The sequence below is a fragment of the Hydractinia symbiolongicarpus genome, chromosome 8 (genome assembly GCF_029227915.1).
Source record: "Hydractinia symbiolongicarpus strain clone_291-10 chromosome 8, HSymV2.1, whole genome shotgun sequence".
Lineage (NCBI taxonomy): Eukaryota > Metazoa > Cnidaria > Hydrozoa > Anthoathecata > Hydractiniidae > Hydractinia > Hydractinia symbiolongicarpus.
The window spans coordinates 23096958-23203602 of NC_079882.1; the positions used below are offsets into that span (position 1 = coordinate 23096958).

The 106645-nt window shown below is 33.5% G+C and overlaps 7 protein-coding genes and 1 long non-coding RNA gene across 10 annotated transcripts; 4 read left to right on the plus strand and 4 right to left on the minus strand.

The window, feature by feature from the left end:
* Positions 1-1843: 1843 nt before the first annotated feature.
* Positions 1844-16550, plus strand: LOC130653614 (sodium-dependent neutral amino acid transporter B(0)AT3-like). Of its 3 annotated transcripts, XM_057456137.1 has the most exons (13): positions 4181-4746; positions 5314-5380; positions 6715-6823; positions 7237-7470; positions 9970-10179; positions 10446-10713; positions 11179-11437; positions 11906-12016; positions 12476-12715; positions 12976-13174; positions 13863-14022; positions 15115-15286; positions 15744-16550. In XM_057456137.1, exons 2-13 carry the CDS (start codon positions 5366-5368, stop codon positions 16038-16040), a joined length of 2274 nt encoding a protein of 757 aa, XP_057312120.1. In that variant the 5' UTR covers positions 4181-4746; positions 5314-5365; the 3' UTR covers positions 16041-16550. The 3 variants fall into 3 exon arrangements, with proteins under 3 accessions (XP_057312121.1, XP_057312122.1, XP_057312120.1); XM_057456138.1 differs by lacking the exons at positions 4181-4746; positions 5314-5380 and adding an exon at positions 1844-1997 and having other exon boundaries at positions 15744-16549; XM_057456139.1 differs by lacking the exons at positions 4181-4746; positions 5314-5380 and adding an exon at positions 3998-4151 and having other exon boundaries at positions 15744-16549.
* LOC130653617 (uncharacterized) lies at positions 13298-19334 on the minus strand. Its single transcript, XR_008984249.1, has 2 exons — positions 19227-19334; positions 13298-13373 (listed from the first exon to the last, which is right to left on the minus strand). It is a non-coding gene; the product is annotated as an uncharacterized LOC130653617 (long non-coding RNA).
* On the plus strand, positions 16921-35573 carry LOC130653616 (sodium-dependent neutral amino acid transporter B(0)AT3-like). The gene is made up of 11 exons (XM_057456140.1): positions 16921-17112; positions 23486-23609; positions 29449-29643; positions 30360-30627; positions 30894-31311; positions 32206-32316; positions 32710-32958; positions 33287-33485; positions 33787-33946; positions 34265-34436; positions 35009-35573. Exons 2-11 carry the CDS (start codon positions 23564-23566, stop codon positions 35285-35287), a joined length of 2097 nt encoding a protein of 698 aa, XP_057312123.1. The 5' UTR covers positions 16921-17112; positions 23486-23563; the 3' UTR covers positions 35288-35573.
* Positions 35574-37466: 1893 nt separating this feature from the next.
* On the minus strand, positions 37467-65121 carry LOC130654034 (serine/threonine-protein kinase mTOR-like). Its single transcript, XM_057456540.1, has 57 exons — positions 64831-65121; positions 64161-64393; positions 63954-64055; positions 63147-63245; positions 62748-62891; positions 62292-62507; positions 61990-62102; positions 61863-61908; positions 60256-60398; positions 59491-59625; positions 59020-59087; positions 58848-58943; positions 58682-58765; positions 58084-58202; positions 57772-57880; positions 57026-57231; positions 56775-56897; positions 55750-55833; positions 55577-55669; positions 55464-55504; positions 54719-54812; positions 54142-54280; positions 53599-53846; positions 53307-53393; positions 52832-52924; positions 52400-52480; positions 52175-52287; positions 51728-51920; positions 51200-51406; positions 50913-51055; positions 50604-50769; positions 50319-50452; positions 49993-50071; positions 49562-49701; positions 49128-49228; positions 48903-49018; positions 48734-48811; positions 47982-48215; positions 47166-47297; positions 46721-46851; positions 46103-46220; positions 45783-45902; positions 45613-45710; positions 45365-45461; positions 44797-44895; positions 44297-44602; positions 43690-43824; positions 42745-42919; positions 42191-42326; positions 41393-41663; positions 40586-40668; positions 40308-40380; positions 40119-40193; positions 39185-39320; positions 38563-38625; positions 38213-38483; positions 37467-37849 (listed from the first exon to the last, which is right to left on the minus strand). Exons 1-57 carry the CDS (start codon positions 65054-65056, stop codon positions 37834-37836), a joined length of 7461 nt encoding a protein of 2486 aa, XP_057312523.1. The 5' UTR covers positions 65057-65121; the 3' UTR covers positions 37467-37833.
* Positions 65122-70240: 5119 nt separating this feature from the next.
* Positions 70241-77069, minus strand: LOC130655157 (magnesium transporter protein 1-like). Its single transcript, XM_057457867.1, has 10 exons — positions 76917-77069; positions 74158-74336; positions 73864-73984; positions 73282-73364; positions 72980-73037; positions 72686-72826; positions 72262-72351; positions 71823-71886; positions 70954-71119; positions 70241-70448 (listed from the first exon to the last, which is right to left on the minus strand). The coding sequence occupies exons 1-10, from the start codon at positions 77034-77036 to the stop codon at positions 70433-70435; spliced, it is 1038 nt and encodes a 345-aa protein (XP_057313850.1). The 5' UTR covers positions 77037-77069; the 3' UTR covers positions 70241-70432.
* Positions 77070-79914: 2845 nt separating this feature from the next.
* On the minus strand, positions 79915-86603 carry LOC130654651 (migration and invasion-inhibitory protein-like). Its single transcript, XM_057457266.1, has 7 exons — positions 86207-86603; positions 83654-83880; positions 82242-82309; positions 81959-82088; positions 81545-81641; positions 80103-80204; positions 79915-80016 (listed from the first exon to the last, which is right to left on the minus strand). The coding sequence occupies exons 1-7, from the start codon at positions 86489-86491 to the stop codon at positions 79990-79992; spliced, it is 936 nt and encodes a 311-aa protein (XP_057313249.1). The 5' UTR covers positions 86492-86603; the 3' UTR covers positions 79915-79989.
* Positions 86604-90902: 4299 nt separating this feature from the next.
* Positions 90903-97322, plus strand: LOC130654650 (myb-like protein X). Its single transcript, XM_057457265.1, has 6 exons — positions 90903-91430; positions 93959-94259; positions 94351-94377; positions 94529-94659; positions 95236-95414; positions 96019-97322. Exons 1-6 carry the CDS (start codon positions 91312-91314, stop codon positions 96789-96791), a joined length of 1530 nt encoding a protein of 509 aa, XP_057313248.1. The 5' UTR covers positions 90903-91311; the 3' UTR covers positions 96792-97322.
* Positions 97323-99718: 2396 nt separating this feature from the next.
* On the plus strand, positions 99719-106358 carry LOC130654688 (zinc finger protein 431-like). The gene is made up of 4 exons (XM_057457303.1): positions 99719-99868; positions 102885-102992; positions 103625-103733; positions 103959-106358. The coding sequence occupies exons 1-4, from the start codon at positions 99770-99772 to the stop codon at positions 106007-106009; spliced, it is 2367 nt and encodes a 788-aa protein (XP_057313286.1). The 5' UTR covers positions 99719-99769; the 3' UTR covers positions 106010-106358.
* The last annotated feature ends 287 nt before the right edge of the window (positions 106359-106645 follow it).

Sequence of the window (106645 nt, forward strand, 5' to 3'; positions counted from 1 at the left end):
GCACCGAATTAAACCTATTTTTATACCATGAAAGATTTTAAATGGGTTTAACCTTGGTGGAAAGAATACGGAAGGAGAAACAACTCTTTTAAATCTATTGAAACACTGCGTGAGGTTCTAGCAGGTGTCTGTATAGAAACTTAATTTGAAATTTTGGCGGTTGTGTGACTAAATTATTCGTGAATAACAATTCGCAACTATGATTGGTTATAAAAACAATTAGATAATTTGATGATGAATTTGATAATATTATCAAAACAAGAAGCCATATTGAAATCGGTAAAATTTCTTTTGTTCTTATGTTAACATAATTAGCGAAGAAGCACATGCTCCACACTTTTGTAAACAAAAAGAAAAAGTTTATATCTCGTTTTAAAACGACGTTCTGTTATAAGAAGTTATTTCTTTAGTTAGAATAAACATTAATCCACCACACATTTTGTCGGCACACGTCCGGCGCATATCTATCTATATTGTTTTTCATGATCAAAGTGGTATACTCAAGCCTGCAAAAATAGGTTAATATCATGGTTAAACGCTTATTTCCAAACGTATTGTTGAAGTTTTTAACAGCAATGTTTACCGACTTATATTAGGCACACTTTCCATACCAATATCACGTCCCTGCAGCGTGTTACAGTCAGATATCAATAGAAAAAAGTTAGCTCCTATTAAAGGAGAATATGGAATTTAATCATTTTTTTGCGAAAAAGACTCGGTCGAGCACCTCACGCACTGATTCTTTTGAAATTAAAAACAATAGAAAATTTAATACATTTAAAGCGTGCAGAAATGAAGTTGTTTCTCCTTCCGTATTCTTTTCTCCAAGGTTTAACAAAACAAGTAGATATATTACAGACTTTATTTTGACCACCAAAATGTATCTTAGCGCTAATGGAAACACACATGGAGTATAAAAAACCGCAAAAAAGGCGAGTTTCAATTCATTCATAAAAATTGTGTTGTCGAAGAAAGAGGTGGTATAACAATGTACGTATCTGATGACTTGTTTTGAAAGCACCGATATGGTCTGGAAAATGTGAATCGACTTGACGTTTTTAAAAGGAAAGGAAATAATCATTAAAAAACGTTTGATTCGTAATAACAGTCAGTTCATATTGAATTAAAAAAATAAGATATTGGCGTATCCTACTTTGTTGGTGTAACAGCTTTCATTTGACACGGTATATTCCACTCGACAAAGTAGCTTTGTTTTTCCTCTCGCAAAATACATATTGCACCCCCCCCCCCGCAATATTTCATGCAATGAGGATAACATCAAAGCTTCATCCTCCCGACCCTAGATCCAAATATAACCCCGGGGAGATAAACCAAATATATCCAATTTTGTAATGCCATACAATGTCATATTTCTATAAATACCCGTGAAGTAAATTTAAAACAATTTAGAAACTTATATGGTTTTCCGATTTTTTTATTTGCGTATTGTAAGACATTTGAATTGGTTACGCACGACAAAAGCCTTTTGTTTTCAAACTTATTTCTATAACATTAGGAATTGGCGGATATTAGCATATTAGAATCAATTAATCTAAAGAGAAAATTACCACTTGTTTACACATTTAGATGTTGTTGCTACGGAGCTACACCATTTTCACCAGTAGAAAGGAAAGAATTTGCTCGTGACCCAAAAAGAGGCTATGTTTTCCTTCGATGTGATCGTGAAAGGTGCTATAAACACTGTGATACCTCCCAACAAAAACGTGCTGCAACTTTTTTCAGAAATGGTATTAACGTCATCTCTTTGATGATTGATGTTCAAGTTGACATATGCACTCTAGAATAATCTTTTAATTTTCAACAACTATTATAAAGAGTAATGAGGCATAACTTTCTAACGTTTTAAAAAATCATAAGTAATCCACTGGGAGAATTGTGTTAGACGATCAGTGAATTGTTTCTTTTGAATTATGTCAATGTAAATGATATCTTTTCTAATTTCAAATTGTTAGCGTTTCGTCATTAAAAGATTTCTGGTGAGTAAAAGATGTAATTATATACCACATATATATATTACACGATCAGTAATTTTTATTTTTTTGGTATTGTGTGTTTGCTACCTTGGCATGCAAAAACTTCTGGAAACCATAAGAATCTACTCTGTACGAATATGCAAGATGTAATTAAACAAAACGTTAATAGTATCCTTAAGAATATGCTCATCTTGAAATTTTGCTTGCACCCTATTATGAACGTTTAATTTTTTAGTCTTTGTTAACTCATTAAAACTTGTATCATGGTCTGTTAGTTAGATTAGGCTTCTGAAACAACAGCACCTTGATTTTTATAACAGGTTGCATTCTCAGATCTTTAACTCTTAGCTGTGCAAAGAATATGCTAAGAATATTGTAACTTATTTTCGTAGTAATCAAGGCAAGATACGCTTGCGTATGCTTAAAAGGACTTTCTCACCCATTTTTACTTACAAGTCAATTCTATTTGTACGGGCTAGACGACCCGCCCATCCTCCCTGTAAGTTGAGGAAATTACTCAAAAAGTGATGTTAAGACTGGCTGAGTGACATAGAATCTTATACCTATCTATACGGTTTCGGAAAAATAGACGAAGTCAATCCCCTTTGGCTCGGGATAACCGGAAGTTTTTATCCTGGAATTGGTATAAGACTCAAATGTATAATCTCAGCAAGTCTTAATGCTTACACGAGCTAAGAATAATTGCCGCTAGCGCTGACTTGACGACTAAAGCCCCTGATAACAAGGTTGTTGATATGATGGAAGATGTTTAATGATTGTGAAATGTATTTATTACATTGATGGAAATATTACTGAGAAAGATCTAATTAATGCTATACTATTGCGTGCGTTTTTATTAAAATTGCGGAATTAAAGATTACGAAATAGTAGCTTCAAATAGCTATTGTTTTGCTTGTATGCTCTGTAAAGTTAATTTTACAAGAAAATTGTAAACGCCTAGAATAAGGTCAAGTGCAAAATAAAAAGATTGCCAATGTCGGTTCTTAAACTATGTGTAGATTTTCTGTTCACGTAGAGTTAACATTGTTCCGTAACATGATCAAATAGCATTGCTCATGTGACTTTCCCATCCTAATACCAGGCAGATGTAAAATTCGCCCTCTTGTAAAGTTGATTTTTTAAACAATATGTTGGATGAGTTTTTATCTATGTTGTTTAACGTCGATATACTCGATGAACACACCATTAGTTTTAACATTTTTATGATGATTGGTGAGCCATTTATGGTAGTGACAACAGATAACACGGTCTTCAAACGGTCAATCCATTTCTATGGTATTTATTAGATGGATACATAACGCAAAAAGCATTTGTGAATGTCTGTTGACACTTGGTACTTCGAGCCATTAGTGCTCTAGCTTGGTATTCAATTGCTTACTGTCGAAGCATGTTATACAGTTAAGCACAGACGTAGATCAAGAATTTGACTAATTTATTGCAAACATCGAGGTGGAGCTGATTTGGGCGGTCCATCGATAGCTCCACTTATGGTGCGGCAACTGTCCCTCTTAAAGTCCCCTTCTTTGCCTCTGTCTATTCCATCCACCCATCCACTCCAATTATATAATTTTTCATAAGATCATTTTACAGCCTTAAAACCTTAATTAGTTTCTCCCTTTATTTGGCTCCCCGGCGCCCACCTTCCGCCCTTCCTTCCTCCAACTTCCTTCAATCTGAACAACTTACAAAAATAGTCCCCGTTGACTAAACAGAGGGATAACGCACCTGGATCTGTGGTTAACGCTTAATTTTTTAAATATTAACTGTTTGACCTTGTTTCTATCGACCTTGGAAGCAATATTCCTTATTACGTAGAAATCCTCACCAAGGCATGTGTATGTTTGTGACGTGTACATAAACCAGGCGTGAAAAAACATTATATTCACTGATAAATGTTCTAACGTAACAATAAAAGCATTTAAAAACGAAAGTAAATTATTTATGGGAAACGTGTCTATATTTTTGAAAACAAAAACAAAGATATTCATTTATCAATTTAAAAAAAAATAGTTTGAAAATAACATTTTTCGTGAAAATTCTGTGAAAACTTCTGTGAAAAGATTCGCTTTGGCAAAGAACAAGATGAGCGCCATGGTGATCTAGGACAGCAAGCAACAGTTCCAAAGAAGATAGATAGTAATTGTAGTTTATCTAAATAAGCAAAAACAAGCAAAATAATGTTGGCTTTACGTTTTTTAAGATAAACAAACTATTTATTATAGTTTCCAGTTGTTATTTTTTTTAACTAGTATAAAATTCAATCATTTAAACTTATTCTTTACAAATAAGTTTCTTTTCACATTTAAGGCTCTTATCAAGGAGGTTGAAAACCTTCTTGCTCTTATAGACAAAATAATAGTTCTATTTTCCAATTCATAAAATATCTGCACACTTTTTCGTCAATTGTAATTTTAATCAATTCTATTTACTTCTTTTTTCCGTAAAAGACATCTTTAAGGCGGCGAATCCAGCATTTTTATTCAGTCACATTTTTGCAAAACAGCTGGGGTCATTAGATTCATATATTTTGTGACTGTTTTGTTCAATATCAGGTCTCCTAATAACGTAATACTTAACCTCAAATTGAAAAAAAAAGAAATGAATTGATAAAATAAAAAAATTATAATGAAGTTATTAATGCCCCTGGTAGGAGGCTTCTAGGACAGGTACTATCAGTTGGAGGAAGTTAACCTGCAGAAGGATAACGACACAACATAAACAGGAGGATAGGGTAAAATTAATTCTATTAGATAAATGTTTAATATTTTTTTCAAATGAAGAGAGATGTTGGGTATAGTTTATTTATTAAAATTATTATTATAATTTATTCTGAATTGACAGGAGTAAAGTGGAAATCAATTCTAGTTTTCTTTTATTTGTACCTAATTCACTTAAAAACTTTATCAATATTTGGCACTATTTCATGATGAATATACGAGGCGTTGGTTGACTGTAGTGCGAGTCCAAGCATATTTGGAAGGTTTTCTTCACAAAAAGAGCCAAAAGAGTTGAATTTCTCCCTCCAATTTGCTTCATCTCCAGAAATTATAAAGAAAAACATTTTTGCTTGAACAATGCATAGCTCATTTAAAGAAAATGGTTTAAAACGATTTTTCATTTCACTATTAAGATGGCCTAAAAGAAAATTAGTGGCCGACATTTTTTATTAATCAGAAGTTGAAAAAGAAGATTTTTAAATTTGTTCTGACCAATGACTAAGTATGCATATGTGTGTGTGTACTTCTAACAAATGCGACATAAATCATTGTTTATTTATTTTAAAAAATTCCGCTTTTAGTGAGATTTTCCTGTAAAAAAATATTAAGAAAAAGCTGCAGTGATCAAAGAAAATGAATTCTGAAAAGGTAAATTCCTTAGGCTCTTTTTCACAATGGCTATTGTTTCTTCATATGAGCTAGGTGTAAATCCCCAGTAGCCATCTTGAACTTTAACAAAAATTTTGAAAAAAAAGTACCTAATGTTTGATACAATATCAATTCGTAATGTACTGATACACCTACAGTTCTTTTTTTATTCGTATCTCGTAACTATCTTGGAATGATTTTTATAAAAATTATCTGTGGGATAACTTCGTATCTGAAAATATTTTGCTTTAAGTTGGCATGGTGTCCACAGTCTTCAAAATGGAGGTTGAAAGTTTTTGTTTTGTTTTAGCTAGGCAACAAGCGAATAGCTTTGTATTTGAATTAATCTTATTGGTATAGGACTATATTTTATTTAAACCACTTAGTTTCCAGTCCTTAAGTTGGTTTATGTGATTAAAATGCCTATTAAACCTGGTGCTAGCTACCCTAAAATTTGTTTACTTTTAAGCGCAACTCGCCCCAGTCCTTATTTTAAATTTTTTTTTGACATGCGCAGTCTGAGTTTCCGAAATCTCGCTAGCTGAAACAGCCGTGTCATGTAATCAACTTCAAAGCCAGAACTCTGAACTTTTCCCAATCAGAATCTTGTTATCTTGTGTTATCAAAGTGACCATAGTTTTTCTGGTAATAGGTTTAGGTCTGGTTAAGGTTTAGAAGAAATAGGAAATTTTTTGTTGGTCTTTCAAAATTAGGATTAAAATTTTAACGATCTTGTTGCGTTAACGGTTAATCTCTTTCACGTAGCGACGATTTAAAACTTGCAACTTATTAACTACAAGCCGAATATCCTATCTCTTAAAAATTGATACAGTTAAAGAATCAAAATCAGCTTGATTGGTAATAACTGGTGACAATAATGACTGGTATCTTAGTTGAATAGAAATTTAATATGTATAATTTGTGTATAATTGACGTATTTTTCCTTTTTTTTGTCCCATCTTATGTAACACTTATCACGATTATTAACCCAGAATAACCTCTTCAGCTTCTATTCGTACTGTTATCAAAAAGGGTCTTGCAAAGGGAGTTCTAGTGCATATTCAAAGCTGCCATTTGTGCTGCACAAGGCATGGAAACACAGCAACCGCTCACTAGACAACGGCCAAGATATCACTTATATCTTTATATTGAACATTAAGCAGAAAAGATCGATTCGCACTTTTTAGTCTTGGATGACCTTCTGCACTGAAAGCAGACGCTGTTCCATCAGATCATCTGTCGGATAGCTTCTATTTACAAGTGTCATCGCTTACAACCCTATCGCTTCCGACTTGCAAAATTAAATTTAAAACTTAATATTTTTTTTCTCTTAGGAGAATTTGTTTACCACGGAACTGGCCATGAGCAGATCAATGAGTGGTTACACTTCTGGCTCTTCAAGAGGACCTTCTACAATTAGTGGCAGGCCTCCTTCTTATGATGGTAAGATAGTTATTTCCTTATTTTTTTCAATATAAAGTACATCTTAATAAAGATTTATCGTGATTTATAAATTAGAATCTGGTGTCCTTGTACTACAATCAAAGAAAAAAAGTCTTTTAATACAGGGACCTGTTTTCTTTACTTCAAAATAATTCGTTGTAACCCAGAAGCAGCCATTTACAGAATGTCAATTTAGTGTAATTATTAGACAGGTTTCAAACAAATTTATATATTAAATATTTCAAATTGGCAGTCAAATGACAACAAACACTAACTTGAAGAAACAAAAACTTTTTAAAATTGTATACTTGATAGACATTTGAATAGATGTTTGCAATAAGTGACATGTCTTCTCGAATGAGTAAGAGAAAAGAAATTCCAATTTACACACGCATAATTTTTTCTTTCATTAGAAGTTCAAAGAGAAAGACTGCGCTCACAAAAATTATCAGAGGACTCATTACCAGAAACGAGGCAGATGAACATGGATGGAATGGGGTATGCATTCTCATCAAAGGCGCTCCCACCTCATGCTGCGCCGAGTATTATTAGTCGAACTAGCGTCACATCGGAGCCTCTCAAGATTACAGGGTTGGAGTTCGCGTTTACCTCAAATAACCTGCCTAGGATCGGTATAGATGAAACAGGTGCGTTTGAGAACAGTTGTTACTTCGTATGATTTAGAAACTCCCTTCAAATAGAATTTTTAAATAATTAGAGTTTTTCTTGATTGCCGTTTACATACGAATTTAATGGAAGTTTAAGTGCAAGTTGCAACGATCACTCTTTCAATACACCTTATTCGTAATAATTCTTACGTGTATTACTCTTAGCGCAAGGAAAAACATGTCAGCGTATCGGTTTTTTCGCAATGGAAATGTGACTGCATTTCAAGCATATAAACTTTTGCAATTGTTTAAATTTCCCCGCAAACACGCAGAAATGGTAAAATTCAGGGTTTTAGACAAATTATATGAATTTGTTTTATGTTTTGGGTTACTACAACGTAACCTGTATTACACAATAGTAGGCTTCGAACTTGTTCTGTAAAGTACACTTAAAGTTTAAATGGGAAGTCTCATAATGAAGCCATCATTCCAGTCAATAGCTTATTGCAGTAAGTTAGCGCCCTCCCTCCTAAAAGTTCATAAACTAAGAAAATAAAGGATAAAGGCATTGCTTCTCTTTTCTTCTCTTTTTCTCTTTAAACATATCTCCCTAAATGTTTATTTTGTAAATAGGAAGTTTAAAAAACATACGTAAGTTGATATGTTTTGTTATTTGCTCTGCAAAAGCATTAACGTTAGTTTTTCAACGATTGACAAAAATGTCGACATGAAACCCTCTTTGTGTTTCACTGAACAATAAGTATATGTATGTACAGCGTGATTAAAGAAATATAAAGCCCTATTATTTGTTGCATATCATTAATTAACAACCAATCAATCATACGGCACTGAGTTAATATTAATACGTTAACAATTTAATACGCATTTTGATGTGCTGAAAGAGCTAGCACGTCGAAGATTGCAAGAACTTTGATATGAGTGAAGAAGAGAGAGTGGATTTTTGTGGTGAGCATTTTACTAACCTAACGTAACGTAACGTACTAATTTTAAAATGATGCAAAAACCGCATTTACCACTGTCAAATTTAAGTGCAAAGAGAGAGGGCGGGGTTGATTAAATCCTTTGACGTTTAGATATTTCATACTATTAAAAATTGATCTTTCAGGAAACAAAAAGTATATGGAACTGATTGTCCCGTCTACATGCTTTGCAGGGGTACTTGTTTGAGAGATTGATGATATTCAATTTTTATTTCTTGATTTTGACGTTTAGGGCAGAGGGAGGGGCGGAGGTAAATTTAAAGGTCGGATTGCTTATCATTTTTCATTTGCGAGCACTTCTTCCATTTCGCTTCACATTTCCACTTATTGCATAACAGAAGTAAAAATTCAACAAATCCGTTTTTACTTGTAATTTGCTTGTGTTTATTTACCCAAAGGACAAGACTTAGAGATAATAAAAGAATTACTTCTTGACAAATTTACCTTTTTTTACGTAAACATAATGTTAAATAAACATTTGTTGTTGTTTTTTACGAATTTGAACCATGTCATCAAACTCTCTAGCACAATTTTTAATATGTATGTAGATATATATGTATATATACGTTTTTATATGCTATGTTTTAAGCAATATTATAAAACCATTTCCCTTCAGTTATAATGCATTTTAAATTTTGTACATAATGGTTCTAAATAGAGTATTCATTACAAATCTGTTACGTGCAAAAGATTCAAAATAGAGAAAAAAATACATATTAAGTAAATGATAGCTCCATGTACTATATATTTCCATAGCATGTTGTTCCTATATTACTTTTGATAAAGAAAGATAATGTCAAGTAAACTTAACCATTTTATTACATTTATAATGTTTTTTTATTTTTTATTTTTTTTACTTCCTGTGAGTTAACTATCTATAGATCTGATTTTGAACAAACAAATTGCATTTTTTTATTTGCTAACCCTAAAAATCGAATTTTTTCAATTATTTATCAGCAAATGGATCCATTATTTTCAGTTTTTATGCAATCTTTCCGCAGTTTTTATTTTACATAGTTACGTTATACAACCATTTCAGTAGTTCTTTTTATGTTTTACTCGAATCAACCTTTGAGACATTATTCGTACTTGCTCTCACAAATTGGCTGTTTTTATGTTGTTCATGATTTTTACGATTGATTGCAAACTTCTTGTAATCTACCGAAGTAGATTACAAGGACACTCACCGTATTTTTCAAATCCTAAATAGAACTTTTAATTATTTCACCTAAGGGAGTTGCAGCGTCTGAAATGAATATTTGAGGAATGTATTACAATATTTATTAGGTCTTGGGAAAGAAATTTCCAATTTATGTTTCAAACTTGCTATTATTTTCTTGTTTATTTTAAAATCCTCAAACTTACTGAACTAAATATTTAATCGTGGACAGACGAAACGGAAATGTTTATTGAAATTCCTTATACTCACACGGCATCTTTTTCAAGGGGGTGGCACCTAACAAATACAGTACCTTTCTTTGACGACATAAAGCAATTTCTACACAAAGTTACGCAAAAGTAGAATTTTTTAATTTAGACACGTTAAATGGCATGGCAAATGATATGCATCCTACAGGCCTGGACCGATACAAACCACCCATTGTTCCGGATACCGCAGCTTTGGCAGCGGACGAAAAGCGTGGAATGTGGGGACGAAAAGCTGAATTTATTTTAGCGTCTGTTGGATTAGCAGTTGGTCTCGGAAATGTCTGGAGGTTTCCATATTTATGTCAAAGAAATGGCGGAGGTAATTTAAATTTTGTATTTTAGGGATTCTTTAATTTTGTCTTGTTCTTGAGCACTCAGAAAATTTAAAAAGAAAGTAAAGAGAAAATAAATAAAAATGAAAACAATGTTTCTTTTTCTTTAGTTATTTATTATTTCTTTAAAAGTGTTTTCATACTTAAGATTAACTTTGTATTCTAACCAAGTATTATTTACATAATTTTTGTTTCTCCATCTGTTGCTAATTAATTAGGTCTTTCCAAGTAACTTCTAAATTATTTATTTAAGGTGCTTTCCTGATACCATATTTTATCATGATGGTTATTGAGGGGATTCCCTTGTTTTACATCGAATTTGCAGTCGGTCAGCGTTTTCGTCGCAGTGCAATTGGTTGTTGGAGCAAAATGCATCCAGCTCTTAAAGGGATTGGTATATCTTGTATGGTTATCTCCACAATGCTGTGCATATACTATGTAGCTGTAATTGCTTGGAGTTTTTATTATCTATTTGCCTCGTTAACCTCCAAGTTACCGTGGAGAATAGAAAAGTGCCCAAGGTAGGATAAGAAGAACTTTTTTTAATAAGTCGAAAATTATGCATCGACGAAAAAGTGAGGGATTCAGACCTATGTTGGTCACCAGGTGTTACTAAGCTTTATAATGGGATTGCGGTGGGTTTTAAGCCGTTTGCCTTGTTGATGAACTCTGTTATAACGACCTGGTGGCCACAAGACCGTGGGGACGTGGTCGGTGGGTTTTAATTATAAGCGTTGACCCTTTTATTTTCGATTGGGCAATACCCGTTAGACAATGAATTTTGTCACATATAGGATATGCTATTTATTATTACGTTTTTAATAAAAGCTTTTAGAATTAAACTTTTGATATATAAATTTATTTTGATTAATTCAGTCGTTTAATAATTCAATAATAATCGTTTAATTGTCAATAATAATGCCATTACATTCTAATCAAAATGAAAATATAGCTATAAAATAATTTTTGGTGCCTAATTTTCTTAGGTATGATGAATACAATGTATTGGACCAACTTTGCAAGAAAAACAGCTCCGACACATATCATTGTGAGATGAAGACCAACTTTACAGAATGCTGTGTTCACGACCCGCAGCTTTACTACTTTTACAGAAAAACTTTGGATGTGTCCACGTCAATTGGTGATTCAGGAAGTGGAATAAACTGGAAGCTTGCTGGCTGTCTTGTATTGGCATGGGTTGTTGTATATGCTTGTGTCATTAACGGAGTAAAATCAAGTGGGAAGGTGGAATTCTTATTCGCTCTTTTACAAACTTTGCACTGTGAATAGGAATCTGATTATGAGAAGGCCTTTTCAAACCTTTGCTTTAGGGGTCTTTATGTACTACTAGGATAGGTGTGTATAAATGTCCGTGCATGACGTAATTGATCGAATCATGTACGTTACCTGGTACTGTGTGAACGACGGATAAAGTAGCACTCTTCAATTTTATCACATAGCTATACTGTTTCACTTGTCTGTCTTATGTTTAGGGTTCAGGTGTAGGTAACTAGACTATTCTCTGTAAAGTATGTTACATATATGCACACATAAAGCTTGCTTCTACTGGACGCGATCGGGGTAAGCTACCTGCGTGTGTGGTTACCGTACTGTCGCAGATGGCTCAGTGCAAAGTAGCACGGTTTCAATTTTACTAAACCTTTTTATATTATCAGCAAACATCACCTTTATTTGGATCCCTTTTTTTTTTAGGCTGTATACTTCACGGCAACGTTCCCTTACGTTATATTGAGCATACTGTTCATACTGGGTCTCTCCTTAGATGGTGCATCCATTGGTTTAAAAGCTCTTTTTAAGCCTGACGTAAGTATCAATACGGAACAATATTACTTCAAAGAAAATATTAACACTGTCATGTAAAGATGGCCTTAGCTACCACCTTAAAGGCCCATTTACACCATGCGGAATATTTCGTGCAGAGCAGAAAAAACAAAGATTCTAGTTGGCGGAAATTTCTGCTTTTCAAAAGTAGAAGTCAATAATGATTTTGAATGCTCGAACTTTGCTCAGAATAATTCCGTTCGGAATATTTCGTACTGGCGAAATCAGCCTTAAGCGTTTTTTGATTTCTATGTAGAACTTAAAAATGTGGACCAGGAGAATCGAAATTAACTATTACTGTGGTTACTAATAATTCTAATATATCATGTTTTGTACATTGTTTTTCTGATAAGCAATGAACAAAATATGCGACCAGAGTGTGTTAGGTATATAAACTGTTTCCAATGAAACCACTCGCTCAAATGAATACCACTTATTTAGTTTAAAAAATTGAGAGATCCTCAAATTTGGATGGATGCTGCCTCCCAAATGTTTTTCACATTAAGTTTGGGGTTTGGTGCGTTGATTTCATTCGCCAGTTACATGCCTATCAAAAACAACTGCGTGAGAGATGCCTACACTGTGGTATTTATTAACTGCGGGACGTCACTGTTTGCTGGTATAGTTGTATTTTCAATTTTGGGACACCGAGAGTATGTTACTAAGCTACCGGTAACCGAGGTATGTAATATTGCTTGTAAGTGTAAGTTGATATATGCAGTCAGTCTCAATGTGGACATTCGAATTGAGCTGCAGCAAATACGGCATAGCTTTTCTTAAACAAAATATAAGAAGATACAAAATGTCGTACTCCACTCAAGTAAGAGCAGTGAGATCATTGGATATTTATTATTAGCCTTGATTGAGCACCAATGAGACCTAAAAACAAAGATTGATAAACAAGTATATTCTGTCGAACAGTCTACATGTTGGTTTTTTAGGTTGGTGGAGGTGCTGGTCTTGCTTTTATTACTTTTTGTGACGCCTTCCTTCAAATGCCTGTATCTCCGCTTTGGTCTGTTCTATTCTTTATCATGCTGATCTTGTTAGGAATTGATTCAGAATTTGGAACCTTGGAAGGTTTAGTTGCGCCATTTTATGATGCAAAGTGGGTAACTATGAAAAAGTGGAAATTCACAGGTATATGTTATAATTCCGTTAAACTCTTAAAGGTCTTTGAAATTTCAACTCATATGTTTTTCATCTCTGAACGACATTTCAGTCACACATAAGACATTAAATACCTGACTCAGAAATCTTCTGATCTTTTCTGTTCCGTTCCGAGTAAAAGTTGAATTGAATTTAACTTTCTCCGACGTTTTTCGAAGGAAAGTAGAATCTGAAAAAAAATAACCAATCAAGTTCGCTGAAAATCTCATTTCTGTTTCATTCCGATTCGATATGCTCCAAGGCTATAGTGGAAATAGAAATTATTACACTAACGTTCTGTTCCAATCCAATTCGAATTCGCCTTAGGTGGAAATTCGATTTTTATTACAAAGAGCAGGTAATTATATGATTCGTGTCTTGAGCAGAAAAGATAAATAAAGAAATAAATAAAGAAATAAATAAAGAAATAAATAGTCAAATATTCGTTTGTATCTATCTTATAAAAAGCTAGTACCTTGTTTATAGTTTAAAATATCAGTAGAACAAGCTCAGCTTCAGCCTGAGATATAGGAAATGAACATTTAAAATTCGAACGTCAAGCAAACAAAGATACTGATCAAATCTACCTTTTGAAAAGTGTACTCGTTTTTGTTTTGTGATTGTTATTCATTTTAACACGTTTCGCCTAAACTAAAGCTTTTCTGTCCTTTTTTTATAGGTATACTTGCTTTTGCCATGTTCTTGATTGGTCTCGCTTTAATAACATCACCAGGGTATTATGCGTTTCAATTATTTGATGATTTCGCTGTTCCTTTGCCGTTACTATTTATCGCCTTTTTTCAAGTGGTATCGATATCATGGGTGTATGGAAATGATAAGTTAGTCCACTTATTACTTTTACTTCCGGAATTATTTTATTAGTAGCTATTATATTCTGCAACACATCCCATTCCACTTGGTCTTGCTCTGTTTCAGTTAAATTATATTATTGTACTATAACCCTGTATGTTTTTATTGCGATACAACTGCTCGGGCAACTTACAGACAGTCCGTTATAGGCCTATGTAATAATCTCACTAAGGGGAAAAAACTTTTATATCGCTTTTTGGGCTAAAAGATAGCTTGTAATACACTGTTCTTAAAAAAAGCTGTTAAATTATTATAACCTAGAAAATGACGTCATAGCCTCGATTTAACCTTCCCTTGATTTGTTTTACTTCTATTTATCAAAAAATACGGCCCCGGGTAACTTTTAACAGCTTTTTTGTTAGTCACCTACATATCAAGCACGAATCGCAACAGGTAACATATTTACAGGTAGCCAGCACATCTTCAAATGTCAGCCTTGTCGATGAATTATATTGCTTATTATTATTCGTCTTTGTTTTTGTCCAGTCGTAAAAAAGTAAAAGACTTTCCTAGAATTTAAACCCGAGTTTGTAAGCTCTTAGGTCATATTATCTGTTCCCTATGATTTTGAAATCCGTTACACGCAGGAAAATTACAATAATGTTATTGTGTGCATCCGAAAAATAAATGCTTATCCTAACGACTCAGTTTAAAACAACGAATTGTTTATTTCCAAATAAATATGTAAGCGCGTTAACTAAAACTTAATATTTATGAAAAGATTCGTGACCTAACTTCATATTTTCAACTTTCAACTTTCAACTACCCCGGTAAGGAGCCTGGACAAAAGAAAAAGAAAGAGCACCGATCTCGTCACTAGACCCTGATGTTCTAGAATCAAGATCAGGCAAGCACAACATAAAACAATCTTTGTTTACCCCCTGCACTAACCCTACCTTACCTATGATGCGATCCTTGTACTTAGTTTACCCGGTGGCACAACAGTTCGCTTACCTTAAACTCGCACTTTGGGAGAATATTGTTCTTCTGTTGCAAACAAGCGTTAGTCAACACAATACAAAAAGATTTTATTTTATTTTATGATATCATATTTAATTTAGATTTGCAAATGATATTGAATATATGACTGGTAAACGACCTTATCTTTTTTGGATGATTTGTTGGAAATATATTTCACCATTAGCTATCTTTATCATCTTCGTTGCAAACTGCCATAAATTGGCAACAAAGTTTCCAACCTACAAAGCATATGTTGGTTGTCTCCAACAAATGGTGAGTAAGTTTTCCTAGTGGTATATATGACAGTTTCCTCTGACTAGGTAACAGTAAAATGAGAGATGCTCGTGCTCGTGACAGCACAAGTTTTTATTATCACTTTATGTATTTTTTTAAAAATCGTCCTCCCAAAATAATCTCCCTCCTCCTTTGAATAAACGGTTAATTTTTTCAACAAGTATTCCTCTTGGATAAATCCAAATCTCTTAAACTCATCCATTATTAAGGAATTTCCTACTGGAAAGAAACAGAGACAAAATACATTTTTGATGTCCAATAGTCCCTCCATATAAGTTTATATAATATTTGTGTTGTAGTAAACGCAGCTCCAACAAGCGTTCCTTTTAAAGGTTCTCATTGTCACAGACTTTTATGGAAAAAATGTAGTAGCGCACCTGTATTTGGTGCTATGTGCGAGAGTTGTGCAAGTTTTAAAACCTTTTTATTGTTTTAGGTCAACTTTTCATCATTATCACCTGGTACTAAAACTTCTTTATTCGATAGTCCTTATCCAGCTTGGGGACAATTCTTTATTGTTGCATTTATCACAATTTCTATGATACCTACCATTGCCTGGTTGATAATGAACTTTGTTAAAAATCCACAAAAATGGGTAGATGGGTTTAAATCGAAGCTGTCAAATATTCATGAATATTATCCAGACCCAAGTTATCCAGATCCTAGTCGTAGAAAAAGTGGCCGTGAAATCGAAACGCAAATTTTAAAAGAAATTGAAGAAGAAGAAGATTGAGTTTAATTAATATTTCTTTTAAAGCGTGTTGTGAAGAAAAAACATAAAGAATAGTTCGCTCCTTACAAAGACGCATTTCCAGCTACTCTGTTCTGACATTGTGAAAAGGAGAGTATGAATGGAGTTTCATTCAAATTTTGAGTGTACCTAAAAATATATAGTTTAAGATATTTTGAATAGGTTATGTCGTATTCAATTCTACCACAAAATGTCTGTTCTTCCAAGAAAAAAAAAATGGCATTAACTGCTGTTATTTTCTGTGAGTCTTTCTGTGAGAACTTTAGCTAAATATTTCGCTGTCGAAGGGATTATAAAAGATGTCTTATATTCATGTAAGTCTAGGTGTAAACTTTGTAATATATTTTTATTATTAGAAGATGTAAATCGATTATATTTTGCCACAAGTTTTGTTGTGAAATCACAACATTTGTAACAAGCTCGCTCTTGTGTGAGAAAAAAATTTAAAAGAGTGTTGAAATCCATGTTTCAAACTATAGCTATTAGACATGACGTAGTTGAAATATACTATCACTTTCTTTACGCGCTGATATTTTTCCGGCGTAGGTGTTTTTTTAGTATAATACCAAGCAATCCAAACTTTTGAATAAAACTGACTTACTGAGGCAAAGATTTTGTTAATTAAGAAGAAGCGGTATTTGTCTCAATATTAAAGTTCAGTCTCATTTCCTGAATAGCAAACCACTTAGCGGAAAAGCGCAAAGTCATAAAAATCTGACCACAAAAATAAGCTTGTGAAGGAGAGTGTTTGTATATTTACATATAGAATAGCTACTTACTTAGAACTACAAACGGGGGAGCGTCTGACTGTTTTATTGCATAATTGAAAAGTTACTGCATTATCGATTTCAATTATTCACCATACACACTTCGTGATGTTTTCATTTAGTTTTACCTCTTCGAATATATTTTTCAATGAATTGTATTAAAAATATTTATTATTGATAAGCAGTCCAATTCAATGAAAAGTTTGTATATAAAATATCTTTTAAAAGCCGTATGAACAGTTCACAAAGTTAGAGTGTTTTTTAAAAGATTGGACAAAGAAAAGGAGGTAAATGTTTGATTTTTTTTTTTGTTAAATTCATTTAAATTATGTAAGGTTAATTGACAAATTAGATTGGTTAACAAAAGAACAAAAGAATAAGAAAACGAAAAGAAATGGGCTATTCTGTGCAACGTATAAATAACAAAGGACTCAATAAAAAGGGATCCTGTTGAGTTCTTTAAAAACTAAGTAAGGTTATTTTGTTATGATTGGAGGAAGGAATTCTATGTAAACTTTAGTCTTAACGTAAACGAATCTGATTGGACGATTCAAATTAATCGTTAGAAATACCACACGACACGACAAGTTAAATCTTTCAATGCTTCTGGTATTCAGACAGTAGTTAATTGCAACTGTTTCACCATACACTTTTGATGAGTTGCGAATGTTTACAAAGTTCTGTATATGTGCACGCCTCCTGACAGGCAAGAAAAGAAGGACCACATAGGCCAAATTGGCTATTTTACACTAATTTTCTAATTAGGATTTTAGTAACATAAGAATGAAAATGCATTAAAATTGCTTTTTCTCAGCTATTATCTTCTCTGTTTAAGGGCAGACTTTACCAATTTTAGCATCATTGTTGTCTTTTTTCACTTAATATCTTTAATCTTTTGTTTATATTTTTGCCTGTACATATGTGTACACATGTCCATTGCTCTCGATGATACTGGCCACCTCTTATACAACACTGTGGACTTCTTATACAACATTGCCAACTTTTTGTACAACTCTGTGTACTTCTTATACAACACTGTGCACTATAAATACAACAATGCCAACTTCTCGTACAACACCGTGCACTTCTATACAACACTGCGCACCTTAAATACAACACTGTACACTTCTCATACAACACTGTGCACTTTTTATATTACACTGTGCACCTTAAATACAACAATACCAACTTATCGTTCAACACTGTGCATTTCGTATACAACACTGTGCACCTTAAATACACCTGTGAGTACTTCTTATAAACACTGCTCATTTTTACACAAAACTACGCATTTCTTGTCACATACTGCCCTTTTTAACACGGAAGATATGCTCAGTCCCAAAAACTCGTTGTGTAGAAGATTCTATAAATATACACAAACATCACCCGCATTCCGCAATGAAAAAAGGAAAGAGTCCGAAATTGTATTTTTTAGGGTTGGAAAATTGTAGTTACTTGACCCTAATCTCTATCGCTGTTAGGACACCATTCGCAGGACGCGTATTGATAACAGTACCAATACGAGCTAAAGTGGATATTCTGGATTAATAATCGCAATAATAGGTTTAAAGGATGCCTGTAACACCTTTATAAAATGAATTTACTTCAATTCTGCAGCGATTATAAAAGTTTCGTTTAAAGTTTCTGGTAGTTAAAATAAAATTTATTTAAGCGAACCTTCCGACTTTTACTCATTTTGGATGACACAATGGCAGTAAAATGACAAAAAAAAAACGTTCTAGTATCGGATTTTTTCGGATTTTCTAGTGAAATCCGAAATAAAATTGTAGAAGGTATCGAACCTAAAATTTGGTAAGATGACTTATCATAATTATTTGATTATCGAAAAGAAGTTATTATTATTAACCAATTTAAGTTAGGGTCCAAGTGGTCTTATCCAGTGCCAAGTGTATTGACCCTTCTGGGCCATCCTACTTAGTAGTTTAAGAATTTTATTTTACTTCTTGCCTTACTTTCTTTTGTATACATTCAACCATAGTCTTGAGTCTCTTTTTCTTATGACTATGATTTAACTACACTCAAAGCGTTGCTGTAATTGAATAATCCTCCACCATTGAATACATTTGCGGTAAAAAAACAATGATGCAAAAATTAGTGTTCTTTTGAGAACATATATAAACGTTTTTAAATGAAATCACATTTGGCACACCACTAGCTTTCTGATAGACCGTTCCCTTCCACTGTAGAAGATAAAATTGTAAGTCAATCCATTTTTCACATTAAAGCACAAGAACTGAATTGACTTAGGCCGTTGTTTGCTATTCTTGCATAGATTCCGTAGCTTACATGAGCTTTAAAAGTCCTATCCAAGGTCCTATCCAAGGTAACTAATCGTAATAAACTAAATTTCATTTTTAAAATTGATTAGTAGATATAATACCTATCATAAACAAGATAGCAGCCTCATTTTCATCTTTAGTCATGTGTTAATTGCTGACAACAGCAAAATTTAAAAAAATTGCTGATTGCTGTGTACTTTGACGGCCCAACTTTTGTCACAGTAGATCTATAAGCAATTATTCCTTTAATAATAGACGCGTGAGAAAAAACCTCGCGCTACGGAAACACGAAATGCGATATATAAAAGACGGGCGACCCTGTAGATTTTTCAACGGGCCAAAGACTAGTCTATATTATAATACCCGTATACGTCTGTCTGTCACGCGAAATGGTACCGCAAGTTGAAATTGGCGCAAATTGAATGTTACAACAACTATAGCTACTGGTAGTTTTAAGTGAAACCTGTTGGCGAGTCATAAATTGCAGACCGAAGGTAAGTTACTTTTGCCTACCCTACACTGAATAGGGTTTAAATATATTGGCAAAAAATAGGGTTGGAGTCAGCCCTTTTCTTTTACACCGTAAAGTCATAAACCAGTTAATAAAATTTCGCGTGTGTAAAATTTTGCGGTTTTCGCGGTTTACGGAAAACTTTTATCTACGTAAAGCATAAACTGTTGGTTGATATGAATACCATGATTTACCATCAGTGATATAATAAGTGTTTATTATTGATCTATTTTCAATAACTCTCTTTCTTTCTAAACTAACACAAATCATGAATCAGAGTTAAGAGTACTTAAGCTGTGAGATGTTAGCTAATCTGGAACCATGTCACTGTGCAAACTTTTATGTAATCTGTAATTTTTTCTTATAAAGAGAAGTATAGAAAGAGATTGACAGAGAGGGTCATCTATTATGATCTAATAAAGGTTCTTTTCACAGTAAGTTGTTAAGTTGTTTCTTTATAGGGAAAAGGAGTTTGTTAGTTTGTTCTAAGTCTAACTTAGCTGACGTCATATCTTGTAACATGTGGGATCTATTGTTAGGTATCCACAAACGCCTTATTTCACCTCCGTCGCAAAAAACTATATTATACGGTTTTCTGATGGACTCCGTTCAGCAGTAAATATTATTTTTTCTTTAATGGATGAGATTATGGAGTATGTCCACCCTGTCGTTAATATTTGACAAAAGATAGACATAAGAATAAATCTTTGATGTCTTAGGAGACACGATATTAGGCGACTACCTCTCTGTTGAAGCCTAACACCAAATTATATAAAGTTGTTTATCAATATAAGTAAAACTCTCGTGTGACAATATCATGTTTTTTGTTATTGTCTTGTCTAAAAGAGATCGATTTTGGAGACGAACACGTAAAGTAACCATCGAAGAGTTTCGTCATAACTAAGTTTGTTTGGTGAAAAAGCTAAAAGAACGATTACTTAAGAAAATCAGTAGCAATCAATAAAAACGAGTTTATAATGTTATTCAAAAAGATTTCTTTCATTTTGATGCGAATTCTGTTTGCAAGATCCCGTGGACAATATTACTGAAATATTGACATGTTCTTTAAGCATAGCTAAAATTGTGAAATGGTCAATACTCTGCAACTGGCAGGCTGTCAAGACGCTTCTTTCGCGCTCACTAAGCCAGGTGGAGAGTGTTAAGAATTTGTTAGTGGCAGTTTCCAGAGCTCTGGTACAACGAAACAATCAACGAAGTCCCGAAATTCAGGAAAAATGTTCGTGTGATTTCATCAACAATTATCACGTTTTAAGGCACTGGACATTGACAAGTTCAAAATGCGCGACTCTAATATAGAAACAGCCTATGCAATCACTTGGGCGAAAAACTTTGAAATGGGCTGTTCGGTGTCATTAACTTTTGTACATGATTGTGTTCTTGCTGTGCCGATTTGTAAGACAAACATAACAGTTTTACAAATCGTCTTTAGTCAATAAATAAATAAAATAAATATTTCGTAAGTATTTTTATTTATATTGGTTCATTCTTCGGAAACATCAAGAATTATATCACACTTGTTCCGCAATTGTTATCAGGGGGGAAGTTTTAGAGGTTGCTGAATAATTACCTGTGGTTTTTTCCATGGGCCAGCACCCCTGGAGACGAGGTTGAGTAGCGATGGGTGAATTCCCGTGTATTTTTCATAGCGTAGCGACTATAATGTCTTGTAATGCACGCAGTCTTACTGTCTATGAGCGAAGATGGCAACTGCAAGTAGCGGCGAAAGTTTTTCCGTAGATATTTCGCAGACTTTGAACTATTATTTGAACAACATTTTCCTGACATAAAAATATATACTACGGTCATATTATTCTTCATATCTTTGTGTTCAAGATTATAATTAAAACGATTTACAACATTGTCTCCAAACATACCACTTCAGAAGTCCATACATTACTTATGTCAAAAGAAATTTGTGCAAATTCATATCTGAAAGAGCGTGTCTCGCTTTGTCCGTCGCTCTGTACCGTCCAATGGTTGCGTAAACAATGAACAAAAAGCAGTGTCAATTTAAACTTTACGAACATTTTCCTTTCTAGAAAAAAATCTATGATTGAAATTAGCTATTAAAAAGGGAAATTATCCAGGAGAAAATATTCAGGAGGGAATTCTCTTTCAACCTCTTAAGAAAACCGTCACCGGAAAATTACCGGTTTTTAATTTTTAAGATGACATTGTTCTATAATCTTTTCATTTATTTTTTCCCAAAACCGTGTAATTAATTTTATAAGAAAAAAATAAAAAAATGCATAAATATATTTTACATTTAAATTTGTTTTGTCAAAAAGCATTAGCGCAGGAGACAAAAAATCTAGGTAAAACATTTGTCCGCCAAAAGTTATAAAATTTGATTTATATTTGTATAGCTTCAGCAAGACTAATATTTGTATACAAACCGCATGTTGTGGAACAGCTATATTTGTCTATTTCAATGTTTATAAAAAATCCGCATGCAGTTGTTTTCGCAAAAAGCCTCATGGATGGAGCGCATTAATTGTTTTTAGTGACATGTAACAGTCTAACGGGCGTAAAGGGTGGGGCAGGTGGGAAAATAAAATAAAAAAGAAAGTATTGTAGAAACTGATTATGTCATGCTCTGTTGATTCATTTATATATATATATGTAAAAAATAAAGTGATTAATAACTGACAGAGAGCGAATACAATAACAAAATAACCTTGTTACGATTTATAGTTATCATATTGCATAGTGAAATTTCACAGATCAATGTTAAAAAATTGAATAACGTATTTACCGTGCATGCTATATATTTTTTATAATCTATTCTTTCAATTATTGTAACTTTACTTCGGCAAGCCAACAAGATTTTTATATTTAGCCAGAAATATAAATTCTGGAATTTATTGTTATAAAAAACAAGAATCCAGACGCTTTTTTTTCGATATCTAAATCTGTGAAGTAAATTGAAAGACTTCAATGCAAATGTTGATAATGTCGGAACAAAAATGTGAGCCTCTATAAAAAAGGAGAGTTTGACTTGCTGAACTATGAGACTGATTCTTACTTTTTACTCGCTCATTGGTTGACTGCTTTTAAGATTTTAGTTAAATCAAATTGACAATGGAAAAATGCTTTGTTTTTAAAGCTTACCTCCCGCGAAAAAAAATGAAAAAGTTGACTGTGAATCTTTTTATTTTTTTTAGATGATCTTGATCAGTTTTGTTTTGTGAGTTAGAAATCTTGATAATAATTAAGCTATTTAAAATGGCATCATGTATTTGATATAAGTAAGGCGTTGTTTCAAGAGTTTAACTAAGTATGCTGTTGTTTTCACGTATCCAGTTAGATATTTTGAACATATTTACATGAATATTAATACTTGGTTACTCTGATTATCATTCATACCAGCAATTGTATCACAGCATGCAATTCATGATGTCATAATTCCGAATAAACTAGCTGAACTTTCAAGACCTACATCTCGAAAACCAATAATTTTTTTAAAAAGATCACTTATTTTGGGGGGAGGTTGGTGATATTTTATGCCACAAAGAAATATTTTATTTTGGTTTACACTCTGAGCAAAAAAATAAACAATTTTCTTTTTTGATAACAAAGCTCTATACACAAATAGTTATTTAATTTTGCGTGATTGCAAAATCACAACTTTATGGCGCGTAAAATAGAATTTATTAATTCAAACAAAAAGTGTTATTGAGTTTATAGTTTTAAACAAATAGGTAGTTTAAACAAATGCATTTATGAAAGAACACCTTTCAATGAAAAAACACACGATAATAAAGTCTTGTTAACGAGGCCGTTAAAAAAGATTAATTCTTGAGAGCTAATAAAAACTTTTTTTTTCAGGTAGTTAGGAAAGTTATTCTGTACAAGTGGTAACAAGAACAAACTTTGTGTATATCTGTAAAAGAGGAAGAAACTAACATGGCTAACGTGCAACTAAACGGAGTGAAAGAACTCGACACTGAACGTATGTTGATTTCCTTTTGTTTACATTATTTTTTCGTTGTACGAACTTTTCTCTTTTACTGAACCTATGAAGAAATATTTGGTTGGTTTTATAAGTTTTATTACTTGAAGTATATTTAGAAAATATTTTTGATTTTACAATTATCTTATTTAAATCATTCGCGCTCGCCCCTTTTTGTATTTTTTCATTCAGACTAATAACTTAAATGAGCAGGTGCACTTATATATTATATAAAATATTTAACGAAAACTTGCTGGAACAAATCCGCTCATTCATTTGCTGTTCAGAATGTTTCGCTACAAAAAATGCTGAACAAGAACCGGCAATATGTTGAAGAAGGTTTTTTGATCACCCAACTTGCTGCTACGCGCGAGCATACAATCTTTTTTGCGCATGCGTGGTGTAAATATTTAGCAATATTGTAGACCTGTTTTAGTTAGCACACAAGCAGACCAAAAGTCCGCTACGTAATAGGAATTTACCGTTTGTAGGTCCCTGAATGACGTAAATAAAAGAAGTCCATGATGAAAATGGCCATCTTGGAAATGAGAGTTGCGGAACTGGAACTCTTGTTTCCAAAATGGCTTTTCTAGGCCGCCACGACCTTAAAAAGCCATTCTGGAAATTCTTGTTGTTCTTACACTGCAAATGTTAGCGCCAATCGTGCATTCTGTACTGGCCACGCAGGCTTCGTATACAAAAGTTGTTACGGGGGCTCTTCTGGTCTTCAAATAGATGCAAAGATATACTTGATGACGAAATAAAAAGACAAGAACTCATGCTAATTATCATGTATCGCTACGTTTTATCAACAGAAATGCTTTTTGTGTGGTTTTGTTATAAAGCCATCATTAGCACCAGAACGCTATCAATGTTAGGCGAAATATTTTAAGTAACGTGATTATTAGCTTAATTGCAAAGCCCTAATTGATGACGAAAATAGCTTTTATTGTTAAAACCAGGCGGACACTTCTGCGTTAACTGTTGGGAAGGTATAAATTGTTACCAAACACTACGACATTATATACATCATTGTTTAGGAATGCAGTTAAATTTAGGAGACTCTTTATAAGGTGTTCGTTTGTGTACAGTAGCTAACTTGGTAGAGTTTTTTCTTGTGTAGTAGCTAACTTGGCAGTGTTTTCGTGTTCGGTGGTCAATTTTACGGTGTTTTCGTGCAGTAGCTAACTTTGCGATGTTATGTGTTTGGTCAGTCTTTTGAGAAGTAACGGCGCAATTGCAGTTAGCAAGTAAAGATTTTAAAAACTAAACCTTCTTTTAGACGGGCAGCGGTTTGTCGGATTAGGTTTATTAAGAATAAAGTGTCAAAAATGGTCTGTTGGGTTAAAAGCTTAGCAGTTAATCCGTGTTAAAATGACGTAGTGTCGTGTATATAACAGGGGCGGATCTAGGATTTTTTTCTGGTTAGGCAAAATTTCATAGATTTTTTGGCAAAGTAATGTCAAGGGTTGTGGTGTTGTACGAGGTAAATCGGCCGTTTTGTGTTTTTGCTGTAAAAGGAACTAAAATTTTCCCAAAAGTAAGGTTTTTAGTTATTAAGAATCCTTCTAGATTAGAAACGAAAGTTTCTTTATAGCCAAACAAATAACAGTAACCCCCGTAGTTTTACCACTTTATCCTTGTTAAAACATGCGGATGGAAAATGCGTCTGGTTAGCAAATTCGATTTGAAACAGGGTTAGCGTTTCCATAATTTCTTTGAATCACATATTGGTATTAAGTATCTTAGCATCTTTTTTCGTTTTGCGCACATAATACGAGTACAAGTAATAAGTTGGGGATTTGCTTCATTTCAAAACATGCAATAAGTCTAATAACTAACAATACAACAAAAAATTACATTACAAGACAATTTTAGGAATAGATAGTCAACAGTAGTGCAACGTAGAAATATTGTTTGGAAAATTATAGTCTGTGGTAACAACCTGCAAATGCACAAAGAAAACCAGCATATAAAAGAATGAAAGATTTCCAGTTAGACTTACAGTGTAAGATCGCAACATATAATAAACGTGTACAAAAAGTATATAGTAATCACCTCTTCATGAAGTTAATACAGTTTAGCATTAGGGTTACTGGTGTAGTTTTGCACCAATTTCTATTAAGCATTAATTTTAATGCTATGAAATTCCCACAAGAGAAAGGCAGTTCATTAAGCCAGAAAAGAGTTAGAAATTAGAAAAATAACATCAAAACATTTAAGATGTCTCATATTATTTACCCTTACATGTCCCTGTCAACTATGTTTAAAAAATATTTTAATACTGTAAAATCTTTAAGAAAGTTTTAGTAACTATAAGCCAATTATGAAGATTCTCATATAAAAAGCAACATATATACAAATCCTACTCATATCCATAAGTTGACATGACATTTTGTTAGTTTACAGTCTGTAACAGAACGTTTTTTAACATGCAATTCTTGTTTCGATCTGTATATGTTTTACGTGAAAATCATTTCTATGATTTACTTGAATATTCACAAGTTATTTTGATTGATTTTTTTCACCAACTTTGTGGATTATACCAGATATATATCCATTGTTTACAGTTTTCCAATATTATAAGGATTCAGAACAAATCTTCTGTGTTATTTACTTGAATATTCATCATAGGTACCAGGGTGACATCAAAATACAAGTTATTTTGATTGATTTTTTTCACCTTCTTAGTTCCTCTTATGAAACACAACTTTGTGGATTATACCAGATATATATCCATTGTTTACAGTTTTCCAATATTATAAGGATTCAGAACAAATCTTCTGTGTTATTTACTTGAATATTCATCATAGGTACCAGGGTGACATCAAAATACAAGTTATTTTGATTGATTTTTTTCACCTTCTTTGTTCCTCTTATGAAACACAACTTTGTGGATTATACCAGATATATATCCATTGTTTACAGTTTTCCAATATTATAAGGATTAACAAATCTGTGTTCTTTTAATTGATGGTGATTTTCATTGTCAGAAGAATATTCATCTTAGGTACCAGGGTGACATCAAAATATCTTATCCTAAAACAAAATTATATCAATGTATTGCTCAGCAAGATGAGAATAAGAAATATTATAAAACAAACTTGGACTATTCTTAGATTAGGTATTGCTTCATTCTTTTGTTTTTAGCAATATTATTACAATTAAAAGTAACATGGGAAAGTCAAAGAGATCTTCTCGTGTTCTTAAAAGTTTTAAAATGAGCAGTGGGATGTTGCATATAAAATGCACTGTTTAAAAGTTCCCACAAAGTCAAAGTTCTTAGGGACAATCACAATAAAAAAGTATATGCTAAGCGTATAAATTTGGCGGTGGGACGAGGTAGAATCCTTTGACGTTTAATTATATCTCATACTGTATACATCGATTTCTTAGAGAACAGAAAGAATTAATAACTTTTAGTGTCTACCTGCTTAGCAGGGACACATGGATGAGTGCTTATGGTTTCAAGGACTGACAACATTCAAAGATTACCTTTTCTGATTTGATGTTTAGGGGAGGGAAAGGGGATCTGCAGATCTATTAACATTTAGCTTGGACTTTTGCGTTCATGAAAGAGCTGTCCCTTAGTTATCTTACAAGAATGTATTCTCTCCCAAACAGAAACAAAGATACACAGTTGCATAAACGGCTACACGAAGCCTACACGAAGCCAGTGACCCTTAAGACGTTAAAGAAAAAAAAACTAACAAAATTCCAATTAATACACATACAGGTAGCTAGTAATACTCTATACCGAATTTAACATACACATCAAAACATCTTTCGACCGCCAAGACAGTGTTTACATAAATTGCCTCCGTTAGCTATCTCGTTTGGCATTGGGCTTTTATGTTTATAAACAATGCATTTGATCAAGGCCAAGTTAAAACCTTTTGTTTTGATAAGAAAAAGATTTAAATTACACGTTTTGTAAGAACATCTGGTGGTTTACCACTTTTAAGAATAGTTCTTGACACAAAAGTGCCTAAAATTCAGGAGCAGCTAAAACTAAAATATTTCAAGTATTACTGAATTTATTGTCTCTTGCAGAGGAAGATAAAGGTTTGGTTTGAGACAACAACACGGCACACGTGGCCAAAATACTTCTCTCCAGCATTTCCAATCCTTTCAATATCTGAAAAGGTTTCCAAATTCAAAACTTCTTTATTTAACTTAGGTGGCATACAATTGCTTTAATATTCTAGACATTTGAAGTGCTCCCTGCAATTGGACCTGATCCAGGTAAACCATGTTGAAAAAGAAACATCCACTCCATGTAACCGTACCCGTGGTCGTTTTAGGCGTATAAACTTTAAAACCCACGGACGTTTTAGGCGTTTTTTCTTCACATTCCAGAATTTCATTCATTGGAACTTGAAAACCCGCGGACGTTTTAGGCGTTTTTTCTTCCATCTGTGATTTTCATTCATTCGGAACTTTAAAACCCGCGGACGTTTTAGGCGAATAGACATTTTGCCTAAGATCGCCCCGGGTTTGCTTATTTGAGTAAAATAAAACACGCACGCCGCGCATCGTCATAGTCGAAATCGGCGGATGCCAAAAATAAATTGATAAAAATAATTTAGTTTTTTTATAGATTATTCTATCTATAGAGAATTTTTTTTCTAGTTCACAAAACTAGGCTTAGGCAATTGCCTAGGCTGCCTAACCCTAGATCCGCCCCTGTATAATATTGATCAACATATTGATTGTCAAATATTTTGCAAAGGCGACAAAAATAATAAATGAATGAAAGCCTCGACATGAACAAAAAATATTGTTCACCTCTGTTTTTGACTATTTAAACAAACAAAGTCTGGTGGATAAGAACATTTGTTTGGAGACTTTCTTGAGATGAACACGGGACATAAGTACACTAAACTAAAAAAAGTTTTGGACTTTTTTAGTTTTCTGCACCTTCACCATAGTGTTCTTCTAAGCACTAATAAAATGATTTACCAGTTCTTTTACACGTTTCTTTCAGCGTTTCCAAATACAAAACATTGAAAAGCTAGAAAATCCTTAGTTCTTATAAAAATAGTGTTTCCAAATACACACTTTTTATTTTATGAGAATATCAGGTTGGCACTGAAAATAATAGGCTTAACGCAATAGAGAAAGAAAATGATGACCAACCTAGTAAGGATTTTGGTATTCTTATAAAAAAATGGTGTAAACTCCAATCTCCTCCCGAGAGTTTCTTTTTCGCTTTCTGTTGTTGCTGTCTCAAAAAAGAAAACCACTGGGAACGAGATAGAATGAATTCATTATATATTAAGAAAAATATAAACTTCGGGTTTCAAGTTTTGAAGCTTTTGCCAAATATGAGTCTTTTTATCCTAGACCAGAAGGCTTTTTAAATTTTTTGGTCTTAAAATGGTTCAACGGGAAAGTTTTTAAGCAATGGGCGCCTTATTGGTCATTTAGCTTTTTTTCTTTTCTCTAATAATGATTGATTATAAAGCTTGAGACTCGCGTTTGTTATACGAACCTAGCTTATAAGAACTTCGAGGGTGAGATTTTGCAAAAAAATCAACAACAATTGAAGAACTTGCTCAAAAAAATATCTGAAGAGTCTGAAATTCTTACAATCGTTCCTGAACAATTTTGTTTTCTTTTTTTCTATATCTTTTTAATATTTTTTACAATAAAATAACTTCAACATCGATCATACATTGTTTTTCAATCCTATCAATGCTCATCATTTGACAATTTGACCCTATTTTCTGGAGGAACACCAATGAAAACATTTGAGGCTTAAAAGAGGCTAAAAAAAAGCGAACAAACCTGATCTAAAATTTACACGTTTTTATAAAAAAGGCTAATTCTACTTTAGAATACTCCGACGAAAAGAGTAAGTTGGATCCAAATGGAGTTGATGAGAAAGTCGCTCTTGGTGATTCTGATGTCGAAGTAAAAGATCGCGAGTCATGGGGGCACAAAACAGAGTTTATCTTAGCATCTGTTGGATTAGCAGTTGGCCTTGGAAATGTTTGGAGGTTCCCCTACCTATGTCAAAAAAATGGCGGAGGTAAGTCAGAATTGTAATTTACAGTTTTTAATTTTCATTTAACGATGTTTTAATTGGTCTTTTTAAAATACCATTCTAATGACGTGTAGGTATAATTTAAGTAGAATAAATATGCAGGTCATCTTGAGTCATCCACAGATTAAATCACAGTCACTCGGTTATTTTCCGAGTCACTGTGATTAACTTCTATATAGACGACTTTCCGTGCGACGTAATGTTTGGATTTTGCGTTGATAACAATGCTCATGCACATTTCTGTAGGTAGACAGACCACAAAAATCAAATGAATTCGTTTATTAGCAAAATATTCGCTCAAAATTAGTAAAATTTTAAATAAAGGAAAATATAGGTAAAAACTTAATTTCCGCCTTTTTAGCGCCGCAGCAGGTGGCGGTGATGGCGGCTATAACCCTCCCCCCCATAGTTTCCGTGTTTTTTGGTCGCCTGTTTAGCCTGAAGTGATGAAATTACTTTATATCAGATGGTCCGTGGTTCGGTCCAGCGTCAACTCATGCCATGTGAGGGGAAATTAGGTAGGCATTGCCGGTGGATACCAAAAAGTATACATTCAGAACACAGGACCCACATTGATAACAGTGTTTCCAACACTGAAGTGGCTATCCTATGTAAATGTTCGGAATAATAATATGTGTTTTCGGCATAATTTCTAGATAATGTATTATAATTTTTTTTATCAATGTACCCTTTATTTTCAGGTGCATTTCTTATTCCGTATTTTATCATGATGGTCATAGAGGGGCTTCCTCTTTTTTATATTGAGTTTGCTATTGGTCAACGCTTTAAACGCAGCGCCATTGGTTGTTTTCAAAAGATGCATCCAGCTCTTACTGGGATTGGTGTATCTTGTGTGGTGATTTCTATGATGTTGTGTATTTACTATGTCGCTGTGATTGCGTGGTGTTTCTACTATTTGTTCGTTTCGTTTACATCCAAGTTGCCATGGAGATTGGAAAATTGCCCGCGGTAAGTTGGGAACGAATTTTTTTGTGTGTATACAAAGTCAGTTGGTGTTAAATTATATCGACGTCAAAGAATCTTAAAAGAATAATTTCGTACATTCTTTGGCAGTTTTTAAGAGTATAGTATTATAAAGAAATTTATAAAAGACACTGGGGCTGCTGAATTGTACCATAATAACCAGGCTTTAAAAAACGTAACAATTTTAAGTCCACCCTAACCCCCAAAACCTTGTCAGTGTCTCTCTAATTCTGAAAATTTCTATTAATTAGCTATGACGAATACAATGTGTTAAGGGGACAATGCGCCGCCTCAACTCCGTACAATAAGAGCGGATCTTTTAATACGAGCGGATCTTTCAATACGAGCGGATCTTTCAATACGAGCGGATTCTTCGATATGAGCGGATTTTTTAATATCAGCAGATCTTTTAATACGAGCTTGAAGAATTCCACAACCAATTCCACAACTAACACAACACACAACGGCTATTGTGATCAAGTGAGAACATTTTCAGACTGTTGCGTTCAAGATCCACAGTTATATTATTTCTACAGAAAAGCTCTCAATATTTCGCCCTCCATTAACAGTTTGGGGGAGGGAATTAACTGGAAACTCGTTGGCTGTTTGATCCTGTCTTGGGCGGTAGTATATGCTTGTATTGTTAAAGGCGTGAAATCAAGCGGAAAGGTAAACTTCTTTCTTTTTGTTTTATGTTTTTTAAATCATTCTTAACGGTCAACACATTTGTATTCTTTATTAGGTGGCATGATTTCCAAACGTGCCAACCTGTAATGAGCCATTTTGATTTCTGCAAGTAGAAAGTCACATGAGAGAATTGTGTTAAGTGGTAACCTTGTTAGGACCTATCTTAAGACAATACTTAGCGAGTAACAAAAATCAAAACTATAGTACGCGCTTGAAAACAATTACAGCACACTCCCGATAACTCGAACCCCCAATAACTCGAACTTCCAGTAACTCGAACTGCTTTTGAATTCCCGTTGAACCTTCACTAATACTTTCTCACAAAAATCACTCGATAACTCGAACCCCCGATAAGTCGAACATTCGTTAAGTCGAACCATTTTTCCTGTCCCCTGGGCAGAAATTCCCCCGAAAACTCGAACTTTAGAGGAAAAATGAAAACAATCTCAGTAAAAAGTGACTACTTTTCTTTTAATAATATAAATTGTTCTTCCAAAGTTGACAAAAAATTTTTTATCTCCTGTAAATAATAGAATTTTTTTTCAGTGATGTATAATTATAACTGTATACCTTTCTTCTTAGAAGAATAAAAAACAAAAACTTTTAATAACTTGAACTATTTTTACTTATCGGCCTAAATTCGAGTTACCGAATGCCCTCGAACATTCGATAACTCGAACTATTTTTTGGTCCCTTGGAGGTTCGAGTTATCGGGAGTGTACTGTATTCCATAAGAAATTAACTAATTCTACAACGTTGGTTTCATTTGACACATGACAAGTTGGGTTAAAAGCAAACACTCCTGGCTGCCGACAATGTTTTTTATTTCTGATGTCGAACTGGCCAGAGCTGGTTAATATATATTTATATTTTCAGGCTGTTTATTTCACTGCAACGTTTCCCTACATCGTGCTTATCATCTTGTTCTTCGCCGGCGTGACTTTAGACGGAGCATCTATTGGTTTGAAGGCTTTATTTTATCCTGATGTAAGCATTTATGATTTTTTTAGATAACTCTATCTAGACCTTATCTAAGTGTTCGAGTCAATTTAAATTTACCGAATGTCAGTTGAAATTTTATAACTTTTAGTTTTTATCTACCGCAAATTTCTTAAAGTTATCATGCTCCAGTTGTTCCTAGCCAACAGGCCATCAGCTAAAACCACCCATATACTTTATACATTTTGTTTGTTTTGAACTTTTTGGACTAGCAAATTATGATGTCATAATGATGCCAATGCGTCCATATGATGTCATATTGTTTTGCATGTTTAGTTTCAGGGGAGACATAATTAACTTCCATCCAATTGATCAATTTGGATTTTTTTCTATTTTGATGTCGCTTATAAGATTAAAGTAAAGGTGTGTCCTCTTTTATAGTTTGAAAAACTAAAAGATCCACAAATTTGGATGGATGCGGCAACACAAATGTTTTTCACGTTGAGTTTGGGTTTCGGTGCATTAGTTTCATTCGCCAGTTACATGCCTATCAAAAACAACTGCGTGAGAGATGCTTACACGGTGGTATTTATCAACTGCGGGACGTCTATATTTGCTGGCATTGTTGTATTTTCTATTTTGGGACATCGAGAACACGTTTTAGGACCAAATGCTGGCTCATTAGAAGAGGTAAAGCGTGTCTTCTTTGCTTTAGCGCGGTTGTGTTTTGTTTGGAAATGTAATTTAGAGAATTTTGCTGAAATCTAAAGCTAAATTCGACAATCTTTCATTATGAGAAACGTTGAGACGTGAAATAATTAGGATGTTTTAAGATTTTTCTAATAATAATGAGGGAAATCTTCTCAGTTGAAGATTACCCATTCATACAGCAACTTCACTTAAAACAGCGAAAACAAATCTTTTGGATAACACTTTAATACTAACATTAACGACAATACTCTACTTGTACAAACATCATTGTCACTCTATTAACTATTGTTTTTGTATTAATTTTTAGATTGGTGGAGGTCCTGGTCTTGCTTTTATTACTTTTTGTGACGCCTTTCTTCAAATGCCCATTTCTCCATTATGGTCCATTCTATTTTTTATCATGTTGATATTACTTGGTATTGATTCAGAGTTCGGAACATTAGAAGGTGCCATTGCTCCATTTTATGATATGGGATGGGTGACGATGGGAAAATCAAAATTTACAGGTATATTCAATTGCGTTAGGATTTAATTTACGTGTGCTAGTCCCAGAAACATCATGAAGTTTAATTAGCGGTTGATAACAACGAAATTCAATCTCTGCTCCGGCATAGAAATGATATTTGAATGTTATAAATTTATATTTTTCACTACACCAATTTGCTAAGTAAACTTTCAAAATATGTAAAAAATGAAGAAAGCCGCAACGACTTTTACTTTGCTTCGAAAACGTGTAATAGAAGAGCCAGATGTTGGCACATAAAACCAAAATACATCCACTAAGTCACTCTTGATTTTCTGTTATAGCAATTGTCGCTGTTTGTATGATGATTGTTGGACTTGGTCTGGTATCCTCGCCAGGATTCTATGCTTTTCAAATATTCGACGATTTTTCTGTATCGTTAGGCCTCTTATTTATCGCGTTTTTCCAAACTATTGGTGTTTCCTGGGTCTATGGCAATGACCGGTAAGTGACCATATGTGATTATGTGTGTAAGTTGGTGCTAGGTATGAAATGAAAAAAAAACATGATTGATATTAAGTAATTTACGACATATTCGTTGTACGGAATATTCAATATGTTGCTTTATTAATAAAGCTTTTTCATCAAATTTTTCTTTTCTCATCATTTTCGAAAATCCCATCATTAAATTAAAGTGTTTTTCAAAATCTCCTAGAATGGTATGCATTTGCTTAATCTAGCCACCAAGCTTTGCCACGACGCTTTTTTGACTGCTTTCCTGTCGTGGAGGATGCAAAACTTAATGCAGTACATATGTTTTAGATTTGCTGATGATATTGAATATATGACTGGTAAACGACCTTATCTTTTTTGGATGATTTGTTGGAAATATATTTCACCATTAGCTATATTTATCATCTTCGTTGCAAACTGTGCAAAACTTGGATCAAAGGGCGCTTTCTACAATGTGTATGTTGGATGCGTCAACCAATTGGTGAGTATCTACAGTTAGTAATTAAGACAGGTTTTATATTCACTCTGCATGATTAGGTCGAAATTTTGATATTTTTAAGCAGGCGTTAAACACGGAGACCAGGTTAAGTTTTTTTGAACTATTTTAAAAAGAAAACTTGTTAGAGATTTCGATGATATATAAAGATATGAATTTATTAAAATTTATCTTACATAGCCCATATGAAACACTTGTGAAATAAGGAAAATAATAAATGCAATCCGTAAGCATAGTTTCAGAGTTGTCTTATCAAGGGCTTCCACGGAATCCGCACCCTAGACCGTTCATTACAAAACTGTGAGGCTAGGTTTTGATGCGGTTTTTAAAGTGGTGAAAAATGTTAATATAAATCAATTTTTCGACCATAAAGGAGCGACATAAATAATCTTTAAATTTTCTATTTACATATAAACTTGTGTACTGGTGTCATACGCCAATCTCTATAATTGGCAATTCCAATAAGCGTATAGCACGAGCTTGTGCAAATCGGCCAATGAAATAGTTTAGCATACAGTGCGTGATCATACAATTAACTCTTAGACATTTACCTTTAGCAAAACTTCTCTCCGTTGCATATGGGAACGAAAAAGTCGACAGCTAAAGTGCATTACCCTGGGTGGGCACAATTCATTATTTTTGTTTTCATCACAATTACAATGGTACCGATTATAGTGTATTTGGTAAAAGACTTTATTAAGAATCCACAACAATGGAAGGATGGGTTGAAAAAGAAATTGACTTCGTTAGTTGATTACCATCCAGATCCATACCGAATTGACCCAAGTCGACGAAAGTCACCAGAAGAAGTCGAAATTGATATCTTGAAGGGATAAATCTGCCTAGCCATACGCATATTGCTAACTTCTGCTCGAATTATAACTAGTGGCATACAAAAGATTTGTGTTATCAACTTTTTTATATATATATATTTCAACGTTTTCCAGTCAGGTTGGCCCACAGACTGTGATATATAATTATGTTAGGCTGTGATGTTCTAGTTTGCTTACTGCACTTGGAGCGGAAGGTCAAAATATGAACATGGAAATGTGAAAATTGTTAATTATTATTACTTATAATGAATTGTTTTTACTGTAGAAAAATTGTCTATATATCAGAAAAGCTGATTTGTTTTGTCCTATGATCTTGGTCAAAGTAGGTGTAGAAAAACCCGTGAATATTAAAGTTAGTCCCCACAATACGTTAGATCAAAACTGTTAAAATGTGCTAATTATTGCTGACGTCAGCACGTCCTTTTTTTTTTAATTCCGGGGCCTTTGCTGGCGAGGACGTGAATACTGTAATGTAGGCATGCAACAAACAGGCTGTCCACCTGATCTACGCATGCGCCAATGTACAATACGATAACCCTGCAATACCACAAGTAGATTTGATATTTTACATATTTTTTTGTCTTCTATTAACTTCCATACAGTGGTACAATTTCAATTTTTTTATAGTGACTTTTAAAGTTTAACTTGTACAGGAGAAGCACATGGAGTTGCTTTTCATTTAGACTGCATAAAAAGCAACCAAGCTAGTTTTCTAGGTGTTGACGTTCACAGCCTAAACGCTGATCTGCCATAGCAACTGATCGAATTGAGGATTATTCTAAGATGACAATAATCGTCCTAAACTAAAAGGAAAAGTTCTCTGAGCATCAAATAATTCTTCCCCCCTTAATTAATTTGCCAACGTTTTTAAGCGCGTGTTATTCTACAGCACTATGCGATCAAAATGAAAAAACTTGTCATAAGCCGAGGTTGCTACAAAACTATGGAAATAGCGGTTGACTTTAGAAACAAAACATTTCTAGCCAAGTTTACTAACAGCATGAAACAAAATTAAGGAAGTAGGAATTCCAATGACTCCTAAAAATGCTAAAAAAAAGAATCTAAAAAATCTTAAAATCTGCTACTTTTTGTCAAACTCAATTTTTATTTTGTGGAATGAGTCCAAAATATTTATGATCTGCATCACCTAATATTGAATTGCAAGCTTGTTCAATTCCATTGACATCCTTGATTCATGTGATTCTAAGTTACACTTTTTCTTATTCAAATTCTCCTGATCCTGATACCGATCGAAAAAATCCTCTTGAATTCTTCGCAATATCCTGAAATAAGTAGTTGCAAAATGAGTAAAACCCGAAAGTAGTTCTTCGTGGCAATAAAAATTGGAGGACTCGGGGAATGAAAAATAGGTTTGTATTATATTTCAGATAAATTTTATATTCTCATATTTCATATTTACAAACACGGAGAAAATCAAGTAAATATAAACGCTGTATCTTCGAAATAACAAGGGATCTTCATTGGAAGATGGCTTCTAATGGACAAGACTAATTGAAGGTGCTCACGGAGTTATGGCGACAATTCTCACCTAAGAACTAATGCCATTGAGCGAAGAGCTTTGTTTTCAATTAAAGAATTATGCAAAGCTCAAAAGTTTATAAAGTCGTTATTATCTGCGTTTACACTTAAGAAAAAATATCGGGATTCATAAGTCAACCTTATTAAAAACACTGGATATTGCAAATTTATACGAATTGAGCATGAAAATGGTAAAAAATAAAAACGGATAAGTTTCCAAAAAAGTTTTTTTGTTAACTATACCTGAACCCGTATAAATTTTCTAATGTAAACTGACTTTGAAATTTATACGTTTTTGCACACAAAACAGACGAAAACAAAAGTGCATCAAGTGTAAACGCAGTATAATACCAAGTTGTAAACATATGTGAAATGGACATTTGCACCAGACATAACAATAACACACGAGCCTGCACACACAAGTAAAAAAAATTAAATCAACACAAAACTTACTGGGGAAAACATTGACATCTACAAGACATTTCTCAAAAATAAATGTTATATTTAGTACAAAATGTAAACCTACTTCTTTTTAATCTAAAGAAGAAACCAGTTCCAAATATAGACGGGGAAATGTATTAATAAGCATCTATATTTACACCTATAAATTGCTATCCGTATGTCTGTCATTCTGTCTGTGATCTAAAATGGTAGCTGCGAATAGCGACGGCGAATTCCCGCAGATTCACGGCCTAACAACAACAGTATTTACAATCCTATAAATTTTAAATCTTTACTTTTTATTGTGGGCAAATATGTCATTAGTAATTATGGAAAAAAATACTGCAAACTTACAGTACATTTTTTAAAATTGGTATGGTTTAGTATAGAAAGTCCTCGGACAATATTTCTGACTGCAAATATCACAAGGTAATTTGTGCATATTTTTACTATTTGTAGAAAACGAGCATGCTACAAGAATCGATCGAATCAAGTATCGCAACGAAGGATTTTTTTGTCGTGGCAGTTCTTTCAAAAGTCATGTCAAGTCTTTAATTTGCTTCCTAACGTTACCAGAACGGACACCTACAAGAAAAATGATAATAATAATAAACAAGAAAAAAGAAGATAAATTTTATGCTACCGTGCGTCGAAAAATTAAAAGTGAGGTCTGCGGAACAAACGTTCATTTTTGGGTTCAAAAATATGCTTACTGCATGCCTTTTACTTTAAAACTTCTTATTTTACGAAGATGTTTTTATCGAAAATAAAAACACGTATTAAGACGTATTAAAAAAACACACCTTTTATTGGTTATGTTTTTCTCTTATAAGAAAATTGCTATTTTCTTCACTTTTCGTAAAGCAAGTTTCTCAGATATGACTGTTAAATAAGGCAGAAAAGTACATCTACTGAATTCAAAACGTGAATTGAAAACAAAAAACTTACCAGCCAATGTAAGCTTGGCATAAGTTTGCATGTGAAGTAGCTTGTTGGATAAGCAAGTCAACTTGTTTTTCCACCTCTATGGCTTCGTCTTTATTAAAATCACGTCCAGTTAATTTATCTTTGACTCGATTAACAATTTGTAAGGCTCGTTTGTTTACAGCTTCTGGCTTGTTTCCATACTCAGCGTCTTGTTGCGGGTTATCTGCTGCACCCGCCGCTGGTTTTTTGCCACGTGGTCGATCATGTGTTCGGTCGTAGGCTTCATGAAATTCTAGAAAATAAGGATTATGCATGAAAAGTTTTAAGCTTGGTAGGTATGGCCGGTGATTATATTTGACAAATTTAGCTACCATTTCCTTCATTGTGTTGTGCATAAGATTCAGGTCTGCCTTTTGATCGTTTTTCTTTTTGAGCTAGAAGAACAAAATGATAATTATAAAATTATGAAATGATGTGTAACTTTGCAAACACCTTAGAGTTGCCTCATCTCAACTTCTGAAGCTGCAAAATACATGCGTTGCGAGCTGAGAGCTAAGTTGATTTAAGGGTGCCAAAACAAGAAGCGGCCTCAAAGATAGGAAAAGCATTATGACTTTCATATCTGGTTGGTATATAGTTCCTTATACTTTATCAAAACAGAAGGCTAAAGTCACAAGACCACGATAATAAATCATAACTGATTAATAAAGAAAAAAAGAAAGTTTAAATGTGCCAGCAAACTTTGCAACGATACAAAAAAATCTGATTTTTAGGTCCAACGCAAGCCTAAATGAACATCACCGGAATTAAAACCTTCTTTACTATCAACGGCGTAGTTACATGATAAGAAAAGAAAGCGAATGACAGTACGTAACATTCTAAACCTCAAATTTATAGCAAAATATATAATGTTAAGATTTCTTCACGAATTTTGTGATGAGTAAAATTTTAAAATAAAGAAGCACACTTCAACACAAACAGTTTATAACTTACTGTCAATTAGCCTCCAATTCAATAACGGATCGTACACAAACGCTTCTAACACAGCCATCAAGCTGTCTTTATTCTCACGAAGAACGCGCATCACACTTTCACACGTCATTCGATAGTTGCCATCAATTCCAGTAACCTATAAATAAAATCACAACATTTAGAGAGCATTCTAGTGCAGGTACTTAGAGCATTCTAGTGCAGGTACTTTTCTTGCGGGTGCTTCTAGCCAAAGCAACTGTTAGTTATAGGTTAAAGATTAAAGGGACCCAGGGTGTAATCCAGGTGCTCTCAGCAGTAATTAAACGCTACTTCCCAATCACAATTTTAACTTAAATATCCCAATTCAACAAAAATATAATGTATAATTATCTTGACATGAAAGCTCAATGGGACACAAACGACATGGTTCAGAATTTTGGAATTACAGTCTTGGACCCTAGCACTAAAATGGTATTTAGTGTGTTACAGATTATGCTGACATTACATCTCATCTGTAATAACAGATAACATCGATAAACATTTTTTAACTTTACTTTAAGCAAGATATCATCCAGAATATATATGTGCACTTTAAATGAATTTTATTTTTGTGGTACGTTTCAAGATATATAAAAAACAAATTTATGCAGACTACCTTATGACATCATCAATGATATCAAAGGTCCGATGGAAACCTTTAAAGTTTAAATAGTTTGAGAACCTCTTTCCTCCATAACATTAAAAATATATTTTTTCCTGTTAACTTCACTTAAAAATGCAATTCCTCTTCTTAAACACAACATTGAAACAGATTTTTTTTTCTAAAGTTGCGTGGAAATGAGTAGTATTAAAACATTCCTAAAGTTAATTTTGTCCAAGTATCGACCGTGGCGATAGTTAAGCTTAAAAACAACAAGGTCACAAATCTCAAACTTCTTATTCCAAGCCAACTCACCTCCATAGCATTGATCAGCATTCTTGTCAGTCTGAATGGAATCTTTTCGGGGAATTTTTCTCGTGTCATTGCAACCTAAAAAAAAAAACACGTATTAAAAGTTTATACAAAAATAAATACACAACCGGATAGGTTTGACACGATATAATTCTGCAACAGAACTTTCACTTTAAATTAGCTATATCCTACCTCGAAGCAATCGCCAAAATCAATATGAAGTATTTTGCCAGACATACGATCCAACATCAGATTGGAAGGATGTCTAGAGTAAATTTTCAATAAGTGTACTGAAGGAAACGAATACAGATAGCAGAACAATCAAACTGTGGTCACGTGGTACATGCCGAGTTTAATTCCTAACTCGAGCTGATTTGTTAAGCGAGGGTTCAGCTATGGGGAAAAAGCTATTGATAGCCAAAATAATAGACCAAACAGGTTACTACCAAATACGGAAAATATTTATTCACCTATCTCCAAGACCAAGCACATATCCAACAATAGACATAACTGCGATTGATCTAGTGTAATTTAATCTTCGATCGAACCATACCTTACAAATAAAAATTTGTTAAACTAACATTTCGTAATAAGACCATCATTCAAAGGCAAATGTGCCATGACAAACTATCATCTACATAAAACCACCATCCGTATAACCTATTTATGTGCGTCGCTAGAATCCTGCACGCTACCACGCAATGCATTAGCAATGTACAAAGTACAAAGAAATGACTATATCTATAATACTCGCCCGTCATTGATCGGAGTTTTAATCGGGGTAAATTATTGTCGGTAAAAAATGAAAACACGCATATTCGGAGGGTCGATCGGAGTGAATTATTGTTGGTAGAGAATAACACGACTGTCATCTACAATCATTAATACTTATAATCACAAAGTGAAAACTAGTACTCGGTTCAAGAAAAACCTCTTAACTTGGTTTAAAAGAATAAAAAATAACCTTTATAAATCTAAAGTCATCGCAAGCTTTTTACAGTTACAAATCGGCTTAGCGAACTTCAAAAGCATTACTTTTTACGCTGGGTTATAATATCATTATCGATTTTTTTATACAGGATATACCTATCAGTAAATACAAGTGCTGTTATTAGAAGGGTCCTGCTCTGTGTCTTCGATTCTGTGTAAATTTCGTAGACGTATTTTCAAAGATCGCGCTAACTTGAAAAGTTAAAAAATTCGAGCCAAAGAACAGTATTGGTGAATTTATGTGACAATGGTTGCGTGCAGAGGTACAAACACGTCTGATCACTTACCTCGGAGCTTGGACTCTTCAGCCACAAAACTTTCGCCAAATCATCACCATGTGTGTTCGCAAGCGCGTGCTCGAACACTTCAACTTTCTGCATCAAGGTCAAATGCTCGTAATCAGGCGCCATACGCAACATTATTCGGTGCTCGATGTTGAGAAGAATTTTCTTTTTGTCTCGATAATCTCGAATCAACGTATGAAGAGTGTCGCAATGAGGCACCCAGCCAATCAACCCAGAATTTGTGGAGAGCGGAATAACAGCATAACGGTGGATACTAATTGAAAATAATTGAATGAGAGAGAACATATGTCAGCTTACTGATACAAAACAGGTTAGAGTAACAAAAAGAGATACTTCTCGTTTCAATGGCATGACCTTTTTGAGAATTAAGTTCTTATCCGGTCGATGCGTGGATGCAAAATGAAAATGGTTTGCGCAATTTTTTTTTTTTTAAAAAAAAAACATCGACGTAACGTAAAAAAGACAAATTATCGTTAAGCCTCGGTGTTTCTCAAATTTAGCCTGATTGGATGCCTACATGAGGCTTTTCATATCTCGACGGTAATAGGCCATAGTATTAAGTTGTCTGCGATAAATAAAATTAAGAGAATTTTAATGTTGGATGGCGAAAAAAGTTTGGTATGCTCCCTTATTTCTATTCACTTGTTTTATTTTCAAATAACTAGCAACCTACTCTAGAATTTTTCGATTGCAATTGAACTGGTTTGTCGTTTAATATTATTTTTCTTTAAACTTACTGGCTAAAAAAATGTTCAATGTAATACATCACATCACATATACCTCAAGTGTCTTTTGAATGTAACAGAATCGTTTGCTAACAACGTATTCACTAAACCAAAGAGTTGCATGACACGTTCATCCTGCCGAAGATCTTCATGTCCTTTCAACAAAAACATAAACTCGGCTCCGTTGCTACCTGGAAGATAAAAAATATGTTGTTAAATATAGTTAAAAAATGGCTTTCGCGCTATAAAGTGATCGATGAAATTATTATTTAATTGGGACGAGACAAAATGAAAACAAAACAAACAAGGGCGCTTAATTAAGGGAGCTTGTAGGGGTGGGGTGTGATTAATGAATGGATTTTGAAATTACACAAACAACCGAATAATGCCCATTCTTGCAATTAAATCGGCTACATTTACAGGTATTGCGCCCTTATCATTAACCAGAAAAACGTGAGAATTTTCGCTAACTTCAATTGTATTGAAAAAGATAAGTTTTCAAATGAGAAAATAAAAACATATCAGATCGTTTAAGGTGTTAATAATATAGTAAAAATATAGAAATTCGCACACAAGCATTTAGAAGGGACAACAGAAGAAATCACTGACCAGTAATACTCAATTTTCTTGGTCTCTGTTTTGACGTGATCACATTCAGCGTTGTGCTAATTTGTTTGATTTGTGTGATTGGTCTATCTGGCTCATACGTTCCAGGAACAGCTAACTCCAGGTCTCTACACGAGAGTAACTTGGGCGAAACGTATTGAAGTTCCAGTGAAGAGAGCTAAAATAAAATGGCAAAAAAACTTATCTCTTTTACTCGTTCCTTGGTTTAAAGGGTTCAGTTCAATAAATAGGGCGAAATCTAGTCGAGTTAAAAGCATAATTTAGATCTTTATACAAGATAACCATCAATGGCAGGTCACGTGATCAAATTTAATGATCGAGAAAAATTATTTTTTTACAAGCAAGACATTTGTTGTTATCTATCAACAGCTCATGGATTATTACCTCGCGATAAAACGCGTTTAAAGATAATGTGCGATTAAGTAAGGGCAGAGCTGTTTTTTTGGGCAATCTTCACCTTTTAATTCAAAAACAATTCCTTACGGAAAAGCAAAATGGTAGACAAGGGCAAGCGAACCACGAAGGCAAACTAGCTCCATTTATAAGGAAAATAAAAAATTCCTGTCTATGTAAAATTTTTTCACACACTCACGAATAAATTATATTTATATTCAGCATAACCTTGTATCACCAGCTAACTTCTCAAGTAACTTAAAAGATGCAAAACGTGTAAATAGCTGGTTGGCTATCAAACAAATTATTACGTTTATAATGCGATGCATCTAAATTTTTTGTGTGATTGCTAACCAAACAAAGCTCTGTACTGTCTCATGTGTACTTACAGCATGCTGATATTTTTAAATTTTCTAATGCTCCCCTTAAATCAAGTGACTATATCTATTGCTTTTTTGAGGGATTTCTGCTGCTGACATTAGCATGCTAAGACCTTCATGCATAACACACAACATACATGTGTAACGCACATACCTGTGGCAACTGCTTCGAGATTCTTCTAAAAACATGATAGTAGAGATCCCAAGCTTGCGTCAGATCCTTATCGCTGCCAGTTTTCTGATATTTTCTACACCAGTCTTGTGCTTCCATTAGATCTCGACCATAGGCCTATGTATGACAACATAAGAAATGATGAAACTCATTTTTTCTTGCCCCATTCGCAATTATGGCCTATTACATCTGCGGTGGAGTGTCACTTGCGAAACACTTTTTAAGACGTGCAATCGAGCAAAAGAAAGTGTAAGGCCTTATATCATGTCATAAACACACTACTTAACACAATGGCGCGTGGCCTTGTGGTTATGGCGTTCGCTTCGTAATCACGAGGTCCGTGGTTTGGAACACAGGACCCACATCATTAACAGTGTTTCCAACACTGAAGTGGCTATATCCCGTATAAATATTCGGAATAATAATAATAATAATAATAATAATAATAATAATAATAATAATAATAATAATAATAATAATAATAATAATAATAATAATAATAATAATAATAATAATAATAATAATAATAATAATAATAATTACAAGTTTAGATTGCATTCTTGAACAGTTATAATTAACGCGATCTTACCTGTTGAAAAGATGTTTCATTCAGCGTCTGCGGACCACGCTCCATCATTTGGTGCAACGGATCCAAAACAGTAAACATCCCTTTGATGTTCCGTTCACCAAAGTACAACCTAGATGCTTCTTCTAGACCTTCAGCCCATAACTCATGCCATAAGATGGCCACTCGAATGAGTTCTTCACTCACCATCATCGCTTGTTGAACAAGTGCAGGGCTGTGCTCGCCCAGATTTGTAAGGATTTGATTGGCTGCTTCACGACGATCGACACTGGCTGACTTTGACGCAACAGTTACAGGATAAATCAAAGCCTAAGATGGAATGTTCTTCACACTTTTGATTTTCGTAATTTTCACAAGAAAAATTTTGGCCTTAAAGTTTTACAATATTTGTTGGAAAGCATGGCCAAACGTTCTACATACAGGAAGTATAAAAAATAAGTAATACAGCAGAAAAAAAATTACATAGGGACATATAGTTAACTGTAATAGAGCTTGCAATGTACCTGTGGATGTTGTTTTCCGACATCAGATAAGAGCTGGTGAATCAGTCCACTAATTAATTGACGAGGTGTGTCAATTCTTGCGATCAGTTGCGGTATTACCTACGAATACAAATAGAAGTCATTTTAACATTGAGATAGCTGGAAGTGCATAGAGAATGATGCATCAGTTTATTTTTCAGTTTGTTTAATTTAAGAGAACGATTCTGCCAACAGTGTATTCTCTCCCTAATGAGTGAGTGAATGAGTAAGTGAATGAGTGAGTGAATGAGTAAGGGAGTGAATTGAATAAATGAATGAATAAAGGAATGAATGAACGAATGAATGAACGAATGAATAAATGGATAAATAGACGAACGAACGAAGGAACAAATAAATGTATTTTTCCTAAGCAACATCCAGCCATTCAAAGAGACTGGGAATAATCATTCAGGAAAAAAGAAAAGTTTGCAAAAAAAAAAAGAATCAATTGAACAAATACTATGTTCTACTGACTGATTACGTAGTTTAGGAACAAGGTACATTTGACACCATCTTTTGCTATTTAACTAACTCACACGCAGCCACTTACCTGTAACCAGTTATCTATTTGAATAGTTTTTAAACCTTCAACTAAGGCTGTGTTCACGTCTGGCCAATGTCCATATTCGAACCATAGTGTAAGCAACCTACACAAATAAAAATTGTTTTTCAAACCTACCAAAAACCGCACAGTTATACAATAAAAGTTACATAACTGTTTTTCTTGAACCAAAATGGATTATTTAATTAACTGTAGGTTAATTATATAGCAAAATATTCTTTAGATTGTATCCATACCTCAGTGTATCCTGAAGTGAGTTTCCTTTTGAAAGTGAGATTGAGCGGAAAAAACCTTGCACAGCTGGGACAGTGTAAATATGAACAGAATCGGTAACCTAATAAATAAGTAAATAATAATCAGATTAGTTTTTTTTTTTTGAATTCTCTTTTATAGAGGTGAAGCATACTTGTGTTTTTCTTGGTGAACCAGGTGGTGACGCAGCAGCCGGTGGTTCGGCGGCAGGTGCTTGGTTGTTCTTGTAATATAAAACACTCTCATAATTCATCAACGCCCATGAATGCCACGCCTTAAACACAAATATCACAGTTAAAAACACACAATGAAGAAGAGCTTATAAAAATGCATGAAAAAATTGACATCGCTTGTTGAAGATTTACTGTTCTCAAATTGCAGGGGGTAACGTGTGAGCTACAATTGGGAACATTGTGAGGTATAATTGGGAAAACAACCCCGTCAAAAGTAAAGTTGGTAAAACGATCTACTAACCTTGTACCATTTGCTTTCGTTTGCTGTAGCTGCTGCGTAATACTGAAGAATCTCTGTTATTGTGTTTGAATTAATCCCTTGATTAGTTGTCATCCAATCGCCCAATTTCATGTAACACCTATAAATTTGTATTTGTAAAACGTAGGCATCAACAAAGTAACTACTGCAAACTATTCTAAAAAAGATCATCTGAGCACGTACAAATAACCTTCTCACACGTAAAGAATTGTAACCCGTGAAAAAATCCACGGGTTTGCCCGTCCTTTAAATATCGCATTTCGTGTTTATGTAGCACGTTTTTTTTTTCTCGTGAACAGGCAGACAAGACACTGGCATTGAAAAAGAAGATAAAATATACGCTTTAAAAGCAAAAGAACACACTCAGTCTGGACCAAAACATTCCATTTCCTTTAAAAGAATGATTATGCGTGCAACTATCATTGAAACAGTTAACATGAAAACCATGTCCTGATAAAAAAACACGATACAGGATAGGCTCAACAAACTTCTAAGTAACGAACTTTTTCAAATTCTGTTAACTCTTGTTTACCACGACTATTTTGATAAAAAAAATGAGAAAAAAAGAAAGAACAGAAAAATTAAAAAAAGAAAAATTACTTCGCTAGTAAGCAAGTCAAATTCTGCTTTTTGTCGCAGTCCAAATCATCGCCGACAGGCTGAGAGACTTGAGTTACTTGAGGTCTCAATGTTGCACGAACAAAGTGATGTAAATGGCGGAATGCATCATCCTGGAAAAACAAAAATACCATCTTGTCTCACACTTTAGGCAGGTGTGTAAAGTTTAACAACAATAAATTGATATTAATAAATCGTTTTACACAACGTTAGAAAACAAGTGGTTCTCTTCTCGGAAGTAAATCTTATTGATCTCTACAAGCAGCACAAAATCCTAACACGATACTATATTGGCTTATAAAAAGGCTACGGAGTAGGTTAAGGCTAAGGTTTATCGGCTTACAAGACACACTGTTTTATAGAGAAACAAATCAATCAATACATAAAAACTGAGCGATATACTAAAAAAACGAAGAATGATTCGTACCCTCTGTCCAGACTTCCACATGTGTTTCATGTAAGCAAAGGTAACTTGAGGATACAGTGAAGGAATTGGTTGTTCAGGACTTTTAGCCGGATCCACTCCTAGCAACATAACCAGTGTTTGATGCGACAAGGCCTAAAGTTGAAATAAAAAAGGGAAAACATGTAGGATCAACAGTCAGTCTAATATTAGAGACGAAATTTTCAAAGAAGGGTTCATATTTCTTGTTCAGGGTGACCACTAATAAAGTGAGAACAAAAGTAAGGATTTTATAAGGAGAATTAGGGAGACAAATTGACATTTTTTAAGGATATTTTGCTGCGAAGGAGAATAAAAAAAAAATCTTTAATGTTACATACTATGTTCTATGATAAGAAAGTTATACATATTATACAAATATACATATTAATTAAGCCCTGAAAGATAGAAAATATAGGATTTCAGGTAACAGAGAAATATGTTTTATTTTACTGGTGATGAACAATCCATGAACACATTTCCAAAAAAGTTACAATCAGAAAAAATAAGAAATAAGGAGAAATTAAGGAGAATAGCTAAAATTTCAATTTAAGTACTTTTAAGGAGATTTTCTTTTTATAAGGGTATTTAAAGAATTTAAGGAGGAGTGGTCACCCTGTTGTTAAGGTGGATGATAATGATATTTTTCGTCTATATAGCCAAAGAAAATTGTTGAAACCGAAAAGCTTATCATTTTTCTGACTGATTTATAGCTTTAACATATTTATACCTTAGTTAAACATCAGTTTCTTAATGATACTTGTATTCGTGACTTATCAGCTAGAATATCTCGATACTTACCAACTGTCCAGATTTTCTGCACAAACTGGCATACTTCAGCCACGTCCTCATATCTTCTTGAGGTGTCAACACAAGTGAATGAACCTTGATGATTTTCTGCCAGTCTTCGACGATAGGTTGACAACCCTGCAAACGGTCCCACCAAGACTGTTTGATCGATTCCCTTCGATCAGGTAGTAATTTATACTCAATCACCTCTTCTAACTCCGATAACATTTGTACTGTTACCATAGCCTGTATAAAACGTCAGTAAGTAAAAGAAAGTTACTCCTATCCTCCTACTATAACTTCGTTGTATTTAGTCTGTACATTTATTCGTATTTAATAAGAATCTTTTACAAAGACCGTTACTTCTTTTTACCGATTTTCAAGATTTTGTTGTAGGTTAATTAGTTTTCTTAATTCTTGACACCTACCCTCGTTTTGTGGCGAAATTGTGAAAAAATAAAAACACATACGTCTGGAGACAAATTTCCTGGTTCTTATAATCAAGTGTAGTCAAAAAATTTTAATGACTACAGTGCTTTAATTTTCTTATGGCAAGCCATGCTATCAACATGCTGTTAAAATAACCGAATAATCAGTGCGTTTCGAAGGAAGATTTATTGTTATGGAAAAAGATTTTAAAAAATTATTATGAAGTAGAAAAGTAAACATTTTGAGAGAATTTCTTCAATTCAAATAAAAATCCTCACTTTTCCATTTTACAAACTTGTAGTACGGTCATACAGAAAAGTACCTAAGACACTTACAGCATAAGCTCTATTATACGACTCGCCAACCATAGCTGTAAGTTCTGTATCGAGCATATCACGCGCACTATCAATACACTACAAGAACAAACAGAACAACAAAAAAAAAACAACATCATTGTCAAACACAAAAACATTATGCACAATTTTATTTCAAAAAAAAACTTACACTGTGAGCTCTTGTAAAATGGTTTTGGTGCAGTGCTAACACTGCACGAAAAAATGCACCTTCAACTTTATCTCTTGGTATCATCAGAGTGTATTCTTCCATGCTTTCCCATTCACCTAAAAGAAATAGTTGTCTCTACAAGATACCATGTTGATACTTACATATAAAAAATCAAACGTATGCTCTTGGCCAGTAAAAAAACAGCCATGTAAGGTAAACTCTTACCCAGACCCCATGCAGCAGATGCAGCAGTCCGAGCCATCTTATGCCGAATATCGTCACTAACGCCTTGCCAGTTTTCACAAGCGAGCTTATTTAGTTCACCCCTGTAAAACAATTATGTCGATAACATCCAGAAAAAGACTTATATAATGATATTTAGATAAGCATTGAAAGTTCAGATAACAGATATGCCTATTTTTAATAGTGCAACAGTGCAGAGTTGTGGTAAGGGAGGGGTGGGGGACAGAGACTTTCTTAAGAGCTTAGAAACTATTTTAGTAAAAGGCATTGAATCAACACATGTACTGATATCAACACAATACTACCAAGGAACTTTATTATTTTTGTTTGTTTGCGGTGAAACAAAGCTATCTTTCTCTACATCTTAGCTATACTTTTTCTAAGAAATTATATAAAATTAATGAGAACCAAAATACCATTTCCCAAGTGCCTCCAGACATCTCATGCGACCAAGTAGAAGATCATGATCATTGGGGTCTTGCTCATGTTTTGTTTCGTAAGCATCTAACGCATGCTCCCAATCGTGAAGTTTTTCAAACCAACGCTGTTGAACTTTCTAAATATCGTTTTATTAATAAAGGTTTTAACTGACAGGTAGAACAGATGGAAGTTGTAGGATTTGTGAGTTTCGTTACTTGCACAAACGTCGATTGAAGTGGCATAAAGGTTATGTTAGCTGATTGTCTTTATTTTATATTGTGGACAGGTAGAGAGCATCTTGTATTCATTAACGTGTATTAACTTAAGATGAATAAATTTAGTGTTTTTAAAATTACAAGTAAAAGAGACAGACGAAACAGCTGTTCGTCGAGTGTATAGATTAACTAGACGTTGTGAAGTTACTTACAATATCTACTTTCGAATTTTTTGTAGCATATACAAGTACACCATTGGCTGCTTCAGGATTTTGGAGCTTATTGTTTATGCTGAAATAAAAACAAAATAATAAAGTAAAAATGTGTCTGTATATTTTAGTAATGAAATCTAATGACATATTTTGTGCAAAAACGGTCACACAAAAGAACCTTTTCCTCCCTTCATTTTTATTGTTTTATTTAATTTTTACATCTGATTATGTATCATTGTTTAAATTTAAAGGCCAACCACAGACACCAATACCTTTTTAGGAAAATCAGTAAAACTAATCAAAACATGATAGAAAAAGCGATTTACCTAATAAGCGATTCTAACACCTCCAGTGTCACATGATTTGAAAATTCTATTTCTTTATAGTGAAGAGCTTTTGCGTATGCTAAACATTTTGTGGCGCATTCACCAAGTAATTCAATGTTCAACGAAAATGTTCCCTGGAAAAATAAGGAATGAAATTCTAAAGCATGAAATATTTGCAATATTTACTTTAACATGTTAGTTTTAAGCTGAAAATACAGCTATTTTATTTCCTCTCAAAAATTCATCCAGAAGCTTTGCCCTCCACACAGACAAAGAAAACATTACCTTTATCTCACAGTGTTCCATAAATTCCGATAAATTTAAAAGTGTTTGTGTAATCTGCTGAATGTTCTGTGATTTTAAGGCTTGTTCTAAACTGTTTACAAGTCCATCTTGTTGATCTTCAGTTAATTCTGACCAACAGGAAACAAAAGCTGCATTAAATAAATCCCTACAAAATGTAAACAAAGCCATAATCTCACTTCTACTATCCCAAACAAAGACAAGTACTGTGAAGCGAGGCTGTACAATAAAAGCACCAAAATGACTTCAAATAAATCTTGAAATTCTATTTGCTAAACAAATCCAACTGACCTTGCTAGTGGATTGTATTCTTGCGCCAAAACCTGGCAAGACCGTAGTACCGGCGAAGGTGACTCTTTTAGTAATTCAACACTCAACCGACGTAACCATTCCATCCAATCATCCTTGGACACACGTCTTGCAGCAACCCAGGCCTAACAGAGGAGTAAAAAAAGATTATCCAAAGTTAGTAAAGCCAGGACTAGAATTGGAAACATTTAAAAATAAGCTTCTCTTTTCTTTCTTCTACTAAATAAAATCAACATTGCATAAGCAAGTAAATTAAATTAATTACCAACCTTCTGAAGGTTATTTGCACTAACATGCAGCTTTCTTAAACCATCAGACGCCGCTGGAACTCCTTGATCATCTTGTGAGCCAGATTTGGAGTTTTGCTTTCTTCGTTGCAAAGGGTCTGGATCATAATCAAGTGAAACACCACTCTTTTGAATTCGTGTGACAATGCATTCATATTTTTGATGTGTTATTCTATGCTTCGCAAGTACCTAAAGATATGATTACTAATTTATTCTGCATGGTAGCAAGTCAGTCTCCAAAATTAACTGTTTCTGAAGTTAGATTCTGTTTTGTATCAGAATTTGTGTCATCGGTACAGTATAGCGGCTTATGTTAGGCTTAGTCTTGGCTCTAGCTGTAAGTATTGCGGATCACAGTGAAACCACACTAACATAAAATTCAAATCTATGGGAGTGATCCAAAAGGGGAGCATTTGACCACGATAATTATGTCGTAAACAAATACACATGAGGACGTAATAATAATCTGGTGAAAGTAAGTAAATAGTATAACAATCTGGTTTAACACACCTTGTACACTGCAGGGATAAAAATAGAAAAGTTCTTTCCCATCTGGGTCACTATTTGGGTAAGAGTATTCATAGCAACAGGTCTAAGATCTGGTGACAAATCCAAAACTCTTATTAATGGATGAATAATCCTTGCTGCATATTCACGCAGGTCTACACATTCGCATAGTTTGCCAAGTGTCTCCAAAGAAGCTCTACAATAATAAGAGATAAAATAAGAATAATTGATTTGATGTGGTCATACACAATTTGATGTTGATATAGCTAATGATTATATGACCAGTACCTATATTTGTTGGACAATAATAATATCTTAAATAGCAAATATTCAAAAGAAATAACAAGAAGACTCAAAGTTTGACAATAGCGATTTCTTGAGATCATTATAAATTTAAATCTCTTTTGATCTTTGATTTCTTATTAACATCTTTATATTAGTAATACATACTGTCGAACTTCTTTCGGTGCATCGGCGCTGTCAAATAGTTTAACAACAGGTGGTATAAGCAAATGTAAGTAATCGTCAAAACTTTGTCCAAATTTTTGTATACCAGCTAAAAGCTAAAAATCATAAAAATTGTAAAATTTGAACATGTAAAAGCCTAGAAATTCTTGTGAAGGTAAAAAATTACCAAACATTTACATATAAAGTCATATAAAAAATGTTGTTAACCTTGCACGTAACGGTTCTTTGCTCACTTCTATCATTGATAAACACCTTCAACATATGTGGCAAAATTTGTGGAAGGTACAACTAAAAGAGAATTGACAAGAAAAATATATCTATGTCTGACAATTAGAAGATAGAACCCAGATACCAAATAAATTTAAAGGTACTGCTGTCTAAATATAAAGGCAGCTTTTACACGAAGTTTCATTTTTGGGGCAAAATTAAGATTAGTCTCTTGGGTTATTATACATTATAAATGTTTACATGACTTTGGGAGAATTAAAACTCATTTTGGTGTTAATTTTATTTCGCATTCAAAATATTCATGTAAACACGATTAACTTGAAATAAAAATATGTTGTATGTGTTTTTTTGGGTAAATCTCATTTTAGGTCCAATATAAAGGCTACTTATCATAGGATGTTGCTTTCTTACCTTAAATTCTCCACTCAGTGCACCAGCAAGCTGTTCAATTAAATCAATAATAGTATTCTGAAGAGTAACAAGACTGGTAACCACCCAATATTCCTAAATATAAAAATAACTACCACTGATTCGAATCCAAAATCTGCATAAACATTACTTCTCAGTCTCTTTTTATTCTCTTATTTTAACTTCAAACCTTATGGATGACGCACAAACGGTAAAATGTGCCTAAACATTATACCTGACTTACAACAGAATATTTTTTCTAATGTAATTATCAACCACTGAAATCAGGGGAACTTAACATGTAGGCTTCTGTGAAGCATATAGAGGACACATAAGTTCATAATGCTTCCTATTCTCCCAAAGTTTCATGGTAGAAAATATTGAAACATTACAGAATTTAAATTGACATTTAGTGTACGGTTTTTGGTTTTCGAGTGACCCCTTAGATTACACAACCGATTAAAGATTATATCTTTACCTTGATTAGATCAAATATTTCATCCAGGTAATTACGAATATGCTGCTTAACCACGGAAATTAACTTCCCCAACATTTGTAGAATGAACTAAAAGTTAAAATGTAACATTAAATAGTAACCTGATAAGCAAACCAATGCAACCAGATTTATAGTTTATACATACAACTGTACAGAAAATCTAATTATTAAAGTAGAGAGAGTTCCATTTAGATTATATGCACTGCTTAGAACTAAAACCAATAGTATTTTCCCAAGTAAGTGCTTCTGTCAAAAATGGTATCTATTTACCAACCTCTCGAAATGCAGGCTCACATGTTCGAATGACGTTTAAGTATGACGGCATCAGCTGAGGCAGATACTGTACACCTTTCATGCCCAGATTGTTAAAAATGAAATGAACAGCTTGTATGACTGTTGTATGGTGTGCAGAGAGAGCCGGATCTCTCATAATCCTCATTAAAGCAGCAATGGCTACAGCAGGATAGAACTCTTCTAAATGTGCACTGCCCATTGTTACCAGCATTTCACTTGTGCTGGTTTCTACAAAATAAAAAGGTAATTTCTTACTCAGTACCTTATGCCAGTGGGAAGTTACGTAAACATTTTAAGGCAGTGATATCATTTAACGTTAATATAGATAAATAAAAAGCAAAGCAAGTCCAGGTCTGCACATTATAATTTTTCTTATTTTTAATTTTTTTTAAATGACAAAATTTATTTTACATAGCAAAAATACCAATAGCATGCATTAACAAAGCAGGCAGGCAAATGACATCGCTCCGGAATTTTTTTTGAAGACGTAAAAAAATTTGAATTAGAAAGGCTAAATATCTACCTGTGGCCTCAGTGCTGTCATTCGAGTTACCAGCTGGTTCACTAGACAGTGCAATAGCATTGGCTTCTTTACCACCAACACATATCTCTTTATACTTGTAAGGATCCAAAGCACCAAGAAGGCCAAGAACACGAATTGCCTGAAAAAGAAATAAATAAAATACCAGTCTTCTTTTAAACAAAAAGTTATGCAGTATTCTAAACAATTTTTAAATTAATCCTAATTTGTTTATTTGTTGTTTTTTTTTAAAAAAAACAGTTAATTTCATTTCTTAACAGCCAGAAGCAAGTAATAACATAAAACATGTATATAATAAAAATATTGCTTTTCGTTACATAGTAACATCTTCAATTTGTAATTTAGATACAAACAAACGAGGTTTTATCAAAAATTGACTCCCTATGCAAGAAAGAAGGAGAAAGGCTTTTTACATAAGTTTAATATAAAAAAACAGCAACAATAGAAATATACATTGGGCAAGAACAACCTGATGTGTTACTTTAAAATTTTGGAGGCCAGTCATTAAAAAAGCGGCTCTCAAACAATGTCTGATCAATATGCCAGTTAATTTCCCTACCTCCTTTCGAATACCAGGCGATTGTTCTGTTTTTAGAAAGTTTAACAACACTTCTAACAAGTTAGGATACTTTTTGTATGGTTCAACAACGTACCTAAAATAAATTTAATTTTTTTCAGTATACACACTTGAAAGGCAGGAGGTAATAAGGACAGACTTAATGCAGAGAGATTTATGTTTAGATCTAACACAGTCTAGATCAGATTGTAAGAGAGTTATTATTATACCCATGCTATAGCAAGGAATATCGACGTTAAGCCAAGATAATGATGATAATGATGGGAACAGTTTAAATTATTTCAAAAAAATTTAAGGAAATTTATAAACAAATTAGAGAAGTTGTTTTACAATTTTTATGACTTAACGAATAAAACTGCTGTCACCAAGTGACATTGACATGCTTACATTTACAATGACAACCAAATTACATATGGAAAGCTTTTTTGTCAATTTATGCTTGACTTAACATAATTTTCTATACAAGGATCTCGAAAAACATTTCTTTTAATTTGGTCAACCTTTTCATAAACAAAATGGCCAAAGTTTACAGCAAACCACAAAAAAAATTTAATAACCTAAATTTTTGCAATGCTAAGAATAATGTTGTTTATTGGGTTGGGTTAATATCAATTTAGGGATTATTATTTTAGTATGAGCATGATGAAAATTTGTTATGGTGTGTGTGTCCATTTCTGCCATAATTATTACCATTCTCAGCAGTGTAATCTATTGTATTGTCACATACCCAGTGCTTTCAACTAACTGTCCCAGTGTCCAAAGTGCAACCTAAACAAAAAAGGGTAATAAAAAAATCATACAAACAAACGATGTCAGAGTGTAATTTAAAAAAGTACATACCTCTCTCTTTGCTAATGAAGATGCATCTTGCAACATGTCAATGATAACAAGAAATAACTCATCAATGTATTTTCGCATTTCCACACCACTAACCTAAAATAGACATAAATGCTAGAGCCTTGACAGTACAAAGGTATTACTGTGATGTGCTTATAGCAGATGACAAAACCTACTTGTGCCAGCTCTCCAATTGCAGCCAGAACACTAGTAACAACACCAGGATTTGGATCTTGATCCTTCAGTTTAGGTACTAAAGCCTACAACAATAAAGAGTTAAACAAGGTTATTCTCAACTGTGATTTTAAGCGTTTCAATATGATGGTTTTCATTAATCAAAAGTAGAGTTAAATTTATTTTAGTGTTGTTCTGGCCAATCTGTGGAAGACAAAAAGGACAAGAAATTTTTTAGACTGTAGTTTGTAAACAACATTAAATTGAAACTTTTCTTCCCAAAGAAAAGACTGAAATATTATATCATGTATGTGTGAGGCCCAACTATAGCTCAGTATAAAAGAAATTGAAAATATTCAATCATATTATTAGCTAGCTTTATCTGATTTGTCTGTTGAATAGAATCAAAAACAGGTGACTATGATAAGAACCTTTACAATAACATTTTATTTTTAACATTAGCTAGCTATGATTTTTTCTGTATCTAAATAATTGTCTGCCCAGTCTTAGGGCAGGTCTGCTTTCTGAACTAGAGAATACGTAATTTTATTTATATTGTGATTATTTTAGTTTGTCATTTGTCAATCAGTGAGATCAGTCATGTTGTTATCACGTGTCAAATTTTTACTGTGTCTAAATATTGGCCTACCTAACCTAAGGAAAGTACTAGCAAATTTTCCTTTCCTTTATAAATCCTAAATTATGATTTTTAACTGTGTTGTTTGGTCTTGCAAACAACAGAGGTCATGCATTCACCCCTTCTTAAAAAATCTAAAAGACATCTCCGCCCAATTTTGTGACACCCTGTCCAATCTTAAAACTGGCTGGCCGGTCCTACTTAGACCTGGTATTTTTGTGCGTGACGGTTTAGTGTCCTAAGATTGGGACAGTGCAGTATGCTCTATTAACCAATAAAAATCTTTTATTTTTCTGTTTTGGATGGAATATTTCACCTAGTGAAGCATGGCTTTGAAACCTTTAAGTGTAAAAATAGATGTGAATCTCATTAACAAAACAATACACTTACCTTCAAAATTGGCTCCATGTAAGGACGAATCAATCTTGGTGCATTAGAAACAAGATATGCCAACATTCTTGCACTCTGTTCTTTGTTACGGCCCATTCCACTGTATTCAAGTTCGGTTAAAATCTGAGAGAATAATGCAATTGGTAAATACATAAAGTAACAAAGAAGAATATCAAATTGAGAAAAAACATACTCTGCCGTTTTTTAATATCAGTTCCAGGACCCCTTTAATAACACCAATAAAAAAATACCTGTATAAGTGTCTTTCTGAGAGAAGGCATAATATATGCAGGATTAAAACTACACAACCGTCCAATTGTGCATAACGCTAATTCTCTTATTTCAAATTCTTCATCATTTAGAGCAATGAAAAGAGCTTGCAAATTCTCTGCCTGTGCCAAATGAGCATCAAACTTTGTATCAAGTGAAGACAAAACGCAAAACCTGATGTCAGGATCTAAAAAGAGCATTTTAAGGAGATTAACCTTTCATGTGAAAGCTTGTAGTTTTATCCACAGCCAAATGCAACAAAAAAGCATATACTGCATGTTCTTCTGTTAATATCAAACTTCATTTAATCAATGCAACTTATGTCCAATGTTGATAAATAGAGGAAATGAAAATTGTTCTAATAAAAACTGTAATGTGTGAATGTCACATACTGGCTTTCTGTTATCAAGCTTTTCTAACTTAAATTTTTTAAATTTTCCTGTCTGATTTGTTAACTAGTTGGCATTTGCGTTGTCGATAGCAGAGTGTTGACGTGAATTAGAAATTGTTTTAAGCGTAAATCTTTTTTATAAGTCACCAAATCATACCACATTGTGCTGATATAATATTGTTAATATTGACAAATTCTTGCACTTATCAATTATTTTCACAAAAATGCCAAACATATCTTTAAATAAACAGGGTGTTAACAATTCCTGACAACAGTTCCTAACTATCAAAGTATCATAAGAGCCAATTGCAAAAAATAAATATTTTAAAATTATACCTGGGTCAGTTATTCCAACAGTCAAAAGCTTACTTAAAACCTCAGAGACAACTTGTTGTCCAGAAGAACTGATTGGATAGTTAACTTGTGCATTGGGAACTACCATTGGCTAAAATATAATACGTTTCAACAAATCTATCAAGATGACAGAAAAGCTCAAAACAATTCAAGGATTTATAAATGAGTATAAGTAAAATCATGCGTCTTATTGTAAAAAAGAAACACAAAAATTTTACAATAAAAGGTGAAGATAGGATATGCAACAACAAATACTTTTAAACAAAGGGTGATAAAACTATTAAATATTCTTACATGTAATGTTGGTGTTAACAAGTAAGAGCATGTTCGAACTGCTTCAATTCTGATATCTTTGTGTTCACTCGACAGAAAGTTATCTGCACAATGACTGATGAATCGTGTTAATGTATTTCCTGAATATATGTTATGATTACTGCATTATGTTTCCGAGCAAGACAAGGCAGGAGGTAATAAAGGCAGACTTATGCAGAGAAAATTGAGTTTAGATCTAACACAGTCTAAATCAAATTGAAAGAGGGTTATTAATATACTATGTCCAACCCATGCCAGCATGGAAAACAGACGTTAAGCCGTGAATGATAATGATGATGATAATAAAGATGATGATAATGAGCTATTTCAAGGTATTTCTTTCTTTTTTCTGTCTTGAAACATTTAATCATACTAGTCGTTAGCCCGTGGAAAAATCCACAGTTTCGCCCGTCCTTTTTATACCACAATGTGTGCGTCTTGCTACTTGCGCAGCTAAGCTACCATTTTGCGTGACAGACGGACAGCAGTATACAGGTATTATAATATAGATATTAATGTGAATCATGAATCACTTTTTATTAAAAACAATCTTTGAATTGCTCCCTGATTAAAACATTACCTTCAAAATCAAATGTCCCCAGAGTTCGCAATGCTAGAGTTGTCATTGATACATCATCATCTGTAAATGAGAAATGACTAGATCCTAAGAGAGTCAGAGAAGAAACAAAATGTAAATAAACAATGTAAGTTTTACAGTTTATTCACAAAAAAAATATGACATTTACCAGAAGGTGTTGGTGCAATCATAGCACTTTTTGGTACACCAGGGTGACGCAGAGGACGGTGCATCAATATTTGGGAAAGCATATTCAACAGTCCATCTAAAATATACAACTATCAACTATCAGCAAAATGGTGGATATTTGTCAATAACTGATAAATATTGCAAACATTTACCCTGTATGGTCTTTTTAGATGCGGGTATGATCGTTGCAAGATCTCTTAATGCAGCTGTAAGTGCAGGACTAAAAAACAAACGCGTACATTCTATTCTCTGTTTGATGCTTGTCTAAAAAAGGCACACGCATCACATAAGGTATAAGTCTTACATTTGTGTGTCAATAAACAAGTTCTTACTAAATTTTAAAATGAAAATAAAAAATGCTACTTTGTGCATCTTTAACATGTGTGGCAGTGCGCTAATGACAGATGCCTAAAACTTGTTCGGCTTTCAATGTGCTAGAAATTTTTATCCTCAGTTGCATAGCAATACACAAACTGATTATTACCCTACAATATCCACATTATTTTTTTCAAGCAGGTAAATGTTGATTCATAAAAAGTACAATAGCAGTATAGCTAGAAAATAGTTACAAGGTGAATACATTGAAGCAAACCAAACAATGTCTAGAAGGACATAAAAAACACCTCAAGCCAACACCAAGCATTTGGTCGATAATCTCTTTAAAGATAGGATCTTTTCCTGCCATTTTTGGACCAACAGCCCTAGCCGTCATACTTACGCAAGCAAACACCATTGGATCAACCAGATTTGTTTTTTTTCTAGAAAAAGCAAGAATGGAATGTGACATGCAGAATACAATAAAACCAATTTTGACTTTTTATCAGTGTGTTATCTGGTAATCTGAGCTATTATATACACATCTATTTATTATTATACTCTGATTAGAAAAAGCTGCTTGGACATTTCTCACTTACATAAATGTGTAGGTCAATAATTCAAGCATTTTTAATTTTCTACATTTTAATTTCACAAGCAAGTGGACCTTTCCTAACATACTTAACAGACCTACGGCTAAGTCACTTTGGACTAATAAAGCTAATTATTTTTGAAAAATAATGAATGACTTGTGCATTTTGTTTTGCCTTTATAGATAACCCGTTTTTCACAGCTTGACATTTATGTAGATTTAATTTGGTCCAGTCATGATCTGTGCTAAATTTATATCACTCACATTTCCGCATAAGTCAGGTACTCAGAACTTAAGGGGACAGTGTAGAGAGTGAAGAAAGTTGTATTATGTGTATATGCAATTGCATAATTTGAGTACGTCGTGACAACAATTATCTTATTTCAAAATGCTAAGAGGTTATCTATTTAACATTAGTTACTAGCCACTTGCAGTTGTAGAAATAAACATATCACAATTGTTTACATTAAAATTAACAAACCTATGACCAGGTTCCCTGTTAGGTAATAATATTTTTATGCTTTCTAAAACACCATGCCAGTGCCTCCAATGAGGTATAATATCACTCTTGACAGCAACAGCCAACAAACCAATAGCCTCAAATGCTGCTGATCGTTCACGATCCTAAATTAAATAACATCATTATTAGCAACTTCATTACACCACCGAAACTATAGAATACATCTCAAAGTACTTAGTTTGTCAATTCACAAATTTGAGGCTCCATATATAATAAATAACTAACATGAGAAATTATATAAAATTTGAACATGTTCAAATTCTAAGACAAATTTTATTTCAAACATCAAAAAGAAGAAGCTCAAGCTCTTTGAAATGTTTAGCCACTGTTTTGTCCATTCCGAGGCTTATAAGTAAGGGACGAGCAATTGCTCTTGCACACACAAAAAGGTGCATACTTTAGAGAAATGAGGTAATTACTGAGTCATTAATTGTCCCCCCAGTACCTGTTGGTACTCTAATTAAAAATGTAAAGGACGATCACATGGCTTGATATCAGCTGTAATCCACGGTTATCAACTACGAAGGGGTCATGTTGATGATATCTTAGTCCTATGTCATTCTTGAATTGGATCAGGAGTAGGTGAATTAGCTGGGATTTACAGGCTGGCTTTAAATAGACTTCCATTGGTTAATTTCTTTATAATGATAAAACCACAATTACTATCAACCCTGGGGTGCGAATATAATATAATAATTTAAATGTACAATCTTATAATTGGCAGGTTTGAAAATCTTATTTTAAGCTCTGGTATTGTCTTTTCATTAAAGAAAAATAAAATGAAATAAAATAAGTAAAAATTTTGACAATAATGAAATATTGTTTTAATTAATGATTTTCATGATCCATCTTTAACATTGTGTTCCATTATTTGCTGCCATTCAACTTTCAATGATTTAATTTACGTATAAATATTGTTTGTTCTACAAGTAGTTAAAAATTTTAACTAAGGACTCCACAAAATTGCTGGCTGTGAGCATTAATGTATTACATTTGTTCCCAAAGACAAAACAGCAGCCTCTTTGTGTTTAGTTACTCTATTCTTTTGATTTTGTGATTTCCACATTTTAAGATCCCTCACAAAAAAAATATTGATGCCTGGAGTGTGCGATTTATCTTTCACCTCTTTTCTTGCGTTTTTTATTTTCTTTTTACTCTTTATTGCCCCAACTATCGCAACACGCTCTAAACCAATCCGTTCAACTGCAATTTTTTATCAAATAAAGAAAGAACGTATACACAACTTGTCATATTCAGTGATATACAGAATAAACGTTTGAAAATTGTATTTGTAAATTAAGTAAATTGTTCTGTGCAACTGCCCCTTCATACAAAAAATATTAGCTAAACTTGTTTATTTCTGTGATATTGGCAAAATAATGTCATTCATTGTTATAACAAATTTAGCCATGACATTTGTATCATGCAGTAAATACCACTGTTTGAGAAAAGAATTGTGCCCTAAATATAGATGCTGTAGCTAAAAAAGGAGATAGCAATAATATTTCAAGTGAAATTTCACACAACTTCATGTATGACTTTAATTATGGATTTAAAATTGAACAAACCTTCTTTAATGAAGCACTCATAAATATTATTGTCTCTGGTAAATGTCTAAATGAAATTACAACCATTAAAATTTAAAAAAGTACACAAATATAAAAAAAAAAATCTTTCTATGGCAAAATCACTTACTTCTTTACAAAAACCTTGGATTTAAAAGCAGCAAGCTGTGGCAGAAATGTCAGGAGTGTATGCTGGACCAGACTACTTTTGGAAGATTTGTGTCGCAAAACCAAAGTACAAACCTATCAAGAAATATGAGCTTTCAGACTGATTTTGTTAGAAAAATGGTCACAATAATGTTAATACTAATATTAATACTGCAGTCCCCAGTTTTCTTTATTGAAATTCTAACTTACTTTCCCCTATTTTTCTATTCGTTACTTACAAGACAAGGTTAATATAAAGCACTTTAAACAAAATGAAGTTCATACTTCATCAAACTTTAAGTCCATAAATTCTTTACAAAATCTGCTTTGTGAATGTGGTATATGATGTCCTCCACTTTCAAGCAAAGGCATTATTGACATTTGGTGTTGATGGTGATGGCTTTGGTGGGACAAAAACCGTGTGGGCTTTGTAAACTCCCTGCTTCTAGATGTTTGGATTTGTTTTTCTGCATAAACATCCTCCATTTGTTGTCTTAATCTCTATAAAATTGAAATAATAATATAACATTACATTTGCAGAGCAACCTCTGTCACAAATTCTTACTTCACGGTACAAAAACATGCAACTATCCTCAGTAAGTTCAATCTTGAAAACAACAAATTGTTTAACAATTTGGCAAATTTTAAATGCAATTTTTGAAGATTAGTAACCTAAAGTTGTGTCCCAAATAAATATATAAGAAATACATCCCATTGGAAGAATAATATATCTTGGCATACCTCTCCTTCACTGCTACTATTTCTGATCAACTCTTGCATAACAAGTAGAGATCCATGTACTTTATCTTCCCTAGTCAAAACATTACCACGTTCTTTTGTGCTTGCAAGGTCCTCAAAACCTTTTTTAGCCTCGTCATACACTTGCTATAAAGTAATAAGTTTACAAAAATAACAGTGTAAACACAATCAATAATATTAAATTTATTTAACAATAAGAACCACAAGGACAAATTGTCTTTTTACTATGAGGTCAACTTCTCTCCATCGTAACAGAGATCTACAGAATCTACAAAAATATGCTGGTATCCACTTTCATGCAGCGAGTGACCAAAATATATTATCCTTTTTATATTCTATTTATCAGTTGATTAACACAACAACCAAAAAGTCAAAATATACCTGATACCAATGAGTATAATGGTTCTTCTTTGTTTCTCTTTGTGCAATTATTGCAAAACAAGCTCTCAGGGCTTCAACTGTCCCTTCACGTATAGCAGGCTACATAAAAAATGAACAAGAAGTTATGATAATGACTCTAATATAAGGACAGCCAACGTGATAACAAACAGTTTTGAATTCATCAATCAGACAAAACTGAATAATTTTGATGGGTTGAATAGGCATTCCTTAATATCAGGCTATTTCAGTTACATACTTGCTTTCTAAGTCATCAATAAAATGTAAAGAAGCTCCAAACAAAAACTTTACAAGATTGAGGAGTGCCACATGCATGTTTATAATTTATCAATAATTATTTTAAATAATGACGGTACCACTAGATTTGAAAAAGTACTAAAAAGATTGCATTAAAGCTAGATTCCTACAAACTTAAAATATTTTTTATACTTTTATATTTATTCTTATTAGACTTATTCTTAACGCAACGTTACAGGGTACTTTTACACCCTTAAAAGTTGCTACATTGTACTTTTAAACTGCTCTGATAAAAATTGTTACAGGTATACTCCCCAGGTTTTAAAATTTAGACATTTTAACAGGTGATAACATTTTTTGAAAGTTCAACTTAGGTATTTTTTTAACTTTTTCAAATATTGGTCACAAATTTTCTGTTGTTCTTTACACAGTGTTATAAGATTACGTGATTTTATTTTTGTAATGAAAGATTCCTATGAAATATTTCTATAAGTTTCACACAATTTCTTTTTTAATGGAGAAGTCCTGGAAGTTTTTATTACAATACACTACCTTGACATCTCGGACTGCATTGTAAAAATGATCAAAAAATGATTGTACATGTTGAAAGAAGAAAGTTGGAGCATTGACAGCCAGTTCCCTTAATACCAAAACCTGTTGAAAAGGAAAGACTAACATTAATACCTGCTACTTTCATAAGGTATTATATAAACTTGCAAGGTTATTTTATTGTTGTAGCAGAAAAACAGTGACACATACCGCTGCATGCCTTCTACCTTCATGGCGATCACCAGAAAGCCATTCTAGAGCTTTTTTGACTTCAAATTCTACATAGTCAGCAGAGAAGGTGCCACCAACTTGTGCTAGTCTGCCAACTGCTTTGGCAACCATTTCCATCACACTCACATCATTACATGGCAGCATATTACGGAGATAATTAGCAAAACGTGATGTTCTTGTTGCGTTTCCACCATCAACACCAATTAGTCCAACTAACAATAGAGTGAAAACAATTAATTGCTTGTCGATGTTTGAAAAGTGCTTGCTAGACTCAGGGAGGGATAGTTGATTTTGGCATGGTTTCTCCTAATCTTTTTCTTCGTTTAAATAAACCAAATATTCATTAATTATTTACAATATAAAAAAAACCTGAATTGTGTCTTGTCTTTCCCTAATTTATCAGGGTTCAGAAAAGGAATAAAAACGTTATAATTTTACAAAGGAGGGTATATAATAAAACAAACAAAGAAAAATCTTTAATTTTGGTTTGCAAAGTGCAGACTACTAACTCCGATCCTGTTTTATCACAACTTTTGCGTCAACGTCAAAGTAGTGCATTACCAGCTAATGCATGTGTACTCACAAATATTTGCCAAAAAATGGGTTTTCTATATTTAAAAATAAGAAAGAAAATAAGTAAGCAGCATACCTATGGCCAGGATTCCTCCCTTTTTCTCATTTACATCTGCACTATTTACTAAGTCATAAATGAACCGCACAAGCTGCTCCATCAATTCAGGGTACTGATCAGATGTTGCTTCACGTAGTTCAGTTGTTACAAAATGCTGCAATGTGTTAGCATATTTCCCACGCACTTCTTCATTTCTGTTTTTTAACCCTGTCACAATCTTTTGTAATCTTTGCTGCAAAGCCATAATGGCTGATGTAGTGAATAAAGATGCTAATGTTTCTTATAATTTCTAGATATGAATGTATGCATCAGTACTGTTCAAATATAAGCTTCTTAGATAGGATTGAAATGACCATGTAACTGTTTTTAAAATGGCACATACATTTTTTAGGTCATTGTAATTGGAAACTTCTACTGAGAAAATGCATACAATAACAATTATTGTGATGGGAATGCTTTTTTATAAAAAATAAGCATGTAAATATAAGAATATTTTTTAATAAAGATGATAACAAGAAAAAGCTTTTTCCAAGAACCTAAAGTATAATACAACATCCAGTCCAATGCAGAACAGGCTAGGTGCATGTCAAATGACATGCCAAAAATTGTGATTTTTTAATTTTTTAATTAGTTTGGTTACAAAAAATAAAGTTTTGCATTTGTGATATTCGTTTTATGCATGCAATATAGACCTGAAAACAGCATACCTCATTTTAATTTAGGCATTTGTTGAGGCGTGAGTGCATGAGTGCACCCCTTAGAATGACAAGACTGAACATAATATGAAATTTAATGTCAAATAAAACAAGTTAACAGTTTAATGGTCACACAAATATCAAACATATAAATAATGAGACAATAAAATTTTTAGACAAACCAGAAAGGTCATTAAATTAACACAGTTTAATAAAATTATTTTGAAAAAAAGGCATTTATTAATGCGGTTGAGCAATGTTGTTTTTAAAAATCCATTTAATTAACGCAAATTTTAGAAAGAATAGAAAAATATTTTTACCAATAAGGCTGTCCTTAATTCTAAAATTGTTGGTTTGCCGTTTTCCGACTCGTAGTTTTGTTGCATGATCGGTCGGTCAGTGGATTATTTTTTTTAACTTTTTGTCAGACAAAGACAATATGATTTTACTGTCTACTCCGGTCTTCTTGTGAGCCTGGTAATTTGATTATTCATTTGCTCAGTGGTTTAGCTATATTTTTAATTAACTATACTCATACTTTATGGAAAAATAATTTGACTGTGTTTGGGTCGGAAATAGGCGAGATACTGGGAAAATAAAAGAATGTTAAAAAATCCTGATCCAAACTTTTTGTGGTTGGTCAGAAAACAGCGAACAAAATTTTTTTTAAGGATATGAACGTGTAATTTTACGAAAATGGGTCCATGTTAATCTGGCTCTTTGCTTTTCTGGCACCTTTTAATGTTTCCGTTATCCCAGCAGCCTCCAACCAGCAGTGAAGATGTTACAGCCTTTTTCAGTTTGGAAAAACTCGTAGATGCTCCCCATGAGTTTCACATGTTCTGGTTTAAAGTTGACAATGGGGTTTAGCTGGGCTCCTCTATTACAAGGCGGTTTAAAAATAGTAATAAAAATTTTCGTTGTTTGGAAAGACAATATAGAAGATTTAAAAATTTTTGGAAGAAAACCTGCTTTCGGGTAATTTTTTACTTGGAATGAAGATGATACAAAAGCTATTTTTAAAAAGATCACAGAAAAAGAGAACACCGTTGAGCTATCGTCTGTAAAAAGAATTGTATTTTTACCCATATATATATTAAAAAAGTCACCGAATTAACAGTATTTCAATTAAATAACACTGCTTTAATTATAGCCATGAATCACATTGCTCCTAATTACATGCGCTCAAAATTCCTTTTGACAAAAAACTGTCATAATCATCAAACAAGAGGAGCTTCAAAAACAGGTTAACACTTCCCTTGGTCAACACAGAATTTGGCAAAAAAGCCTTCCCATTTAGAGCTGCAAAAGTGTGGAATAATCTTCCAGACCAAGTGACCTGTGATGGAAGTCTGCTTTCGTTTAAGACTTCCATCTCTAATGTATTTGGCAAATTCTAATGGAGATCACTTTTTAACTTTTTAATTTTTGTTTTTTATTCTTTTTCTTTTCAATTTTCACAGATTATAAATGTTACTATGTTTGATTGAGCTGAGGCAGTCTAAGGTTTATCATTTTTTGTTTCTTTTTTGTTCTAGTGGCCCCCATTTTATAACTGGTTAATTTCATGAAATAAGATATTGCTAATCCTACCATTGTATTTCAAAATGCACTGTGGAAGCCATCTTTTTTTTGTTTTAGTTCCTTTTACTCTGCACAATATTTGTGTGATGGTTGTCATCTTTAGGCGTGTCATGTAGCAAAATTGCATAAACTTAGTAAAAGACCATAGTAGACCTCTAAATTCTTCGTCAACCGAGATTTAAGTTACATCTTGTTGTGAACCCACAGGGCTTTTATATCATATTTAATAAGGCAAAAATCCCTGAGGACAAAGGTGCTCGTGGCATTTAAATAGAACCAGGAAATGATTGTTTATCACACTGTGTAGATATGAAAAAAGACAACAGACTCTGGGAACTAGGTTCGAATTTGACAACCTACAGTAGTGTAAGTAACAATTATTTCTAAAGTTTTTCTTACACAGTCAATGTTATCTTATGTGAATGCAAGAAAATATTTTTAACTTTCACTTTTGATCTCTATATATTATTTGAAAAAGCCGCATGCTTAACAAACTCTTTACAAAAACAGTGGGTTATTCAATAATTCTGCAGTAGCGCTAAAATATATATGTATGTCATTTGTTTACGTTTTTCTCGCATTTGCTGAACTAGATCATTTTGGAGAGGAAGGTTCGCCAATAATGATGAATGTAGCACATTTTACAAAAATGGTAAAAAAGAATGCAATATTTATATATTATTTAATTATATTAACGAATTATGCAAAATAATTATAAAATTCTGCATAGTTTATTATCTATGATGGGACAAAAAGTTTTTTCTCAGGTGGGAGGTAGCTAGTTAAGCTTGCCAAGCTAGCTATATTCTGCGATTCGGTTCAGTTTTGTTGCCGTAGTGATGATTGACATTTTGATTAATTGACGAATCACACTTGTGCTACATATGCCATTTTTAAAATTTCGCAGGGTGAAAACAAACCTAGTACGTAGGGGAAAGAATGCTAATGTGGAAATGGAAAAATGATTAGCTAACGAAAGGTAACCACAATAAAAATCTGTCTGGAAATGATAACTTACCGGATCCACCAATATGGTCTTTAGTAGACCAACATTGGTGGTTGTTTTAGAACTGGGGCAGGCAGTCTTCTTTGATTTGTATAAAGCCCCCTAACATTCTCAAAATGTGATTAAGTAAAGTTTTTAAAATTGTTTATTGAATTAGCAGACACTGCTTTCTCTAGTAGAATGTACCATTCATTAATAACTTGAGGAACAAATAAAAATTTTCTTTTATCCAGCCTACTGTGAGGCTTCCATATCTTTTTTGAGTGTCCCCTTGTCAGTGGATTTTTACACAGTTCAAAAAAGTCATTCGGGTTCACATAACCATTCATTATTTTAAAAACTTTTGTGAGGTTAGCTCTTAATCTCCTCATTTCCAGAGGCATCAAATTACAGTGTTTAAATCTTTCTTAATTTGGTAGATGACCAATACCTGCGATCATCTTGGTAAATCTTCTCTGAATGATGCTAAGCTAGCTAGCTATCTAGCTAGATTTTGCTCCAAAAAAATTATCTGTGCTTAAACTTCCTAAAACTGTTCTTAAAACTCCAAAATGTTTCCAAAATGCACTCTCTTCACCTAAAATACAGAAACTTTTCACCTCCAAAAAAATTGTTATGATGTCAAACCGAATCGCTGAATAGCTCTAGATCTGAGCTTGTTAACATTTAAATATGGCGAAAGTTCATAACAAGACTCATTACAATTTTTCTCAAGAATGTTTGAGGAAACACTCTAGAGCATACAGTTTGAGTAACCAAGTGGCACTAAGGGCACTGTAGCCTAATTGTTTTTTTTACTCTGCTAGCTAGCTCTAGAGCTATTATAGCTGGCTAATTTTTCAATCAATAATTTTTTTCACTTTTCGCAGGAAGGGATGGGAATGTGACAAAATTTATTAAAGATATTGTAGAATATTGATTGCAGACAGGCTCAAAATACAATATGCTTTCAAAACAAGAGGTGTGTGTGCTGGTGAGCTGTGCATACACACAGAACAGTAGAGTTAGCGTCTGCATGTGTTGTTTATGCACATTATGTCAGCATGCCACACGATAGAAAATGTATTCTAATTTAATAATTCTTGCTGGTGGATAGACGATAGCAAAAATAAATAAAAGTAGTATGAACTGTACAAACAAAGATGATATGCAGGGGCAGAACAAACCCTGCTTCGGCATTATGGCCGCATCTATTGCAGACTTATGTAACAGCCTCACTTTCAATATTTGGCTGCTTGAACGGTTCCGATTTTTTTTTTTTTTTTTTGGCGTACCAAAAAAATTGGCGAATTTTTACGCTTTTGCGAAAAAATAGAATAATATTTTTCTATTTTATAAGATTTTTATGCAACTTGAAATATTATTCATAACTTTTCAAATTCAATATCAGGGCCATGTAGAAAGCAAAACTGTTTCGACGAGAAATTATATTTCATTTTCCTAGCCGAGAAGGAGGCGGTGAAGAACAAAATTTTTGCGAAATGGACTCATTTTATCTAGAAACAATAATTATAAAAATCTCAGAAAATTATTATTATTTTTGAAATTGCTTACCAACGATAGCCTCTTTAGTTCCTATTGGTACTGCTATAAACAGGAGTCTTGCGAATGGGGATTTCTAGTGTATTTAAACTCCCATCATTTGAGTTACGAAAATCGTGCAACCACAGCAACCTCACAACGGCTTAAGAAATCAATCCTATTCTTATTCTGAACGCTAATCAAAAAGGATAGATTCAAACTTTTATAGTCTCTGGCATGATTTGGTCGGGATATGAACCCAAGATCTCCCGTACTGGAAGCAAACACTCTACCACACAAAGCTCAGTTCGCGTCCTAATATCAAAAGCGCAGGAAAGGCGGTTGATCGCCCTCGTTTTTTGCGAAAACTTACGTTTTTACCAGGACTTCTATTTTAGCATACGCATTATTAATTATTCTTACCCTGTTATTTAATGAATTTTTATTTGTATCCGATTTCCTTAGCAGAGCCACATCTTACCCTGATCACCAATAACAATTTAACGGCCTCTTTGGTATTTTGCTATTTATTACCGGACAGCCCTGTTTAATTAATTTTAACAAAGACTTATTTCTTTCTGGCCTAATTACTGTTTTCAAGATTACACAAGACAAAGCGTGATTTCCAAATGAGAATGTATTTCAACATGTGTTAAACAATTCTGTTCATCTATAAAAATTCTACGTAAGAAAAATTTGCTGCATAAATATCCAGATGGAGCATTCATTTACTATATCCGATCTACGACAACATTCAAATAATATTTGTAAAAAATACATCTTGTTCTACGCTGATTTTTATTTCTGCAGGAATTCACTTGAACAGGAAGCTAAATCAGAGAATAGAAAGAAACAATATATTATAGTTATTTAGACGTGAGTAACACTGGTAGCTATTTTTTCAAAAATGTTTCAAAACGCATTAATAACTAGGACCAAATAATTTTCGTTTTTTTTATATCAATTTTCAGTCAAAATTTGGGACCAATCGTGATTTAAATTAATTTTAAAAGAACACAAAATAAAAATGTTGTCTGGAATGAGCAAGACAGGCATGGAAACTGCAAACTAATCTACATTTGCAGAAGACATTCTGATCCAACATCATAGTCAGAGAGTATTTTTTCTGCCCTTTTAAAGCATTTCATAACATTTCAAAACATCAAACAACTTGCTAGAAACTTCAAGAAATATAACGCGAAAATCAAGAGTTCTTCAAAACTGCTTTTTTCATTTCTTTTATTTTTCTTTCCCTGCATTTTTACGTTATGACAATTCACTCATAGTACTTTTACTCACTAATATGTGAAATCACTTGAAATATAGTCTACTCACCTATAAGGATATCCATGGTATTTATTTCTAAAGATGGATAAAATTAAACTAAAAAACACAATGATCATAATGAAGCCGATCACAGTGAAAATTCTCTTCTTCTTCAAGTCGTCTTGCTCCATTGCTTTTTCATTTAAGAAAACAAAACCAATACAGATACAAGCATCTACATAATGCAGTTAAGGTAAAGGTCGATTTGCACGTATACAATATAAAGAAACTGTCAATCAAAAAAGTTGAAACAAAATGCTTGCAATCCAAGCTCTTCTTAAAACTTTTTGCGGATCTTATTTTTGTGGATGAATAGTTTAAAAATATATTTTCAAATGACGAAATTTTTCTGAAATTTGCGCAATTATGTTTGGCCGAAGATGAAGATTTAGTAATTTAATTAGAAACAAAGTGGTACTTTGCTTAACTAAAGTTTCAAATATTAACGAATGACTTTAAATATAATAAACTTATTAAAATCAAAGCACGAATAAACAAGCAAAAAAAATTCTCGCGAAATAATAAATAAGTTCTGCAAAAAAAAAAAATATTTTGCAAAGATTTCTTCTGGAAATAATTTGTTCCCTTATTTTAAATGCATCTTCAAATGCATCTCAAATAATGCATATAGAGACAGGTTGTGAAAAAACTACATATTTTAAATCCAATCAATTCCACTTTTTTCCCCGATTAACAAAATTTTAATGAAAAAAACCCTGAAAACTTGATATCGTGCAGAGTAAAGTTGACATGAGATTCAATAAAATTTAATGCCATAAAAAACAAGAGATCAAGGCTGCTAAGACAAAATTGTCATCTAATGAAAAAAATGCAATGTATTGAATTGATAACCATTAAATAAAACTCTGAAAAGATACAAAGACCAAACACAATGTATGTCTCAGCAATTAATTGTCCATCGCTACTTCCATGGATGTAAGCCTTGAACAAAAGAAACCAGTTAGAATTATGTGTATTTAATCAACGCAAAAGAAAATTTTAATAACTAGTAAAACTGTCACTTATAAAATACAAACACAAGTTATACAAACTGCTGCTGTACTTAAACTTTAAACATCTATTCCTTCGAAAAAAATAATTTTGAACGATTTATCGATTTATCGTTGCTTTGTTACAGTCATCGCCATGATTATCGAAATATTTCATAGAGCTTTTAAAGTAAATAAAAGAAATCTCTGATGAAATTCATCATTTGATTTTGTATTCAAAACATTCTACTTGGTATAAACGAATAATTTTTTAACAATAGTCGAATTTTAGAAGTCTACTGCACAAGGAAACCGTTTTTTTACTTACAATTTCTCCTGTTTGTGGATTTCGATGTGCGTAGGGTGGACTTCTAATGTGATTCCACATTTGACCAGAAATCATAATTAATGCAATCGTCTGAAAAAAGGACAGGAATGGGTAAATACGATTTTACAACTCAACAATAATAAGTTATAGTTGAAGAAATTATCACTTCATAATTCAGAATGATCGTTCAGTGGTTACTAATACTATAAAATTATTTAATAAATGTTCTAAGTTTAAAAAATTTAAAAAAAAAGACCTTGTATTGCCAAGGAAATTTTTTTCCTTATTAATATCTTTAGAACTGTTTCGAAAACTTATAAATTCTCATCAAATCTCCTAAACTGGAAAAAATTTCAAAACCGTGGCCACGCCTTTTAATGCTATTATTCTTAATGAAAACTCTATAGTAAAGAGGCGAACTTACAACAGCAATAACTGCCCAATAATCCTTATTAAAAACGACTTCAATACTTTTTCTTTTAACATAGAGCAGTGCTCCAATTCCAGCCAGCAGCACACCAATAGTAATAGCCATAAAGTAATTTGGTGGACGCACTACACGAATCTATACATAAAAAAATGTAAGGAACTATAAAAAAACAAAACACATTTTACTGTAACATTCTGAAACAACAGTTTCTTAAAACCTTAATAGCTAAACATTTTCGAATGTCCTTATCCATCAACTTTGCATAAACAGTAAAAAAATAACACTTACTGTAATATCAGTACGTTCATGAACCCATCTAGCTATTTGTTCAGCAGCAAAACCTGTCCTGCAATTAAAAAAACACATTGCTGCAAGTATCAACACCTTTTACAAAGACTTTATAATCTCCTTAATCAGTAACATTCTGATCTTTTGGTTTTATGTCCTTTCAAAAGAAATCGTTCCTAATCATAACAACGGTATTCATTTTCCTATCTTTGCTTCTTGTTTATATGTATTCGGCTGATTTATTTTGTGTAAATTTTAGATTTAGAATTGTAAATTCCAATGTGAAATAAAAAATATAGTACCTGCTCATGTCATAGGTGTCACCCTTTCTTTGTCTTCCTCGTGCCGGAAAGTGCATTATGACAGGAGCTGAGTTGAGTTTCAACTGTTAGACAAAAAAAGAAATAATTGTTCCAAGTAGAACTAACAAAGAAAATTCTATAATTTAAAACAGTGTTTCATATCATGAAAACAAAATAGTATAACTTTCTAACATTTTTTTTTATTTTAATGTTTAAATTTGTCCCAAAAAGCTTCCTTTTCGCCAAAGCAAATCTGGTTGTTACAAATTTCATTGATTTGTAATGTCATACAGCATCATTGCAACAAGTTTCGGTAAAGATTTCTTAAATCGTTGTCTTTTTTTTATTTTGTTTGCTCCTTTAGTGCCTGTTAGTTTACATCCCTGTTAAAGTATTTACTGAATAGAATATTATCACGCAGTTAATAGTGTCGTCAACAATTTTGAGAACCAAAATTATTTTTAAAAAATTATACGTTTTAAATTCAATTAATAATGAAGAATTTAAAACTTATTATATTTGTTAGTTCTCTTGAAAAAATAAAATAACAGACAAAAAAAATAAGAATTCAAAAATGCTTACTGATTGAAAAATATCAGATCCTTCATCAAAATCAACCATAGCAAAAAACAATTTATTTCCAGAAAACCCATTGGAATATTTCCAAGAGCTTGCTAAAATCTGGTATTCACCATTGACCTCCCTAAAAGCAAATTACAGTATACAAACATTCACAAGCATTATATAAATTCCTAATGTAACAGGTATTTAGGAGAGGTACAATAGCATGCGAACATATTGATGTGCTTTTGGTTAGACGTGGCAAGTCTGTATTACTGTCCGTATTAACTATACATTACCAAAAAATTACCATACTTGCAAATTCCACATTGTCTTTGTGGAGCTAATGCAGTAAGCATGATAATAATGGAATAATTTCTAGGAGAAGATTTTACATATTGTCGGAACTTGTCACCATTCATACGTATGACAGGCCTTCGATTGTTCAACTCTGATAACGCTTGTATCTTCTGTTCAAGTTGGATATTTGTGCTCTAAAACATAAAAAGAAAATCAGAAACAATGCTGTCTTTCGAACGAAAAAAAACATCTAAGTTTACATTTTATCCCTGAATATAACATATTTAGGAGTTAAAAATAATTAAACTGGAGTATCATCATAATTTTTAAAATATATATAGTTTTGGTACTAGCCAGAACAGCAGCTGTGTTGACGTCACCTGGTAGGTATAATCCTTTAAGCAAGTGGAAAAAACGTTTTTTACATTAGAAAAGGGTTCTGCAACGTAACTATTGTTATACTTTGTAGACCCTTTCCAAGGTCTATGATTAGAGATCAAAACAGTTATGTTTCAATTTGAACAATTGAACAACCACATGTAGGGATTCTGCGATGAAAATCATGGCAGTATGAATCAAGGTGTTTTTCTGACTAACGAATTAATTTTAACTTTGTAAAGCAGGTTATGACTTTTCACCCAGCGAAATCTTAATAATAGTGGATGCAGCACAAATGGGATTTGTCAATTAAGCTAAATTGTAAAAATAATTTGTGTCACTAGTTGGTGGCCCAGGAAAAAATTTACAGGTTCGGCTGACACTTTTTATATATACCACATTACTTGCGATACTATTTTGCATGACATCAGACTTTACAGGTACCGTAATGATCCGATTAAGCGCCCAGCATTATCAAATAAGAGCCCCCTCAAAAAGGGGCGCTTATTTGAAAATTGATGATATTGGTGTTGCATAAAAAGCAAAACTAAAAAACACTAGAAAGACTCAACTTCATTTTGTTGCATCTTTAGTTCAGTTTTATTTTCAGGAAAAAAAATTGAAAATTACTGTTATCTTTAATTTATACAAAATTAGGAAAATTTCATAAGCGCCCAGCATTTTTTAAGCATCCCCCTCGATTAAGCGCCCATGCAAAAAATCCAAAAATTTAATAAGCACCCAGGACGCTTGTTTGGAGCATTACGGTATTATAATATAGATAATGATAACAAAATACAGCCATAAAAAGTTTTTTTTTCTTTTGCACTGGTTTTGCAATGCTTATTAAAAAGAATGATAAACAAACAAAACAAGATCAACTCTAAAAGTTAAAATAGTTTTCTCCATGCTTAACGACAAAATAGATTTCTGCCTCCCTTAACCACATACCAACTTAACAACATACTAACTTGCTGTTATTTACTAACTTTTACCCCCTCATCCCTGTGAGAATCCTAAAAAGCATATAAAAACTTATAAACACGTTTTCTATTGTTATAAAGATTTCATTCAACTTGGCTTTCAAACTGAACAATGCATGATTTGTTTAGAATGATTTCATGTGTTTAGAGTAAGTAGCTGTGTGCGCAGAGCATGTAAACATTCTTGTCACTTGACCTCCAACTTATGTGCATATATTTGAATGTGCATATGTGCAATTTTGTTGTTATATACTGAATAAATAAATGAAAGAAATTGATTTTTAATATTTATCATTCCCATGCATGTGGCACCTGCTCCTGTAAGTGAATTTTCATCACAGCCCTTGAACTAAACCCTGCTTTCCTAAACAGCTATTTTCCTATTAGGCGTATTTGTTGTTGTCCTGTATGTGTTTATAAGAATAACTTTCCATTAAATTTAGTTCATGCGTGTTGTGAGAAAAATAGTAAAGCTTAAATCAGTAGTAGTTTTGTGTTTACTTTGCATAGTTCTGCCCTACTTCAGTCAGGAACAACTGCAAATTAGACTAAATCTCTCCATTTCAAGATAGTAGTTTAGTTTGGAGATTTTTCATAGGCTAGTTAGGACATCATCTCCTATTTAAAGAGATTTATTTTCTTCTTTTAGGATTATCTCAACAACCATGTCTGGTCTCGCCATCTTTTTTCGGAGTTTGATTGCACATTATATCATCTTCACTGAAGCAAAAAAATTTTATAGTTTGCTTTGCGGGACTAAAAATTATGCTCAGCTAATTAAACGGAAAATAGTCTTTTTAGGCTATGCACCACCATGTTAAAAAATATGCCAGAAATTTCTCCCTTTTACAGAAGCAACCGTGACCGTAAAACAAAGGAGCCGTAACACAGGCCATGCATTCTTATTTAAAAGAAACAATATCTTCAAAACGCACCACAATATTTACCAAAATAATACTTCTACACCCGAGGGGAGGTTTGTTAGATCATTTTTAACCTTAAAGATCTGTGCAACTATGAACCAGAAGACTGTATTAAGTAAATTTAGTGCTGATGGCCTAGTTAGGAGATAAATCTTGCGTAATTTGTTTATCATAGCCTATTTAGGCGGAATAATTTGCAGTTGTCCCTAACTGTACTTGGAATGTGAATTAAAAATGCAAAAGAAAAACGTCTCAGAGAAACTTAAATCTATTTTGTTTTACATTTGTGACCGCAAATTGCTTATTGTTCTTTTTTAAGGCTTCGTCAGCGAAATATAAAGTATGTATAATAACAACTCAAACTCTGGCGATAATTTACCCAACAAAATCCGTAAATCCTGAAAGATGCAGTACATTTCCTTTAAACTTCTATATTACCTGCTTACAAACTTTAAGGGCAAAATACTTAAGACATGTCTCTATTTCTTACCTCTTTTGCTTTTTTCTGCTTCGCACATTTTGTAGCACAAAGGAATGCAACCAGGATAAGGGAGATGCACAGTGCTCGGATCGCCATCTTGATATTTGAATGACGAGTGATAAAAAACATCCGATTTGTATCGGAATAAATCGGATTTATGTGTAAAATCTAAAGACATAACAAATATTTAAAAAAATTTGAATATTTGCTTAATAGATTTTACACATAATTCTCTGGCATATTATTAATCGGATCTACACGTGTGCTTTTTTATTTCGTCTATCTCTCTTTTTGCATCTGCCACTTCAAGTCTTTTGATTTTTGAAAGTTGTTTCATTCTAATTCATTTATTCAGTAAAAAAAAGAAAAAGAAGAGTCGTGCGGTCGCGCGTCAGTGAGCTACCGTGGCAGATTTGGACACTGTGTCTACATGATATACCGCGCGGTTACAACAGAGGCGTTCTCTCAATCGGTAGCTAAGTAAGGCCTCCGCCACACGATTACCACGGAGGCCGCCTAGGTTGTTTTTCTTTGTTACGGTCCTCAAATTATTTCATGAGGTCTTTGATTTGTACATTATAACTTGTGGTTTTAAATTTGGGTTCGTACACCCTATTTTAGCGTAATAATTTTAACCATTTGTCAATATCCAGCTAAATTGTTAGATTGAAATAACATTTTTTTCTTATGACTATGATATCAGATCGATGGCTTTTATGCGCCAAATTTAGAGCATAAATACTTTAAGTATTTCTCTGTCATAGATATATTTTTTATGCTGGTTGTTTAAAACAAAACATATTTCTCATTTTGTGAATGGCTTACTACTGCATTAATATTTAACAAACTCCTACATTTGAATTGCTGGATAATATTCATGTTGCAACTCATTTTGTCTGGACGCCTATTTCTAGAATTTCTAGAAATAGGCGTCCAACTCTTTCTAGTAGAAAGAGTTGGCGCAACCTCGTTGATAATTTGTTGGACGCATTTTTCTAGGAAGAGTCGTCCGTAGTTGTTTTAATGTGTTGAACGCATATTACCAGCTTGGTGTTTTTAAGCTTCCATAAAATATTTTCATAAATTCTATTTAAAAACAACATTGACATTTCTAATTTAAGATACAAACATTATTTCTGGGCGCCGACGCGTTCTAGAATGTCGGACATTATTTGCACCGATGCTTTGTAGAATGCGTGGTCCTAAAGAACTCTGGACGGTGCTCTCTAGAATGCGTGGCCGAAAAAATTCATCTGACGACTAATTCTAAGAAGCACCGCCGTATTTGGAGCCCGTCTTCTAAAAAGAGTGGTCGCAATTTTCGACCACTATTTCTAGAAAGCGCCGTCTCAAAACTCTTGGACCACGATTTCTAGAAATGGTGGTTGCACAATAAATTGAAAGGAAATTGCACTACGCATTATTGACCCGCCTCCCGCTTCATACTTACGCTAGGGTTACCGCCGGGCACTCTCCCGCGTTAAGTTAAGTTCTAACTTTAATGATAGGCGGCCGCCCAAGTAACCGCCTCTCTTAGCGCAGATCTTAACAAGTTACTAGGGCGGTCACTTAAGAGAACGCCTTTGTAAACGCAGCAATTTCATGAAGACGCAGTTGTCCAACTCTGCCACGGTAGTGTTTCACCTATCTCAACAGAATTCTGAAGACGAGAATGGGCTCTTTCTCCGCTTTTCTCTTTGCGGAATAACAATTACCTCGAGTTGAAGGAATTCAATTTTTTTTAAAAAGAACTAAAAACAATCGTTCAGGAGTAGAATTCTTGTAATCTCTTTCAACGTCATTCTCAGGACATCTTAAAAACGTTTTATGCATTGGACAGTGGTAAAAGCCTATGACGAGGCTTAAGGGCAAGATTTCCCTGAGGGCTATTTCTTTAAATAATGGTTCTAATAGCAAAAAAGGCCCAGGTACGCATCAGATCTAACATCAGATAAGAAGGCAGTTCTGACATTTGCCTCTGGAGGCAAGGATGAATATTTCGCATCTATGCAACTTATAATTCATGAAAAACGCTTTTCATGAATTTTATGAAACCTATAAAACGTCGCAAACCAGCCTTGAGAGTGGTATTATCCCATAGAAAACTGAAGAAACACTACTTAACAAGACAAACTTAATGAGATATTTTAAAACTGACGTGAGTGTTATACATAGAATGTGTACTTTAAGGAAAGGAAGTGTTTACGGGAGATACTTAGGCGATTTAACTTTATCGCGATGATTTTGCATCTTGCGGAAAAAAACTTTTGCGGTACTACACTTGTTTGAAAAAAAAATTTCGCGGTTTTCTATAAAATTTCCACCTACATTCCCCGCAAAAATATTAAGGCAACAATACCTTTGCGACCATTTTATGAAGTGAACAGAAAGTATAAAGTCGCCAAAACAGAACACACATGAGAAAAATGCAAATATATAAAAAATATCTCCAAATTAGGGTGGATGCGTTTTAAAATGGCGCCATGCACAAAGTGACTAGTCTTTTGGCATCTCGCTAATGCATGAAAATACTAGATGGATGTCTGAATGTTAGTATAAGGAGACTTCCGGATGTACAACCCTATTAGGAGCCTAACTCCATTATTTTAAAGAATTTAGAGCTATTTTGAAAGACGCACCATATCTAGAGCAACTCCGACGTTTTGAGGTTCGAGAAGTTAGATTTGATGCATACTGAACTGAGTACGATGATGATTCTTTTTCGTACTAACATTCGAGCCTATAATGATCTTATATAGAGATTTGGTAAGAATGTGATTTTCAATCCGGAAAATTTAGTCATCAAAAAGTGATTTTGAGCGAAAACTTTCGCAATTACGCAAAGCGCAGAATCTGCTTTCCCTTCTCTCGGCAGCTACTCATGACGATAAAAAAGACAGGTGTAAGATGTATACACATATACAAGAATAACATTAAATTTTATAAACTGGCGCCGATAAGAAGAGGCCACGCACTGAAAAGCCTTCCAAACTAAAATAACATGGTCTCAAAAATAATCAATTTTATTTACAACATCATTGTTTACAGTGTTTTTTCTTGTTTTTATGAAAACGTCTTTTTGTCATTTTTTCAACTCTTTAAACGCCCTCTAAAAACAAAAAAGGCCTTAAAACAAAATTAAGGTCTACTTAAACAGGGTTAAACATTGAATAATCCATTCTAACATAAACATACCACCGATGTCAAGCCAGTGGCTGAAGCATGTGACGCAAGATCAACGTTGGTCGGACCTGGTGCATACGCAGGCTTTGAATTTTGCCAACCTGCCAAGCAGTGCTATTGAAAAATAGAAAATAGATTAAAAATTCAAGATATATACACATGGCTATATAAAAATGATAATCAGGCAAACTAAGTATAAATATTCATGTAAATATGTTCAAATTATCAAACTGGGCAGGTGAAAACATATTACAACACCCCATTACTTGGTAAACCCTTAAACAGCACCTCATTTTTTCTAATACATGATGTCATGCTTTAGTCAAAAATCCTGAGAACCAATCGAGATAGTCAAAAAAAGAAAAAGAGATTCATAGACAACTTTTCAAAAACCTATCATATGAAGCTAACTTATTTTTTCACAGGAGATAAGCTTTAAGGGAATTAATTTTTGCGAATTTCACTATTTTTTTTTTTTTTGCAATATTGAAAAATTAGTTTCTGCGAACTATTGTGAAACTCGCTATACACGAAATTCGCGAATATAAATTTCCGCGAAGATTAGATTTACCCTTTTTTTCTGATCTACCTATTATCGTTATTATTATTGAAATTATTTACCCAGGGTAGCCTTTTCAGCTGCAAATGGTACTGTTATCAATGAAGGTTCTGCGAAGAGGGTCCAAGTGCATTTCAAGCTCCTATTTGAGCTACGAAAGGCATGCAAGCACAGCAGCTGCCTTGGATATTTATCCTATTCTCATGCTAAACGTTAAGCAAAAAGGACCGATTCGCACTTTTATAGTCTCTGGCATGACTCGGCTGTGGTTTGAACGCGAAACCTTCCGCACTGGAGGCGAACGCTCTACCACAAAGCCATCAGTCTATAACTACATATGTGAATTTCAACTTCAACATTTTTTATTTTATATCTACTACATAAAACCTTTGAAAAAACGGCATAAATTGATAAACAAAATATCATCAGATTCTTTTTCAAGAAATAATAGGGATTTGCTTACTTTACGAAAATTAGTTCTCTCTAAAATTAATTCTCCTCATGGGAAGAGTTTGACACGGAAAAAGTTTTAAAAACAAAAGAATAAAAACCTACAGCTCTGAGCATTTTGTCCGCTTCTCAATTATAGAATTTTATCTCATTCAGTAAAAGAAGGATTCCAACGTTTATTTCAACGTTTTCCCTATTTTTTAATCAAATGCTATTTAATTTTTAGCGAGGACATAATTTCCAATGACACAATTTTTATCAAAAAACTTATATGCTGAAAATATAGAGTTTTTCTGTTGCATAATACCGTTTTTTCAATCAATTTAAACTGCCCTTGTATCCACACTTCATGTTAGAAAAAAAGAAATATGTAGACGTTTCGTGCAGAATTTCCGACAAAATATACAAAGATGTTGTTATGGTGAAAATTGGTATCACATCTCACCGTAGATAAAGCTACAGAGTCTGATGGATCGTAACTTTTACGTCGATGTGGTCGCAGTCTGTAAGGAGAGCTTAGTGTTGAGCGAGGAATGCTGACTCTAAAAGTTAATACATACATGGCTAGATTTTAAATTTGTTAAATCATATCTTTAAGCATTGCTTTAAAGTATAATGTTAAACTGAAAGTAAAAACTACCTATTAAATATGCCACTGAATTGGATATTCACAAGACAATTGTCTTTCACATCAAATTCATAGGTCAATAAATTCGAATTTCTGCTATTCCCCAATTGAAATCTAGCTTGCTTTTTTAATGTACAAATGCAGACTAATTTGAAAAAGGTCTTAAATCTAAATACATTTTTTCACCATTTGTGAATAAAATCGTAAATAAAAGTTCACGTGATCTCCTACCTGACATAATTACTGTCACCTTCACACCTACAACTTTTTTTTAATTGGCATGTAGGACATTCAGAATATGGTCCATGAATAGGTATTAAATTCAGACGATTGTTTAGCATGTATGCTCCTTTACCATTACCTATAAAGACGTACGGGTAATAAAGAAAAACACTATTTTACAATTAACTTAATATGTTCTATTCTTTTTATTTCTATTTGGTTTTTAGGATTGATCAATAGTTAAGAAATAAAGATAATTTTTCAATTTGATAAATTGATTAAATCTACTTACAGCATAATGGATAATTTTCCTTTCGTGGCTGAGAAGAAACAGTTATTAATTTTGAAGTGTCTTTTGGGCTAAAATTAGGAGATTAAAAACGTTACATATAGAAGTACCGTATTTTTTCAATTAAAGCATTTATTGGAGAGGAGCCTTTAAAGGGGCGTTTATTGGAGAAAATATGGTAAACATAGTTTAGCTCATGTTAATTGCAGTTTTCAGTGGGTTGCTAGCTGGTGGAGTAACCTGAAATAGGTATAAAACTTTTAACTTCAATACAGAGGCATGGTGTTTTGTCTACTCACATTGGACATTGTATCAATTAGTCAGGTCACCGAGCATATAAAGCATGTAAATATAAAGCATATATATAAATTCATGGTTTCATATCAAATTGGCCTCTGACCTAAGTTGACAAGAGTGCCTTAAAAGATAAAATAAAATTTCCGACCCCCCCTCCCCACCCACTTGAGGCATTTAAAATATTGCTTTTTAAATATATATTTATTTATTTTTCTTTTATGTGATACACTTATCATTATTGATTTGCTGGGCCAGCGACAATTTTATTTGATCAGCATGGATACGAATCTTTATCACCTCGAATCCTGTTCAATTGCTGAGCTACACGGTTTCCTTGCGTTGTTTCAATTAGGCGCCATATATGTATAAGGTTTTTGTCCACTGGTGGAAGCAATTAGCCTATTTCGCAATCTGATTCTCTTTGTTATTTTTTGGTGTGGATGCTGGTCTGCATTTATAAGCCTTGATAGATGGTGTGTCATTGTGCATGTTCTTCTGAGAGAGTATGGTGTTTGCAGTTCAGGTCTACATGTGTGAAGAAAATACAATAAAAAAGAGAAATTGAAACAACAAGAAGTTGTAAGAAAAAGAAAAGTTCTAAAAAGAAAAAGCAAACAACAAGAAGTTGTAAAAAAAGGAAAAACTGGAAGCTATAAAAATAGATAAGGAAACAACCAGTAATTGTAAAAAAGAGAGATAAGAAAACACCAAAAAGTTGTAAATAGAGAGAAAATGAAATAATAAGAATTTGTAAAAAAAGAAAAAGCAAACAACGAAAAGTTATAAAAAAGACAGAAAGCAAACAGCAGTTGCTCGAGACGATAAGTTAGTATTAAGGATAGATGGCAGCTGGAGAAGTGTGTTTTTAATTTCAGGTACATGCGTAGGGGAGTTTGTATTGTGTGTTTTAGCCCTAGTATCCTCACCCATTTCAGCCAAATATTCCTTTACCAGCATCTCGAAATTGAAACACATTTGGTTCCTTAATGTGATTTTTCCTGGGAACTTACAACAAATAAATACTGCATAAAAATAATACATGTATATGTTACAGCAACTTTGTTACATTATATCCGAACAATACCATGTTCACTTCAAACACTTTTACCCTGACTAACCTTATATCAATATCTTTTACTGCAGTTTTACACTCATCCCTATTCAACCTTCTGAATTCCTCAATGTCTTGAAAAAACTGGTCAGACTGTTCGTTAATATAGGAGTCATTATCCAAGCAACCAGCTATCCAATCATATCCCATCATCGACTTGTCAAGTTTATCTGATTTCACTACATGTTTTTTACTTTCTCTTGGAGAAAAGCGAGCCCTGTGATTACTTGGAGTCTAAATGAGAAAATTTAAACCAATTCTGTACTTAAGCTAGCAATGCACATTAATTAGACAAAAAATGAAATTTTTGCTAAATATTGTTTAGAGAAACTTCTGCAATTTAGGTTTCTGGGAACTTAGCTATAGACATTTGTCACTTTTCCACATTAGGCATGATCTCTAATCAAAGTAAAAGAAGCTTTCAAAAAAAAACACGAATCAAAAAAAGAGTAAGAATTAAAAGTTTTGACAGACAAAATTATATATATAAGTTTAATTTTAATTAACAATATGTTTAAAATTTGCTACATTTTAATTGTAAGGTGTTACTGACATATTGATTTTTCAATTTTAGTTTGATTTTTAGTGTGCTGTATATGATATCAGTGGGAAAATATCTATAATGCTAAAAATCACAAAAATGATTTTTGATCTTTCCATTGAAGAAAGCAATGTAAGGAAAATCCTATAATCACAAGACAGAATTGAATTCTAATAAATGCTTATACCGTGATAGAGGTATATATTCTGTGTTATTTTGAGACATAATTGGTAGGAATCAACAACTGTATTTTCTGTGAGGGAAATATATAAACACCACTTAATTTTTTAAGCCTTCTTGTCATGTTTTGCAATAAAACATAACAAAAAAAATTCTGGTTGTTTTGGTCTTTTTTTTAGACTTTGCAGACACCATGCACTGAGAAATCTGGCACACAAGCATATAAAAGGCTGGGATTTTTTTCTTTCTCTGTTCTCGAAAAATGTTTTTATTAAGATAGTTGGAAATAACCGTGATATACTTCAATTTTGTGTTCTTTACCAATAATGCAATTGACTAAATAAATTGGAAACAGCACTTCCCCATTTTGCACTGCCAAGCAAAAGTTTGATTTTTGCCGTCCAGAAATCAAAGTTTCATCTAGTTGTTTAAATTTAAAAAGTGCCTGCAAGCTAGCAAGCATATACCATTCGTATTATGTGTCTGTCTAACTTACATAATTTCCTTAAGTATAGGGTCTATCATTTAATCAAATTTACCAGTACCAAAAAACTTGTTTATTTTACAACACATACAGCCCAAACATAGTTCATCGATGAGAAAATGACACTTTATTCCATTGTTATCTTTTTAATCCGTAATTAAGTAAATACAAACTTATATTAATGAAACTAGACAGGCTGGAGAATATTTTTAGGAAAAAAATTTGACTGCCACATGTGCTCTCCCTCATATCCTCTTTGTTAATTCGATTTACTAAGTTTTTCAAATGTTGTGCCTACTTTTTGAGCATTTAAAAAAGATACATGGCGTTGTTAAAAGCAACCACTAGCTACATCTGAAAAAAGTCAGGAAGTATTAATCATAAAATAGACTTTAGAATAATTCCAGTGGATCTCACATGGAGATAAACAATCAAGGTATTGAGACCTAAATCATAAAACCAGGACTTTTCACCCGATATATGGAATCACAGTCCTGATATTCACTTGCGCACGCATCTAAGTGATACCATGATGCCCGATGCGCGGGAACATTTGGAGGTAAAAATGTAAACAAACCAAGCGGACAAGGAAGAAAACGTTCAAAACAACAAAATCCACAATAAAAACGTGTGGGGAAATTTAGGTTTTAACATTTATTCACAATATGTTTTAACCACGCTGTACTGGCACAATTTTATTTTAAAATTCACACAAGTAAAACATGCTTCTTTCGCGTACTTCTCCGAGCAAAGCATCTGTGCAATCTTTGTTGTCACTTTTATGCTTGTTAAGCAAAATAATTTTCAGAGATGGATTTCGTGAAGTAGACATCTAATCTATGCTTTGAGAAAGCGATCTGTTAACTATATATAACTTGAATCATTAAATGTGCTAATGATGACATAAGCCCTCGTGAATCAAACATTCAGCCCCCTTTCATTTTCCCAAGGAGTATTGGCTGTTCATGCATCCTTTAACACAGGAGTTAGTCAATCTTTTTCCTTTTTTGGTTCTGTTACAAAGCCATATTTTTTACAACACTAATGTTTTTTCGTTATCCCAGTGTTACGCAGGCATCTTTTTGGGATAGCATTACGTAATGTTACATGAAGCTCACGCAAGAAAAACACGGCACTATGATTAAGTCTATTCCTTTTTTGCTTGACTTTACACAAATACCTGCCCTGTTTACTACCATTATTGCAAAGTCGTTTTAAGGAATGTCTTAGTCAAAACCATTTTATGTAGCAAGTAGGTTACCATCGTTGCTAAAGCCATTTGTTAAGATAATCACTTAATATGGAAGGCAGCTAGCTAAACTCTATAAAATAAAAAATAAAACTGAATACACAACCTTTTTACATCGAATGATTGACCTCAAAGGCTTTGATTCAATTTTTGCAGCTACAAACTGTGTTTTTCCTTTCTTGAGATTCCCATCTGATTGTAAGTGCACTTGATAAGGAAATTTTTGTCCTGGATTACAACTACTTTTTCTTTTTTCACAGCGTATCTTTGGTGTACTAGTGTTCCTGATATGCTCCTTTACATGCTGATTATCAATACAGGCTTTCAAGTTAACTATTCCATTTTGCATCTGAGTCAGTAGTTTTGCATTTTCCTGTTTTAAATTAAGCATGGTTTATATAAAATTGGCTAGTAGCCTGCTATGTGTAATTTGTTAACTTTAACATCTTGTTCAACCATATATTTCCGCCATTTTTTGAAAATGATTTGTTATTGTTACCGTGGTCACACTGCTAATAACGATATGCACATACCTAAAGTAAATGTCGTTAATGTTTCTTTGACCACGGATATGATTTATGCCGACGTCTGCAGCCACTGATTGGAAGTTCACTCCTCCGCGGGTAAAATGTTAGCCTGGCTCATTTTGCTCGTGTACACAAAAACTCGAAAAAATAGCTTTGGCTAAAAAAGTTTTTGGAAAAGTTTTTTCTTTCCATGAACCACATTTATATACAATCTGCCAGGATATTTAACAAGCGCAAATACAATAAAATTGCATACAGGTTATTTAGTATTATCGTTAAGTAGGTTGCTAGAAGGCAGTTAAAAAGGACTGTTGCCTAAACCATGTTTGCTTTTGACCGTATCTCTCTATCCCCTTTTAGCTACCTAGCTAGATATAACCTTTTGTATTATCACATATTTAAGACGTCAACCCAACCCCTCTCTGCAATAAAAAAACATCTAGGTAAGGTATAAAAAGAATGCACCACAAGTCACAATGACAGTGACAATTTCTCTCCTCAATTTTCAACAAATATTTTAAAGATCCTCTTGTCAGGGGACATCTGCCTAAACCCAGGTCCTGTTAAGTATCCCTGTTCTTCATGCTTAAAACCTGTGGCAAAAATGCTTAAAACCTGTGACAATGACGTTAAAATTTGGATAGCCACTTTTTGAAAGACCTATACTTCGAAAATGTTGAATCACTGGGTGAAAGTGTGCCTGAAAAAAAATAAACCTATTTACGTGACATGCCCCTTTTAAAACACATGAATTTTCTGACCGTGTTGAGGCATGGGTCACTGATGAATTACTAATAGCCATCAAAGAGACTTCTTAAAATGGAAACCATCAAAACGAAATCCATCTTAGACTGGGAAGCTTTCAAAGGAAAAAGGAACCAGGTAATAGGTCTCAAAAAACCGACTCAAAAACAAGTACTATAATGACGTTTTGCAGGAAACGGCCAAAACAACTTTGGAAAACCCTAAAAAGACTGGTTCCTGATAAGTCAGGCAATACTACCTCGATAAAACTGGTTTTCGTAAATTGTACTCAACATCCACTGCTGTGACACAAGTTTCAGATTTTATCTTAGAGGAAATGGGGAAAAATAATATGTTGATGCAGTACTAATAGATTTAAAAAAAGCGTTTGATACTGTAGATCATAAGATCCTACTTAAGAAATTATTTTGCTATGGTTTTCGGAATGCTGCATACTCCTGGCTAGAATCCTATCTTTCGGATAGAAGACAGGTTACGTAGTAAACAACTGCACATCAGACGTCATTGCTGAGGGATCATATGGTGTCCACAAGGATCTGTCCTTGGCCCCTTACTTTTTCTTATGTACATTAATGACCTGAAATCAGCCTTACAAATTCTTTTTTCCATCTTTATGCCGATGACACAATAATTATTTGCAGTTGTGACTCAACCCAAGAACTGAAAATGTCATTAAAGCAGGATTTGAAAGATATAAGTAACTGGCTCAAGTTAAATAAACTCTCTATAAATACTAGTAAGACAGAAGTTATATTTTTTGGTAATAGATGGTCCAGATTAAAGTCTTGCAATGATGTAGCTATTCGTTATGGTGGCATTCCTTTGGTATCTAAAAGCAAAGTGAAGTATCTTGGTGTGATTTTTGTTAAAAATTTGAGCTGGAAAAATCAGATAAAAAGTATTGTCGGTAAATCTTATCACAAACTTAAAAATAATATACATCAGTTCCAACTGGACATCTGACACCAAAAATTTATTAGTTAATGCTCTTGTTACGCCTTATTTATATACTACTGTTCTTCTGCATGATTCAATGCTAAGTCTGTATTGAATAAAGCAGATAAGTTGTACAAGAATATAAGCACATTTATAAATAAACCACATATTGAATTGGAGAATTTACTAAATTTTAATCATGGCATTACTATTTTTAAATCCATCCATAAAACAGCCCCAAGTTTTTTAAGTGAAAAAGATGCACTTGTAAAATCTAGTCACAGTCACAACACTCGAGCTGCTTTAGACTATATGTTAACTATGCATCCAAATGGGTCCAGATGTTTTAGGAGATCCTTTAAATTCCGATCACCTAGGCTCTGGAACAGTCTTCCTTCTGAGTTAAGAACTTTGCAGAGTTTGTTACAATTCAAGGAGACTTCTAGTAAACATTTCAAGCTAAGGTCTTAATCTTAATCTAATTTTTCTTATATTTTTTTAAGTGGTTATGGAATTTAACAATGAAAGTTATTTTTATGTTTATTCATTTCAAAAAAATGATTAAACCTTTAATAAAAATAATAATAATAATGATAATAAATATTCAAAGTGGCTAGCCCAGAAAGTCACAAAAACCTATAGTTAGTGGATTGTTTCCACTGGGGGCCACTAGAACAAAAAAGAAACAAAAAATGATAAACCTTAGACTGCCTCAGTTCGAGCAAACATAGTAACATAATCTGTAAAAATTGAAAAAAGAAAAAATAAAAAACAAAAATTAAAAAGTGATCTCCATTAGAATTTGCCAAATACACTTCGAATACCGTGTTGACCAAGGGAAGTGAAGTGTGAAACTCTTATTTGATGATTAGGACAGTTTTTTGCCAAAAGGAATTTTAAGCGTATGTAATCACAAGCAAGGTGTTCATGGCCTTGAAACTAATATGGCATCGTTTTTGATGAGTAAATTATTCATTGAATATTCCCTCTCTTTCCCAAGAAAAGTATGAACACATTTTAATCGTTTTTCTAGTTTTCCCAATCTTCCTTGGGTGGCGCAAGTCCATGCCAAGGAGCAGTAGTTGAAATATGGCATGACAATTGCATTAACTAAAAGGATGCAATGGACAGGATACAATGGTTCTAATTTTAGAATATTTAATTAGTATTTTTCTATTTGTCATTAATGTGCTCTTCCCATTGCATTTTTTGATCAAATTTTACCCCAAGATATTTAACTTTTTCGCTCCTCTTCAAAGGAATAACCATATAGTTGATAGTTTTGTTCAACTTTTTTTAACTGGCTGTGGTTGCCGAAAAAGACCGTTTCAGTTTTGTCCGTATTAATAGTCATTTTGTTATTTTTCAGCAAGAGGTTGACGTGCGAAAGTTCTAACTCGAACTGGGAGACAAGGGTATCCAAGTTTTTATGGGATGAAATAATTATTGTATCATCTGCATATAGATGGTGGTAGTTTGAATTGATGTCATCAATATACAAAAGAAAGAGCAGGGGTCCCAACATAGATCACTGTGGCATCCCAAAAGCATCTTCATGAAGCAGATCTGATCATGTGTCGTTTACAAAAGTCAGCTGCATTGGGCCCGTTAAGTAAGACTCGAACCAGTGAAAGGCAGCATCTCTGATGCCAAAACACCATAGTTTTTTTAACAAAATTTTATGATCAACAGTGTCAAAAGCTTTTTTAAGGTCAATGAGCACAGCACAAACAAGTTTTGATGGTCAAGCTCAGTAAGAATAAAATCAGAGACATCGACTATTGCAGTTTCTGTGGAAAAGAGTTTTCGAAATCCGCACTTTCTGTCATTCAGGAAGTTGTGCTCAGAAATAAAATGAGCTTATGCTCTAACTTTTCAAAAAATTTTCATGGGAATTGGCAAAATGGAGATAGGCTGATAATTAGTAGGATCTGTTTTATTGCCACTTTTAAAATAGGCGAGACCCTTTTAGTATTCCAACATTTAGGTACATAACCAGTAAATAAAGATTTGTTGAAAAGACTTGATAAATAAATAGTGAAAACTGACGAACCTGCTTTTAGCAGTCTTGGACCAATTCCACCCAAGCCTGTAGTTTTAAGAAGGTTTTAGTGAACTAATTATTTTTTCGACACTTTTGGTCTCAATACGAACCCACCAAAAACCGTGTCCGCTAACAGGTGGATTAACATTAGTAGTGTCAGAAGAAAATTTATAGGCTAGTTTGGCAGCAACACTGACAAAAAATGAATTGAATGTGTTGGAAATTTCTTTTGAGTGAGAAGTTTCTGTACCATCGTTTTGGACTACTAGTTTTAATAATAATAATAATAATAATAATAGTAATAATAATAATAATAATAAAAATTAATATTTTTAGTGGCAAGCCCAGAAAAATCGCTTTGCTTTTAAACAACAATTACAATTCTTTTACTGGGGGCCACTGAAGATTTGTAAATATCATTATATATATTGTGGGCATAATAATTTTTAAACAGATAGGTTAAAAATAGTTTATTGTTTATTAGCAATAAAAACATAGAATAAAAAACTATTATTAAAATTAGAATATATTTAAATGTATATACCTTTGAAAACAGATCAGAAGACTCAGGTTCACTTTGCAGAACATTTGTTTCAAAAGGTTTTAAAGTATACTGTTTGCTCTAATAAGATGTATAGATGTATATTTAACCCGGTAATAAGGATGGTATAATCTAGGTCTTCTCAAGCACTTATCAAATTGTGCTAACATGGTCAATTGTATTTCAAATTTTGCATCTGCTATCAATAGCACACCTTAAACAATTTTTGTGTGTATGTATATGTAAGAGCTATTGCATGCCTTTCCAGTAAAAGTCCACATGTCACTAGTATGAGTAAGTTACATGTTACAATAGTGTGTTATGAATTTTAAATACCTATTCTGTGTTGCTTTCTCCCTTTGGAAGAGATAATTATAATAATATTTATTATTTAATTTATGTTTTTAGTCAAATTATACAAGTGGTGCAAGTTAAATTCCATTGTATTGCAGCAAATGTATCAACTGCGAAGAATTGGCCTACCTGCTTCAGTGGAAGGAGTCCAAAACGAGTTCAAGTAAGCTTAGTCTATACTTACAATTAAAAGTTTTTTAAGTATACTTCCTGTTCTGGACCACTCATTAACCATTTAATTGTCTTGGTTCTTCAGTAGAAACACACATTATTAGAGAATATATTGCATTATGAAACATTTGTAGCATCAACATCATTCACATGGAATGCAATTTGTAAATTTGAAGTAAGGCAGAACAGATATCCTGTGCGCCGATAATCATAAGATAATCAAACCAAAATGCTTGCCCAAGGAATAGAGGGTAATTACCAAAGAGTATGTATATATGTTTTGGTTGCCCCTAACAATAGTAAGTCCTTCTGGATCAAATTATGAGTGGTTTCCAAGACATGACCCAATCCTCTTTATGCATGACTTACATTCTCATTTCCTTTATTCCTGAGGTACATCTACTAATTTATTTACTTATCTATCACTAATTATTTAATTTATAATTAATTACTAATTAATAATATATTCTCCTGCATGAAGGATGTTTATTTCTCTTTTAATCATCAAGGTACATAATAATAATATCAGGATTCATATAAAAGGCTGTGCTTCATGGTAATGATAATAAGTCATAATAATATCAAGTAATAATCAAATACACAAGCCTGACACACGCATCTGTCCAAATTTTTTGAATGACGTAGAAAGCCCGACATCCCCAAATTAGTGTGGGAGGTCATAACTCTCATTGAGAATAAAGGCTTTTCTGGGTAATCAAAATATATACAGAGGTTGGCCTCGTTAGAGCTATCATCTAAAGTCTTTGCGGCGAAAAGTTTTATAAGTCTCTCCTTTACCATATTCTTCACAAAACTATGCTTCTAACACGAACAAACTTGAAATCAAATGTTTAATATATATGCAGTCCCTTAAATTTTTGAAATCTCAATCCCATTGCCACTATGGATGTTTGCCAACATAATAGTACTCCCAAAAAATAGAAAGCCTGAACATGGGAAAATCACAAAGGAAGGGATTGCAAAATTCAGTCTAGCAGCAGTATTGTAAACTTGCCTATAGCTTTTAGGGTTTTAGAATTGTACAATAAACAAATTGCCCACTGTGCAACAGATTAAAGCAATGTCGGTCTGTGAAAATTTAGAGGCTAAGGTTAGGTTATGTTTCCTGATGCTAGGAAAATTCATAGGATTTCTATGCTTACAGAGCCTATATGAGAAAAACCCTTAAGAAACACATTAGGACTGATATTAACACAAAATTGGTGACAAACTTTCATTCTAGCAGTTAGAAAAAAGCAAATTTAAAAGCAAGCATGATCAAATTTTTAATATGCATCCCTTATACTATTGAGGAAACACCTTTCTCACCAACATGGATGTTTGCCAATAGAGGTAGAAGTGCTAAAATCGAAATGACCGACGATTTATATCCCCCCTCCCGCAATCACTGCATTAGGGACTACTAAGTATCTACACTCCTATCCTTATCCTCCTTATCTACACACAGTTTGATTAACATAATTTAAAACAAATTTGTAACAAGGGCAGAACAAAATTTGTGTTTACTATTCTTATGCCAAATTTTTGAGAATGATCAAATGTGTAATGCAAGCATGATCAAATGTTTAATATGCATTCCTTTCCTTTTAAACAAACCCTTCCTAGCCAATATGAATGTTTGCTAATGTAAAAAGAATTACTGAAAAGTGGAAAGTCAGACTATATTAAAACTCCCACTCATTCTGCATCAAGGACCCTACAAAAGTAATAATTTCTTAATTTCCAAACACTTAAATGGGGGACGATTGCAGACAAAATTAGTATCTGCGGAGCTGTAGTCTCCCACAACCTTATTTCTTTATGGACCAAAAATGGACTGAATCATGTGCCTGTATTTATTGACTTTTTTCATTAAGCGACCCAAAGCAAGACAATACTCAAAGAAGATATCATCCAACATGGCTACCTTATTGGTTTACTGGTCTAGTACAGTACCTCATTCTCAAACCTTATTTGAGATACTTTACTAGACCAGAGCCAGAGTGGTGCCTATCATTCTACAGGACAGCTAGAAGGTGTACTAAAGCCACCACAATTAACATGAACTAAATATTTATTTAGCTCTATGAAAAACATTTTCACAGAAACAACAAGGAGAGAAAAATCGTTAATATAGCAACTACACATATTTAAAGGCAGAACTATTTGATGTTGGATTCCTTTTACAATTACTTTTTAGATGATTCCTTGCTATTCTATTTTTTGTCTTGTTAGTGTAAATATATGTTTGAAGTGCAAATAAAACCCTTAGGGTCAACTATGAAAAGCTAATTATTTTTTACTATAGTTTTCAGGAATGCTAATGATTTTGCAGACATTTCTTCAGCTTTTTATATTCTTCAATGTTAATTTTATTTATTTATTTTTATTTTTTGTTGTTGTCCAGTGATTAAATTTGTATTTCATCACTTACAATATAAGCAAACTTTCTAATATAGATGGCTTAATATGTATTTAAAACCACATATATACCTCAAATCTCTATTATTATTTTTCTAGAATTAACAGCGATGCAACTCTTGTTGGACGTGGAAGCTCAGTTGACATATTTTTAGATTCAAATATAAGAAAAGGACTTATTTCAAGAGCACACGCCCAAATCATTAGGAAAACTGTCAATGACGAGGATATTTATGAAATATTTGATACCAGTTTGAATGGGACTTATGTTAATGATTTCAGAATTAAAGGCTCTCAGATTTTGAAAGAAGGGGACATTGTTGCATTTGGACATCTCAGAGGATTTGTTATTAAACAAGGTGAAAGAGCTCCCCAAAGGGAAACAGAATTTTTATTTAAAGTAATGTTTTCTGATTTAGTTTTATCTTTTGAATGTTATAGTTAATGTCTGTCATTCTTGGATATGATTAAGTAATTACTGTTCTTTTTAGTTCGAAAAATTTATTAAAGATGAAGTGGTAATTATTTAAATTTCTAATACCTCCACCCTACTCTCTGCAAGGGTACCCACCTACCATGCATTTCATGCTTACAAGTTACAAATATCAACAGAAGATGTCTCCCCATATTTTCCATTTTGAATTGCTCTAACCTTGTTTCTCCCCTCAGGTTGACCTAACAGAAAGAAATTTATTACATCCACCAGACACAAAATCCTCCGTATTCATGTCACCAAGATCACCAAATGCTCCTGATGCAATCTTGCTACCTGGACTTACATCAACCTTTCCAGCTGCAAGGTAAGAATATATTATAAAAATTGCATTCCAGCCTAATTTTAACCATATTTGGTATGGAGGGTTATACAGTTCCAAACTTAAATTTTAAGATCTTCTATATTACTCAGTATATTGTTATGAAACTTTGAGTACAAAATTTCGCGGGTATATTATTTTGTGGATGATCAAAATGGTAAATTTTGCTTGTATTTAATTTCACGGATCGGGATTCATGAGAATTTCCGCATGTATTTAATTTCGCGGATGAGGTTTTGAATTATGCTTTTTTATTTTCTTCTTATTTTTAACTTTTGAATAACGGATGACATAAACGGAAAAATATAAGGAACTCAATATTTTTGAAGTTTTATCTATTCATTCCATCACTTAATCTTACATGCAAAAGCATTTCTGCAAAAATCAACTTTGTCTCCTACATCTCCCTATTCAGATTTTCTTCACAAAACTCCTATAGAAAAGTGTGAGAAAAAAATTTCCGTGTATTTAATTTAGCGGATGATGTTTTTGAATAATTTTCATTGATGGTTATGCTATAGCGGTAAGGCTTTAACATTAAATTGCATAATCTAATTATAGTGATTCAAGGAAAAGAAAATGGACATGTACAGAGACTACTGTACATCAAAATCATGCTTCCGACATAAAAGAACTTATATCGAATGTCACTCAAAAAATTAACGCAAATACGGATGATGAAAATCACGAGGATTCTTTCAATCTTGATTTCGACTGCGATGTTGTTTCTGCGAAAGAAGGTACTGAAGATTAGCTTGTGCCTGATGTAAGACCCTTGTTGAAGGTGGAAAGGATTCATCTTTTAACTGTTTTCTTTCAGCATATTAGTTTTTCGTAAGGAAAAATAGACTTGAGTAGACTGCACGAAACTATAGTGGGCTTTCGAGTACTCGCTCTTTCTTACTTCTTTCAAACATTGTTCTGATACCAGTGCGGGGTTGACATGCCTCCCTAAAGTTCCTTAATTTTAAAAAGTCACTCAAATCGCCTCTTCAAATTTTCTTAATTTGAATTGTAAACCTGTTGCATGTTTTTATTTCCAGAATGCATGAAAATGCTTAATTTTTGCAGCAATAATTTGTTTTTATGAAATTGTTCTTTAATCTCTCCAACTTATTTGAATGAAAACACTGTAACCTCAAGAAAGGTTAAAAACCTTTGCCTAAAATCTCCCCAAATTTGACTATAAAAAACTGGCAACCCTGCAGTTTGAGCGCCAAATATCGAGAGTTGTCTAAAGTATAAATGCTACCAAGTTTTTACATTCTTATACAGACCATAAAACGAAACGAAAAAGCTGTATGTAAAAAAGCAATCTTACGAAATTTTACTCATCTTTTTTAGTTCCGCCTACTGATGTAATTCTATCGTCTACGAAACCTGTCCATCCAAGAGATAAACATCTCTCAAATACTTTGTCATACGCAAATTCACCTTCTTCGTTCGCTTCTTCGGATAGTGACATCAAACATGACACTTCACTTAATGTCAAACACGTAGAGATAAGTGACGATAGTACTGAAAATGAAGAAGAAAACGAAGAAATAGATAAAGAACAACAAGAAGAAATTTGTATAATAGAAGAAAAAAGTACAAAAGTGAATGTAAATAAAACTAATAACACTAACAGGAAAAAACAAAATAAACCAAAAAAGAAAACAGTAACATCAAAACTTCGTGAAGTATTACAAACCCTAAATAAAAACAAGAAACCACGACGACAAATCGAAGAAGAAACTGATAGCGATTCCTTTGACAGTGAAAGCACTCTTAGTAGCGAGGAACTCGTAGAAACGTGTAGCGATAGCGAGAAAAGCGAAGAAATCACCGACCATTCTTCGGACAGCGAATTCTTACCGAACGCAGAAGCAGTGTATGGTCGTACACGAACACGGCATGTAAAATCACCAAAGAAACTACACGTCGTTTCAACGAGAAAGCAAACATACACACACGACGAGTGTGCTGCGTGGGACTGTAAACGACCGTCAGGTGCTATTAAAAAAATAACTTGGGTACAATGTGACGATTGTGATGCTTGGTACCATCTGACTTGTTCCGGACTTAAAACGAAGGACGCGACAAGAGAAGATACCTATTTTCACTGTGGGTGTTAGTTATGGTCCCTTGCAGGTGTTAGTTCTACTAGGGGTACTGTTTTTTTTCCATTTTTCATTTCATGTTCTTTGACTAGCTTTAATTATTCCAAAAACTCGTAAAAATAATTTTATTGGGATAATATAATTGACGAGAACCGTTTCACGCAATAAACAAAGAGTAATCACATATTTTAAATTTCCTAACTTATTTTATATGTTCTTTTTCTTTTTTCTAGTTTATTTTAGAACTTTCATTTGTTATGTTATGCATACATGTTTTTTTGTGGGGGAGAAACAAAGAAACGTTTTGTTTTTTTATAGTTTTTTAACTTTGTTCTATGGCATGCGCTGGTACTACGGCGTCTTGGTTACTCAGCCGAATATTGACCAAAATTATTTTGATAATTCTATTTCGCACAGTATTCCTGAAAAAATCCTGTTTAAGCCTTTTTAAAGCATTCATGCAAAAAGAAACTACATGTGTATATTTCTTAAGCTTTAAATCTCTTTCTTAGACCCAATATATAAGCCGTTAGATATGATATTAGAGTTTTCAAAAATCAAAGGTAGGTGGTTGGAAAAGGTGGGATGTTCGAGAAAATCATGAAAACCTAGGGTCACCTGAAAAACGTAAAATCACATTCTAATTTTACTCTGGCTTGCAGGGCTCCACGAGTCCCCCTATACATTTCTGAAATGGGAAGATCTACAGACATAAAATGCTGTTTGCACAATAAGAATTGACCAAAAATGACGTCATTAATTTTTTGCTGACGTAATCAATTTGGAAACACTTGATTTTTTACCTGATATTTTCCTCATCCCTTCGGGTCGTTTGAGGACAAATGTGTGAGTAAAGACAATCAGAAGTAACAGGATTGGTACCGCAATCGTATTATTTACATCAGAAATGATTACAAACAAAATTCAAAATATGTCTAATTCGACGCTGAATTTTTTTCCGTTGCTAAAACAACCATACGATATTTCAAAAGGTATGTAAGTGATTTTAAAAGAATCTGGAAGCAAGTGGAGTTGGGCGATGGTCCGAAATCCCGAATGACTCGTGTTAATCATGTATATTAGGCGTTTGTTACTTTAGCATTTCTGTGTTCTTGGTAACGAGGATGGAGATTTGTTTTCCTAAAGATAAACGTATATTATTATCCAGTTTCCTATACTTTTTTCAACCTCGTCCCCAGAGCAGGACTTGATGGGCTTTTGTATCTCTTTATTAATAGCCGTATTTTGTCTGTCTGTCTGCGAGAGCCGCGTCCCGTAACGGAAACACGAAATTTTAAATATGCGCACGAATATCAAATGCGATGTATTTTTATCCACTTTGTTGCGACGGGTAAATTTAAAAGACGAGCGAACGCCACGGGCGACCCCATGGATTTTTCCACGGGTTATTGACTAGTCTATATTATAATACCCGTATAAGTCTGTCTGTCTGTCCCGCAAAATGGTAGCCTAGCTGCGCAATAGCGAGAAGCACGTAATGCGGTGTAAAAAGGACGGGCGAACCCGTGGATTTTCCACGGGCTAACGACTAGTGTATGTATATATTTCGTCAGAATATTTTTTTTTGTACATGCTTGTTCGCGTTTACAATAAATTAATGACTGGACCAAGTAGAAGACATATTTTGTCTTATCATCAAGCCCCATCTAGTTGAGATAGGTTAAAGAGAGGAGGAAAATTAACGTAAAGAAAAAATATTTACAATACCTCTAGAGTTGTAAAAAATTACAAAAATGTGGTACTAAACCTACAATCTCTTGCAACTGAGATGTACAAAATAAAAAACGACATGGCTCCAGAAATAATGCAAGATATTTTTCCTGTTTATAATCCAAAATACAATCTAAGAAATAATCGAGAATTTACTGGCCGTAATGCTAAATCAGTTTACTATGGTACAGAAACTTTATCCTTCATCGGTTACAAAATCTGGCAACAAATTCCGGTAAGAATCAAAGAAATGTCATCCTTGCAATCCCAAATTAAAAAGTGGGCACCAAACTGCTCCTGCAGACTATGTAAAAAATACATCCCACAAATTGGTTTTATATGACTCGCGGATGTACTCTCGCTAATTTCATATTTGCTTATACACTCACTTAATTTATACAACCACAAACGTTTAAAAAATTGTATATATCTAAAAATATTTTATGCCTTATATTTATACTGTATATTTTAAAATCTTTCTTTTCAAGTTGACATTAACTAGCTTTTATTAGCTATATATGTATTTATACTTAGTCAACTATAAATAAATGAATAATAATAATAATAATATAATAATAAAAATATCGCGAATAGTCTAATAGTTCTATGAGGTAAACATTAGTAGTAGCTACATTCGAGGTTTTTTTATATTGAACGACCTGAACAAGGTTGTATTTTCTTTATTCCGTACTTACGTATAATGTAAGAAATGATGAATAAGCCCGTTTTCGTTTCAGAGCTCTTTTTTTAAATAAACCTCGAATGTAGTACTACTACTAATGTTTACCTCATAGAACTATGAAACGAGAACTGTATAGATTTCTTTGAAGTTTGCTTAAGAATTAAAACTAAATCTCATAGTTGTTAAAATTACAAAAAGTTTCTCAGTACAGTACTAAAAATTTTTTATAGCAAATATACAACCTGTCATAATAACCAATTGAAATTGCTCATCTGCGGCATCTTTTAAAAACGAGGCATGGAATGTAGTAGTATACCGGAAAATAGGGTTTTGGATTGCGATGAGCTTCTTTCATTTAAAATAGCAAACACTTAAACCTTCTTCCTAGGGCTCTTTACCGCCCTCTGACAATCCCGGACGGCGAGTCTTGCAACAATGTTTCTACTACCAGTTTTCTGAGATGAGAATTTCAAAAATTAAATAAACGGGCGTATTAAACGCCCCGGGCGTATGCCAGAAATGATTTTTCCAGTTTTTTCAAAAATCGAGGGAGGAGAGTTCTCAAAAACATTGTTTGAAAATGGCGGCGGAAAAAAATAGCGACCTGCCACTGATTGATAAAACTAATGAAAAGTCAACTATGGAAGTGGTAGAAATAACTGATTGTGTATATGATGAGGTACTATGTGACTTACAGCTGTTCTATGTTACTATACTTTTTGACTGAGACCAATAAAAAGGTTGCTCAAATTTGCTTGATAGCTAGATGTTTGGTCTTTAAAACTTTGAAGCTAGGAGAGCAAGCTAAGCTATATATAACTAGCTAGCTAGCAATAGATAGCTACCAGGCTAGATAGATTTTCCGAAGCATTATATTTCTCTTCATTTAATTTCAATTTTTTTTTAGAAGTTTGAGATAGCTAGGTAGCTAGCTAGCTATACTACGATAAGGCTCACTTCTCTTCTAAAAAAAAACACTTCTCTTCTTAGTCAAAACACTTCTCTTCTGTATAACAACACTTCTCTTCTGTATAAGAAACTTCTCTACTACTTTGACACCCAAAGTTCTCTTCCGCTCGAAACACTTCTCTTCCAAGTGCGAAACACTTCTCTTCCTAGTGCGAAACACTTCTCTTCCATAAGCTCCAAAATTTCCCAGACTGAATCTGGTCCTTAATATATGAATTTATCCAGATCTTGTTTATGAATAAATGGCACACCACGGGTTCTGCGCATAGGAAATTTTGTACCCAGTAAAGTGTACCCATAAATTCTTACGGGGGCAAATTCTTACGGGGGCATATTAACGTTTCTACAAAATTAGATTTTTCGCCGGAAAAACTTTGCGAAATTTCAAGCTATATTCTTATACAGTCCCAGAAGCGTAATACGAGATTGCTTTTTTTATCTAGTTTTCACTAACTTTGAACTTTTATAATTGCAATTCGGCGAAACTAGAACTTTTCGCGGCTTACAATTGACCCTACTTTATCCGGGAATAAACATTGATTGTGATGTCTGTTAGGAACAAAACTTGTGGTTTACAAAAACCAAGATATTTTTTTGCAGCAATAAACATTGTGATGTTTGTTGGGAAAAGAACTCGTGGTTTTCAAAAAACAAGATATATATATATTTCTAAAATCCAAGCATTTTACATTGTTACAGGTGTTGTATCAGCAAATTCAATAAATTCAGACTCATTATCATGATCTGGTACAGATAGTTGGCTAAATTCTTCTAGCTCATTAAGATCTAAAGTTTTTTTAAAAGACTCGCAACCATATAATTCTCGAACAATGTACAATGTATCAGGCCTTCCACGGGGAGCAGTAGCACCTTTGCTTGGTGCTAACAGATGTTGATTCCAACAAATCGCAAATTCATTAAGGTTCTTTCTGATCAAATCCATAAAGCAGTAGCGTACATATTCAGCAATGAGTGCATCACCAGCATCTAAAAATCCTAAGTCTGCAAATTCTCTAAAAAATAACCTCCACCAACTTGGTCTGTCTTTTGAAAGTTGTGACCAAAAAGATTCGATTCTTTGATTAGCTGTTGATGTACTAGCAGAGTCCTGTCAATTGAGGTAAAAGGTAGGTTGTATGAGGCCTGTGTAAGAAGTGTTATGTTGTACGGTAGTGAGACATGGGCAGTGAAGCAGGAAGATCTTGACCGTTTAGAAAGGAATGATATGAGAATGGTTAGGTGGATGTGTAACGCCAGTCTGAGAGACAGAAAGTGTTCAGATGAGCTAAGAAGCAGGCTAAGTCTCCGTAGAATTAAAGATGTTATCCAGATAAGAAGATTGAACTGGCTGGGGCACTTGGAAAGAATGGAGAAGGATAATTGGGTAAGAAAGTGTAGAGACTTGATAGTTCCTGGGGCAAAGCCCAGAGGCAGACCGAGAAAGACTTGGCAGGAGGTTATAAGGACAGACTTGATACAGAGGAAGTTGAGTTTAGATCTAACACGGTCTAGATCAGATTGGAAGAGGGTCATTAATATACCCCGTCCAACCCATGCTAGCATGGAAAACGGACGTTAAGCCGAGAATGATGTACCAACAATAAAACTGCCAGTGCCAGCATATTCGTCATTATGCTGAGATCTTAATGCAATCTCAACAGCTTCCAAAATACAGTTTTCAGTACCATCATCAGACCTTATTCTTGTTGAAAAAATATGTCACATGGCGAGGGGACTGGTCCTGTGTAATAAACCTCACAAAAGGTTAAAATTATGGACCAATGATGTAAAATTGCAGACCAGATTTTAGAATTCAAGTTGTAAAGAGCCACATGCAGAGAAGTGTTAAGTGTAGAAGAGAAGTGTCAAAATACTGAAGAGAAGTGTCAAAATACAAAAGAGAAGTGTTTTGTTATATAGAAGGGAAGTGTTTTTGATTTGGAAGAGAAGTGAGCCATAGGGGCCATCATACTATACATAAAAACAACACTGGATGGCTATGACATGATCTCCTGAGCCTTGGCGGGTATCACAAGTGGATGGTTCGAATTAAAAATACAAAGTCATCAAAAGTTTGCCGACTCTGTCGTAGAGAATAACACCTCCTTGCCATTGTCTGGGAGCAATGTAGCTAGGCCACTTGCCATTTGATCTCTTGATAATGGTTATTTTGTTGCAGCAACTCTTATAGAAATAAGGGAAACAAAGAATTGATGAAGAAATGGGATTGGCAATTTTAACATACCTTTTGAAGAATGATTTAAAAAGACCACATTTGGATTTGCAAATTGCGAATAGTGACCTGCTAATTCGAACCCTGGTGTTAGTCATTTGAGTCCTAAATATAGGGAGGGTTGGTCGGTTGCCGAAAAAAAACTCAAATTTTTTTAAAATATTGTGTCTAACTATCCAGCCACAAATCAGGGTTTAATTTCTGTTGTATATATATTTTTACCTAGGGTATATCGGCTCCATTTATATATAGACCGAGGCCGCGGGAAGCTTTTGAGATAAGATCAAATATAACATTTCCTAATTTGTGAATTGTGCCAGCCATATTTACTGTGTAGTTAAAAAGCGTTATGGTCATTATTCTATACAAAAAATGAGTCTTAACAGTTCCAAACATTGCTTAGAATTTTTTCTAGGTATACCTATTTCTTAGTTATATCTCCCTGATAGTGTGCGCAGGCTAATCAAGCTTCATTAAATATCTTTTTTTGTAGGATGGTAAGAAGTTATATAAAGCCCGTTGTAATCTTTTCAATTGGCTTACAGAGGAAGAAGCTGCAGACTATCCTCTTTTACTAAAAAAGTATTGGACACTGAAAAAGGTAAACTTTACTTTCACCATTCTAGCACAGAAAGCATCCCCAACAATTATGGTCACTGCATTGTCCCCTCCACTTGTAAGACTAATTCTGAATATACAATAATTTTAGTTTATGTTGCAATATCAGGTAGGTATTGTTGTTAGCATCCAGTTTAAAATTTAACCATTAGACCCTCATCAGTTTTTCAAAGAACCCCAAATCTCCATTGTTATGCACTAGCGAACTTTCGATTTTAAGTCAGATTTCACTGGCTACCTTAAACCTTGGTGAAGCTGAAAATTGCTGAATGGGAATCTATTTTGACATCTTAAAGTTGAGTGCTCATGAGTTATAGCTAATATGCAGCATGTCAGTATTTCGGCCTTGCTGAGATGCTAATTGGCTTACTTTGGAGTATGAGGGTTATGAAAGCAGTAATTTATTTAATTGACATTGTGAATGTGCAATTATGAATAATGGAAGCCTTCCATTTTTATATGGTGGTCTTACAAAAAATGCATTATTTTAATACAATTTCATTGCCCACCTAAACAAATTTGATTCATACGAGCCTAAAGTGCAATAATTTCTGAGTATTGATAAAATTATTGAATAGTTCTGACCAGTGGTGGTTTTTATTATGTTATATTTAGAAGGAAGATGCGAAAAAAGAAGCCAGAAATCGAGCGAAGAAAGAGAAAAATGTAACAAAACAAAGTGATGACATTGCTAAAGAAGTTCCTGCTAGTGATGGAAAAATAGGTATTTATATAACTTAAAAAAATTGTTTTGCAGTAGTTTTATTTTACCACAGATTTTTTTCTTTTGTACCTACTTGCCTCTCTGTGACGCATGGTATGTCCTGTTGGTGCTGTTTTATATACACGCAAATATTTTCAACATTGATAGTAAATGACTTAAAAATAAGGAAGTCCTTCCCGTGATGGTAGAATAGCTCTAGCAAAAATACCTTTCCTGTTATTGTAGATCCATCTGTATTGGCTGAAAACAAAACTGGTAAGCGTCCGTATCCTAAGGAATGTGGAGAAAACAAAAAACAAGGGACAGTGGATGGGCCTAAAAGAAGTAAACGTTTAAAGGAGAACGACGAGAGACTGACGCGTTTTTATTGTAAACAATGCGACAAGTCGTTTCGTACAGAAGATATATATACTGCCCACACACTGGAACATGACCAAGATGGTGAAGTAGTAAATAAAAATAAAGAAGTCATATCAGACGAGATTTTTGACGTGGTATTCGTGGGGAAAAAGAAAGATTATAAATGTCGCGTTTGCCACCAAGTATACCGCGAAAAACGAGACGCCCTGGCGCATCAAAAAGTCCACGATGGTACTAATCCATGGTATTGCGAAGAATGCGATAAACATTTTTTACGAAAGTATAAATACAGTAGACACATACTGATGCATACTGGTACGAAAAATTACGAGTGTGACGCGTGCGGAAAGACATTCAACGGTCCCGATTATTTACAGCGTCACAAGATGACGTATTGCGTTGAGGGTCGTGGTCGTTTTAAATGCGATGTATGCGATGAGGGATTCAGCGAGAAAAGACTTCTTGAAGCACATATTTCTATTCATGATGGCTCCAATCCGTTTTATTGCGACGTTTGTGATAAATATTTCCTGAAGAAGACGCCGTTTGAAAACCATATGGCTCTACATGATGATTATAAACCGTATAAGTGCTCCACCTGCGACAAAAGATTTGTTGCGAGAGGTGATTTTAACAGACATGTAAAAAGTCATGACGATGACCTTTACTGCTGCAACACGTGCCAGGAAGTTTACACCCTGCACGAGGATCTGGAAATGCACTACCAAATGTCGGAGAGTTGTTTAGAGGTGATCTGCACGGAGTGTAACGTAGAGTTTCCCTGCGTGAGCGATCTTAGAAATCATCTGCAAAGCTATGCTATCAGTAGTTCGCCTGAAGATCCCAGTTTGGCTGTGTACATTTGTAATTTTTGTCAGCGTGGTTATCATGTGCATTCTTCATTCTTGGAGCATCGTCCTACACATGTATCTGAGAAAACGAAAAAATGCTCACATTGCGATGCAACTTTTAATACTAGGGAACGTTTAACAACGCATGTTAAGCTTGTTCATGGTGTGTCCACGACTTATCCTTGCGTTCAGTGTGGTAAAGTGTTTAACGAAAGTGTTCACCTGAAACGTCACACAAAGACTGTGCATAGTAAAGAAACAATATACAGGTGTTTACCATGTGAAAAGATATTTTATATGAGAACTGACCTCAACCGACATGTGTTAACCAAACAACACATAAAAACAGTGAAAGAAGAGACCTCAGTGAGTGGAAAATTTGAAAACCTAAGCAAACTACGATGCGCTATATGCGAGAAGGTTTTCCAAACATTAAACGAATTGAAACGACACGAATACCTCCATCAGCGTGTACAAGTAAAACCTAGTGAAGAGTTAGTCTTTAACGACTCTACCGCAGACCCAGTACAAAGCGCGTACTATCGAGACACTGTGTATACGATCGATGGAGAGCAGGTCATTTTAACCGATCAACAAGCTGAACTTGTGAATGCTAGATTGGATATAGATACAGATGGTAACTATGGAATTGTGTATGTTAATCCTTCCGACGCGCAAGATATAAAAGCTAGTACTAAAACTGTGTCGACTGCTTCTACTAAAAAAGAACATAACGATGGTATTGACTTAACAATTGAGCAAGGAACTATGGGCACAGATCAACAAAATTCTGTGGATAAGTCAACGTCTATAGTTATAAACGACGCTACTTCTGGTGAAGAGAAGATCTTGATTCATATACCTCTTTCCAATACGACAAACAGTGACGCGTCAGCTGCAACGATGGTGTCGGGAGAAAACAATGTCGCCGTGTCGACTGATCAGTGCAATGAAGAAACGTTTTTAGCAATCAGTGAAATGGTTCAGCAGGGAAGGCTTGATGTTTCTAGTTTGCAGGTGGTACAAACTGATTTAAATGTATCCCCTACAGAAGAGACAGTCTAGAATATTTGTGGTGTTTGAATTTTTTTGGGGTGTAATAACAAGGAAATAATACGTTGAGGTTAGCACTCCTCCAGTGTTTAACTGCATTATTGTGTTCGAAATCCACTTTTTTTTAATCAAAAAGAAACTATAAACGCGAATTTAAACCTGTTTGCTTTTAAGATTTCGTAAGAACTCTCGGGTAATAACAAACCTCGCGCCAGCCTATATTGACAAATAAAGTTCTGACGTTTTTAGTTGCGTGTTTTTATTAGAACAGTGGACACCACCAGAATGATTTATCTGTTATGCTGGTCCCTTGTAAGGTACTATGTTGGTAATTTTTTGCAAGAACTCTAAGCTTCCGTTATTTTTTTGCTGTTGGCAGAGTTTCGTTATTTTTTACAAAAATTTGGATCTCCGAGAATAATTTTAGCATTCAAAAGTACTTTTGTCTTAAAGGGGAGAGGGAGGAAGTCACATAGATACCGCGAACGTGATCAAACAAAGGCGGAGGGAGTCAAAATAAAAAAATATATAGCGAACGAATACATTATTTTGATTTATTTAAATTTTACTAACAGTGCGTAAGCAATGTCTGGAATCTAACCCTTGTGTTTCCTATAAACATGTTTTCATATCTAAAATTATTATTTG

Coding starts and splice junctions, on each gene's coding strand:
- LOC130654650 (XM_057457265.1), top strand. CDS start 91,312: ATGTTTTTAGTCAAATTATACAAGTGGTGCAAGTTAAATTCCATTGTA. Junction 94,260..94,350: donor AAACAGAATTTTTATTTAAA/GTAATGTTTTCT, acceptor TGTTCTTTTTAG/TTCGAAAAATTTATTAAAGA. Junction 94,660..95,235: donor TCAACCTTTCCAGCTGCAAG/GTAAGAATATAT, acceptor ATCTAATTATAG/TGATTCAAGGAAAAGAAAAT.
- LOC130654651 (XM_057457266.1), bottom strand. CDS start 86,491: ATGCTTAATTTAAAACAGGAAAATGCAAAACTACTGACTCAGATGCAA. Junction 82,089..82,241: donor GGAAAATTATCCATTATGCT/GTAAGTAGATTT, acceptor ACGTCTTTATAG/GTAATGGTAAAGGAGCATAC. Junction 80,205..81,544: donor ACTCTGTAGCTTTATCTACG/GTGAGATGTGAT, acceptor ATTTTTCAATAG/CACTGCTTGGCAGGTTGGCA.
- LOC130654034 (XM_057456540.1), bottom strand. CDS start 65,056: ATGGCTTTGCAGCAAAGATTACAAAAGATTGTGACAGGGTTAAAAAAC. Junction 48,216..48,733: donor CGTATAATAGAGCTTATGCT/GTAAGTGTCTTA, acceptor CGTTTTATACAG/GCTATGGTAACAGTACAAAT. Junction 42,327..42,744: donor AAGAAAATTGAGTATTACTG/GTCAGTGATTTC, acceptor TTTATCTTCCAG/GTAGCAACGGAGCCGAGTTT.
- LOC130653616 (XM_057456140.1), top strand. CDS start 23,564: ATGGCTAACGTGCAACTAAACGGAGTGAAAGAACTCGACACTGAAC. Junction 23,610..29,448: donor GAAAGAACTCGACACTGAAC/GTATGTTGATTT, acceptor ATTCTACTTTAG/AATACTCCGACGAAAAGAGT. Junction 32,959..33,286: donor ATGCTGGCTCATTAGAAGAG/GTAAAGCGTGTC, acceptor ATTAATTTTTAG/ATTGGTGGAGGTCCTGGTCT.
- LOC130653614 (XM_057456137.1), top strand. Junction 10,180..10,445: donor ATGTCAAAGAAATGGCGGAG/GTAATTTAAATT, acceptor TATTTATTTAAG/GTGCTTTCCTGATACCATAT. Junction 11,438..11,905: donor GAGTAAAATCAAGTGGGAAG/GTGGAATTCTTA, acceptor TTTTTTTTTTAG/GCTGTATACTTCACGGCAAC.
- LOC130655157 (XM_057457867.1), bottom strand. CDS start 77,036: ATGTTTTTTATCACTCGTCATTCAAATATCAAGATGGCGATCCGAGCA. Junction 73,365..73,863: donor GATCTGATATTTTTCAATCA/GTAAGCATTTTT, acceptor TTTGTCTAACAG/TTGAAACTCAACTCAGCTCC. Junction 72,352..72,685: donor ATTGGGCAGTTATTGCTGTT/GTAAGTTCGCCT, acceptor TCCTTTTTTCAG/ACGATTGCATTAATTATGAT.
- LOC130654688 (XM_057457303.1), top strand. CDS start 99,770: ATGGCGGCGGAAAAAAATAGCGACCTGCCACTGATTGATAAAACTAAT. Junction 102,993..103,624: donor AGTATTGGACACTGAAAAAG/GTAAACTTTACT, acceptor TGTTATATTTAG/AAGGAAGATGCGAAAAAAGA. Junction 103,734..103,958: donor TGCTAGTGATGGAAAAATAG/GTATTTATATAA, acceptor CTGTTATTGTAG/ATCCATCTGTATTGGCTGAA.